The sequence below is a fragment of the Cucumis melo genome, chromosome 6, assembly GCF_025177605.1.
Source record: "Cucumis melo cultivar AY chromosome 6, USDA_Cmelo_AY_1.0, whole genome shotgun sequence".
NCBI lineage: Eukaryota > Viridiplantae > Streptophyta > Magnoliopsida > Cucurbitales > Cucurbitaceae > Cucumis > Cucumis melo.
In genome coordinates, this window is record NC_066862.1 from 14,497,228 (window position 1) to 14,641,406 (window position 144,179).

The 144,179-nt window shown below is 32.3% G+C and overlaps 10 protein-coding genes and 1 non-coding gene across 20 annotated transcripts; 6 read left to right on the forward strand and 5 right to left on the reverse strand.

Moving 5' to 3' along the window:
• Positions 1 to 14,528: 14,528 nt before the first annotated feature.
• On the reverse strand, positions 14,529 to 14,951 carry LOC127149697 (uncharacterized mitochondrial protein AtMg00810-like). The gene has a single exon (XM_051085558.1). It carries the CDS (start codon positions 14,949 to 14,951, stop codon positions 14,529 to 14,531), a length of 423 nt encoding a protein of 140 aa, XP_050941515.1.
• Positions 14,952 to 19,004: 4,053 nt separating this feature from the next.
• Positions 19,005 to 22,280, reverse strand: LOC103496858 (ATP-dependent Clp protease proteolytic subunit 3, chloroplastic). 2 transcript variants are annotated; one of them, XM_008458881.3, is made up of 5 exons: positions 21,787 to 22,280; positions 21,453 to 21,567; positions 20,090 to 20,265; positions 19,614 to 19,709; positions 19,005 to 19,533 (listed from the first exon to the last, which is right to left on the reverse strand). In XM_008458881.3, the coding sequence occupies exons 1-5, from the start codon at positions 22,123 to 22,125 to the stop codon at positions 19,240 to 19,242; spliced, it is 1,020 nt and encodes a 339-aa protein (XP_008457103.1). In that variant the 5' UTR covers positions 22,126 to 22,280; the 3' UTR covers positions 19,005 to 19,239. The 2 variants fall into 2 exon arrangements, with proteins under 2 accessions (XP_008457103.1, XP_050941461.1); XM_051085504.1 differs by having other exon boundaries at positions 21,795 to 22,184.
• A 26,224-nt stretch (positions 22,281 to 48,504) lies between these two features.
• Positions 48,505 to 49,219, reverse strand: LOC127149662 (B3 domain-containing protein Os04g0386900-like). Its single transcript, XM_051085505.1, has 2 exons — positions 49,075 to 49,219; positions 48,505 to 48,944 (listed from the first exon to the last, which is right to left on the reverse strand). The coding sequence occupies exons 1-2, from the start codon at positions 49,171 to 49,173 to the stop codon at positions 48,636 to 48,638; spliced, it is 408 nt and encodes a 135-aa protein (XP_050941462.1). The 5' UTR covers positions 49,174 to 49,219; the 3' UTR covers positions 48,505 to 48,635.
• A 205-nt stretch (positions 49,220 to 49,424) lies between these two features.
• Positions 49,425 to 52,104, forward strand: LOC103496857 (uncharacterized). Its single transcript, XM_051085506.1, has 3 exons — positions 49,425 to 49,577; positions 49,755 to 50,071; positions 51,807 to 52,104. Exons 2-3 carry the CDS (start codon positions 49,816 to 49,818, stop codon positions 51,962 to 51,964), a joined length of 414 nt encoding a protein of 137 aa, XP_050941463.1. The 5' UTR covers positions 49,425 to 49,577; positions 49,755 to 49,815; the 3' UTR covers positions 51,965 to 52,104.
• Positions 52,105 to 59,774: 7,670 nt separating this feature from the next.
• Positions 59,775 to 62,246, forward strand: LOC103496880 (uncharacterized). Its single transcript, XM_017046571.1, has 6 exons — positions 59,775 to 60,179; positions 60,300 to 60,410; positions 60,453 to 60,824; positions 60,908 to 60,924; positions 61,158 to 61,597; positions 61,828 to 62,246. The coding sequence occupies exons 1-6, from the start codon at positions 59,775 to 59,777 to the stop codon at positions 62,244 to 62,246; spliced, it is 1,764 nt and encodes a 587-aa protein (XP_016902060.1).
• Positions 62,247 to 78,971: 16,725 nt separating this feature from the next.
• On the reverse strand, positions 78,972 to 82,719 carry LOC103496856 (pentatricopeptide repeat-containing protein At1g08070, chloroplastic-like). Of its 6 annotated transcripts, XM_051085512.1 has the most exons (3): positions 82,056 to 82,717; positions 81,595 to 81,633; positions 78,972 to 81,419 (listed from the first exon to the last, which is right to left on the reverse strand). In XM_051085512.1, the coding sequence occupies exons 1-3, from the start codon at positions 82,090 to 82,092 to the stop codon at positions 79,654 to 79,656; spliced, it is 1,842 nt and encodes a 613-aa protein (XP_050941469.1). In that variant the 5' UTR covers positions 82,093 to 82,717; the 3' UTR covers positions 78,972 to 79,653. The 6 variants fall into 6 exon arrangements, with proteins under 6 accessions (XP_050941469.1, XP_050941464.1, XP_050941466.1 ...); XM_051085507.1 differs by having other exon boundaries at positions 78,972 to 81,891; positions 82,056 to 82,719; XM_051085509.1 differs by having other exon boundaries at positions 78,972 to 80,805; positions 81,160 to 82,719.
• Positions 82,720 to 86,358: 3,639 nt separating this feature from the next.
• Positions 86,359 to 86,430, forward strand: TRNAQ-CUG (transfer RNA glutamine (anticodon CUG)). Its single transcript has one exon. It is a non-coding gene; the product is annotated as a tRNA-Gln (tRNA).
• A 5,336-nt stretch (positions 86,431 to 91,766) lies between these two features.
• On the reverse strand, positions 91,767 to 93,573 carry LOC103496855 (E3 ubiquitin-protein ligase SINA-like 10). Its single transcript, XM_008458874.3, is given in 4 exon segments — positions 91,767 to 92,633; positions 92,636 to 92,642; positions 93,193 to 93,221; positions 93,224 to 93,573. Coding segments are annotated over 4 exon segments (657 nt in total). The 5' UTR covers positions 93,348 to 93,573; the 3' UTR covers positions 91,767 to 92,136.
• Positions 93,574 to 101,289: 7,716 nt separating this feature from the next.
• On the forward strand, positions 101,290 to 107,827 carry LOC103496854 (uncharacterized). 4 transcript variants are annotated; one of them, XM_008458869.3, is made up of 12 exons: positions 101,299 to 101,561; positions 101,640 to 101,702; positions 102,514 to 102,648; positions 102,755 to 102,841; positions 103,376 to 103,478; positions 103,661 to 103,731; positions 103,820 to 103,924; positions 104,275 to 104,308; positions 105,837 to 105,937; positions 106,174 to 106,233; positions 106,290 to 106,493; positions 107,544 to 107,827. In XM_008458869.3, exons 1-12 carry the CDS (start codon positions 101,454 to 101,456, stop codon positions 107,658 to 107,660), a joined length of 1,188 nt encoding a protein of 395 aa, XP_008457091.1. In that variant the 5' UTR covers positions 101,299 to 101,453; the 3' UTR covers positions 107,661 to 107,827. The 4 variants fall into 4 exon arrangements, with proteins under 4 accessions (XP_008457094.1, XP_008457091.1, XP_008457092.1 ...); XM_008458871.3 differs by having other exon boundaries at positions 101,476 to 101,561; positions 102,521 to 102,648; XM_008458872.3 differs by lacking the exon at positions 107,544 to 107,827 and having other exon boundaries at positions 101,290 to 101,561; positions 106,306 to 106,493.
• A 6,327-nt stretch (positions 107,828 to 114,154) lies between these two features.
• On the forward strand, positions 114,155 to 115,387 carry LOC103496853 (heavy metal-associated isoprenylated plant protein 21). The gene is made up of 3 exons (XM_008458867.2): positions 114,155 to 114,294; positions 114,408 to 114,483; positions 114,633 to 115,387. The coding sequence occupies exons 1-3, from the start codon at positions 114,223 to 114,225 to the stop codon at positions 114,917 to 114,919; spliced, it is 435 nt and encodes a 144-aa protein (XP_008457089.1). The 5' UTR covers positions 114,155 to 114,222; the 3' UTR covers positions 114,920 to 115,387.
• A 6,928-nt stretch (positions 115,388 to 122,315) lies between these two features.
• LOC127149698 (uncharacterized) lies at positions 122,316 to 123,778 on the forward strand (the record flags this gene model as incomplete). Its single annotated transcript, XM_051085559.1, has 4 exons — positions 122,316 to 122,480; positions 122,585 to 122,890; positions 123,561 to 123,647; positions 123,716 to 123,778. Coding segments are annotated over 4 exons (621 nt in total), but the record flags the coding sequence as incomplete, so codon positions are not given.
• Between the last annotated feature and the right edge of the window lie 20,401 nt (positions 123,779 to 144,179).

A 144,179-nucleotide genomic window follows, 5' to 3' on the forward strand; every position in this document is an offset into this window, starting at 1 on the left:
TGATTATAATATTATATGATAGTATTACCATGGCAAATCTTACAAAACTAAAAAATTACGACTCTTCACATTAATGATAACAATTATTTTTCATGGGTTTTTTATGTTGAAATGCATCTCGACACCATGAATCTCATAAATACAATTAAAGAAGAAAATGCAAGAAAAAGTGAAAATCATGATTTTCGTTCGTGATCATCACATTCATGAGCATTTGAAGTCATAATATTTAACAATAAAAGATCCTCATACGTTGTGGAATAAATTGAAAGAAATGTATGATCATTTAAAATTAGTTGATCTTCCCCAAGCTCGTTATGATTTGATACATTTGAGCCCACAAAATTTTAAATCAGTAAGTGATTACAATTCTTAATTATTCAAAATTAGTCTAAAATTGTTGTTGTGGAGAAAAATCATTTTATATCTTGAATATGCTCCTACAGCAGCAATATTGAGAGAAAGGTTTTACAAAATATTATGAACTCATCTCATGTCTTCTTGTTGTCGAACAAAATAACGAGTTGTTGATGAAAAATCACGAATTCCAACCAATTGGAATAACACCATTCCCTGAAGCGAATGTTGTGAATTTTACTCATGGACAAGGTCGTGGTCGTGGTCGTGGTCGAGGTAGATATCGTGGAAAAGGAAGAAACAATTATTATTTTTGTGGTAGTCGTTCTTATAATCTAAATTTCAAAAAAACCACACAAAATGATGATCATAAATGGAAAGCTCCACAAAATAAGAATTCAAAAAGTGAAGAAGAAATATGCTACTGATATGGTATGAAAGGACATTGGTCATGCATTTGTCGTACATCGAAAGACTTAGTTGATCTCTATCAAGCTTCCCTATAGAAGAAAAAAGGGAAAAATGCAAAAGTCAATTGTGTCTATCAAGATAATGATATATTCGATCCATCCAACATGACTAATTTGGATGTGGCAGATTTCTTTAAAACTCCTAAAGATAAAATTGATACAAATGGTGGAACAACAAGTGTTTCTTTTGACTTTAAAAATATCTAGAATATTGTTGTTATTTTGTTATCTTTCTTCATATTTTTCTTTTATTACTATTAAACCTTATACATTCCAAGTATGTTAATGAAGAAATATGAATCATTTTCATATGTTGGGTAATTCAGAAATGAACAAAGAATATCTATGTCTAGCAAACAGCACAATCACACACACAATACTTACACAAATAAAAAATATTTTTTCCAAACTGAAAATGTCCGAAGCAAAAGTCAATAGAGCATCAGGCTCTTTAAACCTAATTGAAGGGTTTGGAAAAACAAATATTATTTTGCCTAAAGGAACAAAATTCACAATTGATAATACATTGTTCTCTAGTAAATCAAAGAGAAATCTATTGAGTTTTGAAGATATATGTTACAATATTTATCATATTGAGACTGATAGAAAGAATGAAATAAAATATCTTTATATTATTATCTACTGTCTCAAATGGAAAACGTATATTAGAAAAGTTGTTTGCTTTATCTTCTCTGGACCATATTATACTCAAATACAAGTAATTGAAACATATGCAACAATGACCTGAAGTTCATGAATCCATACATATTTGCAATTTGACATTATCGATTGAGTCATTCAAGATCGATAACGATGAGAAGAATTATTGAAAATTCACATGGACATTCATTAAAGAACTATAAGATTCTTCAATCTAATGAATTATCATGTGATGCTTACTCTCAAAGTAAATTAATAATTAGACCATCACCAGGTAAAGTGGGAACCGAATCACCTACATTTTTAGAAATAATTCATGGTGATATTTATGGGCTCATTAACTCACCTAGTGGACCATATAAGTATTTTATTGTCTTAATAGACGCATCCAACAGATGGTCGCATGTGAACTTATTATTAAGTCAAAATCTTGCATTTGCAAAACTACTTGCTCAAATAATTAAGTTAAGAGCACAATCTTCTGGTTATACAATTAAGAACATTCGACTTGATAATGCTAGTGAATTTACATTCCGAACATTTTATAATTATTGTGTCTATTGGGATAAGTGTTGAACATATTATAGCTCATGTTCATACACAAAATGATTTAGCACAACCATTTATAAAATGTTTGCAATTATATGCTAGACCATTGCTTATGAGAGCAAAGCTTCCTACTTCTGTATGGGGACATGCTATTTTGCATGTTGCATCACTTGTGCATATTAGGCCATCAGCTTATCATGAGTACTTGCTATTATAACTAGCCATATGGTCATGAGTCAAATATTTCTCATTTGAGATTTTTTTTTATGCGCAGTATATGTTCCAATTGCTCCACCGCATTGTACTAAGATGGATCCTCAAAGGAGACTAAGAATATATGTTGAATTTGATTCTCCATCAATTATTAAATATCTTGAACCTCTGATGGGTAATGTATTGACTACACGATTTGTTGATTTTTATTTTAATGAGACAAATTTTTCAACATTAGGGGGTAAAATTAAGAAGTTGAAAAAAGAAATTACAGAAAATGTATCATTATTGTCTCATTTAGGTCCCCGTACAAATCAATGTGAACTTGAAATACAAAAAATAATTCATTTGCAAAATATAGCAAACCAACCAGATACATTTGTAGATGTAAAGAAAGTTACTAAATCACATATAGCAGTTGCAAATGTCTCATAAAAAAATGATATACCAACACAACAAGTTGTCATTAATGAATCTGAAACACGCCAGAAGTGTGGTAGACCAGTAAGTTTCAAAGATAAAAAATCTCAAAAAAGAAGTCAAGCCAATAACTCAATTAAGGATATGAATGTTCTAGAAGAAATCTAAAATTTGACTTCTAACAAAAAAGTATCAAAGAAGATAAAACAATTGAAGATAACAATATTCATTAATCAGAAAATCTCAAGAAATTACAAGATCTTCCTTGCGAAAACCAAATACAAAATTACTTTAACATCTTATAGACAAGAGCAAGTGGGGAGCTCTAATCTTTAATTACAACCCAAAATAAACTAAAATCTAACTAAGAATGTTAAAAAGATAGAGGAAGAAGAGAATATATAAAGAAGTACTCCTTGGCCTTCATGCTTTCCAACAAGGTTAAAAATATCTATGAATTGGGCGGAACGCAGTTGCGCTCTAGTCACGTTTTTGCAGTGTAGTTGCGTGTAGGGATGTTCACCTCCACATTTGGTCACGCTTGCACGACGTGGTCGTTCATCAATATCCATAACACAGCTAAGCTCTAAGGTAGCATCATTGTGCTCCCATCTTTGTTGCTATCAGCCTTTGAGTGTCGTTGCACTCGAACTAGGGGCATTTTGTGTCATTTGCTCCTCTTGAAGCTTTGATTCTCGATTTGACTTATGATAGCTAAAAATTAACTCTGTACGATACGTAATAGCTGAATCTGCCTTCTTAGTGCTCGATACCTATAAAAATTTTAAATAACCATATTTAAATACAATAACACCCTAAATTAAGTGGAATGAGATAACACATTTTTTGTGCTATCAACTGCACCATTGTGCATGTTTTCTCTTTTGCAAGCCACGATATAGTCACTCTTTAGACAAGTTCATTGTTAATGTCATGTAAAAGTCAAATGCTACTTTTCCTATCCAAAATTTAGCACCAATGAGTTTTATCGATAAAAATGTGAAAAGTATAGATAGAGAGAAAGATTGAGTTCATCGGTAAATGTGAAAAATATTAAAATAATGGATGGAATTACTTGTAAAGAGCCCTTCAAATAGTTTACTTTTAGAGTCATAAACAAATAGTTGGTGAATCAAACAATGCTATAAGTGAACATAGTTAAAAGGTAATTTGTTATACTATTTTCTTTGAAGTTTGAGGTTCAAACATCCATACATACTTGAAAACAAAGCAAAAGCAAACCAAACCAAATTAAGGTGTACTCTTTGAAAGATTTAGTATTTGATATGAGAGTTTGTACACCCTCCACACTTCAAACATTAAAAGTCTAAAATATGTTAGTAACATTGTCAAGTATAGTTTAACTGGTTAAGATATATGCTATCAAGCAAAAGTTGTAGGTTTGAATATTCAACTCCTACATGGTTATAAACTATGAATAAAAAAAAAAAAAAATAGTGGCATAACATTCTTAATAAAAGTATAAGACAATTAATTTGTGTGTTGCCATTAAGAATAATTTATAACTTATATCGTTCTTAATTTATATCTTTAAGAAAAGAAAGTTGGATGGTGTTGTTGCGGAAAAGGTGCTTGCTCAAGTGTTTGTCTTTAGCGAATGAGAGTAGTCTAGGTATATGTCGTATTCCTTCTTAGAATCTTGTAGTTTTCATGAAGTTATATAGCTTATACTAATTCATTGTGGATCCTCATGGTCGCTTATGTAGTTGGCAGAGTATCTATGTAATTTGTTTCTCTAGTTCTTCATCTTAGTGTGGGAAGGCCATCCTTCATTTTCAGGACAGCATGTGGCCCTTAGTATGAGCTTTTTTTTATTAGAGATGGATGACGTGGTGTTAGTTTGGTTTGAACCTTGGTTATATTGGATCCTATTCTTCTACAATTTATCATTATGGTTACTTAGATGCAGATAGTCCCTATAGGTTGTTAAAGAAGAGTAAGTCGAGCCCTTAACTATCATCCTCAAGCTCGTTGTGTTTTTCAATCGAGTCTCTATTTCCTAAAATATTCACATTCATTTTCGATTCAATTAAAGAAAATTCAAAATAAATTAATAAATTAGGAAATACAAACAAAAATTCAACAAAAAATTTAATGTTCATAATACAAAGAAGTTAAAAAATTGTAACGTTCATAATACAAATAAAAAATATTCCTCGTTAAAAAAAGCACAAAGAAAGTCATGTCTCCTAACGAGCCTCGTACGCCATTATACACCGCGGGTCCTACAATGATACAAAAGTGGCTAAGTTTAGTACATATATATTACAGGATAGCCAAAAACGAATCTTAACACGTATTACAGAATTTTTAACACAATAATATAGTCATTGCCCCCCTTCACCCCCTCAAATTTTCAACCCCAATCCCTCAAATTTTCAATTCAAACCCCCCACCTCCTTCAAATTTTCGATTCAACCCCCCTCAAAATTCCAATTCAACCCCTTCCCTTCAAAATTTCAATTCAACCCCTTCCCTTCAAAATTGCAATTCAACCCTCCCCCCTTCAAAATTTCAATTCAACCCCCTCCCCTTCAAAATTGCAATTCAACCCACTCCTTCAAAATTTCAATTCAACCTCTCTCCCCTCTAATTTTCAACCCACCCCATTCAAATATTCAATTAATCCCCACTCCCCCTCTTCAAATTTGGATGTGCGGTGGCAGACGACGCAGGCTCATAACGACGAGGGCTGGGCATTTCTCTTCTCTTTATTTCGCCGGCGAAGTCGATCTCTCTTCCTTTTTCTCTTTCGTTTCAGTTCTGTGTTTTACAGAATTGAAACATCTATTTTATAGAGGATCCCGTTACTTCCAACGTTGTTCCTGACGAATCACTAATGATGTCGGGATATTTCATTACTCTCGACGCCATTCTCGACGAACCAAAAATAGCGTCGGGAGGTCTCCTTACTCCCGACGACGTCCTTAAGGCCATATAGGATGCGTCAGCATATCTGACATAATTCATGTTTGAAAATTTTCAACTAATAGTTCCCGATGTGTGCATGTCGCGTCGAAATAAGTCATTATTCCCAACACCCTACACCCATGCATCGAAAATGTTGTCCTCTTTCCCGACAACTCTATCACGACGTCAGGAAAAGGTCATTCTCCGACATGTGAAAAGTGGCATTGGGATCATGCGTATTTCTCTACATTTGTTCTTTCGGCGTCTTTTTTTGCGTTGGGAGAACCTCGATTTCTTGTAGCGGAAAGAAGATAAACTTCTCTTTCTTTATTAACTTCACACTTTACACTAAAGTACAAATAGGACTTAGACTTTTCCGTACAACAAGACTTAAGCATAACTCTTATTCTCCCTCGCCTAGCACAATTTTTCTAACTTAACATTTGGCTTGCTCGCCTATCGTGTAGCAATGTGCTTTATTCTTTCCTCGTCGCCAAACCCTGCTTCTTGAGATTGGGTGCTTAAAGGTGTATCCAAATTCACGAATAGAAATTAGGACTTACTTTCCTAACTTAGTCCTTTGGCTCTCTTACTTTCTAGGATTGGCCTTATCAATCTCGGCGTTGCATTCGCCTTTCTTTGGAACTGTGCCATCTGCACTGAGGAGCGATGCACTTACCAACCCGTTCTTTAGATAGGAGATAAGATGACACAACTATCATGCTGCATAAGGCTACAAAATAACGCTACTTTCCCTCATTGACTAGGCTTTCCCACCTATGAACCATCTTTTACTTGGCTTCAATGCCTAAAAACCTAAGAAGAAGAAACTCAAAACGTAAGTCAAATACTTAGTGAGTGGGGGTTTAAGAATACCTTTTTGGGGAATACAATGGAGTCACATAAATCATTTTTAGCTTCATAAACACATGCTCTCACGCCTCTTTTCACAAGTTATAGAAATCACACATTGGCTCTCTTATTCCTTTTCCCCAGTTCATGAATCATTCCCTTGCCACAACTACTGGAATTCACTCTCACCAGTGTCCTGCGAGTAGGCTACTGTGAAGTTCATGTTAGGTTTTATGTCCTAAAACTCGTAGATAGGTTTTATGTCATAAAACTCTCGTAGACTATTGATACAAACACAATGATGATCTAACGCGTTCATGTAAGTGACATGTGAGTGAGGGTATCCTATGCAATGATTTTTCATAAGACCAGACCACGAAATAATAACCACTAGATGTAATTCCATTAACTAGTTAGGTTTCTATTACATTAGTATGACCTAGGTAATTTAGTCTTAATCCTGAGTGTATTATGAACTCTTGTTCGCAAGGGATTGTCCTTTGATTTGTACGGGGTGAGAGTGGCTAGATTGTCGACTCAATATGCTTATTATTTTAAGGACAAAACAGAGTGGGCAGTTGGAAACATAATCAAACAAGATGAAATTCACTCATTTCCGACTTAAGGTAAGTAGATAAGTGTTCCCTTCAATGGTGTCCCTAAGACTTGAACAAAGGGCCTCTCTATGGTACGTGAAGGGTATCTGTTTAATGGTTGGACTATAAACAAGTTGTTAATTAGAGGAGCACTGGTATTCAAGGACTAGAAGTAACCCAGGGGTAAAATGATAATTTGACCCAGTTAATGTTAGAAACACTTGTGAAAGACTAACTTACTGTATTGGTCTATATTCGTGGACACAGAAATATATCTACAGTAAGAAGAGTTTAGTTGTGAGTCTTTAGTGGAGTGTACACATAGTTAACGAATTTTGATTAATGTAGTTAATGAGTTTAGCTAATTAATCTCATATTGTTGTAGCTTTCTAATTCGTAGGTCTATTAGGTCCCCTTCCTTGCTCGTAAAGGATAATGAGATTTATCTATATTGGTTGTAATTTGAAATGTTCAAATTTACTTTAGGAATTAATATAATGTATGGTCATACATTATAATATAAAGTTTATATTTTAATTAAATTTTATTATATAAATTTAATTTTAGATATGATTCAAAATTAATTTATAAGAGAATAAAATATTTGAATGAGTTCAAATATTAATTTAATATGAATTAAATTCATATTAAAACTATAGATCAAAATTTAGTGTGTATATGATACACATTAAAAACATATAACTATATGTTATGAGAGAAGTTTATATTTGAATATGATTCAAATTTGGACAGAAGTTAATTAATTGAAGAATTAATTAATAGTTTAGTTTAATTTGATTTAATAAAATTAATAAAATTAATTAAATTAAAATTATAGGTTATGTTATAGATATTCATTTAAATAAAATATTAATTAAATATGATTTAATTAATAATTAATTTTATTAATTAATTTAATAATATTATTATTTTAAGGGAAATTTTCATAAATATAATAAACCGGTAAAATATTTACGACCCGTGTAACAAAACCTATAAGTTAGCAATTTTCTAAATATTCCAAGTTTGCCCTTCCGTCTTTCTTTCCCTCTCGTCTGTTCCATCATTTTTCTTCTTTTCTTTTTTTTCCTTTCTTTCCGTCTTGGTCAATTCCATCGTCTTTCACTGTTTTCTTTTTTGTTCAAGATCGTGTATCAAATATAAAAGATGTATATTTTTTTCAAACTTTTTTTTTTATTGTTCAAGATCGTGTACTAAATATAAAAGACTGGAAAAAAAACATCGTTTAGATTTGACTAAAAAATAGTCAAATCTAAATAGCCAAATCTAAACGATAGTGTACAAAAAATCCTAAAAAATTCATTTAGATTGGAGTAGCCCAATCTAAACGATCATGTACAAACAAAATAAACGATCATGTAAACAAATCTAAACGATTGTGTACCAAAAGAATCCTCAAAAAATCGTTTAGCATCATGTTCCAAATCTTGAAAAAGAATCGTTTAGATTTGGCTACCCATATCTAAATGATCAAATCTAAACGATCGTGTACCCAAATTAAACGATAAAATCTAAATGATAAAATCTAAACGATTGTGTAACTAAATCTTAACGATCGTGTATAGATAATTTAAAAAATAAATCGTTTAGATTTGACTATCTAAATCTAAACGACCAAATCTAAACGATCGTGTACTAAATATATTACGCGCGTCGTTGACGGGGCATTTTTTGTATTTTTCATTGTGGGTCTGTGGGCTTTTTTTGTTTTCGGAATTGTTTTATACGGTGTAAATATTTTGCTGCTTTGTTATTTTTTGAAAAGACCCTTTATTTTAATTTATTAAATTAATAGGGAACGTGAGTGATTTTCCCACGCTCCCAAATTCTTTCTGACTTCCCTTTTCTTCACGGAGTTATACGTACGACAAAAATAGAAATTTTTTTCGTGATTTGGGATTTTTGCGTACTTTGATATACTCTCAGAAGAAAACTCTCTAGAAAATTTTCCTTCCAATTTTGGTCCCACGAACCTAAATTTCATTCTTAGAAAATGAAAAGGTTTTCAAGTGGTGGTGTCCTAATTTGGAGTTTTAGTAGATTCAGAGTCGTCAACGACGTAAATGCCTCTAGGAAATTTGTTTATGTTATTTGCGGAATGTATTTGGTATTTTTAACTTCCGAATTAAATTGTGTTTATGGTCTCTATTAGTTTTTTCGTTGTGTAGGGGCTCTCATCCCTTCAGTTCACTCCATCCACAACTTTTGGGGATCTCCTTGGTTAATTTCTTGTTATACCAAACGTCCACTTGACGCCTCCGCACATTATGTGCACACCACATAATAGCAATTCACTTGATAGGAATAAGGCCAGAGGTTTAACCGTACACAAGCATCACAATTATCACAAAAAAATCAATGATTTTCTCTTTTTAAATAATACATCAACGACATCAATAATATCCAATACATACAGATATACATGACATGTTATGCATAACCACAGACTAAAAATGAACGCTTTCAAAACATAACTTTCATTTATGAAATCATTCATTTTATTCATAAAGGTTCTTCACAAAACCTTCTTTTAATGAAGACATCATTCACATAAAATATTCTTTAAGTATAAAATCACTCACATAAAACACTTAGCCTTAGCTCCTCTTTTTTCTACTTTTAGGGTTCCTCTTTGCACCTAACTGCTCTCACAACCAGCCTCTCAGCATTTAGAGCTTCTTTACGTTACTTTTTCATCGGAAAATCTAACACTTCCAATCCTCCCTCCTTTTTCCTTTTGGTCTTTGGCACTATTTATAGTGACCTTTCATATTCAAGGGTCAATTCTACGCTTTACACGTGTCACCTTACCAATTCGTCATGCCATGCAACCAACCCAAACTTGACACATAGGCTAAATGTCAGCAGCAATTAGACATTCCCTTGAGCCGCACAACTTATCTTCTTGGAAAGCCAAACTCTTTAATCGTCTGACTCTTTTTATCTTCTCGGGAAACAACATATTCTTACTTTTGGGTCATCTAGTCACACATCTACTTCTCACCACACCCCCTTAGGTGTAGACACTTCTTCTCGCATTACTACATTAAACACCTAACTTTTGACATCCAACGGATGCTTCTTCCTCGCTACTTACTTTTATTGCGTCGCTTACATTTACGTGGTATGACTTAGACAATCGTTTCTCTTTGCATTGCCTTTTTTCCCTTTTACATGCTTCCTCGCGGGATGTCCTATACACCTATTATCGAAATGGCTTCCCAGCAAGGATCCTTCACAATCGGGCTTCCTTTCTTCAGATTAGAGCCTCACACATACTTCTTCCACGGAACATATCCTATCGTCAGAAATCCTCTTCTCAACATCCTTTCTTCAAATTTTATTATTATTGTTTTTTAAGTATATACATCCAAGTTTAGTTAAGACAAAATGGTACTTGGAGTAGATGACAACTTTTAAAAGTTAAACTAAAAGTTAGCAAAAGGGAAAGAAATGTTTGATTTATAGCAACATGATGTGTGCAACATTCCTTATTTGCCGATTTTCCTTCTTAGTCAGATTGTGTCTGTTCAACTTATTTCATTAGTATATTTGAATGTATCCTATCTTTATTTCAGATGTTGGTCGCTGTTTAAAAGAGCTTTAAGTTTCTTTTAATAAATTATTTCTCTTTGTATAACTCTTTATATTTCGTGATTTTTTTAATGGCACTTTTTATTATTTTTATCTATCTTCCATCTCATTTAAATGTTAATATTATTACTATAATACACAAACATGTTGCACGTGTCAAGACCTTTGGAACCTTCCCGTTCCAAAGAAAATTATTATTTTTTATGTTGGAGAGCAATTCATGATATCATCCAACAAATCATAATATTCATATATAAGAAAGGAATTAATACTTTACCTTTTTGTCCTCTGTATGTCTTCCATTGAATTCAGCCTTATTCAAATGCAACAAAGCAAAATCCATACGAAACATGTTGGGATTGATGCCATAAATCTCGTAGTTTTATAGTTTGTAATTGAATTATATAAGTATTTTATATATATAATAAAATAAAGTATTCTTTTTTTATTTAATATTTAGTTGTATTAACCCACAAAACCAATAAACTAACATCTAAGGTTATCTTCTGTAACCTAGAGACATACAAGTGGATCACATGTTTAAGAGATAATCTCAATAGTCTGTAGTAAATGGATAACGTTGGATACCATTTAGATTATCACTTAAACATGATCCACTTGTATGTTTTCACATACATGTTTAGGTTACAAAAATAACATTGGATGTTAGTTGATTAATTTTGTGGGTTAATGCAACTAAATATTAAATAAAAAAAAGAATACTTTATTTTATTATATAAATAAAAGAGGTCTTTTAAAAAATATAACAAAGTGACAAAATATTTAAACTGTATAGAACAATTCTAAAAATGAAAAAAAAACCCACAGGCCCGCCATAAAAAGTACAAAAAATGTCCTGTCAACAATATCTTTGGTAAACACGTAATATATTTGGTACAAGATCGTTTAGATTTGGCTATTGTTTGGTACACGATCGTTTAGATTTGCTTTTTTAATTCTATCATTAATTTGGTTACATGATCGTTTAATTAATTAGGTTACACGGTCGTTTAGATTTGGTTTCACGATCGTTTAGATTGTCGCCACGTACCCGAGATGATGCGGAGCGACCAACGTCCTTAAAAAGGGTTTAATTTTAAAAACGAAAAAAAAGAGTCGCCACCAATCTTTTTTACGGTGTGATTGGACACCAAAAGAAAGTAAATCATTTTAAATAAAATAAAAACTGGTCTACGAAAAAATTAGAGTTGAGTTCGGGAGTCATTTGTATACAGGGAAGGCCGAGAAGAATTAAACCGAGCTTATAGACCAAGAATCTAGCCCAAGACGGTGAGTGACAAAACCAACTTTGAAACCCGTTTAGAAAACGGTGACCAAATTTAATGTTTTGAATAAATATTTTTCAAAAAATTATGTCTTATTTCATTGCTCACTACTCCAATATTTGAAGCAATGATCCCATAAAATAAGTGAGATACACCCATTAATTAGACTATATTGACAAAAAATTCCTCACCTTAAGAGAATGAAAAATTATTAAAATTTCTCAAACTCTATCATAAACTAGTCTTCGAATAAAGTTTTTTTTTTTAAACATTGATTAAATTTTTTTTGATCAAATCTTGGACTCCCAAAGATATATCCCTCACCTTAAGAATCTAGAAATAACAGGCTCCCAAAAATTTCTAGGATTCCATCGTAGGATTTTTTTAGGGAAATCAACATGGGTTATTACAAAAAAAAAGTTGATTATGAAACCTTATGAAATATTATTTAATTTTGAGTTTAAAAGAAATAATTTTAAAGCAAAAAAAAAAAAATTCTAAATGGTTTAAAGAGAAAAAATTTTAAAAAAATATTTCAAAATTACGTGCAATTATGGTTAAAAGTATTTTAAAGTTTTCAATAAATTTTTAATGAAGTTCAAATAGAAATAATACATCATAACCCAAATCAAATATACCACACAATAAATTAGACAAATAATTTAGGATATTAATGCATGCATATACTAAATATAACAATAGTAATGAAAAATAAGTTAAAAGAAAAGAAAAAGAAAGATACATAATAACGGAAAATAAAAAAAAAAGAAAAAAAGAAAAAAGAACTAAATGAAATAATAAGCAAATAAATATATAAAAAAGAAATTAAATAAACAAACAAATAAATATATAAAAAGGAATAAAAGATTTTATAATAAGAACAACGATGACAACAACAAAAAAATTTAAAAAATATAAATAAAAGAAAAATTAAATAAATAAATAGAAAACAAAAAAGAAGAAGTTAATACATAAATGATAATAATAGATTTATTCTTATTTCTCTTTTCTTTTCTCTCTATTTTTTTTATAGAATAATGATAAAAAATGGCAAAAATATAAGAAATTTTCCTTATACATTTTTTCTCTCTCTACGTTTAAAAAAAGAGAAGAACAAAAAATAAGAATTCAATCCGAAGAAAATTAGTTGTTGTATGAGGTGCGGATCATTAGGAGTAAACCCTACCTAATGCAATCTCCAACTAAATTTTTCCTTAGTTATGAGATTAGATTTATGATAAAAAAAGAGACAATATGAAGATAAAATAAAAATAATAAAGCGAAAAAGCTAAGAACCCACATTTTGCAGAGGAATATGATGTAATTTTATTAATTTCTTTTCTAAAATAGTAAAAATATGATATTGAAAGATTTTGTCCAAAATAAATTTAATTACTTTTTTTCTAAGTTATAAAGATAAATTAAAAGAATTTTGTATGAAATAAATTATTTTATTTTATTTTTCCTAAAATGATAAATCGATTATGATATTAAAAGATTTTGTATAAAATATTTTATTTTATTTTTCCTAAAATAACAAAAATAAGTCAAAAGTGATAAATTATTTATTTTTTTTTTGTTAAAGAAAGATAATTTCATTAATTTTTTTTTATTTTCTCTTTTAATAAAGATTTTAAAAATGATAATAGTAATAATAACTATTATCATAAGATTTTATATTATTACAAAAAAATTTACCTTTTTTCTTTTTTACAAAATGAATAAATAATTTTTTTTTACCATTATTACAATTAATATATTTTAAAAAAATGTAGGATAAAACTAGGTGACTACATAGATTTGGCCCTAAATCTAAACGATTGTTTTTCAAAATTTGGTACACGATTGTAGATTTGACTATACGATTTTTTTTCAAGATTCTTTATACATAATCTTTTAGATTTTGTTACCCTAATTTAAATGCTTAAACGATTTTTTTCAAGATTTTTTATACACCATCTTTTACATTTGGTTACCCTAATCTAAACAACGTAAAAAAAGCTAGTCAAGCAAAAGGGAGATAAGTACAATGTCCTATGTGATAAAAAAGACAACAAATAGTATAAGATAATATAAGATAATATCTTCTTAATTACAAAAGAATATATACATTAATACCCTCCCTCAAACTCAAGGTGGTAGAGTAACTGTCGGCTTGAGTTTGGTAAGTAATTGATTGAAGCGAGTAGATGGTAAAGCTTTGGTGAAGATATCTGCTGGTTGCTCAGTGGTGGAGACAGGTTGCAAAAGAAGTATGTTGCTCAAGAGATGATGACGAATGAAGTGACAGTCATTTTCGATATGTTTTGTACGCTCATGAAAAACATTATTGTGGGCAATTTGGATGACACTACGATTATCACAATGAAGAAGAGTGGGACCCTGCTGGGGAACACCCATATTAGCAAGAAGCCAACGAAGCCATAAAAGTTCGACGGTAGATCAGCGAGAGCACGATATTCTGATTCAATACTAGAACGAGAGACAACACTTTGTTTCTTACTAAGCCAAGAAATGAGATAATCGCCTAAGTAGAAACAATAACCTGTTGTAGAATGCCGATCAGTGGGATCCCTAGCCTAATCTGCATCAGAGTAGCCAGATAATACGAGAGAGAATTGAGAAGAAAACAGAAGTCCATGCCCCAAAGTTTCCTTGATATAGCGAAGAATACGTAATACCACAGTAAAATGAATGGTTCGAGGAGCAGTCATAAATTGACGAACGATATGAACAACATATGCAATATCTGGGCGGGTCACTGTTAGATAGATGAGACTGCCAACAAGTTGCCGATACAGACTAACATCTTCAAGAGGAACACCATCATAAGGGGTCAAATGAACATTGAGATCTAATGACGTTGAAGCTATGTTAGAGTTAGTGATTCTTGAACGAACTAAAAGATCAGAGGCATATTTAGCTTGAGACAATAAATACCCGTTCGAGCGTCGATAGACTTCAAGGCCAAGAAAGTAGTTAAAAGATCCAAGGTCTTTCATTTCAAAATGTTGATCAAGGTAATGTTGGAGGGATAGGCCTGTGGATCATGACCAGTGATAATCATGTCATCAACATAGAGAAGAAGAACAATATCATGGGGTGTGTGGCGAGTAAAGAGTGCAGTGTCATGAGGACTAGAAGTAAAGCCAAGTTGAGTGATGGTAGAGCTAAATGTGGCAAACCAAGCTCGTGGAGTCTGTTTGAGACCATATAGTGCGCGATGCAAGAGGCACACCTTGTGTGGAGAAGGAGAAGTACCATAAGGTGGCTTCATATAGACTTCTTCAGAAAGAGTCTCATTAAGGAAAGCATTTTTAACATCCATCTGAAGAAGAGGCCACTGCTTGGCAGCAACAACAACTAATAAACTGCGAACAGACGTCATCCAAGCCATAGGAGCAAATGTTTCTTCATAGTCAATACCATATTCTTGGGAATACCCTTTTGGTACAAGACGAGCCTTATAACGCTCAATAGTACCATCAGAGTGAGTCTTGATTTTGTAGATCCACTTGTAGCCAATAGGTCTTTTACCAGGAGGTAAGTCAACATAGTCCCAAGTGTGCGTCTTTTCAAGAGCCTGTAATTCATCATTCATTGATTTCTGCCATAAAGGATCAGTACTAGCCTCTGGATAAGAGGTAGGTTCAACAAGGGAAACAATAGTGGAAAAACAGTGATAATCTTGGAGATGAATGGGAGGTTCCCTTACCCGAGTAGAACGATGAGAAGGGGTATCTAGAGTAGGTTTAGGACTATCATAAGAGATGGACGACTGGTCCGAGGTTGCAGAAGTAGGTGCAGATTGAGCAAGCTCATTATCAGGAGTGAACTCAGAGAGAGGAAAAAGGTCAACAGATGTGTTAGTGAAGAAAGGTTGAGGACTAGAGAAGGAGGAGTGGAAGGAGGACAAGCAAGAGAACATAGTATGCTCCCAAAATGTGACATGACGAGATATACGAAATCTATCCGAAAGAGGATCCCAACAATGAAAGTCTTTATGTTCTGTGTCATAGCCAAGAAAATAACAGAGGCGGGCACGTAGTTCAAGTTTAGTGTGTTCATGAGGATGTAGGAGAACAAAACAAGCACAACCAAAGACTTTAAGGTTAGAATAGTTGGGTCGTACCATATAGTCTTTCAAATGGAGAGATGTTCTGAAGAACGGAGGAAGGAAGACGATTGATAGTATAGACAGATGTAAGAGCTGCTTCACCTTAAAATTTCTCAAGGCATGAGGCAGAAAGGAGGGCACGTACTAAGTCAAGAATGTGGCGATGTTTGCACTCATCACGTCCATTTTTTTGAGAAGTGTGGGGGCAAGAGCTTTGAACAAGAGTGCTCTGTTGGGAGAGAAAAGATAGAAGAGTGGAGTCTTTATACTCCAAGGCATTGTCAGTGCGAAGGATTTTGATAGGACAAGAGCATTGGGTGTGAATCATTTTAGCAAACTCAATATAAGTGCGAGATAATTCAGAGCGGTGTTTGAGAAAATAAATCCATGTAAATCGAGAGAAATCATCAATGAATAAAACATAATAGCGATAACCATGGACAGTGGAGGTAGGGGCAGAACCCCAAATGTCAGAATGGATTAAATCAAAAGGTTTATCACATATAGAAGTGGATGTAGAGAAAGACAAAGCAGGTTTAGCAAGTTTGCAATTTAAACAATTAAATGGGACAAACTTGGTAATATTATTTAAATTGTTAATAGAAATTAAATGACGCAGTTTTTCAGGAGAAGCATGGCCAAGACGAAGATGCCACTGATATGTAAAGAAAGAAAAGAAGAAAGACGATGCACGCAACAAACAAAAAAAAAAGGGAAAAAGAAGAAAGAAGAATAAAGACACGCAGCGAAAAAAAAAAGAGAAAAACAAGAAAGACGATAGAAAGAAATCAGACTTGGTTACCTAAATCTAAACGACGGAAGAGAAAAAGAAGAAAGATGGAAAGAAATCGCATAAAGAAGAAGAAAGATTGGAGGGCAAACCTGAAATATTTAAAAAATGACAAACTTTATGGGCTTTGTTACACGAGCCGTAAATATTTTAATAGTTTATTATATTTATGAAATTTTTCCTAAATAAAATAGATGATGCATTAAACTAGATTGAAATAACAAACAAGAGGACACTAGATTGAAACTTGTTGTAAAGTATGATTTTGTTAATGGTACCATTTAACTCTTTTATTGATGGCTAATTACTGTGTATAGGCCTAGAAATCTATATCAAGACAACCTCTTTGGAGCCTAGTCGTTCCAAACACGTGACTGTCAATTCAATTTCACGTGTTTCTATAGCCGCTCGACTCTATTCTTCCTCACACTCTGTCTCCCCTCACTTTCTCTAAATCTTCATCTCACACTAACACTGCCGTCGGAATGAATGTGATGGTAAAATAATACACATCTTTTCCCTCCTTTAAACCAATTTTTCCCCTAAAACAAGAGCACAATTTTTATTCAACGCTTTTCAAAAATAAAATAAAAGTCCAACTGTCCAAAAATATTTGCTACATATTTTCCCACTTTTTTTTCTTTCTTTTAACTACGCGTCTTATCTCAATATTCTTCACTTAAATTACCATTTTATTAGAATGGGTTATTAGAAATGTCAATTTTGAAGTTCAATTTAGGGTTTTTTTTTAAAAAATATAACACTAAATATTTATGCTTTATATAAAAATTCTGAAAATAGAAAAAACCTACATGTACACGATTGCATATATAAACGATGTGAACGAAATGTAAACGATTATTTAAAAAAGTAAACGATGTGTAAAAAAAATAAAAGATCATATATAAAAAATCTTGAAAAAAAATCATTTGGATTGGAGTAGCCAAATGTAAATGATCGTGTAAAAAAAAGTAAACGATCGTGTAAATAAATCTAAACGATCGCGTAAAGAAATCTAAACAATCGTGTACCAAAAGAATTAAAAAAATCGTATACCAATTTTTTTTAAAAAAAAATCATTTAGATTTGGAACGATTGAATTGAAAAGATAAATTGTAGCCATATCTAAACGATCGCATATATATTGAACCATATCTAAACGATCGAATTGTATCCATATCTAAACGATCGCGTATAAATTATAGTCATATTTAAACGATCGCGTATACATTGAATCGTATCTAAAAGATTGCATATGTATTGAACCATATCTAAGCGATCACATATAAATTGTAGCTATATCTAAACGATCACGTTGTAGCCATATCTAAACGATCGCATCGTAGTCATATCTAAACGATCGTATATAAATCATAGTCATATCTAAACGATCGCATTGTAGCAATATCTAAACGATCGTGTATAAATTATAGCCGTATCTAAACAATCGCCTTGTAGCCATATTTAAACGATCGCGTATATATTAAACCATATCTAAACGATCGCGTATGTATTGAACCATATTTAAACAATCGCGTATGTATTAAACCATATTTAAACAATCGCCTTGTACCCATATTTAAACGATCACATATGTATTGAACCATATCTAAACGATCGCGTATATATTGAACCACATCTAAACGATTGCAAATATATTACGACGCACGCGTTATTTACGATGTAGTTGACAAGACATTTTTGGTATTTTACACGGTGGGTCTGTGGACTTTTTCCGTTTTTAGAATTGTTTTATATTTTATTCTATTTTTAAAAAGACCCCAATAATAATGTATCCTGCATTGTGTATATATAAAAATTAAAAATTTGAATTTGATGAAACTGAAAAAATTGATTTTTTCCTCTCTTAAAAATTTAAAAATATATTGATGGTAATGACGTCTATTAGTGCAAATGCATCGAATAGCTATAATACTAACTTTAACGTTGGATGAAAGAAGGCAATTACCCAAGGCCCAAGTATCATGGGGTATATTTAGCGATGCATTGCATGACTGCCTTGAATTCAAACATTATCACCTGCCTTAAATCTTAATCCAAATGGAGAACACTACCCGTACAAACTTCCATTCAAGTTGCAGCAACTCAGAAACAGTCATCGGTGGTCCATCGAACATTGAGCCAAGGTTTCGAGACAAATTCAATATCAGACTCGAGCAATATTTTAGCATCTAGAAAAGGGGAGAGAAAGGGAATGTTATGACCCTTGAATTTTCCATAACCTAGGCGTGTTTAACAAATTGGTAATAATCGCCTTAAGATCTTACAGAGAAACAACTATTTTAGAATGGAAAGAACAAGCTAGGATACAACAATAGAGGCAGAGGAATGGAGGAAGAAGAGGAACAGGGTGAGTCCTGCGTCATACAGGACTTGGTTCTTCTGTTTCCTGCTGGCTACCACGCTCTTCGTCACTTCCTTCACCCCCTTGATATCCATTCTTCAAAATCTTGCTTTCTGAAGGCAAATTCTTCTTGGCTTTTCGACTCCCTTCAACCTTCCATAGATCCCAGACTCGAGTTTTCGGTGGAGGAGTTGCCTCTGCAATTGGAGCAATAAGTCCAGGCTTCCCGTCATCGATAACTTCATCGATCAAACCATACTCCTTAGCTTCCCAAGGATTCATAAAATTATCACGATCTGTATCCAATTCAATCTGCAAAGGACAAACAAATACTTTTAAGGGTTTCTTTACAAAATCGAGAACCAAGTAGTTAAAGTATTATATTGGCAAACCTGCTCTAATGGCTTTCCAGTGATTCTAGAAAAAATCTTGTTTAGCTTAATCTTGTGATACGCCATTTCTCGTATCCGTATGCTCATCTCTGTTGCCTGGCATAGATGGGAATTGCATAGTGATTAGGGGAGAACGGGTCTTTCTCCCATAATTGAAAGCTCAAATCAAATTATTATTTATTAAATAGATAAAAAGGCAATATCGATAATTTCAGGAGAACTCCTGAATTTCATTCTATGTTCTTCTATTTGTGGAGCCAAAGCTTTGCGTCCCACTCTTTACCGAAAAATTAAACGCAAATAAATCAAGTTCATAAAAGCTGTTATGAGGCTTATTGGTTATGAACTACCTACCATCCAATGGAAGCACTAAACACTATGAACAAAGAATTTTAGAAATACTGCACACATTCAACAGCGACTGGAAAACCCATTAATTAACTTAACAGCAAAGCACAGAACAATAATCTACTCACTTTTCCTCCAGCTGTTCCAAGTGGTTGATGGATCATCACTCTTCCATTGGGCATGCAGAATCGCTTTCCCTTTGAACCAGAGGCTAGAAGAAATGCTCCCATGGATGCAGCGAGTCCCAGACAAATGGTTGAAACATCAGCCTTGCATAACTTCATTGCATCATATATTCCCATTCCTACATGCAATAAAAAATTGAGAAACAAACATGGATTGAAATAACAACCTACAACAATAGAGGTAGACCAAAAAGATGTGGGATTACAAAGATCCATTTGCCTTGAAATAATTGAAGGGAGAGATCATACAAAAGATAAACGAACATAAGAAGGGCAGTTTTCAGTGAGGAAAAATAAAGAGGTTATTGCTTGGATGGGTAGGTGACTTCATCTGCTGAGGTTATATCTCCTGGATTGGGCAACCGGGAGGAAAACTAAGGGCCGTTGCAAAAAAGATTATGATATCATTCTTAAGAAGTTGAATGAAAGAAACAAACCCCACACCAAGGATCTGTTTGTGCAACCTCCTAATCAGAAAATACTTTATAGATTATCATTCGAAATGAACTTGAATCAGGCTATATGCCTGTCATCCGGACTCTTGCCCCATGATTGCCACACTACATACCATATACTATAACTTTCATCGAGTCGATCAAAAAAGTTACAACCATAGGGCTAAAACGTAATGACTCACAGGAGCTCTTTCTTTTCATGGGCTTCAATTTTAAAGACTTTTTGTAATTACTCATTAGGCAACATTTTACTAAGTTGGAGAACCTTTCTTTAGTGAGGTTTTTGTGTACTTGGCTTTCAGTCTGATTTTGTATTGTTTCCTTCTCTCCATCTCTCTCCGTCTCTCTGTGTCTAAATATACAGAATAACTTGGTTAAAATATTTTAACCATAAAATGAAATGTAATAAGATAGAATAACAGAAGCTCTTGTCTCACAACTTGATGGATTATGATCCTGACTTAGAATGACAGATCCCAAGCCACTTCCGAAGTGAGAATAATCAAGTCATTTCTCTAATATTTCCAATGATTCCAAAATATTGAAATGTGTTTATCTTGATGCACGTGATCAACACAGAAGGCACTTGAACTCATTTGCGTACCAAATATTGGATTATGTAACTTACTTTACAATCTCACGCACAAGCACTTTGGAGCAACAAGGAGTACTAAAACCATCATAAAAGAATGAAAGGCATGAATACTGTGGGAAGCAGATTTGAACCATAAAGATTATACGACAGCATCCTCTCAACCCAACAACTTCAAATTAAAACTAAAATTTATCCGTCTGAAAACAAAAAAACAAAAACAAAAAAAATGAAAGAAGGATTTGATGATGGAAGATACCAGCAGTGACAGAGCCACCAGGTGAGTTGATAAACAATTTAATATCTTTGGTTGGGTCTTCAGCATCAAGAAAGAGTAGTTGGCTTATGATGAAATCTGCCGTCACATCATCAACCTGCCAGTATCCAATACAATATTCAAGTCCCAATAAAAATCCTCTCTTCTTCTTCCAACTCAAACAACTCCGAAACCATCCAAACAAAAATCCCAATATAACAAAACCAAAATCTTCACAATTCAAACCTAATAAAAGCTAAACAGAATTCAACACACCACAGAAAGTAGAAACAAACCAAGTGATTAAGAAATATGAGGAAATAGTTGGAGACATTGCCTGAGAACCCAAGAAGATGATTCGCTGGCGGAGAAGCATATTGGTAGTGTCAAGCTCTTCGAATCGAGGCAAGGATGGAGCGGAAGATGCAGAATAGTTGCTAAGAACATCCCAATTACTGGATAAGGTGCGTCTAAGAGAAGAGGAACTAAGCGAGGGGTGGTTTAGCACCGGAACCGAACAATTTCTGATTCTAAAATTATTAGAAGTGAAATTGCGGCCATGGGAGTGGTTGGAAGGAGTAGAAATTGGAACATGAGAAGAGTGATGAAGTCCATGGTCGAAACGCTTAAGCCCATAAGGCGAAGGAGAAGGTGCGTGTGTGAAACTCAACTCCATTTTCGCTATTGAGAGCAGAAGGGGAAGCACCCACAAGAAATCCAAAGATTGGGCTGCTCTACCAATATAAGAGTATTTTCGGAGTATTTTCCCCCATATTTACTTCGTCAATTGTAAAGAAAGAAAGGGAAAATTCATTTTTAATATTAGGTTAAATTGGAATCCTAGTTTTCCAATCTTGTTTGTATTTTATTACTAGGGGTTAAAAAGAATCATAACAAATTATAAAGTAGTAAAATATCCCTAAATTTTCATAATAAAGTTATATCTAACAAATCCATAAACTTAGCCAGTTTTTGTCCATTTTTTTAAATATCCTATACCCTTTCGTAATTTTTTTCTCTTTTTTTTTTAATTTCTTTTCCTCTTTTATATTTTACTGGTAACAAAATCTAATTTCTTTCTATCGTATTTTTTTCTTTTTTTTTTTACTGCGATTTATTTCCATAGTTTTTCTTCTTTTGCTCTGATTTTTTTATGCCGTTTAGATTAACCAAATTTGATTTCTTTCTATTGTCTTTCTTCTTTTTGTCTTTTTTTTGCTACGATTGAATTAGTCAAATCTAAAAGATAATGTATACAAAATTTTGATAAAAAAAATAAACGATTGTGTACCAAAAAAATTAAAAAAAAATAATTTAGCTAAATCTAAACAAATGTGTACTAAAGAATCTTGAAAATTTTCGTTTAGCCAAATTAAAAAAAAATCATTTAGATTTGGGGTAATCAAATCTAAACGATTTTGTAACCAAATCTAAACGATCTTGTAATAAAATCTAAATCAAACAATAGTCAAAGATTACTAAATATATTACGTGCATTGTTGACGGCGTGCTTGACGAGACATTTTTGATATTTTTCATTGTGGATCTATGAGTTTTTTCCGTTTTTTGAAATTGTTCTATACGGTGTAAATATTTTGCCGCTTTATTTTATTTTCGAAAAGACCCCTAAAATATTTACATTTTATGTCAAAATCGAGTGTAGTGAATTATTTTTTATTTTATTTTTTTGTTAAAAATTGTTTTGACATGATTTTTTATGGAAAAAATTAAAGGGTTTTTTTTTTTAAAAAAAAATAGAACAAAACATTATATTTACCATGTATAGAACAGTTTTGAAAAATGAAAAAACCCACAATGTGAAATAACAAAAGTATCCTGCGATTAATCGACCACACAAGTGTGCAAAAAGCTTCTAATTTAAACTATCATATAATATAGTCTAAAAGATCATTTAGATATTGGTACACGATTGTTTAGATCTTGGTAAACAATCGTTTGAATTCATCACTTATCTATTTGGGATAGACAATGATAATGGTCTATCTCTGTCTATCTAGAATAGACGACTAAATGATCTTGGTACATAATCTTATACCAAATCTAAATGATCTTGGTACATGATCTTGTACCAAATCTAAATGATCTTGGTAATCGATTGTTTAGATATCTAACATTTATCTATCTGGGATAGATATTGATCTATCTCTATCTATCTGTAATGGATGACTGATCGTTTAGATTTTGGTACATTGTCGTATAGTGAAAAAAGAAGAAAAAAAAAGATGATGAGAGATGACGGAGAAGGAAGAAATTTTGAAAGAGGAAATGAAGAAATCGCAAACGAGAAGAAATGAGAATATGAAAAAGAAGTAATAATATGAAGAACATGTGCAGGAATTCGCTACTTGTTCCGAGAAATTCAAAACAAACAAAGACAAATCTGAAATTTATGAAAAATAATGGTGATTTCATAGAATTTTTTTATTAAACGGGTCGTAAATATTTTCTCATTTTGTTCTATATATGAAAGTTAACCAAAATTAAAATTGATTGAATATTTACTGGATTTAATTACTAAATGTTTGACACTATTGAAGTAATTAAACAAAATAGTGATTAAAACTATATCTTTGTTTTTTCATGTTAATTTTCAATGAATTTGGGAAGAACTTGTGGTAAAAAATATTTGAGTTATAATTTTTGAAGAGGAATAAATTTTTGGATGAATATCTTAATTTAAATTTTAAATAATTAACCTAAAATTTAAAAATAAATAAAGAAATACAAAAATAAAAGGATTAACCAAGTATATACATAAGAGCTATTTGAAATAAACTTTGTGAAATAAATTGATACAAAAGTAACATAATTAGAAGCATGCAATGAGTTTCAGTTTAATGAAGGAGTGTTAGTCCGACAAACCAAGCGAGCAAAGATAGAAGAAGCATGTAGCGAGTTAGTTCAAAGTGACCTTGTAGCTTATTTGGTATCAGAGCCTTGTTGTGTGCATTGAGTTGGACCTCGAAGACAACCCGACCGCTATCAAGTGACTTCGCATATGTGCCAAGAGTGTCAGAAGGGCAATTGTGTTAGTCCATATCAAAGGCAGGGAGAATGGTGAAAGCTTGACTCTTCGAATCTCAATAAGTGCCAAAAGTAGGTTACCTGATCTATAGGAGTCAAAAACTGTTAGTAATCAAGAACCAAGCTCGATTGCCTAAGAGTTGGGCGATTTCATAATCGTCCCAAAAACAAAAATCCAAAAGGCATAAACTCAATGCTCTTGAAAATTTTACCTGCATGAAAAGACAAATATGGGGCAAGTCATTAAAAAGAAGGTAACACGTCAGTGTTTTATAGAAGCAAAGAGATGAACAAAGATTGAGTGCTAGAAGAAAGAGAAAAGTGGCAAGACATGATTGAACGTCAAGTAAGGTAACATTAGAAAAGAAGGAGAATCTATCTACGGTTGCTCGCCTTAAGTTCACATAAGCTAGGAAGACCTCTTAAGGAGTGGCAAGAAAAGTTCAAAGGGAAGTCTCGAGAGTGACATTCACTTGCCTTGGTTCCCTCACAAGCCAAAGTTGTGCGTTTAAGTATGTTCGTTGTTATTCACGAAAGAAACAAAGATATGAGATATGGTTGGGATAAAGATCTATACCTTAATCCTCTTCAAGACAGTTTAAATTGTCACTTTTGAGGTAAAAAAAGGCCTAAGTGATGCTTGCAAAAGTTGAGAAGAAGTAGAGTGGAAGCTGTTGAGTTACTGTTAGTATTGTCAATGTTGACTTCTCCGAGAAACTGTATGCAAAGATGAGATGATCAAGTAAGAGCCCAAGTGTGACAAAGGTGGTGTCATGCCCATCTAAAGCAAAAGAGCAAGAGGTTGAGTCATGTCTAAGATGTACAAGAGAGTGCATAAAGAAAGAGTAAAAGAAAGGAAGCAAAAGGTGAACCAAGTAGGGTAGCTTCGAAAGAGCCATTTCCATCGGAGGAATAGTGTAAGTGGTTGCAAGAAGAGTCGAGAGTTAGAGAGACAACCTCAACATCATGGTTATGTATGCCAACAAGAAGGGTAACAACTTCAAATCATGACTTGTTGTCTCAAGACGATGCTATGAAAGGCGGGAGCACACATGTCCCTTAGGCTAGTCCATAAGAAACAAATGGTTGGCTTTGTAAGTTAAAGAGCAATCAACTGGGATAAGCTCAGTGAAGAAGTGTCAGTTCGACAAACAAGGCAAGCAAAGATAACAGAAGCATGTAGTAAGTTTCAGTTCGAAGAGACCTTGTAATTTATGTGCCACAACGGGTGGCCTTGTAACGAAGATTGACTTGAAGGAGAGAAGTCATCTTTGGAAGAAGAGTTAACTGTCTTAGCATAAAATTCAGGTTGTTAGTTGTTTAGAAGATAGAGTTAAAGCAAAGTGGGCTTGAATCGAGGGTGAGAGTGCCCAAGTGTAGTTTAGTGTCTTAATGCGATGTTTCGGGCCAAGTTCAAATATTAAGGTGTTAGTAGGTCCATGAAAGGAAGCAATCTCATAAGAATTGTGCCAAGTTGATGTTTATCTGAAGGGCTGGAAATTAAGAGCTGAGCTAGTTAGCCAGTTTAAAGAAGAAACAACATCATCGAGGACAATGACTAGAATAATTTGGGGAGTGTTGCAATCCCGAAGTATGTCATCAAGGACGATGACTAGATTGAGTAGGGGAGAGTGTCTCAATCCTACAATGAGAATCAGGATGGGACATTCGTCGATGCCAAGCTGGTGCAAGTAAGCATGTTGGTATGCCTGAGCAAGCGCATTGACATGCATAAGAAAGCACGTTGACATAAATTAAGCAGACACATTGACACGCATTTAGTAGGCACATCGACATGCATAGAGAAAGCACTTTGACACTCAAGCAAGCACCTCGACATGCATGAGAAAGAATGTTAACATGAAGATGAGTAAGCACATCGACATGTATAGAGAAAGTGCTTTGACACACAAGCAAGCACCTCGACATGCATGAGAAAGCATGTTAACATGAAAATGTGCAAGCACCTTGACATGCATAAGCAAGCACCTCGACATTAGTCAAGGAAAGGACCATGAGAATGGACCACGATGTGATCAAGGAGGATGATACATCGTTCAACACACCAAGATGAAGAGCACAAGAAAGCTAAGAGTGGGTATGAATTTTTCAAAATAAATTGTGGTGTTTGAAAGGCAACAACATGCATTTTTGATGTACGAGTTAGGCCTCGAGCCATTGCCCCAAAGTTAGGGTTCCATCATAAGTTTTGATGAGCAGCTATGAAGTTAAGTGTATTTTTAGTATGAGATGCAAGTTTGTCAACTTTTGTGAGAATAGAAGTTCAAAAGGACGCTCTACTATGATGTATGATCATTTGCAACTTTGGACGTGCAAGCTTGGAAGAATGGAATATGCCCATTGTATACTATATGGGGGGAGGCATGGTATTGGCTCTCCACCACCCCTTGGCCATGGTACCTAAGTGAGCCACCCCATAGCATATGAGTGTGTCATGATGTGGACAAGTGTCACGAGATGAATGTCTTGGATAACTTCTGTGAGAAGGAGTAACTTAAGGACAATGTTGGGTGGTATGGGTGTGTGGAACATTGCGCTTTCTCGAGATGGTCAGAGGTTGCAATATAGGCTCAGACTCTGGCACAATATCTATAAATGACTCGGTATGGTTGCAAGTATCATCATGCCTCGTTAATGTCTTAATATTTGAATGTTCGTAAAGTTCCAATAACCCGAGCTCATCTCTCGATAGGTGTACCCTTATTTCAAACAGAGTCCAATGACATCCTAGGCTTTGGGAAGGTATCTTAAGTTATCGATATATAGGTACTCGATAAGTAATAGAAAGCTAGTATTGGTCCGTAAGCACCAATAAGCATCCTAGCGTAAGATTGATTTATCTTTAAAAAAAACACAACTTATTACCTCATGAGAGTAATTCTTAAAAGATAATGATTTATGGTGATGCAATAATGGATGACATTACATTTAGCTTATAAAGAGGAGATAGTCTTTCAATCTATTGGATGAACGTAGATGAACAAAAAGTAATTTAAAGTTCAACATTTACTTTTGCATATTTATCATTCACTATTTTCAATTTAAAACTTTCTTTTTTAATATCATTTCCAACTTCTTTTAGAACTTATGCAAATAAGGAGGAAAGAGTTTTTAACATAGAACAATACAAAATAATAGTAAAAAAGTAAAATACATTTTTGGCCCTAAGGTTTGGACTTCGTGTCTATTTGGTACTAAGATTTCAAAATGGACACTTTAGACCCTGAAGTTTGGAAAATGGTTCTAAATAGTCTTTAAAGTTAGTTTGACCATTAATTGGCCGTTAAAATGTTAATGTGAATAGTAAATGTTAATGACAAGATGATTTTACAAGATTAATGTTGTTGAGTTTTATAGCATAAAACTCGTAAATAGTAAATGTAATCCGTTTACTGTTTTAATAAAATGTTATTATTATAATTTCAATAAGGTGTTGTTGATTATATTATTAGTTTTGTCTTAATAACCTAAATCCAATAAACCAACATCATAAGTTGTTTAATGAGTCATGAAAGTATATGTAGAGATATACAAAGATCAATGTTCGAGATAGTTTAAAGGGTATAGGGATAAGGTTAGGTACTTTATCCTTGTATGGTTCACTTTGTATTTTACAAGATATGTGAGTGAAGGTATCCAATGCATTGAGTTTGCATAAGACTAGACATTACGAGAAAAATGAAATACCATGATACCTTACTACAACCCAAATTGAAAGGAGAGAAGAAAAAGAATGTCATAAATGTCAAATTTTGCGTTTTTAGTGGGAAAAAAAGTTGTTTTTGGATTTCACTTTATTGTGGTAGTTCATAAAAGTGTAAAAACATTAAATAAACTAATATATTTTATTAAATAAAAATTTCCCCGAAATTTCACTTTACCCTTTCATTTTTTCACGCAAACCCTTTAATTTTCTCCAACATTGGATTTCCTTCTTCCCCTCTCCCACGAACTACCTTTGATCCTCCCCTTTTTCTAAATACTTTTCTATGGGAACACTCCAGCAACCACAGACATTAGGGAGTGATGACAGTAGCCCACATCCACGATGGTTTACGTTCACCCACGAATTTGACCTGCTTTGTGAGCCCGATGTCGAATAACTTTGCCTAGACTCTCGTGGTATCGTATTTTCTCCATTTGAGCATCCGGTGGAAACAACAAACTGTGCATCACGTTTTGATGACTGGACATGTTTTGTAGCAAAGTTTTTAGCTTGGAGGTAAGCTTTCAAAAGTTACCCATACTCCGATTGGCTTCAAATTCTATATATATCTTGTAAATTCATTACGAACACTATAAATGATTTCAAAAAAGCCTTTCGTACTCGAATTTCTCACTCGATAATATTACTTGGTGGGTTATTTCAAGATTCAAGTTCGAATTTGTGTGTCAAGTGTTTTATTGAACCAAATAAAGAAGAAAAAAGATGGGGCATGAGATTTGATATTATATAACTTATATTACATTCTGAATTAGGTCTATAAGAAGGAAAAAAGAAGGCCAAAATGGATGTTCAAGCCAAGAGAAAGGCATTGTTTCGTGCTAAATTGAATGCCCAAAAAAAGGATAAGCCTCCTTTCGTAAGATAAATATTGATGAATATGGGAGTGTCAAGGTTTGATACGAATTTTTCCTCTAATTCATTTTTTTCTGCCTTTATTTCCGATTTTGGTTTATGTAGTGTAGAAGATTGGTTGGATTTTCATAAAAGGAAGTTACCTATTGGAAATTATGCTTTGATGGAATACTTTTTTTAAAACAGAAACCAATATCTACTGCTTGTCTCGATGCATATATGATGTAAAATATGTTATTGCAAAAAGGGTTGGAAAGGAATTGTAAAAAAAATATGATATTCTTGAATATATCGAAAATCTCTAGTCAATTTCTTTTATGCCCCTTTTCTCATTCATTCTTTCTGTTCTTTTTTAGACTCAGTATATGTTAGATCAGCTCACTGATCTTCAACGTGAAGCATGGACAAAATAGGAACAAAGTTAATGTTACAAATTTCTTTTTTCTTAATGTTTGAACTTTTGAATTTACCTCTGACATCAAGAAAGGGAGCATGTGCTAATTATGTTGCTTAATTATCTATTTTACATCACAACTATATATATTACAGAAAATTTATTTTTTGGTGGATAATTAAATTAATTTAAAAGGGTTAGATTAATCTTTCTTTGAGATACTAAAAGTAGAGAGATTAGTAGGTGCATATCTTAATTAAGTTGACACATCCCTATTATCCTTATCACACAATGATACCAAAAGAGTGTATTTTATTTGGTCCATTAAAGGGATGATTGCTCTGGAAACATATTCTTTGGAAAAAAATTAGGTTTAATGCTTTCTTGTAGAAAATGCCCTCGAATGCCTTTTATGGTAGGCCATTTTTCTTATAGTGGGACTACGAAATAGTAACCACTAGATGTAACTCCATTCACTAGTTAGGTTTTTATTTAATTAGAATGACCTAGGTAACTTAGTTTTAATCCTGAGTGCATTATGAACTTTTGGTCGCAAGAGATTGTCCTTTGATTTGTACGGGTGCACTACTACAAAAACACTCTTTTGATGTTTTTTAACAGTCAAGAATGAATGCTCTTGACAATTTTAAAACTGTCATTGAAGCCAGCCAAGAAAGTTGAAGTTCATGATCATTAATAAATGTCAAGAAAAATAAACGTTGACATTTTGCAAACGTCAAGTATACTGATGTTCATGGCATGTAAAAAACGTTAAGAAAAATGTTACTTGACAAGTGAAAAACGTTAGATGTTTTATACTTGACACGAAAAAAATGTCAAGAATGTAACTGTTGATAGTTTAAGAACATGAAATTTATTTGTCGTTTCTAAAAAAATTATAATTTGGATATTTCCCTATAAATTGTTTTTGTATTGTTCTAGTATTGTCCTTGTATTGTGGTTCAACAGTCACATAATTATGCATGTATGTGATTGTCGACTCAATAAGCTTATCATTTTAGGGAGAAGACAGAGTGGGGAGTTGGAAATATAATCACACAAAATAGAATTTACTCATTCTCGACTTTAGAGTAAGTAGATGAGTGTTTTCTTAAATGATGTTGATCAAACTTGAACAAAGTGCCCTACCCTCCTTATGGCATGAGAAAGATTTCTATTTATTAGTTGGATTATAAACAGGTTGTTCATTGGAGGAGCATTGGTATTTAAGTAATAGAAGTAACCAAGTGTAAAATGGTAATTTGACCCAAGTGGTATTATGAACAGTTGTGAAGGACAAACTTGTTGTTATTGGTCTATTTCCATAGACATGGAAATATGTCTACAGTGGAAAGAATGAATTTATATTTTTGTGTCAACGAGTATAGACCAATAACTATATGTTAGTCCTTTACAAGTGTTCGTAATACCAACTAGGTCAAATTATCGTTTTACCCCTCAGTTACTTTTAGTCCTTAAATACTAATGTTCCTCTATTGAACAACCTGTTTATGGTCCAACTAATAAACAGAAATTCTTCTCGTGCCAAGGAGAGCATAGGACCCTTTGTTCAAGTCCCAAAGACACTATTTGAGGGAACACTCATATACTTACTCTAAAGTTAGGAATGAGTGAATTCTTTCTTGTGTGATTATGTTTCCAGCTCCCCACTCGGCCTTGTCCCCAAAATGATAAGCATATTGAGTAGACAATCTGGTCACTCTCACTTGTACAAATCAAAGAACAATCCATCGCAAATAGAAGTTTATAATACACTTAGGATTAAGACTAAGTTACCTAGGTCATCTTAATGAAATAGAAACCTAACTAGTTAACGGAGTTACATCTAGTGGTTGATATTTCGTGGTCCCAAACTCATTGCATAGGATACCTTCACTCGCATGTCACCTACACAAATGCGTTGGATCACTGCATTTGTATCTAATATAAAGTGAGTCGTAGCCATAATGTTATTAGGATAAGGTACCCAACCTTATCCCTATACTATAAACCCTTTAAGCTGATCTCAAACATTGATCCCTGTATGTTTCTACGTACTGTTCAAGACTCATCAAATAACTTAAGATGTTAATTTATTAGATTTAGGTTATTAAGACAAAAACTAATAATATAATCAATAACACTTATTGAAATTATAATAATAACACTTTATTAACAATGAGCAATGAATTATATTTACTATCTACGAGTTTTAGAACATAAAACCAACAAACATTACTTCCAAATTTTAAACGTCAAGCTGTAAGACCTAGAAAATAAAGAATTCCATTTGTAGGCGAATTTAATAGTTCATCAAGATGTTTCAATTGTAATCGTAAAGGTCACAATAGTAGGACTTGCAAGCAAAGTTTGAAAAATTAATAAAAAAATATTTGATTTGTTTTTCTTGCATTGTAATACATATATGTACAAATGTATAATATTAGAGTAGATGAATGGCTACAAGATCATTTAGATTTATAGTAGGATCCTTTCAATTTAGTTAGGAGATCGTTTACGTGTAATTACAAGATCATGTAGAGTTAACTACATGATTGTGTAAAGCACACTACAAGATCGTTTAGATTTGATAACACAATCGTTCATATTTAAGACCATGATTGTCTAGATTTTGTTAGAAGTTCGTTTAATTTTAATTACAAGATCGTTTTGACTTAACTACGTGATAGTGTATGATATATTACAAGATCACTTAGCTTTAGTAGCACGATCGCTTACGGTATTTTGCACGATCGTTTAGATTTTGGTTACACGATCGTTTAGATTTAGTTGTAGGATAATTTAGTTATGATTTTTATATGATCGTTTATATACTTTGGAGAACTAAAACTAATGTTAAGAGTATTTACACGACCATTTAAATTTGATACATGGTCGCTAAGATAGTATACGCAATCGCTTTTTTTATATTTACACGATTATTTTTTTAAAGTACTTAAACAAATACAAAAACCCTGTCAAAAACTAATTAAAATTAGAAAAAAATTAATTGTACAAGCATGTTATAAAGGAAACAAACACTTAATTTACCAAAAGATTTTATTAGCCTAAAGTTCTACTACATGTTGTCTAAACACTTAGGGGCTGTTTGGGGTTAGGGTTAGGGGTGTGGGCTTAGGTTAGCCCAACCCTAACCCCCGTTTGGGCCCAATGTTAAGGAAACTCTAGTTTTAGGGTTTCCTTAACACGTTTTCGTCTGCCCCTTCCAACGGCGATACGCGTGTTCCCCGTTTTCGTGAATCCGTTTTCGTCCTTCCCCGCAATCCGTGTTCCATTTCTTCCTTCAAACCGATTTTAATCTTCTCCTCAACCCTTCTTCATCGAAATTTTTACCAATTTTCTCTTCTTTCTGTCATCTCCCTCAACGAATCGATGTTTCGTTTCGTCTTCTCCCTTAACTTTTCTAGGGTTTGTGTTGGTTCTGTCGATTTGGTTTTTTTCGTCTTCATCCTTTAATCGATTCCTTCCTTTTCTATCTTTTTGTCCATTTGTTTCATCTCCTTCGACGAATCGAGAGATAGTTGTTTTCTTTCGTCTTCTCCCTCAACGAATCTAGGGTTTATGTTGGTTCTGTGTTGTCCGGTCGATTTGGTTTTTTTCGTCTTCATCTTTTAATCCATTCCTTCCTTTCGTATCGTTTTTTCCATTTGTTTCATCTCCCTCAACGAATCGAGAGATAGTTGTTTTCTTTCTTCTTCTCCCTCAACGAATGTAGGGTTTCGTCTTAATCCTTTAATCCATTCTGCCCTTGCGTTTTCGCGATGAAACCGGATTTCGTTATGCCGAATCTCTCTCTACATCTCTCTCATTCGTCTCTCTCACTCCCGAAAGGAGTTCTGTGTTCGTTGAAGCCGACGATTTCGTTGGCTCCGAACACGATTTCCTTTTTGGAATCGTGGGTTTTGGCTCCTTCAAACCTCCTTGCTGCCGTGGTTCGATTATGCTGTCCGGTCTTTCGCTTGGCAATAAGACAGATACTTCACTCTGCCATTGGAGCTTGGTAGGGAGGTATTGGAGTTTTCAATCCACTTTTTTTTTTTAAAGCCGATGATGAGTTCGAATTTGTGTAATACTGAATTCTTTTGTTTACCTATGTAGTTGTGTTCTGTATTCTTTACCTATGTGTTCTGTGTTCTGTATTCTTTACCTATGTGTTCTGTGTTCTGTATTCTTTACTTGTGTGTTCTTTTGTAATGAATGTATGTAGTTCCGGCCATGTCGTTGCTTTACCTATGTGTTCTGTATTCTTGCACCTATGTGTTCTGTGTTATTGGTTATATTTATCCGGCCATGTCTTCTGTATTCTTCCACCTATGTGTTCTGTGTTATTGGTTAAATATATCCGGCCATGTCTTCTGTATTCTTGCACCTATTTGTTCTCTGTTATTGGTTCAATTTCCTTGCACCTATTTGTTCTGTGTTATTGGTTCTTTTGTTACATATTATTTCCTTAAAAAATTTGTTACATTTTTTTACAATTATTGTATTCTTCTCTGTATTATTTTGTTACATATTATTTCATTAAAAAATTTGTTATATTTCTTCTATTCTTATCTCTCTGTATTGTATTCTTCTCTGTATTCTTTTGCCATGTCTTTATTGCTTTAACCTTCCAGTGTTGTCTCTTCCATGTCTTTTTAGTGTATGGTTTTGACTTCACATTTGCTTACAAAATTTATTACAATCCTTCTATTCTGTATTGTTACATTGTTCATTTACTTTCATTTACAAAATTTATTTCTCTGTATTGTTACATTGTTCATTTACTTTCAATTGGTCTTGGTTTCTGTCCAGTGTTGTCTCTTCTTCCTTTCTGTCCAGTGTTGTCTCTTCCATGTTTTTGTAGTGTATGGTTTTGGTATAGGTTTCAGTATATAGCCTTTGACTCTTTGGACTTTGCTATGCTTTATTTCAGTTGTAGCAGAGAGATAGGGCCTGTCTTTTATTGATAGATATGTTGCAGTTGGCTGTACTTTGGTCTTTATATTTTGGTTTACCTCCCTCCAAGTCCTCTCAACTTGCCCCATCTTTCCCCTATATATTACCACCTTTCCTCTTTTGATTCACTGCATTCTTCTCCCTCTTTTTGTATCCTCTCTGTGGTTCTAACTTATATTTTGTAAGTCCTCTTCTTCTTTACTGTTACCATGTATCTTCTGTACCCTCTCTGTGCTTGTAACTTATCTTTTGTATTCATTACCGTTACCATGTATGTTGTCTCTTCCATGTCTTTTTAGTGTATGGTTTTTGTGATATGTTTTGTATACCTTTCTGTCCTTTATTTTTTTTTCTATAACCATGATGGAATTCCATTCATTATTTTGAATGGAATCAAAACTCTAAGGCTACTAAATTAAAATTAATCTTATTCTTTCGGTTTCCCGATTCAATCTTCATTTGGAGTAACATTTTTCGTCATAAAAGGTATGTATATATTTTTTTTCATACGTTTTTTATTGTGTTTTAATTACAAATAATAATCATCTTCTTCTCTTATGTAGGACGTTGCGACGAACGAGTTTGAAAATATTTGAAGAGGTACTCTTGTAATAGCCGTTTGTAGGCTTTCGATAATGTATTTTATTTTTATTTATTTTCTTTCGGTTTTGTATAATTTTATAATTAACATTTTGTTTCGTTTATAATATGTATATAGAACATTCGGTTTAATTTTGTTACATATTCTATCCTATTAATTTTCTGTTTTTTAGCAATTTTTTTTCTATATAGTAATACTTTTTTTTTCTATTCGGTTTAATATTTTTCTATGTAGTAAGAACAATTTTTTTTTTCTATTAGGTTTAATTTTTTTCAACAGACAATCCAAATACAAATTATATTTTAACCACAAACTTATTAAGATGTTTTAGCCAACCATAGATAACAATAATTTTTTAAAAAAAAGTTTCTTAAAGAAAAATGTATATCGGAAGAGAAAGAGGATTGATATTAATTTTCTGTTTTGTAACAATTTTTTTCTATATACTAAGAACAATTTTTTTTTCTATTGGGTTTAGGGTTTAGTTCTATATAGTAATAACAATTTTTTTTTTCTATTAGGTTTAATTTTTTTCAACATACAATCCAAAAACAAATTATATTTTACCCAAAAATTTATTAAGATGTTTTAGCCAACCATAGATAACAATAATTTTTTTAAAAAAAGTGAATTAAAAAAATTAAATTGCGGAAGAGAAAGAGGATAGATAATTAATTAGTTGCATATATTTCTTTGAACACCGCTCAATTATATATTATTAAATGAAAATGATATCAATTTATAAAAAATATTGAAAAAAAATAAATTTATTTCCATTATAAATTTTCTTTGGTTTTTTTAAAAAAGAAACTTCTTCAAACGTCTTCTATAAATATTTGTTCAAACGTATTCAAAGTTCTTCATAAACTTCTTCATAAACTTTATTTTCCTTTTTTCTTATATTTTTCTTTTCTTTTAACCTTTTTTATGTTTTGTTTAAATTATTTTTTCTATTTTCAACCAATTTTATTTCTATTTTTAAAATACTTATTTTAGAACTAAAATACATTGTAAAATTTGTTGAAAATAAAATAAAATTATAAGTCATAATTCTAAATTACAAATTCCAAACTATAATTCCAAATTCCAAATTCCAAACTAAGTTTACATATCTTTTCACAATATATCGATATTGTACTAATTTAATTAGTACATGTTTTTTAGGGAACTTTACATACATTGTAATGGATGAACAAACACTTATTGGAGTCCTAACTGCATTCACGTTGGCCCAACGTCAGATTTTACTAACGTTGGAGCTATTAATGAACAACAATAAGCGTCTCCCAAACCATTTAATAACAGGATATTATTATCTGTGCGATACGGGATATCCTAACGCGGAGGGGTTTCTCGCCCCGTACAGAGGCCAGCGGTACCATTTGCAAGAGTGGCGTGGTGCTGCAAATGCGCCAACAAATGCAAAGGAGTACTTCAACATGAAGCACTCCTCCGCAAGGAATGTTATTGAGCGTTCGTTCGGTGTTCTAAAGGGTCGTTGGGCCATTCTTCGTGGAAAGTCGTACTATCCCCTGCAAGTCCAGTGTCGCACCATTCTAGCATGTGCCTTGCTTCACAATTTGATCAACAGGGAAATGACATATTGCGACGACGTTGAGGACGAGGACGAGGGGGACTCCACGTACGCGACGACCACCGCTTAAGAAAATAGTCACAATTTTCCAAAAGCGTTATAACGACTATTTATATAGGTTTAAAATTGGATGACTTCGCTATCGCCGATTAGAAATATTGAATAATTTTTTTATCTTTATAAAAAATTAATTGTAATAAATTTATCACAATATGTTCACAAATTTATTTTAATTTGGGCAACTGTATGTGTTAATTTAATAACATTACACATACAACAAATAAAATAGGAGAATAAGACGAATTCGAGGATTTCTTAAAAAAATATGCAATAATTTTTTTATGATATTTACAATTTAATTTAAAAATATTATACCACATAAAAAATTAATTAACCCAACCCATTTAACAATTTTCCCAAATAAAATTCACAAATCATTGACTCTTAATGAAATTAGTGGCCTTAATGAAATTGGCTGCCACATCGCCCACTAACAATTAGTATTTAAGAAATTAGTTAAAGGGGTATTTTGGTCATTTGACCAATCTTAAGTCAAAGTCAAACTTTGACTTTTCTTAGTCAAAAGTCAACTTTTTGACTTTTTACTAATTTTCCCGTTTTGACTAATTCTAATCTCCCGAGTATGAATCCGTATTCATTTTTCTAAAATTTAAATCATATTTGAATATAAATCCGGTCAAAGTTCAAAGTTGAAAGTCAACATGTTGACTTTTACAACTTTGACCGTTTCTAAACTTTTCAAGCTTTTAAATATGAAACTATATTCATATTTATTTAAATCATATTTAAACACAAAGCTTAAAGTTTATATCTACCGACTTATATCTAATATATTTGTCGGTTTCTCTCTCTTTTCTTAATTCGAACCATTCGAATTACTTCAACATACTTGTTCTTAGTTGAATCCATATGAGCTAGTAGGGCAACTTGATGGACTTATAGATCACGGGCTCCAACGATTCGAGATTAACTGGCTAAACCTTTTAGACCAAAGTTAATCAACATTCGTTAACTAAAGAGTCATTCCACTAAAGACTCTTAGTTGCACTCCCCTCACTATAGATATATTTCTGTCCACCTGATATAACCATGATGAGTAAGTTGATCCTTCACAGGTTGTTCGTAATCTCGGCTGGGTCAAAATACTGTTTTACCCCCGAGACTACATCTTGTTCCTTAAGATCCACTGATCCACTATTGAACAATTGGTTTAAGGTCCAACTTATAAACCAAAATCCTTCTCGGGCCAATGAGAAGGTGGGGCCCCTTGTTCAAGACTTGGATTCAGTCCTTAAGGGAACAACCTATCTACTATCCCAGAAGTGGGTAGCAGTGAATTCCATCTTGCACTCTATGTCCCTAGCTATCCACTCGGTCTTATCCCTGAAATGGGAGGCTTATTGGACCAACGATGTTGAGTTGCCCTCACCTATGCAGATTTAAGGATACTACCGAATGAACAGAAGTGCATAGTCAGCTCAGGATTAAGATCAAGTTACCTTGGTCATCATAAATGAAATAGTCAGTTTACAGTTTACGGTGTTATAACTAAAAGTGACTATTTCGTGGTTCCAGTCTTATGCAAACCATTTACATAGGACGCCCCCACTCCCATGTCTCTAAATGAATGATTCAGGATTACATCGTTTGTACTTACTACGGAGCGGGCTGCATCCATAGTGTTTTAACCAAAATAAGGCGTCCAATCTTATTCATACACTATAGACCATTTGGGCTATTAACTTAACTTGAACTTAATCCTTGTTTATGTTTTTACATAAAGTTCAAGTATATTTGACAAACTCATAAATATAGCCTCGTGATCTTAATTTATTGGTTTTAAGATTATAGCATTCAATAATAAATTATATTGAATCAAATAACAAAGTACGAGTTTTAGGACACAAATTCCAACAGCAACTTGATGTGAAAACCACATTCCTTCATGGTGATTTGGAATAGGAGATATATATGGAACAATTAGAATGATGCAAATAAAAGACAAAGAACACTTGGTGTACAAACTAAAGAAAAGTCTTTATAGGCTAAAGAAAGTATTGAGGCAATGGTATAAGAATTTTGATTTGTTCATGAGGAGCATGGTTACGAGAAAGCAATTTTTGATCATTTTGTTTTTGTTAAGAAGTTCATTGAAGGGATTTCATTATTCTTCTACTGTATGTAAATGATATGTTGGTGCTGATAGCAAAAAGATTCATGAACTAAAGATGGAATTGAATAAACCTTTAGCTATGAAGGATTTGAGGCCAGCAAAAAAAATTCTTGGCATGAGAATCACTTGTGATAGAAATGCTAAAAAGTTGTGGCTATCACAGAAAAAATATATTGAGAAGGTGCATGAGAGGTTTCATATGGACAAAGCAAAGTTTGTAAGTATCTGAATGACAATCACTTTAAACTCATTTCCAAACAGAGTCCTTCAAGTGACAAAGAGAAGGAAGACATGAAAGGAGTTCCTTACTCCTCACTATTAGTAGCTTGATGTATCTGATGGTCTGTATTAGATTATATATAGTTCACATCGTTGGTATTGTTAGTTGATTTCTCTCCAATCTTGGAATAGAACATTGGAATGCAGTGAAATGAATTTTCAAATATCACAAAGATACTTCCAGAGTATGTTTGTGCTTTGGGAATGGATATACAATGTTTAATAGGTAGACAAATGCAGATATGGCTGGTAATGTTGATTCTAAAAAATTCACTTCAGACTAATTGATTACTTTTGCAGGGGGAGTTGTATCATGGCAATCCAAATTATAGAAGTGTTTTGCTCTTTCAACTGCAAAAGTTGAGTTTGTAGCGACGATTGAAGCTTGTAAAGAATTAATTTGGATGAAGAAATTCTTGTAAGAGTTAGGTGTTGAACAAAAAAGATGTGTTGTATTGTGACAATCAGAGCGTTGTTCATCTTAGCAAGAATCTATCTTTCCACTTGAAAGCAAATATGATCGAGCTTTCCACATAGTCGGAAGGGGGAGTTTGTTGGGTCCCAATTTATTATTATTTATAAAGAAATATATTAATTAAAGGAAGGCTCAACTTATCTAGGCCCATTAAGGCCAAATTGCTTTATTAGTTTTTAGGGCTAACTAGAAGAATGACAAACCTACTTTTTTTTTTTTTTTTTTTTTTTGTAAAATTGACAAAGTGAATTAAAAATCTAATAAAGCCAAAATTGCACAAGTCCAATATACCCCAAAAAATTGTAAATGTGTACTACAATGTTTATTTTGAAAGATTTCTAGATACACTTTAATTAAAGCACCCAAATGAAAATCATACATTACAAGGGCAATGAAAAATGTGCTCTAAAAATTGAAATTGGAGAAATAACCTACCCGTTTATTTTCCTAGAATCCTAAGCCTTTAGCACATCAATCACTTCACATCTTTTCCATTACCCAAGAAATTTGAACACAAATCAAAGTTTCTCCCATTGCTTACGTTTTCATTATGTTGATTTTCCTTCAATCATTCTTCCATCTTTTTTCATATCATAATCATCCCTCGTGAATCTACCCATTCCACATTCAACCAATCATTCATCTTCAATCTATTTTATCTGCAAACCATAACCTTCCATCTCCAAACCAATCTTTCATCTTCAAGCTCTTCCATCTTCAAAAACTAACCTTCCATCTTTAAATCAATCCATCATTTGGGAAAAACTATGTGTAGAGTTCACAGTTTTAGACTTATCTTTCAAGTTTTTTCATAATTTCATGTTTGAAAAAAAATGAACTTGAGTTTTCTCACTAAAACTGTGTGAAAATATAACAAGTCTAGAAAGGTTGCCTCAATAACATGCGGTCGAAGCTCTCTTCCGCCCTAATAGCATTTGAAATACGCTATCTCTTTTCGCTTAATTCAAGTTCGTTATGTGATTTTACGTTCTTGATTAGCTATTTTGTAGGTGCTTACCAATCTGAAGGTAGAATGTGATGTTGATGTTGATTCGAGGTTGATTTGGGCAATTACAAGGTCATGAGACATCAATCGAGGCATTCGAAAAACCAAAAGAAGCCTTTTGGCTTTTGCCTTGGAGTGTCGAGGCACCCTACGATGCTAAGCGCGATACATAAGGCAGAGAAAACCTTACTCGAGAAAAAGACCTAGCATCACGACGCTTTGAAGTTTAGATGTGCGTAAGAGCCTTTCAATGCCATGGTGCTGCGACAATTTATAAAAGACTATTTTTGCAGCCATCTGTGACCTATACCCGATTCTAGTCGATTCTCTCCAATTGTCTCTCTGTTTTCTAAGTACTTTTAGTTGGTTTTAGTTTTCGAACATTTCCTCATCATTTGACATGTGGATGAGAGGCGAAGGTACTTATTCTAGTTTGGGTTTTTAGAAATCTCCATTTAATCCCTTTGAATTTATGAAAGTTTGAACTTGTTTGATGTAATCATCCATTTGTTATATGTTCGAACGCATGGGGAATATATGACTTCTACTTTACATTAAATCTTTAACTCATGACAATTTAATAAGATTTAGTTAAAAGCAATAGGTTAGGTTAGCTTGTGTTAATCTATTTTGATGAGCATTGTTCTAACCAATCTAAAATTGAACCTAATGAATGTCAATTAGACACATGAAAATTGGGCATTCCACCTAAGGATCTCTTAATCTTAATGCATTAGAAAATTCAATCATGCATGCTTAATCGTATTGGAGTAGAACAATAAGAGCCTTAGGACAAATTAATTATCTTATGTAATTAAATTGGTTAAGTGAAGGTTGCATATTGATAGTGGTGATAGCTCAACTAATAAATTCTTTGGATAGGGAGAGATTATTATAACCTAAGCTAGGTCTCTTTTTATTGAATCTTTACAACTGTTCTTTCATTTCATGCAATTTAACTTTCTAGAAATTGAAATCAACTTCAAACCCCACCTTCGTTTACTGTGGTTGGAAATTATTTTGTTTGAGGGATTACTATGCTCACTGAGTTCAACCTAGACTTACCATTAAGATTAGTGTTGACTTACTACTAAGTCTAATGCTTACTTACTACTAACACTAGTGCTATGTGTTGATAACTTGTAGAAATAAAAGTTACTGTGGCCGTTTAGCTAAAAAAATGGAGTCAAAACACGAGATAAAGGAAAAAACACGTAGCTTTTACTACAAATTTATAATATTAAGAGAATGCAATTTACATAAATCATCACCCATGATTAACTATACTTTTAAGTGTTTTTACACGCAGGATGGAGAAAAGAAGAAATGAAGAGAATCACAAAAGGAACTTGCTCAAGAACTCAATGATAGGAAGCTACTGGGCAATTTGTAAGGCGAGATGCCAACACATCATTATACTAGATGATTCGCTAAAAGACAAGAGTGGTAGTTGGAGTTGATGTGACAAAAAATGACTACTTTCTGCATAGAGGATAAGGACGATGTGTAGTAGAGTATTAATATCTTGTCTCTTAAATTACGCTCGTAAACACCTCCAACTTCACCTTATACAAGAGAGGAGGTCATCCCCTAAAGAGGTCGGTGGAAAGATGAGTTTGTCCATAGGCATCAACGTGAAACTTGGCAAATTCTAAAAATTGGGTCACTCCCTATCTATACTCAAGGAAGAACTTATTTCTAAGTTTCATCCAACCATTTTCCATCGTTTAAGTCCCTAAAACATAAATAGATTTGATTAGAAACATATGATCTATCTGGCTCCCTCTCTCATATCCATAACTTACTCCCTTAAATTTTCACTAAAACTAACTTCAAAATACTTCAAAAATCTTCACATCCTACCCACCCCTTCAAACTACAAAGGCTACCATAACTTTGTAGATATAAACAAAGGAAGAATTTGCCAAGTTTCACGTTGATGTCTATGGACGATTAAGGTATCCATGCAAGAGATGTTTGAATTTAAGTTGGAGCTCATTAGAGGGTGTGGAACGATATATACTGACTATTGGAATATCCCCCTCTTACACAGAATGAGTGTATCATGGAGAGTCATTAAGCTTTAGAGGTACAGAAAAATTTGAGGAAGGAACTAGTAGTAATCCTTTTGATGAAGGAACTAGTAGTAGGCAATTTAATAAAGAGGATGAAATGTTTGGTATGCTAAATGATTTACAAGCCCCTATTGAACATGAAGAGGAACAAAGTTATGTCGTTTGGAAGATGAAATGTCGATGAATGTTGGGGTAGATATAAATGAAGATAGAACAAACAATATATTTCAGAACTTATTGAATGAAACATGTAATGAGTTGTACCCCGGTTGTTATGAAGTTTCGTTGTTGAATTTTTCGGTTAAGTTGATGCATGTGAAGGTTCTAAATGGTTGGAGTAACAAGTCGTTCGATATGTTGTTAGAACTCTTAAGAGCAGTGTTTCCAATATGTAGTAGTATTATCTTTAGTTCATTTTATGAAGCAAAACGAAAACTTCGTGACTTAGGCTTCGTATACGAGACTATTCATGAGTATAAGTATGACTGTGTATTGTATTGGAAAGAGTTTGCTGATTTGTAACATTGTCCTACATGTGGCGAGACTTGGTACAAGGTTAATCATAATAGAGGGAAAAAAATTCTACATAAGGTATTGCGCCACTTTCCTTTGGTACCGAGATTACAATGCTTGTTTGTATCGCAGGAAGGGTCTGCTGACATGAGATAGCATAGGGATAAACATGTTGAAACAGATGATGTGTTGAGACATCCAGCTGATGTAGAGGGGTGGAAGCACTTTGATTCTGAATATCCTGATTTTACTTCTGATCTACGGAACGTGCATTTAGGCTTGGCTTCAAATGGGTTTAACCCATTTGGTCAAATGAGTATGTCGTACAGTATGTGACTTATTGTGTTACTTCCTTACAATTTGCCACCATGAAAATGCATGAAAGAGACAAATTTGGTTGGTACGTTGTTGAACATCGAAGGGAAAACTAAAGATACCACGAATGCCCGATTAGACCTACAAGATCAAAGATAAGAAAGGATTTACTTCTTGTAGAAGTGGGTAATCGATTGGTAAAGCCACATGTGAGCTACACGTTGACTAGCAGTGAACAAGTAGAATTTTGCAAGTTTCTGAAATCAGTTAAGTTTCTCGATGGATTTGTTTCCAATACATCGAGATGTGTGCATGAAAGAGAGGGAAAATATCAGGACTTAAAACGCATGATTATCATGTTTTATTACATCGACTGCTATCTATTGGTATTCGAGCATTTTTACCAAAAAACATGTACACTACTATTACTGAATTATGTAATTTTTTTCGTGACTTGTGCGCTAGAACAATAAGAGTAAGTGATTTGGAAAGATTACAAGCAGACATCATAATTATACTTTGTAAGTTGGAAAGAATATTTCCACCTGCCTTCTTTAGCATTATGGTACACCTTGTCGTTCAATTACCATATGAAACGAAGATTATTGGTCTGGTTTTTTACAGTTGGATGTATTCGATTGAAAGAAGTCTACGCACGTTAAAACAGTATGTTAGGAATAAAGCACGTCTTGAGGGGTCAATTGCAGAAGCGTATGTCATGAATGAATCAAGCACCTTTTGTTCGCGTTACCTAAGTGGTATAGAGACTCGATTCACAAGAGATGAGCGAAATGATGATTCCATTATAGAGGATGAGATAATTGGTGACTTTGAAATTTTCAAGCAGAAAGTACGATCTTTAGGTACATCAAGTGTTCGTGCTATATCATAGGAAGAGAAACGACTATTCCATTGATACATACTGAACAATGTAGACGAAATATCGGAGTATCGCAAGTAAGCATTCCTCATTTTCGTAATTCTTAAATATTTGTTATACATTGTTTTTACATAAATTAAACTCATCATCATCCCCATTAAGAAACATTTGAGGCTCCAACATCGACATGCTAAAACTGCTATGGATTTGTATAAAAGACATGAACGGGCATTCTATGAATGGTTTCGAGCACAGGTATATAACAAGTTTTAGTGTGACATGTAAGCAATAACGTATTTAAGCACGTGAGATGTCATAATCGTTGTCACATTTATTTTAGGTGTTAGAACTGCGTGAGTCTGTAAATCTATCTGACGATTTCTTCTCACATCGACGTTAATCTCACGATCGTTGAATGATTGATTGTGTGTCATGTCACTGACGACTTCATCAACGATGTGGATGAACACTTGTCACATGCAAGCGACGACGACGAATTATAGTAACAAACTACGTACCCACATATTTATGTAGTTTATATATTTTGATTCTATGTGTTTGTATTTACTTATTCAATTTTTGTTTTCTATGTCCACATGCATTATGTCGTCGTCATATCCACGTCATAATTTTTTGGAGACGGATACTATGTTCCTCGAGTTAGATAACTTTGCGGGAGGGTCGTCGTCAGTCGACGACAATGTGGGTGAGTATAATAGTTTCTTTCATTTTAACTTACGATTATTTCATTTTTTTCTCCAACACTATATGTTATTATCGATTTATTGAGCAGGATCGTCTTTTCAACAACCTAGGACTCCAACTCCTAGGAGACGTGCGCAGTCTCGACTCTTGGAGTTGGAGCGCCACGTTGCAGTACATGGACGCATTCCGATGACGATCGCCCCTGGTACGAAGAAACCTATTTCTCCACACGCCGTTCGCTTCAACCAAGCGATAGGCGTGCGCGAGTGAAAGACATTTTCCGTCTGCTGCCTTAAGTGGACGGACGCGGATGGACGTTGGCAGAGAATACATTGAAGGTTGTCAAGGGCAACCTCCAGGTAATTAAGTCCACTACACATTCATGATTTCATTTGAAACATATTTAAGTTAAGCAATCTAATGTGTTATTTTTGTAATGTGTAGCGATTTTTTGTGCTTGATTTCAATGATCAAGCAATGAATAGGTTTGTTGAGCATCAGATGCTCACCACCTCTAAAAAGTTTTGGGCCTACTGTCACAAACACTTTAAAAAGTACAGCGACCCCGAGGAGGCTCATGCCAACCTACCAAACATATTGGTTGGACGTTATGAGGATTGACACTTCCTCTGCAATTACTACATGAGCAGTGAATTCCAAGTATTTATCATGCTTAATTATGATTTCAATTTTTAATATGTATAAGAAATAAACAATAATTGATTTTCATGCAGGAGCAATCACGGATGAATAAGGCTGCTAAATAGAAGCAGCCTTACAATCACAGCAGCGGGTCAATGTCGTTTCTACAACGACAGCACGAGCTCGCTGAGAAGAAAGGGGAGTCGATCGACCGTGTGGAGTTGTTTCGAAAAATACACGTTCGAGCCGGGACGTTCGTGTCGCAGGACACAAAGGATACACATGTAAGTTATTGAACCAACATTATGCCCTTATTAATTATATCCTCTTTCGTTATATATTTTTGCGTTACTTAACTTAGTTTTTAAAATTGTTGCAGAATCAAATGCTGGAACTCCAGTCCCAGCCTACCTTAGAGGGTAGCCCTGGGGATGAGATATGCGATCAAGTGTTGGGTAGACGATCAAGCTACTCGAAAGGCCTTGGTTGGGGACTCAAGTCGAAGGCCCGCAAGACAACGAGTGCAAGCAATTCCATGACATCTTGTTTGTCGTCCACACAAAAAGAGATTGAATTACAATCTTAACATAATGAAGCTTTGGAACGTATTGAAGTGCAAAATAGAAATCACGCAACATTAGCTTCACAAGTGGAACGAATGCAATAGTTGATAGAAGACTTGACTCGGGCACAGCAAGGACCACCCCACGATCCCTAACTTTGTGGTACGTATATATATGTCCATTATTCTTAAGTTTTTGCAATGATAGTATACAGTGAACATATGGATATATGTACTACACTTACTTACTTTTGTATCATTATAGGATCCTGTAGAATGACGCGTACGAGCCTCGCGTTAGGAGACATACGACTTTGTTTGCCGATTTTTGTATTATGACAACTCCATTTTTTGTATTATGAACGCTATTAATTATGTTTTTTTTAACTTATTCGTATTATGAATATTAAATCTTTTTTTTAATTTGTCTTTGTATTTCTTAATTTCTTAATTTATATTGAATTTGTTTTAATTTAATCCAAAATGTCGAAAAAATAGCAATTCGAAAGTCGTTGTTTCACAAAAATAAAGAACTTGTTTGAGCAAAATATTTAAGGAAAAAAATAACAATTACATATTTTAAAAAAATACGTATAAAAAGGAATTCCCGACGTAACGAAACATCGGGAATAGGATGCACAAAAATGTCGGAAGAAATCATTCTTGACGCTACGATATGAGTCGGCAAAAACAACGTCAAGAGAGGATTTTCCGACATGGGTGGTATCGTCGCCAAAAACGACGTCGAAAGAGGTATGCCCGACGCCGTCGACGTCATCGAGAAACACGACGTCGAGAGAGGTATTCACGACGCCGTGTTGTTCACGCGTCAGGAATGCCTCTCCTGACTCACTTTTCCCGACGTACGGCCCGACGCCACAAAAACGTCGGCATATCCTTTCCCGATGTTCTTTTCACTTCCCTCGACGTTTTTGTGCGTCAGGAGTACCCCCGTCTCTTGTAGTGGAACAATTTTGAAAATGGAAAAAGTCACAGGCCTACAATGGAAAATACCAAAAATGCCCTATCAACAACATGCATAATATATTTTATACACGATTGTTTAAATTTCGCTATTGTTTGATACACGATTGTTCCAAATCTAAACGATTTATTTTTTTCAATTCTATCGTTTAATTTAGTTATACGATCTTTTAAATTTGGTTACACGATCGTTTAGATTTGATCATTTAGATTTGGCTACCAAATCTAAACGATTTTTTTTTTCAAAATTTGAAAACGAATTTTTTCAAAATTCTTTTGGTATACAATCGTTTAAATTTTGCTAAACGATTTTTTTTAATTCTTTTGGTACACGATCGTTTACTTTTTTTTTTACACGATTGTTTATATTTGGCTACTCCAATTTAAACGATTTTTTTCCAGATTTTTTATACACGATCTTTTAGATTTTGCTATTTTTTTTTGTATATGATAGTTTAGATTTGGTTACCCAAATTTAAATGACATAAGAGGAAAATAAGAAAGATGATGGGAATAAATCGAAAAAAAAAAAGAAAAGAAGAAAGACGATGGAAAGAAATCGCAGCGGAAGAAAAAGAAGACGAAAAGAAGAAAGACGAAAGAAAGAAATCGCAGCAAAGATGAGAAGAAAGACGAAAAGACAAACTTGAAATATTTAAAAAATGGCTATACGGAAAGAAAATATAATGGTTTGTTATATTTATGAAAATTAACATAATAATAATATTTATAAAATGCATTAAAAAAACTTTTATAATGATATGGATAAAAACAATATTGAAATAGTATGATTTAATTAGAATTGATAAAAAGGATTGATTCATGCTAAGCCAATCGAAACAACCAAAATTGTGTATTCCAGGAATTAATTATAAGTGTAATAATAAAATTGATGGATTAATACCGTTAATTAAAGGTGTTGTCACAAAGGAATTTTTGGATGAAACGAATATGCATACACCTGCATCCCATCCATTTTGCTATAATTCAAAAGAATTCCGTGTTCTGCTATTTTTCAAACGATAGTGTAATATAATAATTACTGTTATATATCTTAATATCCCTAGCTTGTAAATCTATATCTTGATTTTTAATTCTAATAATAAATATATAACATCTAAATTAATAGAAAAACAAAGTACATTAAATTCTCTCTCTCTTTTTTTTTTTTTTTTTCTTTTTAACTCAATTAAAACTCCAAAAGAAAAGGAAAATAATGTTGTTGAATTAGATGAAACACAAAAATCAAAGGTACGATATATAATTAACTAAGGAAAAGTAAGATAGCACACAAAAAGTAAGATTACATAAATTCATATTAGGAGAAGGAGGGGCATATAATGAATATATATTTACATATTAGCTAGTCAATGACTATGGGGGTGTCCTTAGTTTCACCGGTAAACTTGTGGTGGAGCTGGAAAGGGATGTGACCTCTAAGAATTTGAACTCTGAATTTGAGTAAACTGGCGGTGCATTCCAACAGCTCAAATACGCAACCATCTCCACACTTGAGACCATTATCATTAACAAACTTCTTCCATTGTTTTGACTCAAGTGCTTTACTTCTTCTGTTCCCATAATAATTCATCTTCCATACCTTTTCCCCACAGTATATAGCCGTAGGGATCATAATTCCAGGTAAAACTGAGTTCATTTTTACTGGCAAATACTACAATTAATTATTATAATCAATTAAACAACAATATATAAATATTTATTGTAATTAAGTAATCCATATAATTAATTAGATTAGATAGATCAGAGGAGGAACAACAACAAGAGCAGCAACAACAACTTACAATATTGTAATGTGGAGGGACATGGGATTTAGTCAGAATAAAATGATGGAAGAGTTTGCCTAAAAGTGGCAAAATTTCACCATTTTGTGGCCCCTCCATTGTTGGATGATTTTAACAAAAAAAAAAAAAAAAGCTCTTTTAAACTAATACCTAACTAACACAACAATTCTCATAAAAATTCAATATTAATCCTACTGCTTGTACTTTCCAATGTACTACATTCACGAAGTCCATGTACTTCTCATACACCTAAACTAATTTTTTTTAATTCTTTTTACAACTTTTTTTTTTTTTTGTTTTTTTAATACAAATTTTCATTGTTTTTCCAAATATAATAAAATGTTTTTCAAAAAACGTTTGTACTTGAAATCTTTTTAACTCATTTGTACTTGTGAGTTCTTCATTATTTATTTTATTTTCTTCCTCTCTCTCTCTCTAGTAATCATAATAGGAAAACAAAAACGTGGAGGAGAAAAAAAAAAAAAAGAAGAAATTTTAGAATGGTAATTTAAAGATTTATTAATTAATTGTTTTGTTTAGTTTAGTTGAATGGTAATTATCATTATTCTTTTTTCTCACAATGACAAACAAAAAATTATAGTCTTCATTCTTATTTATTTTGTCAAACTTTAGAATGCAGTTTGTAAAATAACCTAATCTTTTTTCTTTTTTATTTCCAGAATAGATGAAAGTATTCTATTCGATTCGACTACTTTTGTTACAGACTATCATTTCTTAGCTATGGCTCCCAATCTCCATTGTTACCATTCATCACCTCCCTTCATTTCTCTCCATTCATATCCTCTAGTTCTTCGCTCCCATGCTCCGTATCCAACTTCGAAACACTGTTCAAACTCCCTTAAATTCCTCTCAATTCGATGCTCCGCGAACTCGAACAACCAATTGACGCTTAGAACTTGTAGGAATTGCAAGTCGCAATTCGACCCCTCCCTCAATCACCCACGAGCTTGTCGTTTTCACACTGCACATTTTGGAGGTAATGCCCTTAGTAGTTATTTGTAAATTTTCCAAGTTGGAACCCATTTTATTATTTTCATGTGTTTGGAGCTTTGATTGCTGCTTTGATCTTGGTTTATCCATTATTCGTAATCCCTGTTTTGTTAGTTGTAAACCAGGTGCTGTTTGAACTCATGGAACTGGAAACCAATGGTTTATACGTTTGGCTTACTTCAATTACTTTCAAATATTCTATTCAGGATGTGGGCGAACTGAACATGTGTTATGTTAGGTCTCTTTTGTATGATATTCAAACATCTGATGATTAGAGTAAAATAGTTTTTGCTGTCAAGTAAGAAACAGTATGGTGTACATATGAAAGCTTAGGAAATAAAGAGGAATAAGTATAACCATTTCTGCCGCTTTTGTAACAATTTCATTTTGAGTTTTATGTTTTGAAGCTTATGCTGGTTTGCATTCAGTTTTTCAACTATGATCTTCTGCTTTGTTAAAAGAAACACTTGAGAGTCAATTCTAAAACCGAAAACTACCCTTTTTAGTTTTTATTTTTAAAACTTGATTTGCTTTTGAAAAACATCAGAAGAAATAGAATACCAAAACATAGAAGTTAATGGGTCGAAGAAGTGTTTATAAGCTTAATTTAAAAAAAAAAAAAAAAAACAAAAACAGGAACCAAATGGTTATAAAGTGGGGTTTATTTTGGAAAATTAAGCTTACAAGTATACTTCCACCATGGAGCCCTAGCATTGTGTTTGATTTTCTTTGGCATTCTTTAGTTTCTGCTGGGACTCTGGTTTGCTTTGTTTTGCTTGTTATATTTATCTGCTTTTTTTTCCTTCTTTTTGGAGTTTGTATGGTTGAGCACTAGTCTCTCTGCATTTCATTGATGAAAATGTTTTATTTCTAGTTTGATTAAAAAATATAATTTCCCATGAATTTCTTTGTTTTTCTTTCTAAAAGTGTTTCCATATCCACTCCAAACTTTAGAAACCCAAAAAACATGTTTTTCGAAGCCTGTTTATTATTTTAGAATTTGGTTGAGAATTCAAATATTTCTTTAAGAGTGAAGAAAACCACAGTAAAGAAGATGGGAGGAAACAAGCATTATTTTCAAGAAACAAATAACCAAAAATGAAAATGGTAACCATTTAGTTTTTGCCATTTTAGCTCTTTGGTTTTGAATATTAAGTCTATTTCTTCTCAATTTATTACAATGATTTACTTCTTTTGTAAGTTAAAGAGTTGGAACTCTTAGCCAAATTCTATAAACAAAGCTAATATCTTAAAGAACTATTTATTTTTTAGTTTTCAAACTCTGGGCTTGGTTTTTTAAAACATTGGTAAAAGGTAGACAGCAAAACAAGAAATTTAGAGGTGGAAGAGGTGTATAGGATTAATTTTCAAAAACCTATAAACTAAATCGTTACCAAACAGGACCAAAATCATTGTCAAACCTGACCTTAAAATTCAGGGATATTAATTTTGTATGTCTATTTACCACTGATGACTTTCTTGAACTCTCCCCAAACAATGATCATCTGTTTCTCCCTTTCGGTTGAGATTGACTGTGAAAACTCGGTAAATGTTTTGTTGCTCTTTTGTTCTTGGAAAATTTGAAGATTGAAAATGGACTGTAGTTCAGTTTACTACTTCAAATCATTATTGTCTTTTCTCTGAAGGCCAAGTTCCAACTTCTGGAGTCATATGTCATTATTTTGCTGCTCAAGATTGTTACGTATTCCTTCTTCTCACAGGTGAAACCAAGCGAAAGTTTGAAAGTGTACACTTGGGAGGAACAATGGACACTCCAGACTCTGGCAAAGTTTTTCAATACTGGCATTGCTGTGGGTCTGAGGATCCTTTCGATCCAGGATGTACTGCTTCTCCACACTCATCATATGACGATGACTAACAATGTAAATCAACAATCTTTTCTTCATTTCCCTTCATTCGTGCAAGACTCTTGATCTTTTTTACTCCTTCCTAAAGTCCTTTGTAAAATTGTACATATTCATACCCTATCTTAATTATTTAGTATGAAAATTCATCTTACTTTGTTGCTTCTTTTGTATATTTAATTATGTTGGAAATCTGGATCAATGCCAAATTTGTATGATGATAATCAACTAATGGTAGCAATTAGAAAGTGTTGTGCATCAGAGCCACACACTTCAAGGCTATCAAGTTTATGAATTGTTTAGATAGAAGGTAGTTGTATTTTAGTGTAACCCTTTTGCATCACCTTAATTTCACCTATGACTAATTACATACCAAAAGTTTTATGGGTGGAAGAAGAAGACTAGCTTTCCTGGACAATGTATATTGTGAAATGGTGGTGCTATAACAAATCCAGAGTACCTTAACATGTGGTTGCCGCATAAAGAAAGGTGGTCACTTTAATCAGTCATAATTCATTTATGGAGATTCAGGATCTGAAGCTGAAATTAAAGTCATGAAACAAGTAGCTAATCCCATTGCAATTGGGGGCTTCTTTTAAACTATCCTACCAAAGAATTCCACGTCGACTCTCCTCTACCAGATAATCCATTAATTCCAGGCACCTTCTGTAAGCAACGGGAATGGAAAGGAAAAGACATATAACTGTATGTTGATGTTAGAGTTTGCCATATGAATAACCTACTAAGTTAACAAGATATGTCATGATATGAATTACTTAAAGTATCTATATAAATTAATTGAATTTACCAAATGTAATATGCATCAATGAAAAAATATATATAAAAAAAAAAAAAAAAAACTAAAAACCCTAATTTTGAATTCAACTTATGTTTTTCTCAATTTTTTTGGGGGAGCTAATTTTTGTCATTTCATTTTGGTACCAAATGGACTAGAGGGCCTTACAAATAGAGGTGATTATCCATATGGGAAAAATAAGAAGAAGAAATAATGTGTGGGGAATTTACACGATATCATAAATAAATGTGAAACAAATTAAATTATATCTCAAATTTCTACTTCATAGTTGAGAACCAAATAAGCTATTGATCATAAAATTATAAATAAAATGTAAGAAAAATAATATCGAAAATTATATTGGTTGCTCCAAACTCGAGATTACATTCAGTCTTCTGCAACAACAGGCTCTATTATGATGAATATGAAAAGAAACCTACAAACTTTTGGCGCTATACCAAATGGTGTGAACCAAATAGTCTTTTTGTTTTTGTATCAATATTCTATTCTGAATGTGAGAGGATGTATTTTATTTATAGGAAAAATAAGTGGTTACATAGTTAAAAAGAGTTAAGATATAACAGAAAGTAATAAAGCAGTAGATTTATTTGATTTACATCATTCCACCCCCGAACATCAAACTTGCCCCGAGTTTGTTATGAAAGTTAAAATTCATCCGGTGCATTGTAGCTTCTAAGGTCTTCTATATTGAAGATTAGGCTGATGTTAAATCCGTGCGATAGTTCAATTTTGTAAGCATTGGGCTCATATTTAGCAATATTCTACATGGGCCAATCTGTTTGTCTTTCATCTTTCCATAGGTTCCAATGGGGAACCTCTTCTTCTTCAAATGTGTCATTACAAGATCGCTAACCTGGAAATGGACTTCTCTTCTCTTCTTATTCTTTTCTTCTTTGTAGGACTTAGTAGTCTTAGTGATATGGTTAATAACTTCTGTGTGAAGTTTCTGTATTCTTTCAACTAATTGTTCAGCTTCCTCTTGGATTTCTACTTTTTTAGGTAGGCTAGTTAAGTTGAATGTCAGCTTTGGTGCCTTGGTGTACACAATCTCAAAGGGGCATTTGCCCGTGGTTCTATTCATCATATTGTTAAAAGAAAATTTTGCTTGTGGGAGAATCATGTCCCATTGTCTAGGGTGGTTTCCACTAAGGCAGCGAATTAGATTTCCCAAGAACCGATTAGTTACCTCAGTTTGTCCATCCGTTTGTGGGTGAGCAGTGGTACTAAACGTCAAGGTGGTGTCAAACTTCTTCCACAATGTCTTCTAAAATGGCTAAGAAATTTAGTATCTCGGTCATAAACTATTTTTTTTGGGATGCCATGTAGTCTAACAATCTCTTTAAAGAAGAGAGTGGCAATGTGCACTGCATATGTGATTTTTTTACAAGGCAAGAAATGAGACATCTTGCTGAATCTGTCCACCACAACCATAACCGAGTCGAAGTCCCTTTGAGTCTTAGGTAGGCCCACGACGAAATCAATTGACAAATCCTCTCATGTGTTCTTAGGAATCGAAAGAGGAGTGTAGAGACCGACATTAGATGAAGATCCTTTTGCTCTTTAGCAAATATAACATCTTTTCACAAAGTTATTAATGTTTTGTCTGGCTTGAGGCCAATAAAATCTCTTGGTGACAATCTGAAAAGTCTTTTCTTGACCAAAGTGTCCAGCTAGGCCTCCCGAATGAGCTTCTTCTATGCGGGCTTCCCTTAAGGAAGTATGAGGAATGCATAGTTGGTTTCCTTTGAAGAGAAAACCTTCCACCAAATGATAATCTCTATCATGGATATGATCAGTACAATAACTCCAAATCTCACCAAAGTCTTCATCAGTCTCATATAGCGTTGGAAGATGATTAAAGGTTGTAATTTCAGCTGAAAGCACAGTTAGGAGAGCCTCTTTTCTGCTTAAGGCATCTGCAACTCTGTTTTCTTTGTCCACTTGATGCTTGATTAAGAAATCAAATCTTTGGATATAAGATACCCATCTAACATGCATCTTGTTAATGTTTTTTTGGGCTTAGAGATACTTTAAGGAGAAATAATCAGTGAGCAGCACAAACTCCTTAGATAATAAGTAGTGCTCCCACTGCTAACAAGTGCATAAAGTTCCTGCTCATATGTGCTCCAATTTTGCCTAGAAGGACTCAATTTTTCACTAAAGAATTCTATCGGATAACCTCCTTGGGAAAGGACAACACCAATTCCCACTCCACTGGCATCTACTGCCACTTCAAAAGTGCTGTCAAACTTCAGTAATTTGAGGACTGGTTGGCTGGCAAGCTTTCTTTTGATGGAGTGAAAACCGTGCTGCTGTTTTTCTCCCCAAAAAAAGACTCCCTTATTTAAACAATCAGTCATAGGAGTTGTTATAGAGCTCAAGTTCTTAATAAACTTCCTGTAAAAAGATGTCAATCCCACAAAAGCTTAAATCTCCTTTACTGTTTTAGGAATAGGCTATTTAGTTACAGCTTCCACCTTGCTTTCATCCATCTTTACTTGATTTTCAGATATAATAAAGCCTAGGAAAGATATTTTTTCTGTGCAGAAAATACATTTCTTCAAATTAATGAACAACTTACTCTTTTGAAGGGCTTCAAAAGCTAGCTTCAGGTGCTGCATATGGTCTTTTTCATTCTTGCTATAGATGAAGATATCATCGAAGTAGACTACCACGAATTTGTTTAAGAATAAATGTAACACTTAGTGCATCAATCGCATAAAGGTACTTGGGGCATTTGATAAGCCAAAAGACATCACTAACCATTCGAATAACCCCTCATTAGTCTTGAAGGTCGTCTTCCACTCATCTCTCAACCTTATTCTAATTTGATGATATCCACTTATTAGGTCTACCTTTGAAAAAACAAGAGCTCCTCCAAGATTGATCAATGAGATTATTAATTCTTGGAATAGGGAAGCGATACTTGACCGTAATTTTATTTTTTTAACTCTTATTCTTTCACTTCATTCACGTCATATTGACTACACATTAGTTTGATAGAAGTTCTATTATTTGTGAAGTTTTGCAACTATGTTCATTGTCTAATATCACTAAACTATGTCATCTAATTAGAAAGAATCGTTCTATAATGTATGATGAAACTTTTAGGTGATCAAGAAGGCATTATGTCACCTAAATTGTATTAATTATTACTATATAAAGTGTGTTCTTATACAAAGAAAAGTATTGCGTGTGAAATTATAAAATGAAAAGTTGAGAATATTGCCCTCATTTGCTAAAACCAAATTAGTTAATTAGTAGAACGAAAAATAAATAAATAACTTATATTTGATGATGATAAATAAATAAATTTTAAAAAATAAAGATGAACCCTGGAAATAAATTTCATTATTTAGATAAATTACCTTCATTTAATTTCTCAAAAGAAATTTATGGAACTTCCTATATAAGTAAATAAAATATTGTTGTTGCATGAAAAGAACAATAATAATATATAAATAAATAAAATAATGTTATTTTTTAATTTTTGGGTTCCGACTAATTAGGATAATTTTAGCAATTCAATTGGTGCTGCAAAATTGAACAACTTTTTAGGATTATCGTTAAATGGCTTTTCTTTTGTCCTATTAAATGGTGGATTTTTTAGGGACGACAATAATTTTGTTCCAACCAAGGGAGGTTTTTTACTGAATATAATCAGTGATTAGCTTCTAATTAACAATTGTTTAATTTATTAAGTCAATTAAAAAAGTAATTGATATTTATTTGGTTGCATGTAAGTTTAATACGAATAATTTATAATTAAGACTTTGATCGGAAGATTGTCATCATTTTAGAACTGTATTTGAAGAATTTTGTTGACTTGTTTTTTGTAAAAGACCATTTATTATTATTATTATTATTATTATTATTATTATTATTATTATTATTATTATTATTAATAATTTATTATAACACAACTGTAATACCACAAATTTGGTTTTCTTTGCAAATCTTTGGTCTGGTTTCAATGGGGAGGGGGAAGTTGATTATGAATTCCACCCCCAATCGAAAAACTCGAATTTTGACATTCAAGAAGCCGAATAATAGTTTAATTAAGAAAGCTTACGAACTCTCTACGCTTTGCAATGTACGGAGATGCCATCGGTCGATGAATTAGATTTGTCTGGCCTGTTAACGATTCCATCAACTGATGAATTGGTGGATTTTCTTAAGTTGTTCACTATTCCAAAGACCGATGAATTAGTGGACTTTCCTATCTTCTTCACGATTTCATCTGCTGATGATGAACTATTTTTACCCTATTTGTTCACGATTGGGGTTAGCCCTAACAAAGAAGAAGTTGTCATGGATGAGTTCGATAATATTAGGTATTTGTTTTTTTCCACAATGTCAATCAAGACCTCCAACTAAGTTCTACCAGATCTGTCCAAACTTGACCCACTTGATGGAACAAACTACAACCGATGGTCCCAAAAATTGTCAATCTTCTTTAAGCAGCTTGAAGTCAACTATGTCCTTATTGGAATTTATGTCCTAAAACTCGTAGTTTGTAGTTAAATTATATTCTATTCAATAAAGTGGTTATTAGAGACTTACTAGTAAAATTAGAATACTATAATCTTGAATCCAATAAACTAAGGTCCAGAGGCTATCTAGAGTAGACTTGAACTTTATGTAGAGACATAAACGTGAATCAAGTTCGAGTATATAGTCCAAACAGTCTATAGTGTATGAATAAGGTTAGGCGCCTTATTTTGAGAACGCTATGGATGCAGGCCGCTTTGTAGTTAGTACAAACAAAGTGATCTTGAATTGTTCATGTAGAAACATGGAAGTGGGGGCATCCTATGTAAAGAGTTTACATAAGACTGGAACCATGAAATAGTCATTTTTAATTTATAACACCATTGACTATATAAAATTGACTATTTCGGTCCAACCTAGTGGGCTGAAGCGGGATGGACAACATTCAATTGGGCCGCTCTTTGGTATTGAAGAAATCGGGAAATCTGGAGGTAGTAGTGAGCTGAATAGTGGACGTCCTGTTTCAACCGATCAAGGAATTTCTTTTGGCTCCATTTCAAAAAATCTGAGTGTAAATGTTGTTGAGAATGGACCTAAGACTACTGGTTCTAATTCAACATGGGCTTCGCTATTTGGAACCTCTCCTGATGGATCGCTTCCCTATACTCAGCCCAAAACTATTGGGGATAACATAATTGTCGTTCCTTCTGAAGAGGTTATTGCTCAAAATATTAGAGTGTGGGAGAATTCCTTGGTAGGTCAACTAATAAATGTCAAGTTACCCTATGCTGTTATCCATCAGCTGGTTGAGAAAATATGGGGGAAAATTGAAATGCCCGTGATTACCATCTTGGAAAACGACCTCATTTGCTTCTAATTTAGAAGGCCAAAATCAGTGGAGCGGATTCTATCACGCGGACCATGGCACCTAGGTGGCAAACCTATGCTACTCAGAAAATGAACTCCAGGTATTGTTCCTGAATCCTTTGTGTTTAATTCAGTTCCTGTTTGGATTAGATTGGGAAGAATACCTATGGAGTTATGGACAGAAGCAGGGTTGGCTGTTGTAGCAAGTGCTGTGGGTAAGCCTATAACTTTAGATTTGGCCACTAAAGAGCGTCGTAGGCTTTCCTATGCTCGTGTTTGTGTCAAATTAGATGGAGACTCTCATATGCCTGCTGAAATTACTGTTAGCCTCAGAGGAGTGGATTTTATTGTTTCGATAAATTATGAGTGGAAACCATGGAAGTGTAATTTGTGTTGTGTCTTTGGGCACTCTGGTGGCAAGTGTCATAGGAATGTGGAGAGTAAAGTCATACAGGAGGAGGTTGTGAGCAAGGTTAGTCCTAGCAAAGGGGATGGATTAGACAGTGAGCCATGTGGGGAAGTTGTTCTAGAATCGTTCAAACAGTTAGAGGAAGGTGAAATTAGGAGTTCTCGAAATAGACATAGTAGTCAAGTGGAGAAAGAGGTGGGTAAACGAGATGATTTTACCCTTGTTACTCGCAAGAAGAGGGAGTTAGTCTTTGTTAGAGATCGTGGTAAAAGTTTGGAGGTGACTATGCCAAACTTTTTTGGTAGTCTTTTGGAGGTGGGTGACTTTGACAAGTGGGCATTAACTATAATAGATGGCTCACTGTCGGCATTACAGGTGGATGAAGGTACTGGTGTTCTAAGTGGTGTTAGTTCAGAGAATGGTCCTAAAGGAATACATACACTCAATAATTCTCATGATTAGTTGGTGCACTTGGAATGTACGTGGTCTAAACCACCAGGTGAAGTGTAAGGTAGTTTTTGATTTTCTAGGGTCATCCTCTGTGGGGTTCTGTTGCCTCTTGGAGAGTAGATTTCGTGAAAGAAATTTTGAATCTGTTTCTAAAAGATTTGGTTATTCTTGGGATTACTCTTGTAGTTACAGTAACAGTGGTGTTGGTCGGATTTGGGTGATGTGGAAGAAGAATCGATTTTCTTTCTCTACTCGTATGGTGGATGAGCAGTTTGTTATAGGTACGTTAACAGATCTTTTGTCCGATGTTTGTGTGGAGGTGTTCTGTGTTTATGCCTCTTATAGTAATATTGAGAGACGTTTATTATGGCGTCGGTTAGTTGAGATTACTTCTGGTTGGTCGAGCCCAGGGGTTGTCATGGGAGACTTTAATGTTATTAGAGTTCATTCTGAAGCATTTGGGGGATCTCCTAATCAGGGTGAGATGGAGGATTTTGATCTGACTATACTCGATGCTGATTTAATAGAGCCTTCGGTGTAGGGTAACTGATTCACTTGGACTAGTAAGGTTCATGGGTCTAGGGTGTTGCGCCGCCTAGATCGTATTCTAGTGAATGATGAATGGCTATCTACATGGCCTACTTTGTTGGTAAATGTGCTACCTTGGGGTATTTCTGATCATTCTTCTATTTTATTCTATCCTAGTTTTCAGCAAAATAGAAGAATGGTGTCAATTCGGTTCTTCAATCATTGAGTGGAGGATCCTTCATTTATTAAGGTGGTTTCTAGGATGTGGGGTCGCCATGAGGGTGTCTCACCACTAGTGAGCCTCATGAGAAATCTCCAACATCTTAAACCTACCCTCCGTAGGCATTTTGGTAGGCATATCCACAACCTAAGTAAGGAGGTGCACAATGCAAAGGAGGCCATGGATAGGGCTCAGAGAGAGGTAGAACGTAATTCTATGTCGGATGTCTTGAGTCGCCAAACAGGCCTTGCTACTGAGACCTTCTGGACAGCAGTTAGATTGGAGGAAGCCTCTCTTCGTCAGAAATCCAGAATTCGATGGTTAGAACTTGGTGATCAGAATACGGCCTTCTTTCATCGATCTGTTCGTTCTCGTATGAGTCGTAATTCTCTGCTAGTTGATTCAGATGGCTCAAGGGTTTCTTCACATGATGGGGTGGTTCAGCTGGTAGTTAATTATTTTCGTAATAGTTTGGGTTTCTAACAGATTGGCTATAGAGAGTTGTCCCCCGTAATTGATGATATTGTGCAGTTTCGGTGGTCTGAGGAGTGTTGTTAGGCGTTACAGGTTCCTATTAGCCGAGAGGAAGTTAGGAGGGTCTTGTTCTCTATGGATAGTGGAAAGGCTCCTGGTCCTGATGGGTTCTCTGTTGGATTCTTCAAAGGTGCCTGGTCTATGGTTGGGGAAGATTTTTGTGATGCTGTTTGCATTTTTTTTTAGACTTGTTATCTTCAACTAGGAGTTAATGCTACTACTATTACCCTCATTCCTAAGCTTCGTGGGGCTGAGCGTATGGAGGAATTTCGGCCTATTTCTTGTTGTAATGTGATATACAAATGCATTTCTAAGATTCTGGCTGATAGGATATGTGTGTGGCTTCCTTCTTTTATTAGTAGTAACCAGTCTGCTTTTATGCCTGGGAGGAGTATTATTGATAACATTTTGCTTTGTCAGGAACTGGTTGGGGGTTATCACCTTAATTTTGGTAAACCTCGATATACTTTGAAAGTTGATCTCCAAAAAGCCTATGACTCTGTTAATTGGGATTTTCTGTTTGGATTGTTGATTGCTATTGGTACTCCTTTGAAGTTTGTGAGTTGGATTAGGGCCTGTATTACTTCCCCTATGTTCTCTATTATGATTAATGGCTCTTTGGAGGGGTTTTTCCATGGCAGGAAAGGTGTAAGGCAAGGTGATCCTTTATCTCCATTTCTTTTTGTTATGGTGATGGAAGTTCTTTCTCGTATGCTGAACAAGCTTCCCTAGAGTTTCCAATTTCATCAACGTTGTGAAAAGGTTAAGTTAACTCATCTAACCTTTGCGACGACCTTATGATATTTTGTGCTGCTGATGAACCATCTCTAAGTTTTATTCGAAAGTGTCTTTAGAAGTTTGGTGAGCTTCGGGTTTGTTTGCAAATCTTAGGAAAAGCTCTATTTTTGTTGCGGGGGTTAGTCATGAGGCTGCTTCTCATCTGGCTGCTAGTATGGGTTTTGGCCTTGGAAATCTCCCTGTTCGCTATCTTGGGCTTCCTTTACTTACTGGTAGGTTACGTTCTAATGATTGTGCTCCTCTTATTCAGCGTATCACTAGTTGGATTCGTTCTTGGACTGCTCGAGTTCTATCTTTTTTTGGTACATTGCAGCTTGTTCGTTCTGTGCTCCACAGCCTTCAAGTTTACTGGGCTAGTATGTTTGTTCTTCCTGCGTATGTGCATAATGAGGTGGATAAGATACTGAGGTCTTATCTTTGGAGGGGTAAGGAGGAAGGTAGAGGGGGTTTTAAGGTGGCATGGGTGGAAGTGTGTCTCCCCTTTGAGGAGGGTGAACTTGCAATTCAAGATGGGCCTTCTTGGAATATTGCGAGTACTTTGAAGATTCTGTGGTTGCTGTTGACGAGTTCGAGTTCTCTTTAGGTGGCTTGGGTGGAGGCATATATTCTTAAGGGGAGGTCGTTGTGGGCAGTGGATAGTAGGGTGGGTCGGTCTTGGTGTCTTCGGGCTATTTTACGTAAGTGAGATAGGCTGAAGCATCATGTGAGGATGGAGGTGGGAGATGGTAGAAGATGTAGAGTATGGCTTGATCCGTGGTTGCAGGGGGTCCCATTCTTGAGCAGGTTGGAGAAAGGGTGTTTTATGATGCGGCGAGTCGGAGGGAGGCTAGACTTTCTGATTTTATTGGCCTAGATGGGGAATGGCAATGGCCGCGAGTGTCTATGGAGTTAATTGATTTATGGGATAGGGTTCAGGCTGTTAGTCCGTGTCTTAGTGTTAGGGATAGATGGGTTTGGATTCCTGGTCGTCAGGGTGGTTTCTCTATTGCAAGTACATGGGAAACTATTCGTCCTAGGGGTGGTCGGGTTCGTTGGGCTAGTTTATTGTGGGGTGGGGAAAATATCCCAAAGCATTCCTTTTGTGCGTGGTTGGCCATTAAAGATATGTTGGGCACTAGAGATAGATTGCATAGGTGGGATAGTTCGGTATCGATGTGTGCATTCTTTGTCAGGGGGTGTTGAGTCTCACGATCATTTGTTTTTTTCATGTCTTTCGGGTGGGATGTTTGGTCTCGGGTTCTTCGGATCATGGCTTCCTCTCATAGGATTGGGCATTGGGGGGTTGAGTTCTCTTGGATTTGTCATCAGGGTATTGGGAAAGGTGTGAGGAGGAAGTTGTGGCGCGTTTTGTGGTGCGCAACTATTTACTTTATCTGGAACGAGCGGAATCACCGTCTCCATCGTGGTTAGGCTTGTGATCCTATTGTCCCTTTTCAAATTATTTGTACCTGTATTCGTGCTCGTGCTGGTTCTTGGCGGGAGGAAGCTCAATTTCTTATTTAACTTGTTCTTTTGTTTGGTTTTATCTGCTTGTACCCGGGTTGTGGGGTTTTACCTATTTTTTGGTTGTGTTGTTTTGTTTGGTTTTATCTGCTTGTCCCTGGGTTGTGGGGTTTTACCTATTTTTTGGTTGTGTTGTTTTTTCCTATTTGGTGGGACTGTTTTGAGTTTGTTGTCTTTTGTCTTTTTGTGACATTGATGTACTTTATGTCTGTGCTGTTGTTTTGCTTGGTGTCTATCTTTGTTTTGTGAGCGTTTTGTGCTCTGTTGCCTTGACCTCAGGCTGTGAGGTTCTCCTTATTGTTGTATAATAATATTACCTTTTCAAAAAAAAAAAAGTTAATTGTTCAATAGTGAATTAATTGGGACTTAAGGAGCAAGATGTAGTATCGGGGGTAAAACAGTATTTTGACCCAACGAGGTTACGAACAACCTATAAAAGATTAACTTGCTTATCATGGTTATATCAGACAGGAATGAAATATATCTATAGTGATCAGGGGAGTGCAACTACGGGACTTTAGTGGAATGGTCCGTTAGTTAACGAATGTTGATCAACTCGGCCTAAAAAGGTTTTAGTCAGTTAACCTCGGATCGTTGGAGCCCATGATCTATAGGTTCATTAGCTCATATGAAATTAACTTATAACAATATGATGGAATAATTCGAATTGTTCGATTTAGGTGAAGAAAGAGAAATCGAGGAATATATGTGATATAGCCATCGGTTATCAATTTTAGATATAGATTTATGTTTAAATGTGATTTAAATATTAAAAATATGAATACAGATTTACATTTGAAAGCTCAAAATTGATGAAAATTGTCAAAGTTGTAAAAAAATCAAAATTTTGACTTTTGACTTTGAAAAGTCAAACTTTGACCGGTTTTATATTCAAATATGATATGAATTTCAAAAAAATAAATGTGATTCATGCTCGAGAGGCCGGAATTAGTCAAGACAAACAAAATAATAAAGAGTCAAAATGTTGACTTTTGATTTGAGAAGTCAAAGTTTGACTTTGACTAAAATGGTCAAATAACCATTTTTCCCTTTGACTAAAGTTAGTAGAGAAATCCAACATTGTGGTTGATAATCCCACTGACTCTTAGTGGGCTATGTGGAAGCTCATGGTGATGACACCAAGTCAAATTGGAATGGTGATTAATTAAAAGGTTAGTGGAAAAATAGGTGTTAAGATTTTATGAAGAAATTATATGCATTTTTGCATGTAATTTGCTTATAAATAGCTTATTTTTCAAATTGTTGAAACTTTTGCTTTTTTGAAAATTTAGAAATTACAAAATTATTCTTTTCTCTCCATCTTAACTTTAAATCCCAACCTTCCAATTTCCATCTCTTTCTCAATTCTCTTCACACTTAACGAGTCCCACAACCCAATTCTAAATTCGGAGAATAACAGATCAACACTAGTGGTGGTCTCGATTCAACTTTGTGAAGATATCACGAGGAACGGGAGTCTGCAAAGGTATGTTGTTCTCTTAACCTTAATTAAATGTAATTAGGGTAATTTGCATGTTAATATCTACATCAGTTAGATGCAATTAGGGTAAAATTCGATCTTAATTCCATTGCACATGTCTCGTATTCCATCAGTTCTTACCACCGACCCACCATCTGATCTTCTAGCAACCACTCCAGTACCTTCTGATCTAGAATCATCCACGAGACACCTCTTGTCGTTATCGCTGACCAAGTGAAGAATGTATCCATAGTCGATCTTGAGAAGTACGCAAAAGACCACAAGAAAGTTTGTGGTATCTATTGAACCACATGTCAGATCCAATGTTCAAAATGTTTGTGGCTCAAAAATCTGCTAAAGACATATGGAGCGTTCTAAAATCTTGCTATGGTGGAGATGATGTTCGGCGAAAAAAGTATGTTGTTGGAAAGTGGCTGCAGTTCCAAATGACAGTCAATAAACCGATTGTGGAACAAATACATGAATACGAAAACCTGATTGTACATGTTCTATCTAAAGGAATGAAGATGTGTGAAATACTCCAAGCAAATGCTCTACTCGAGAAATTTCCTCCTTTATGGAATGACTACCAGAATCACCTGAAGCACAAAAAGAAGCATTTGAAACTTTAGGAGTTAATCAGCCACATGCGCAAAGAAGAAGCCAATAGACTAAAAGATAAGCTCGCTTATACAAATCTAAATTCTATTGATGTTAACTTAGTTGAGTCTTTTGCTATTGACAGAGACAGGTCCAAGCAGGTCAAAAAGCAGAATAAGAAAAAGGGACAGTTCAAGATTGCTGGGAAAAAATCAATAAGAAGAAGCTAATTTGTTATGTTTGTAGAAAGAAAATACATAAATCTTACCAATGCAATCAAAGGAAAGGGAGATCAAACAAAAAACGTTTACCTCAAACTAATCTTGCTAAACAAGATGACGATGTCATAGCAGCTGTTATGAAAGTCAACCTGATTGAAAATAAGACTGATTAGATTCTCGATACTGAAGCCTCAAGACACTTTTGCACCAATCAAGAACTTCTCCATGACTATGAGGACACTGCAGATGGAGAATGCGTGTATTCATGAAAAACTTAGCTACTGCAGGAGTAATCGAGAAAAAGAATGTTATTTTGAAATTAACTTCTAGAAAAAATTTATCTTTAAGTAATGTTTTTTATATTCATTTCCTTCTTAGGAACTTGCTGTTTGGGAGTCTGTTGAATAGGGTGGGTCTTAAGATTATACTGGAAGGTGACAAGGTTGTTCTCACAAAAAATGGAGAATTTATCAGTAAGAGGTATCTGTATAAAGTCTGTTTGTACTTAATACCGCTTCCATGAATCACTACTACAAAACTGTGTTTACTTGATGCTTTTTAACTGTCAAGTATTGGTTTATTTGACGCTTTTGAATGTGTCAACTAATCCAGTGTCAGAAATAAGGAAGGTTTACTTGATAGTTTCTAAGTGTCAAGTATAATTATACTTGACATTGAAAAAGCATCAAGTATATAATTATACTTGACATTGAAAAAACGTAAGTATATAATTATACTTGACATTGAAAAAGCGTCAAGTATATAATTATACTTGACAGTTTTTATGTGTTAACTAATCCAGTGTCAAGAATAAAGAGGTTTTATTTTTGACAAGTTTTACACGTCAAGTGAAATTATACTTGACAGTTTATAGGTATCAAGTATATAAGGTTTGTTCAAATAAAAAATTCTATATTTTAAAATATACATATATTTTATCATTCACCTGTTTTGATGTCCAACAATATTAAAATACACATCAATTAAAAAAATTGAAATCAACCCAAACTTTCAATCAACGAACTAAATATATTTTAACAAATTGCATATAACACAAAGTATATATAACAAGAAGAAACATCATTCATATTACGAAACGAGCTATGATCATCGTTCTTAATCATAAAACACAAAGTATATGTAATAATAAGAAACAGAGACATCACCCCTCCTCCAAGCACCACAACACTCTTAGATAACTCCAAGCTTAAGGTCTCACCGATCGTTATTCTTAACTCCTTGAAATCTACAAACAAAATGAGAATAGCATTAAAAACTAAGAACTTTTAAGTGTAAATCAAATAATGCCTCCAATAAGCTAAAACTAATTCATATTCTAAACTTGCAAGAAGAGAAGAATAACACAATATCATACTTTTTTAGCTTAAGTTAGTGTTCAAGATATATTAAACAAGAACAACAAAAAGAAAAGACACAAACGAAGGAAAAATACCACATTAAAGTGCATTTGTTAACATACAAACAAATTCAAAGCGGAAATCACATTTTAAACCTTTCTCAATCTCTACTTACATTTTGGACAGTGAAATTAGAGTTTCTAACTCATGCTTGAAATGAATGAGTGTGCACTTAACATTACAAAGTTGTGAGAGTTACCTATCCATTAGCTGTTCCTTGAGAGGCGATGGAAGAAGAATGCCATTGAACTTGCCTCTCCAATCAACTTGACCATCAGAATATCTGTTCAACCACCTTCTGAAGGCAACTACTTTAGCATCTGACTTGGTTGGCACAAAACAAGCTTTCTGCCAATTTGAAGGGTCGACATCCAATATCTTCCTCTCCTGTAAAAATGTACTTAAAATGTTTATCTGATGAATATCAGAATATGAACTTACAAAGCCGCATTTTTTTAGCAACTTAATGAAGACAACATTTAAGCTTAACAAGCAGTTTCCATTAAGTGCAGTACAAGAACAATTCAGTGGAAAAAAAGAGAGACAAAAACTTAAGATCTTTATAATTCAGTGTCCATTATGAGCTTCCATTTAAGCTACATAAAAACTTATGAGCTTTATAATTTCAAGCCTAAAAGTAATGTTTTCGGCCTTTATAGCAACTATGACTTTAGAGTAACACCAAGAATTACTTGGATCAACAATATTCAGTCTACTATTTGAGCCTTTGAGTGAATGGTATGAGAGGAACAAAAGGATCTATGGTAACAAGTTTTTCTTGGAATTAAACTTAAATAAATGAAAATTAACTTACCAAAATATCATTGAAAAGTTTATGCATCTTATGAAAAATAAACAGAGATATGTCTTTTTCCTCCAACGATACAAGATGGTCATTTCTTCTTCCTCCAACGATACAAGATGGTCAGTGACAACAAATGGAGTTTTTTCACACACCAAATGAAGTACAGAGGTCAAAAGCGCATGAATAAAAGAAGAGCCAAAAAGTGAGTTAGAACTTGAGATAAAAGGTGAAGGTACAAAAGGTTAGAAAACCTTATTTTTTAAACAAATGGGTCCAAATTATATTCATAAAAGTTTAACGACATCCATAAGAAAACCCCTATTATAAAAGATGGAAGCAATATTATATGGCAGACTGAAATCAAGTCCCATCGTACAATTTGTAAATTATATATAATTTATAAATGAAGAAAGTATTGAAAACTGAAATATGAATTTAGTTGGCTAACTGCCAGACTTCCGATTTGTGCATGGGTATGTTAACTTTTAAGCTTGAAGAGTGAACTATTACTAATATTGAGCATATTCTCTCATCCCAACAAATGGGAAAAAAGAAATAGCAAAGTTGGACGACTATATGATAGAACTGATTCTTGTTAGTTGTCATTGAGAATTGAAACTTATACATTTTTATTTTGCTTCCTATATTTTTCAATACATGCAGTGAAATTACCACAGGAACAATAATTTCAACGTAAACCTGATACCGTCCATTGTCCAAGCCATGCTATTTTGAATCTGAGGATCGATGAGCTAGAGCTCAGTTCAGCATCCAAAGTCGTATGGTACAAGTCCTTGCAACTCCAGGCCACTCAGCCTGTTGTTTATGTAGCTGCAGTGAAGAAAAGTACAGTTAACTGATCGATCAAGGTCAGTTGGGCTTGTATTATGAGATTCCAGATTGATTGATCATAATACAAGCCCTAGTGCACCTCACTCAGTTCAGCATTAAATCACAAAATACAAGCTCTAGCTCTAGCTCATTGATTGATCATAATACAAGCCCTAGTGCACCATTCAAGGTCAGTTGGGCTTGTATTATGAGATTCCAGTTGGGCTTGTATTATGAGATTCCAGATTGATTCATCTATATGCCCTAGTGCTCACTAGTTAAATATGGCGGTGAGCACTAGTGATTACTCTGATAAAACTCTTAAGGAATTTTGTGATTTAAATGGTATTATTCATGAACTTACTGCACCTTACTCACCACAACAAAATGACATAGCAGAACGAAAAAATAAAACTCTTAAGGAAATGATGAATGTCACATTGTTAAGTTCTGTTCTATTTGATAATATATTGAGGGGAGGGTGAGTCGTGTTGTTTGCGTGTTTTATTCTTAAAAAGGTTCCCCATAGAAAACTAGATAAAATTCCCTACGAACTCTAGAAAGGATACGCACCAAATCTCTTCTACTTGAAGGTCTGAGGATGTTTGGCTAAGGTACCATTTCCTGCTTTGAAGAGATCTACGGTAGGGTTTAAAATCTTTGACTGTATATTTATCGGTTATACTCAAAATGGTGTTGCATATAGGTCTATGTATTTAAATGATAAAACCATAAATGAATCTAGGGATGCGTAATTCTTTCAACATGTTTTTCCTTTAAAGAAACCTTTGTCTGTTCCTTGCCTGTCTAACATTATGCATGATCTTGAAAACCCCACAGTTATTAGTGAAACACCTGAATTTGAAATTCTAAGTCCATCTAATGTAAGATATGAATTAGAACCTAGAAGAAGTAAAAGATAGAGGAAATAAGAAAAGTTTTGGATTGGATTGGATTGGATTTCTTAAGCACCTTTATAGTGGAAAGGCACGATGAAATTGACTGTAATTTTACATGTTCTTATCTAATAGATGAAGATCCTAAAACTTACCAAGAAGTCTTAACCTCTGTAGCGTCAAATATGTGGAAGGAAGCCATTAAGAGTGAACTAGGTTCTCTAACCTTGAATCAAACATGTAAATTAGTAGACCTTCCCAAGGGAAGTAAGCAAATTAAATGTAAGTAGATCTTCCAAAGTAAAACTAGACTAAATGGGTCAATAGAAAGATACAAGGCTAGACTAGTGATAGTTAGAGTATACTAAAAAACAAGGTATTGACTAATTTGATACGTATTCTTCTGTAACTAAGATAACCATAATTAGGACCTTGATTGCACTAGTTGCCATACATAGTTTTCTTATTCACCAAATGGACGTGAAAATTACTTTTCTAAATGGTGATTTTGAAGCAGAAATTTATATGACACAACCAGAAAGGTTCAAAATTCCTGGCCAAGAAGATAATATACGTAAACTTAAAAAATCTCTTTATGGTCTTAAGCAAGCTCCAAAATAATGGTATGAAAAATTTAATGATACTTTGATAAACAATGGATTTAAAATAAATTCCTCAGATACATTGGTTTATTCAAAGTTGTTTGGAGTTAGTTGCATAATAATATGTTATATGTTGATGACATGTTGATCTTTGGAACACACATGAAATTGATAAATGCTACCAAGTTGTTCCCATGTTTATCCTTGTGTCAATCTCACTACGTTGAGAAAATACTAAAGAAATTTGTTTACGTTGATGTTTCTCCAGTAAGAACTCCCTATGATGCTAATAAACGTCTTAATAAGAATAAAGAAGATAGTGTGTCTCAACCTGAATATACAAAGATCATAGGTAGTGTTATGTATTTAATGAACTACACTAGACCTGATATTGCATATGTTGTCAGTAGATTAAGTAGATATAAACATAATCCTGATAGATACTACTGGAATGTTTTACATCATCTGTTGGGATATCTTAAAGGGACAGAAAATTATTGTTTGCACGCTTTAACAAATTTTCTGTCATATTAGAATGATATTGTAATGCAAATTAGATTACAAACAACGATGAGGTTAATTCTACTAGTAGATATGTATTTTTGCTCGGTGGTGGAGCAATATCTTGGAAGTCTACAAAACAGACTTGTATAGCTAGATCCACTATGGAATCTAAGTTTATAGCATTGGAGTTGGCAGGACAAGAGGTTGAGTGGATTAAAAGCCTACTATGAGATGTACCATTATTGTGGGGGGCATCTGTGCCTATGTCCATACACTGTGATTCACTGGCTGCCATAGGTATTGCCTAGAATAGTGTTTATAATGGCAAAAGAAAACATATACGTCTTAAACATTGAGCTTTCAAACAATTGATAAAGGAAGGAATTATTTCCTTAGAGTTTGTTCAGTGTGAGAATAACCTGGTTGATCCTTTAACCAAAGGACCAAAAAGGAAAGTGGTTCTGGATTCCTCAGTGAACATGGGCCTAAAGCCCTTCGGTGATCCGTAGCACTTGATATTAGGTGGTATATTGCGATAGACTTGATGGTCTATAGCCCATTGTGTGGACAGTCTTTAAAGGACTTGATGGATGATACAAAAACCTCTAAGTGGTCCATGATTTATATGGATAATGATGAAGTCTCCATAACTCTTTTTGAGTGGTTTGTTTTGGAAAACTAATGGAGCATATAACGTTATAGTGAAGGTGGGACCGTCTTTTATGAAAGAGTTTAAAGGTCTCTTTCTAGAGCTTTCACTATGACCGGAGGTTCATTTTATGTGCATGGCCATAAAGGCACAAATCTATATTGTAGAAACAAAATCGAAACCCAGGATAAAGTGTGTCGTAAGGGTCTCAACCAATGTTATTGGAAGTTCAAGGTATAATTCACTCTCTCTAACAAGGTTGTTGCCTTACTTCACTACGCATCAATTCAAATATTCGAATATTGATGTCTAAGCTTAATATCTCATCTTTGTTCAGAACAAATTTAGTGAAATCTCATTCTTCTTCTTCTACCTAGTAACTTTGCAGATATAGTCATTTGTGGGTGATTGTTAGAAATGACATGTAGACCTTGGCCCATAAGCAAAGTGGAATTGCATTGTCCCATATTGATAGTTTTGGAAGAGGTAAGTGAGTATAGATACCTAAGAAATGAAAGGGGAATACAAATTATGTTGGTGATGATAGTATAACTTTGTCTATGCCTAATTTCTATCAATTGTATTTATGAAAAAACATCGTTCAAGGCTTTCGATAAGTATATATGAATTTAACTAAAATTTGTTTCCCTTCTCTCCTTTTGTAAATTAACTCTTCTCCTTTTCCTTTATTACTCTTTAACAATTTTGACTAAGCAGTTAACGAATCTTCTTTGCATATATATTACTGGAAGTTGTCTGATCTTGTTTACCACTTAAATAAATAAGCACTTAAATAGATATTAATAATCTTGTTCGCTATTTATTGACCATTTTAAAGAAATATTCTATATGATTGTTGAACTATGAATGATAAGTTGGAGCATCTGAATCAGTCCAGAGGTCTTAGAAACTACTTTTTTTTGGGGGAAAATCGTTGCATTATGCTCGTACTCAATAATTTATCTTACTCACTCAAAAAAGAAATCCTGAGTTCTTTGTCAAATTCCGTAGACAAAAGCTGTTTTTTCTTATTTCAAAAACTTGACTTGGTATTTACAGCATTATTAAAACTTATAGCTGCAAGTTGTCTTTACAAGCTCAAATTAAAAATAAATAAATAAATAAATAAAATTGAATGGTACCTCCAAACATCTCTAAGTCCTTTTCATTGGAGTTAACAAAATTGAACTTAGAGCATTGATGTTACTCTTGGAGTGTTGGTGAAAATGTTCATCCTTTTAACTCCTGAAAAAGGCAACCTTAAAAGCATAACTGTATTGAACGTTTGATTTTTCATTTGTCCGAAAGTGTTATATTACATGATCTTACTTGTTTGTTTGTTAAACTAGGATCCTTCATTGATTAAAGGGACTTCTTTCTTCTTGGAATTAGTTTTCTAATCATTTTTAAGGTTTTAAAGAGGTGAAGTCGGTGTACCTACGCGACAAATCTGGGTTGACTGCCTACCGGGTGTACAGTCTCAGTAAGATTTTCCAACTTGGAACAAATTGACAATGGATTTTCTTCGTTTTGGTTCCTAATTTCTTCTGTGGTGGGATGAGGAAAAAGTCGACTAAATCCAAAATCTTGAATCTCAACCTTCAAGAAGAGTTTCACGAAAAAGGCTTGCAAGCTCGGGTCTCCAGGGTTTGTGATGTTTGAACTTGCGTTATCATCCATGGCCATCCAGAACATATATCCTTACCAATCGGACTTCCAATCTCACAGTTTGACCAACTCTTTCTGGAAACACAAGAGTTTTGATTTGACTAATGTTATTCAGTAGCTTTCCAAAGGTTCGTAATATTATCTCACCCTTCAACACAAAAGTTTTGATTTGACCAAGTCATTAGTTTTGATTCACCGTACCCTTCAACAAAATCTCTCTTCACTTCCATTCTTCACCAAAAATAATCAGCCACCCTATCATTCTTCCCACCAAAAAACATCCATCCATTTCATTTTTACACTACATTTACATCTTGAATACACGATTTTGTTGTTAAAATAATTTAATTTATGTTTTTTATTTGATTTTATTATTTTTTTTGTAAAATTATTTGAATTTAGATAATATTATTTTGATTTGGGTTTGTTATTTGATTTAGTTATATGATATATCATTTGATTTTAGATATGTTATTTTATCCTAGGAAAATTATTTTATTGTATAAAGCTAAGGTTTTGAAAATTCAGAGTACTAAGGTAAGTTGAAACTAATCTTATTGATATGTTTGGATTCGTAGATATTTAATCCTTAATTGTGTGGTAAAATTTCCACAAAACATACGTAAGTTGACAAACTATTGTTAATATTAATATAATAAAAAACTCTTCATTCGAATATTACCGCATATATAACAGTTGAAATTATATTTTTTTTTTCTTTTTTGAATCAAAGATCAAGATGGATAGCTTTAAGAGTAAAATAGAGTGTAAATGAAAAATGTCATTCTTCATCTAATTATATAATTTTATGCCTTCCGAATTTTGTTTCATAAATCAGACATGTAATATTTTTAATTCTTTAATTTCATGTGGTCGAATTTTTTTTCATGATATTACTGCAATATGTTATTAATTAAATACTTTTTAGATTATTTGCACAATGGAATCTGGTCCGATTGATCCTACCCAGCTATATCTGTTATTGTCTCATCGCTCACAATCTATATGGGATACCTCCTCCGCAGTTATTTTGTGTTGTTGGAGGAAAAAGGCAGCATCTCAGCGCACGATCCCCTTTGATCAGCATATTTAAAGACAGCTAGATTTCTAGGGTTTCCTAGATAGCATTCACGCAATTGGATTGACACTTGATTATTGCTTTGGTCGAGCGTTAGGGACCAGAGATCCACACATTTCATATGTCTTGTGGGGAATACACGACCACACTACAAGATGTTGTAGTCCAGTTGGGATTACCAGTGGATGGTGGACCTGTGGTTAGATCATTGAGATATAAATGAAAGGTACTTTGCGAAGATTACTTGGAAATTCTACTGCCTGACATAAAAGGCTTGAGTCTTCCATGGTTGGCTGAATAGTTCACAAAATCGCCACCAGATGCTGATGTTATGAGCGTTCAAAGATATGCTCGTGCGTACATGTTGCAGCTAATTGGAGGCTTTCTGTTTGCTGACAAATTAAACACCCTGGTCCATTATATGTTTCTTCCGCTTTTAATCGATTTCGACCAGGTTGGTACATATGCTTGGGGCACTGCATGCCTCACATGGTTGTATAGGGAATTATGTCAAGCGACCATTAATGTTGCTACAAGTATGGACATACAATAGATTCCCTATTGTGGCACCACAAAGGACACTACAGGCTCCAGTTGGTGGAACTTTGAGTTTCAAGTATTATTTCATGTATATATTATTTTTTAATAAATTTTTCACTATCTATAACTTATTAATAATTTCTTTCACACATTAGATGGAGCAGTGTTCTTCCTGTCACTATGGTTTCAAAATTTAGACCATAAAAATATGTGGAGAAATTTCTAATACACTTAAACATAGAAATTAAAGTTCGTTGTAAATGATCATAATCATCGTAATAATTTTGGTTGGATTAGGATAAAAATAAGGGATTGATTAATTAAGTTTTTAATAATTTAAACCTTTTCAAAAATATAACAAAGCGGCAAAATATTTACATTATATAGAAATTCTGAAAACAAAAAAAGCCCACAAGCCCACCGTGGAAAATACCAAAAATGTACTGTCAACCACGCCGTCAACAACGTGAGCGTAATATATTTGGTACACAATCGTTTAGATTTGGCTACAATTTATTTTTTCAATTCTATCATTTAATTTTGTTACACGATTGTTTTATTTGGTTACGTTTAAATTCGGTTATACGATCGTTTAGATTTGAACCGATTTTTTTTTTCAAAATTTGGTACACGTTTAGATTTGGCTAAACATTTTTTTAATTCTTTTGATACACGATCGTTTTAGATTTGTCTACACAATGATTTATTACTTTTACACGATCGTTTACATTTGGCTACTTCAATTTAAATGATTTTTTTCAATATTCTTTATACACGATCTTTTAGATTTGCTATTTTTTGTACACGGTCGTTTAGATTTGGTTACTGAAATTTAAACGACGTAAAAAAAGAAAAGGAAAAGAAGATTCTTTGTACACCATCTTTTAGATTTTGCTATTTTTGTACATGGATGTTTAGATTTCGTTATCAAAATTTAAACAACGTAAAAAAAAGAGGAGGAAAAGAAGAAAGACATGAAGAAAAAATAGCAGCGGAAAAAAAGAAGAAGGAGGAAGACATGGAAAGAAATCGCAACGAGTAGCAAAAGAAAGTCTGGAAGAGCAAATCTGAAATATTTAAAAAATTCCTAACTTCATGGGCATTGTTACATAGGCGTAAATAGTTTGGTGTTTTGTTACATTTATGAAAATTTCCCTAATTATAATAAGTGAATGATTGATTAGTTAAATAAATGTTGAATTTTTTAAAAATATGGTAGCTTTTTATTAAGAAACTAAAACATAATAATCATTATACGAGTTTGAATATTAAGTTTATTTTAATTATATATTTGATTACTTACGTTTTTTTACAAATTAAACCATAATTTGATGAATTAAGGGATTGATTGATTAATGTTTAATAAGTTAAACCATAATAATCATAATAAGAGCTTGATCAATTAATTAAATGTCTAGGTTTTTAAAAAAAGTGGTAGTTTTTTTCTAAGAAATTAAAATATAATAGTCATAGTAAAGATTTGAATATTAAGTTTTTCTTTAATTACATATTTTGATGAATTACGTTTTTTAAAAATTAATTATTTTTTTAAGGAACGTGTAGACTTCCATAATCTAGTCAATTCCATGTGGGTCAAACTGGTCTATTATGCTGACGTGTATTAATGGAAGTCGTCTACTAGGTACATGACTTCTTGACAATAGTTTGTCAAACCACCCTATTATTATCATTTTTTCTCAAACTACTCTATTAATTTTGTCATTATTTTCAAACAACACTTTTTTTTAAATACTCCCAATAGTTAATCATTAAAATAAAGAAAAAAAATTAGTTTTATTATTTGAAACGCCTTGTGATCTTCAACCAATTATGGACTTCAATATAACCGAGCTTTGTTTCCAATGATTGAACAACCAAGCCAATCTCATAATTAACTCATCATTGCATATTAATTATTTTGGCAGACAAGAAGAATAGCAAAATATGAGGTTTACTTAGGATAAATGACAAATTTTTATTTAAGTTGATAAAATAGCAAAAACTATTGGAAAAAACTTTATGGAACAATGTCTTAAATGACCCTACCCAAGTGAAAAATTAGAATCCTAAATACAATTATTATTTAATAAACCACAAATAGCCTATAATTAAATCAAATTCCCTTCACACGAATGCTAATTTCCCCCAAAACCCAAAAGTTAACACCTATCACCATCAAAGCTCAACATAATTTTTGCAATTGTTTCATATCTTCTCCACATCTTTCAAGCATTCAAACATTCGCATTCAAACATTATCAATCTCTTCACACCTTTCAAACCTTTCAAACACTTATGCATTCAAACGTCGAGGGAAAGAGGGTTATTGAACAACATTCTTGAAACCTTTCGTCCCCTTCAAACCTTCAAGGTCTTCATAGAAAAAATTCTTGAAACCTTTTGTCCTCTTCAAACCTTCAAGGTCTTCACACATTCAGCGCAAATCAAAGGATTTTCTTCTTGTTGACTATCTTCTTCATCAAAACTATTCTAGATTCAGGTGAGTTTCTTGGGAATTCTTTCTTCGCAGTTCTTCTTTATTTTGTTTAAGCTCTGATTCTTAGGAAAATTTATTCTCAACATCATTATACTTCTCAAATGTGGCATTGGACATTAACATTAAGTGGACATTGATCACTGTTATCAAATCACATTCAAGTGATCTTTGGAATTTTGCCAGAAAAATGTAAAGTGTATAATATTTTTTTAATTATAGGTTATATATAAAGATACATTTATGGATATAAATTATTTTTTTGTTTATTTAATTATTCTTTTAAATTACATCAACAACAGTATATCAACAGATATCTCCTTGATTTTAGGAAAAACGACTTAAATTTGTTTTATATATGTAAAATTATATATTATACTTTGTTGCAAAGTTAAAAATGAAAAAAGAGAAGGGCAAAGGAAGAACAAGAACAAGCAATAAATTACGAGCTGCTGGAATCATTGGTTCCAGAAAAACCAATAACAAATGGAGGTTGAATATATGTCAAGTTCTTCCAATGAGGTATTAACGTAATTTTTTTTAAATGCTCATAACTTCTTGTATGAATACTTACAATAGAAATCAGAAGATCCAACGGTCGAGGGATTGGGAAGCAAGCATGGAAGTCCAAACAGTTAAAAAAAAGAAAAGAAAAGAGGGAAACCTCTAAAGGAAGATATTTCTATTAAGAAAAAGTTTAGAAAACTGTTAAACAAAAATAGAATGAGGAGATTGACATTAATGTTTAGAAACTGTTGAACAAAAAAACAGAATATTTAATGTAAAAAATGCAAATAACATAAATATTGGTATTTGAAACTAATGTAAAAAAAATGCAAATCTTCTGACTATTTTTTCAAAAATTATCAAAGTAATATGTATACAGATTCAAATATGTATTTTCTATTAATTTTCCTAAAAATCTATATAACTACCACAAGAATATAATTCTTTACAATAAAAATCAACAAAAAAATATATAGATAATTGTAATTTGCTTTCAAATCAAGTCACCTAATCTAATATTTAAATTCAAATTACTGTTAAAAATATATATTATATATTATTTAATAAATTATTAAAAAAGAGCTTAAAATATAACAAAATCGAAAATCTTGTATATATAATTGTCATTATTTTAAGAGAATGATCTAAAATTCAAATTCTAATTGTTATTATGTATTATTTAATGAATCGTTCAAAATATAAGAAATCTAAAATTCTTATATATATATATATATGACATTATTTTAGGGGGAAGTTGATGCAATATTTTGTCCAACAACAAAATGCAGATCTATTTGAGAAATACACTGGCTTTGTGAAATCTATGATATTTTGCCCCATTTTTATTTGTATCTGTGATATTTTGCCTCATTTTTGTTTGGAGTTATTATGTAGTTATTCAAATATATTGTATTTAGAATATATGAATTATATTATACTAGGGATAGATTCAGGTTTAATATAATTAAAAAAAGTTGTAGACGACGATTTTACTATAATTCTTATTATTTTCGGTTTTTACGATCTTTCAAGTTGTTATTTAAAAATTTGTTATTTTTATTTATTTATTTATTTATTTCGTTTCATGAAAATTAACCTTTTTAATTTAACATAGGAACTTAAATTGAATAAGTAAGTAAAATTATAAGTGAACCATCTCCTAAAAAATTTATTTTACTTGGGAAATGTAAAAAAGAATGGTTATATTCATGATACTACATTTTTGTTATACACGCCAATATTTTTATTTTCATAAATTTGACATAAACATGGGTAGAGATTCAATATTTTTGTAAAAATATCCATATAACATAAATATAAGTAGTAAAATACCACTAATGTATATATAATTAATTGATGTACATGTTTAACTTGATTAAATATCACAAAATGTTTATTTACTCATTGAAATTTATTTTTTAATCTTTTTAAACAAAATTTCAAAAAATATCTTTTGAAATAGTTATTTTCATAAAAATTTTCTTAATATTAAAGACTCAATATTTTCATTCGGGACTGCAAATTTGAAAGGTTGAATTAACTTAAAATTGTTAATCAACGACTTGTGCTTGAATCGTGTAGAAAATATTGAAAAATTGGTGAAAAATAGGAGAATAGCTTTCGTCCTTTTCAATAAAACATTTGTAATCATACAAGTACAACTTTGGAAAGGCTACGAGAGTATTTTCCTAATTATCGAACTCGAATTAAATAGAGCAAAAAGAAGACGATAACTAAATATAAATCTCTTAAAATAGAAGTCATCTGCACCATTCTTATAAACAATTGCTCTTGCACAAAAAAGGTTGTAGTGCTCCATCATCTAAAGCATAAGTAGGATTTTAATTCTGATAAATGCATAGTTATCGCGACTATGTTCATGAGCATACGATGAATACATTGTTGAGATCCATACTCCTCAAAGCATACGTTTCTTTCCATTAACTGTATTTTGTTGATCAGTTGCATTTGACCTGATTCAGAAAATATATATTCCAACATACAACAAACAACGATTGAAAAGAACCAACCAAAGTTGCTCTTGTGGCCTTGAAGGCAGATTTGAATTCCAGAAAGAAGAGATTCATCATATTTAAATCTGAAATCCAATAATAATGCAAATTAAGATCAATCATTTAAATTTACTTAGCTGTGGTATTTATAAACTATTACAATAAATAATAATGTATTCTCACTATGCAACATTAGGATAAAAGGTCAACTTTTTATTACAATTCAGCACGTGTACATATAGATCCCATCCATCGCCACTCGACTTCGAAATGCAAGAACAAATTCTAGCAAGGATTTGGTTTGAACTAAGAACTTAGTATGAAAGCATTAAGAGAAAAAAAAAATTACACCCTAGGAAGATGTTCTTTAAAGACTAGATCTTCCCATTATGTCTCTAGATGCTTTCATATTTACTATAAATGTGGCCGTGCCATCATTACCTAGAGGCAATCAGTATCAACTGATTCTTGCCAATTATGTCAACAATTAAGCTGCAACTTCGATCCACGCCCATCCATGGTAGAGTTTAAGGCACTCCATAATCACCTTGACCTCTAAATAGAAACTCGCAAGTGTAGCAAACTCATCACCATCACTGGAAAAATGTTCACCAAGCCATTTTGCAGCAACTTCCCAAATGAAGAGAAACTAGCTTTGAAAGTAGCTGCTTGCTTGCGAGACCTCGAGACAACTTAGTTGCCAGTCCTAGTGAGGATCAAGCGAAATGGTGCCAAAATAATCTCTAAAAATCAAGTCGTCAAGTGTTATGAATCCTCATCCACTACCAGTAATCCTTGCATGAACAAAACCCCTGCTCAAAGTGATGAAACCGATGCCGATCTCTCACCACAATTTTCCGACAGAAAGCCTTGGAGATTAATTTTGCAGCAGTGTGACAGTCATTACATATCCTCAAGTTTTTCATTATCCTGATTGGTGTTGGTGGACTAATATTAATAAGACCAAATGCAATGGCTAGCTTCTCACTATGTCTAAACAGAGTACTTTCCTTCTCTTCTTCATCAACATCAAGCAAAACCTCATTTGTGTCTGGTGTATAACCTTCTAACTTCAATTTCATAGCCATTTCAACCAACATATCCTCAATTGCATCCATGTTGGGGTGAGTTTTATCACCAGCTAGGAATTCATGAATAACTCCATTTGCTTCAATCATGCTACAACCAGGAATCTTCAAAACCCTATGTTTTGTCATCATGCCCCTAATCTCAAGAACATCATCCCATTTTCCTTTTGAAGCATATATGTTCGATAACAACACATGGAAACCATCATGGTCAGGCTGAAGCTCAATCAGCTTCCTCCCAACCCTTTTTCCCATTTCACTATCACCGTGTTTCTTACAAGCCCCAAGTAAGGCACCCCAAGTAGCAACATCTGGTGTCATAGGCATACGGTTGAGAAGTTCCTCTGCTTCTTGAAGCTTACCTGCACGTCCTAGAAGATCAACCATGCACCCATAGTGTTTAACATTCGGCTGTATCTTATGATCGTGAATCATTGAATGAAAATGATGCTGCCCTTCATCTACTAAACCCATGTGACGACAAGCACCAAGTACTCCCACGAATGTTATCTCATTAGGTGTTACATGACACTTTTTCATATTAGAAAACATATCAAGCGAGCTTTCCACTAACCCATTCATTGCCAACCCAAGAATTAGAGCATTCCAAGTTGAAACCCCTTTCTCAATCATCCCATAGAAAACCTCCAAGGCAGTTTCAACACATCCACACTTCATATACATGTCTATGAGGGTTGTACCTAGAATGACATTAATGGTTAGACCGTTCTTTTTTATATATGCATGGACCCACTTCCCTTGCTCTAGGGCAGCCAAGCGAGCGCATGCAGATATCACACTTACTAATGTCGCTTCGTCTGGTTTGAAGCCACTCATTTGCATTTCCTGGAAAAGTGCAAGAGACTCATCAAAAAGGTCATGCTGTGCATAACCTGATATCATAGAACTCCAAGACACAACGTCCTTCTCGGGCATGGAATCAAAAATGGCTTTCGCATTATCAACTAAACTGCATTTCAAATACCCCGATATCATAGAATTCCAAGATATCAAGTCTAACAAATAGGCTTCATCAAACAGTTTACGTGCCACCACTATATCCCCACATTTCGAGTACATATAAATCAAAGCATTTTGAAGGTTTATGTAAGATTCAGTTCCAACTTTCAAAGATAAGCTGTGAATCAATTTCCCCATATTAACAATCAGTAAGTCTGCACAAGCAGAAAGAGCACTCACCGCTACAACTTCATCCACCATTACTCCAATTTTATGCATTCCTACAAATGTTCTTATAGCCTCCTCAAACATCTCGTTCTGCTGAAAGCAAGCAATTAATGCACTCCATGTAACCATATCTTTCTCTAGCATTGCATCAAACAACTTACAGGCTTCAACCACTAGTCCTTTGATGCCAAACAAAACAATCATAGAATTCGAAGCAATTATGCTCCTCTCTGGCATTTGATGATATATATGCTTAGCCTCCTCTACATTACCTATTTGAACATACCCAGCCAAAATTGAATTCCATGACACAGAATCCAAAATGGAATTTTCATCAAACACCCGGCGAGCATCAGTCATATTTGAGCAAACAGAAAAACAATTAATCAAAGTATTTCGAACATAAACATCTGAATCAAAACCCAACTTCAAAACATGATTATGCACCTGTTTTGCTTCCCATTCCGACCGACGGATGGAACAAGCCTGAATCAGAAGTGGGTAGGTGTAATTATCAGCACCCAAATAGTTGGAAAGCATGGATTTGTAAAGAGTGAAAGCAAAATGAGGGGAGTTTGTTTGAATATAAGCTCTAATCATCATATTCCACATGAAGCAATTGGTGTTCTCAATGAAGTTGAAAATTCGGCGGGTGTAATCGATGTGAATGAAGGGAAAATGTGTTGAGAATTTGATTAATCTGCTTGCAGCATAAGTTTCTCTTATGAAGCCCGTTAGAAGCATCTGAGAGAGAATTTGGTTGAATTGATTGATATGTTGACATTTGTTCAAATGAAACTCCAAAATTGAAAGATCAATGGTGGGTTTGAAGGTGGGTTTATGAATGAGAGATGATATACGTGCATAAGAAAGGTGGTTGGATTTCAAAAAATTCACATATCTCTTACCTTCACAAACCCACCGCTGGATTTGCCTCCAAACCATAGAAAGCGGCTGATTATTAATAAGAACATTCTTCAGCGAGGGAAGGGGGAGCGAAGAGGGAGATTAATCGGGGCATTTTGATGAACGAAGGGTTTAGGGTTGAGGGTGAGGGGTTTGGAGGAGGCTATGATTGCGTTCGCCATGGCTGCGCGGAGATGGAGGTTTTGGAGGCTTGAGTGGGATGACAATGGGGAATAAAGTATGCAAAGCTACACACCGAGATTCATAAAAACAAAATCCAAATAAAATATTCGGAGCTATGGAATGCACACAGAGAAAGTAAAGGGAGGAGTACCTTGAAACAAAGTAGGCTAAAGAGACGGAGACAGAGGAGAAGTACGGCAAGAGATAATCCTTATCCAATGGAATCTAAACGTCGACAACGAACGAGCAAGAAATTGACGAGTGGAACCAAACAACCTTAGAGACAGACAACGGAGACAGAGAGACGACCATAGACGAAGATGCGTTCAGGGATTGAGATACAAATCGGAGACAGGAAACTAACCGAAAGAAGAACAACTTTTATGACCCCCAACTCCTTTGAACTTATTCATCCGTGACCTTTTTCCACCTGAAACGTTCATAATATTGAATGGAAAGACATCTTTGTCTTTGATATACACCTATAGGAGAGGATATATGTTTTTACCAACTATTTTTCTTTTGAATATGACATTCATTGTCTAAATAAATAATTCGGGTTCACCACAATTAGTCTTGAAAATCATTTAATAAAAGTTGAGAGATTGTTTAATAAAAATTGAGAGGTCGTTACAATTTTTATCAAGAAGTGATCTTCCCATTTTTATGGTACGATGCTCTCCTCACTTTTATTAAGAAGTGATCTTCCAATTTTTTTTAAACCATTTCTCAACTTTTATTAACCTATTTTTCAATTTGTATTAATCATGACTGCAATTTTGAAAGAAAAATACTCTTCAAAACTTACTTTCTCTTTGTTTTTTATAATCTTGTTCTATACTAAAGACAAAAATGTAGTGAACATAGATGAAAGAATCGACTGGAACTAATTTAATGTTTGGTTACAGTGGAAAGAGTCATAGAAGAAGAGTGGGAGTTAGGTTAATAAGAGGTTTTAAAATGGAGGGAGGGAGTTAAATATGGTATTTCACATGGTAGAAAGTAAACGATAATAAAGTTATTCATATAAAACTTTTTTATTTTTAGGTTATTCATAAACTTTTCTAGAAAAGAATGAGGAGCTATACGGATTTGCAGTCAAAAATTCAGATTTGGAATTTAAGTTCAGATCTAAGATTTTTAAAATGTAACTCAAGAGGACTAAGTTGCATCATCGATTGATACTTTGAAAAAAAATTCTTTTATTCACCATCTCCCGACACTTTAAAATACGACGTTGGGAGATAACACTATCTCCTTATGGTTAGCATTGGGAGTTGGTTTAACACTATCTCCCGACGTCTATTGCGTACACATCTTCAAGAAATAGCATTTCTCTAACCACTGAACTCCCAACATATATTTTTAGTGTAGGAGAATCCCTTTTTTTATGTAGTGAAATAGTTAGATTGATATTTTGAGTTTAGTAAAGATTATATTGTGATTTTGCTTTATTTTTTAACTCATAAAATTATTTTTGTTTAAGTTAAGAATCTGGGTATGTGTTGAAAACTAAATTTGTGACTTAAGTTTGAAGTGTGTGTTTAAGCATGTTTTGATGGGATACAAAAATTTTTTTGGTGATCAATTCGTTAGCTTTTAATTTAGGGGTGTTAGAGAGTTTTGAAGTTATTAGGACGTACATTTGTGCGATTTAAACTTGATTTCATTGAGTTAAGATATAATATGTATATCTTAGTACATGATCGTTCAGATATTGGTACATGATCATTCAGATCTTGGTACATGATCTTGTATCAAACCTAAACAATCTTGGCACACGATCTTGTACCAAATCTAAATGAAACAATCGTACACCAATATCTAAACGATCTTGGTACACGATCTTGAAGTGAAAAAAGAAAAAGGACACAATATCTGATATTGAAAAAAGAATAAGAAGATGACGCCGAAGATGAGAGATGAAAAATAAGAGAAATTATGGAAGAGAAGATGGAGAAGTCACGAAGAAGAAGAAGTGGGAATATAAATAAGGAGAAGTAATAAAATGAAGAAGATGCGCATGCATTCAACGCAAAATTCAAAACCAACAAGGGCAAATCTGAAATTTATAAAAATACAATGAGACTTCATGGATTTTTATCTTTTGTTACACGGATCGTAAATATTTTTTAAGTTTTGTTCTACATATGTAAATTAATCTAAATATTTTATATTTTAATAAAAATAACAGAACAAAAGTCATTTTAAATTGCCTTTATTAGATACAAATTTTGAAATTTAGTACGAGGAAACAAGAAAAATGTTGTTTAAATATAGATGAAGTATAAATATGTCTAAACATTATTATTGGGAATGTTACGTTTTTGACAAAAATTTTGTTTAGTTTCTTTTACAATTTATTTCTAAAAAAAATTTCAAAGTTTCTAGAGATACTTGTTAATCTTTTTGGTTGCATTTCCACTCACATGAAGATTCTTTAGAGAATATATTTTCCTTGTTTCATCAAGTCTTTTCGAGAGCACTAACCAATCATTTTTAAGATTATTTTAACCAAAAAAATTTTAAAGATTACTTTTTCGATTCCAAGTTCTAATTTATTCTCTATCTATAAAAAAGAATTATAATTCTTCTTCAAGGCATTGAATCAAGACGTATTCAAGAAAAAACCCATAGAAGAATCTTTACGAAGGTAAAGACCTTCATAAATAGGTATTTTCATGAAGACTATTTGACTACTTCGATCATTCAAGATACATGATGATAAGAAATTTAAAGAAGACCTTGATAATTGAATGCGTACAATTATATAATTCAGGGGACCTAAATAATCTTCAATAGATTCAAACATAAAAAATTAGAGGGAGCTCAATTGTTTTAGTAGATATTAAATACCAAAACAGTACTAATATAAGGAGAGTGTCTTCTAGATTAATATAGCGTGTTTACAAAATAATATTTATTTGAATGTTAATAAAATCTTTTTATTTGAGCCTTAAAAGCTCTCCAGGGGTAGGTAATATTTACCAAAAACTGGACTATCAAAGCTATAGTGTTCTTTATACTTACTGTTCCTTAGTTATCATTTTAGCTTTTAACTAAAGTAAAAACTTAAAATAAAATAAACTATTATACTTTTTCAGGAAATATCATACTTTATCAATTAATATAATTTTTTAACAATGGAAAAAATATCCATTTACAAGGGTTGGGTTCAAATAGAGCCGAACCAATTAGAATAACACATAAATATTAAGAACAAAAATGAATCGCTCTAATATTTGTTCAATTGATTTAGTCTAGCGATTCACAGGTTAATAGAATCACAGTAGTATTTGACTTGTTGACTTAACGGGTTTGTGCTGAAAGGTGGGCCTACGCATGTCCTTAAGTTATTAGATGAAGGTAAGAAATGTGGGAAAAAATTGTGTAACACCAGTCACGTTTAGGTTAAACACGACCAACTAGATTATGACATTTGCAATTACGTTAAAATTGAATATGAAGACTTACAGTCATTTCCGGTTTATTCATCTTGATCCCTATAATTCCCAAAATCAAAAAAGTTCCATCGATCTTTCCTATAAAAAGACAAAGCCGCCAACATGAACCGATTGCAAATTGAATTGACATCAATTTCGGTCGGTTAGAGTTGTTTTTTTATTTTTACCTTGCACCCCTAATTTACACCTCTTTAAATTAATCATCCCATAGAATTAGATTATTTAGAAGCCTTGAATTTAATAATGAGAAAATCATCTTCTACACGAGATAATTTTAACTACTTATGCTCATTTACAAGATTTGGGATCTCTCACACCATTTTGAAGAAATTTCCTTCACTCAAATTTCAAAGAGTACGTAACTCTTTAGCTAATGATATATAGCAAAAAGATCTAAAACTTGATCCATAACAAAACATTGGATCGATGATTTCTGTGTGTGGATTTATAACTTCTATATATATATATTCTTTTTTTTTTTGGGTAAAAAGTTAAGTTTGAATAAAGTAATATTAAAATATATTATTTTGAACGAAAAAAACTTAGGTAAAATTAAATACTAAAATAAATAAATTAAGAAAAACAATAAAAAGACTTAATGAAATAGTTTTTTATAATTGATTATTTATTAAGAAAAACGTGACATTGATGACAAGAAGGTCCCATGGTCTAGTGGTTAGGACATTGGACTCTGAATCCAGTAACCCGAGTTCAAATCTCGGTGGGACCTTTTTTCTCTTTATTAATATCTTTTCTTCTACATTTTCCTAATTCATTTATATATAAAAATAAAATAAAAAAAAAAAAAAAGATTCAACGACAAAAATGTCAGAATATAGATAAATTTAAAATTTTTAAATATAGAGACTAAATTAAAATTTACTTAAATAACCAATATTATTTAAAAGGACCAATATAAAATAGGTCGTGTGAGAAAGAGGAACAACTGGAGTACAAAAAAAAAATGTTTAGAAAATAATTGTCGATATTTACCAAACATGAACTGGGTTACATGGCCATTAGGAACTCATGTTTACTTGACACATTATATAAGTGGTTGATGATAAATGATTTAGACATGTAGCTATGACCACTAAGCACACTAATGGACATCTATTATTAATAGTATTTATAATACTCTTCCTTAGATATTCATTCCATATATAAAATATGTCTCATTAAAATCTTACTACGAAAAAACCCAATTGGAAAAAATTATAGTGAAGGGAAAAGAGTACATATTTTATATATATGTATAAAAATAAAATTTATTCCTTTTATGGATAAATCATTTGAGATCTTTGAGTCGTCGCATTCCAATGTTGTGTACCAATTTTTTAAAAGTTACAATAGGTAATAATTTTGTAAATAAGTTTGTCAGGTTATCTTTTGAACAAATTTGTTGTGTTGTAATGTCACCATTTTCTTTGAGATGAGTATAGAAAAGCTTTGGTGAGATATGCTTTGTTCCATCATATATAACCTTCTTTTATTTGTGATGTACATGTTGTTGTCTTCATATAATGTCATTGGAAGGAGTTTATAGAAGATAAACCACATGATTCCCGAATGTGTTGAGACATCGACTTAACCATATACATTCTCAGCCAGCCTCATGAATTGTAAGAATTTGGACATGATTTAAGGAGGTAGCTGTTATGGTTTGTTTCACTGATCATTAGGATGTAGCAATTCTTCCACATGTGAATAGATAACTTGTTTGAGGTCTAGCTTTGTGTCGATCAAAAAATATCAAGAATTTGTAAAATCAACTAGATCAGAATTTGATTTATTTGAATAAAATAATCTGATATGAATTGTTCATTGAAAATAACAAAGTATATGTTTAATTCCATTCCAATGCCTTTTTGTTGGAGAGTAATTGTATCTAGCTAATAAATTTACTGAAAATGCAATATTTGGTCTTGATTAGCAAGATACATAAGTGCATCAATTGCATTAAGATATAGTACTTCTTGACCAAGAAGTTCTTCATTATCATCTCGAGGTCGAAATATATCTTTCTTCACATCTAGTGAAAGGACTTGCATTGGAATGTTCAATGGATGTGCTTTATCCATATAAAATTTATTCAAAACTTTTTCTATGTAAGTTGATTGATGAACAAATATCTCATTTGCTAGATGCTCAATTTGCAAACCAAAGAAAAATTTTGTTCTTTCGAGATTTTTTATCTCGAATTCTTTCTTAAGATATTCTATTGCCTTTGAAAGCTCTTTAGAAGTTCCAACTATATTTAAATCATCAACATATACAGTTATAATAGTAAATCCTGACTGTGATTTATTTATAAAAATGCATGGATATATTGGATTATTTTGATATCCTTCTTTCAATAAAAATCCTTCTTTCAATAAAAATCCACTCAGGCGATTGTACTATATTCATCTTGATTGTTTCGATCGATATATCTATGTAACTTTATTGAATATAGTTCCTAGAAACTTGATTTATATGTTTCAGGTATCTTAAATTCTTATGGGACTTTCATATAAATATTATCAAGAGATCCATATAAATATGTTGTGACTACATCTATAAGATGAATTTCCAGATTTTGATACACAATCAGGCCGATTAAAAATAGATGTGGTTGCATCCACCACAGGGAGCATATGTCTCTCATAAATCAATACTAGGTCTTTGCGAAAAACCTTGTATCTAACCTTGCTTTATATCTTATGATCTCATTATTTTCATTTCTTTTTCTCTCAAATACCCCTTTATATCCCACATGTTTGACAACTTCTAGTGTTTGGACTACCAGTTTAAAAACTTGACGTTTAGAAAGTGAATTTAATTCTGCCTCGCTTCTTTCCATAAAAACCAATCTTTTCTCTGTCGACATTCTTCAATAGATTTTGGATCAAAATTCTCATTTTCGGATATAATATCAATAGCAACACATTATATGCAAAAATGTTGTCAATAACTACATTAGTTCGATTCCATCTTTTTCTTGTCATGACATAGTTTATCGAGATCTCATTATTAAGTCAAGTTTTGGATTTCTTCTGGAACATCCACATCTTTAATCGAGTTATTGACTCAATTTCTTTTTCCAAGATTTTTATCTTTGGAACCTACTGGTGGCGTGTTCCAAATTCATTAATGACAACATGTCCTGGTCAAGGGTTCAAGATATTTTTTTTCAGAAAGGTATTGTAATAAACGCAGGGGTAGGGATATTTGAACCTGATACCTCGAGTACAAACAGGTGCTAATTGAGCTAAGCTCATTTTATCGGTTCAAGATATTTAATAATTGATGGAGAATCAAATCTAACATATATTTCTAGCCTCCTTTGAGGACCTGTTTTAGTACATTGCGATTGAGCAATTGGAACATATACTGCACATTTAAAAATTCTCAAATGAGAAATACTTAGTTTATGGTCATATGCTAATTGTAATGGGAGTACTTGTGATAAGTTGCTGACCTAATATATACAAGTGACGTAGCATGCAAAATAGCATGTCCCCATACATATGTAGGAAGTTTAGCTCTTATAAGCAAGGGTTTAACAATTAATTGCAAACGTTTTATAAATGATTATGCTAAACCATTTTGTGTATGAACATGGGCTACATGATATTTAACACTTATCCCAATAGACATACGATAATTATCAAATATTTGGGATATAAATTCACCAGAATTATCACGTCAAATATTCCTAATTGTATAATCAGAAATTGTACTCTTAACTTAATTATTTGATCAAGTAATTTTGCAAATACAAGATTTCAATTTGATAATAAACACACATGCGACCATCTATTGGATACGTCTATTAAAACCATAAAATACTTAAATGGTCCACTTGGTGGGTTAATCGATCCACAAATATCACCATGAATTCATTCAAAAAATGTAGGTGATTCATTCACACTTTAGTTGGTGATGGTCTAATTATTAATTTGACTTATGAGCAAGCACCACTCATTAGATTGAAGAATCTTCTGGTTCTTTAATGGATGTTCGTGTGAATTTTCAATACTTCTCTTCATTATGGATCTTGGATGACCCAATCAATTGTGCCAAATGTCAATGTCACACCCCTCGCGCACATGAGACACTGCGACTTGAGCATCCTTGACGCGTCTAAACACCAAAGACATTCATTCTTAAGGTCCTTAAGCTTTGCTTAATCGCCTAGAGATTTTCTTTTTTACAACCCTATTGGGATGGCTATTGTATGATATTTTTCAAGTGCAATGCATGCAAAATTTCAATTTTATTTGATCAAATATTGAATTTAAGTCTTTTTATATGATGTTAAAGAGTTCAGTAATGTTGCTAAACCATTAAAATTCTAAACTTTTTTATAATTTAGTGTAGAGTTTTTTTTTTTGTAATTTATCATGTATTTTTAAAAACTATCGGATAAAACTATTAAAAATTTACAAGTTCTAAATTATTAAATTATAAATGTGAAATCATAATTTCATTAATTATTTTATAGGTAAAAGAATAAAGGAAAGACTTTCATATTTAGAGTTTTACACATTTCATTACCTTTATGTATACTTAATAAATTCCAACAATATTTATGTGGTTTTAACAAAATAAAAGTATAAATCACTCCGTCATTTTATTAATAAAACAACTTTAATAATAAATAATTAAATAAAGAAAAAACATGAGGCAAAAATTCATTCTTTTACAATGTTCAAGACTCCCGTGGTTACATAAAAAGAATCTCATGATTGTATGATTTACACATTTCATGATTTAAACTTCATAGTTGTACATGTCAACTATGAAGTTAGTGGTTTCCCCTATTTCTATTATGTACGGAGGGTGTTGGGTTTTATCTCCTAAAACTCGTAGATAGTAAATGTAATCCATTGACCGTTATTAATAAACTGTTATTATTATAATTTGAATAAGTGCTATTGATTATATTATTAGTTTTGTCTTAATAACTTAAATAAAATAAACTAACATCTTAAACTGTTTGATGAGTCTTGAACAATATGTTGAGACATACAGAATTAATGTTTGAGATTAACTTAATTAAAAGGTCTATTGTATAGGGATAAGGTTGGGTACCTTATCCTAGTAACACTACGGATACGACTCACTCTATATTTGATACAAATGCAATGATCCAACGCATTCCTATAGGTGACGTACAAGTGAAGATATCGTATGCAATGAGTTTGCATAAGACTAAACCAGGAAATAGTAATCACTAGATGTAACTCTGTTAACCAATTAGGTTTCTGTTTCATTGGGATGACCTAGGTAACTTAGTCTTCATCATCCTGAATGTATTATGAACTTCTATTCGCGAGGGATTGTTCTTGATTTAGGGGTTAATAGATAGGTTGTTCCCTTAATTAAGGACTGAATCCAATTTTTGAACAAGGGGCCCCACCTCACATTGGTCTGAGAGGGATTCAGTTTATAAGTTGGACCTTAAACCAATTGTTCAATAGTGGATCAATGGTACTTAAGGAGAAAGATGTAGTCTTGGGAGTAAAACATGTTCCATCAATTTTTCAATCTCATTTTTTAAAACCGTATTTTGAAAAGTTACCAAACACCTCAAAAATTTTTAAAATGATCTTTCTTTAAATTTAAACACTTTTAAGAGATAATCTAAACACACCCTCTAAGTCTTTTTCATATTATCTTTTTAGTTTTCTCGTTATAGCTCACTCTCCAGCTTCCTCATTTTGTCGCTTTCTCGCTCTTGCCTCTGCACTTAATTTGTGTGGCATTGAAAAAAACTCCACACATAATTGGAGGAAGAAGAAACAACTCCACTTGTTGTCATCGTTGCTAGTATTGGAGGCGAATCTAGGTAATGGTTCGTTGCCACGACTAGAGGCGAAATACAGGGAAGGAATCTAGTTAGAGGAAAAAGAATAGTCAAAAGTATCTTAGAGAGAGAAATAGAACAAGAGTGGAGAGAGAGGGAAAGAAAATGAAATATTAGAAACAAAAGTTTGTAAAGGGTTATAAAACCGGGTGAAGTAACATTTTTTACTCAATTTTTTTAGGGTTTAGGATGAAAGATGATAATATGTACAACAGTAGAAAAAAGATGTCTACTTTTCATTTCTAGGTATCTATCTAAGACAAAGGATGATAATATATACAAAGTGGACACAAGTAATTTGAAAAGAAAAAAAAGCACAAAAGATGCAAAGTTCAAGGAACCAAGATCACAACCGGCCAACATAGTTTAATTCAGTTTATAAATAATCAGCTTTTCTTGCAAAATGTATGTGCACCTGTGTTGATTCTCAGTGTTTGTCTTTAGTGCGCAGGCCAAATGCGAATCTCCAAGATCGTCTGGGTGGAAGATCCAAAGTACTCATTCGGAATCAAAAGTAATCCATTGGAAGGAGGAACTTTTCTCGAACTTTGGATCTCCTTTGCTATTGATTGTAAAGAAAGAACACTACCCTGTGTTTTCGTTAATTTTGTAAGAGAACTTTTTCTCGGATGACAAAGGTCCAATCCAATTTACAGTTATCGCATTCCCGAAAATTTCAAACGTGTAAGAGAGGAAGAACAAAACTCCATCATCCTCTGCTTTAAGGATTCGATAAGTATCACCATTGTTCAAGCATATAGTGAACCTTGTATTGTATGAGAAGTGTTTGGCTGAATTTTTGTGTCTTCTGCTGAAGTGTAAGTACAACTGCTCAGCTAAACCAACAAACGTGCAATTGTCCAAAGGACATGAGCAGGGTTCATATCTGCATAAGGTCTCTTGGTCATTTATCAGGTTCAAATCCATCGCGGTTTTGCATCTGTATATTGCGTTTTTACATGGTAACTTGATTGATTCCAAAACCTTCTCGATTGCCCTGCAACGTATGTAGCCAATTGCCAAGATGCAGCTAGGGCATTTATTCTGAACTTTGGTGCAGCAGCTAGAGCAAGCAATATGCCATTCTCACACTAATACATCCAACAACCAAAGTATATGTTATGAGATCAAATAAAAACCATAAATATAAGAGGTTATAAACACAAGTATAAACTTGATTTTCTTCTATATCTATACCTTCAAGTTCATGTTTCTAAACACCAAAAAAAATCCAATAATCCATATAATTGAAAAGTTGAAGTTAAATCGAATAAACTGTCGTTTGATTCTAACATTTACTAAAGATAATATAAACAAGGTAAAGCAATTAAGAATACATAATAGCTAGAATTTTCTCCTAATTTCTAAGACTATTTACATTATTACTCCAAAATTTCCATAACAATCTATTACTTCCGATGGAAATGCACAATCTACACAATAAACTTCAAAAAGAGAAAATGAAAAACCTCAAAGAAAAGGGAATTTCAAAATCGTCAAAAGCAACAACCACACACAAGCGAAACTACAGTATCCAAAGTAACAAAAACCAAAAGAGCTATACGAGAAGAAACAAAGCATAAGTGATATCCAGATGAACAATAAACACAATTTTAAAGGAGAAAAGAGTTTTAATTAGACCTGGAAAATAGGAATTGACAAGGGTTCCAACAAATATAGCAATCGAGAATCTGAGGATCAGTAAATATGACGTTCATCGTCCCATTCGTACCTCTCCTACTAATGACGGAACTTCGTCTCTCACTTCCGCCATCTGATGATTGAGAATCTGCCATCTTCTTTTTTCCTTTTTCTTCAACTATAAAGAATAGTAAAATCAATTCTCTTTTCGACCGTGAAAAGAGGACTTATTTTTTGTTCTTCATCAAAGTCCTTTTCTAACGAAATGAAAGTGTTGATTCGTCCTTTGAATTTTTAAATTTATTTTTCTATTTCTTACGCTTCTTTTAAATCGACGAAATGAGAGACAAATTTTTGTTTCCAATTTTGCCCTTCTTATTAGTTGATTTGCTATCATCTCACGTTGCCGCAGACATTCAATCGTCTCTTCTTCTCAGTCTCCAACGTTCATCTCTGACCATTCTCCCTCTCAGAAGTTCCGATCGTTGCTCGCACTCGACTCTCCCTTACCATTGCTTTGTGTTGTTGTGTTGTCACCAGCTACGATACTTTGTTGTGTACAACTTATCCTCGAGGACAAACCAATCAGATTATTGAAATCTCAAGGTAAATAACTTCGTTTCTGCATTGCTTGAGTGAGTACATATTTTTGCTCCACTTAAAACTTTTGGATGACGTTTATGACCACACTTGAACAAGATCTATTCTATAGATTGTACAACTTATTCTTGAGTTCTTAGAATTGTTGGATGACATTTTATCTTTGCTTTGGTAGTTTTATTATTTATTATCTACTTGGTTTCGTTCCACTTTGTTAGGTGAAAATAAGAGCAGAGATGGGGGAAACCTTTAATCATATTGGCCTTATTCGTTTCTTTGAAACTTACATATAAGCACTACTATTTCACTTAAATAATACAACCCGACAACTCAACTCAACCCATATTTAAGGGTTGGGTGTTGAGTTGCGTGTTGGGTTGTGTATACAATTCGGGTTATTCGAGTTGCCAACCCAACTAACTTAAAAATTTGGGTTGGTCCCAAAATGTCCCCCAACACAACCCGTTAAATCCCATACTTTGAACCATAAATATATCAGTTCATAGCCACAAATGGCTCTTCGGTAACATTAGTCTATGGAATAAGTCCCTATCTTCGAAGTTTGCAAACTCGAGCAATATGCCATTTTTTCCAAAAAAAAAAAAAAAAACAGATTGGTGTGGAGTGATGTGTTTTTTGTTCTGGCTTGAATTTCTCTTATTAGAATTGTGAAATTTATTATTCTTTTTTATATGATTCTTCTTTGGCTTTAAATGACTATTATTAGGAATATGACCATTAGATAATTATCATTATTAGATATTAGATTTACCTTCGCAAAATTTTCATTGTCTACATAATTGAATCAACGCATCTTGTTCTCTTACTTCTTCTATCACATGAATTCGAGTAATCAATACTTCTAGAGAGAATTTCTTTTGCTTATGACGTATATTTTTTGAAATTCTCTCCACGATGGTAGAAGTTTGTCATTTGTGATGGCAACAATACAATTGTCTCCAATCTTAATTTCTTCATATACTACTTTGGTTACTATCGTTTGAAAGTCTTGTGCTGTCATTGGAAGGAATTTGGCTTTTAATGTCGGTTTAAAACCGACATCTTTGCTAGTATTATTAAAGGCCTTTAAAGTCGGTTTAAAATCGACATCTTTGCTAGTGTTATTAAAGACCTTTAGTATCGATTAGGCTTTAATGTTGGTTTAAAAACTGACATTAAGAGAGGCCAACAATGTTGGTTTATAACTGACATTATAGATCCCAATAATGTCAGTTTAAAACCGACACTAAAACCTTGTTTTGGTTCCATTTTTACAAATTCATTTTTATTTAATTGTTGCATTATTTTCCATTTTACTAAACCAACATTGGGTCACATAAATAATTTTCTCACTCCAACAAATCAATAAAATTACTATTATTTTAGAAACTATAAAATTTGCCTTTTACATTTATATACACAAAATGAAATCTTAATATTGTGTTTATATATACATTATACAACAGTACATGAAACAAGATCCTAATATAAGACTTAAATAAGAAATCTTAAATACCTTCTCAGTTTTCAACCTTCAACAATAACTTGGCTGTCTATATAATCGCTTAGCTTTCAACTCGATATGTCTTTAATTATTCTACAAGCAGATCAAAATAAACCATTTAATCATTAGAATTCTAACAAAATCAACAATAATAGTAACCTAATTGTGAGACCTAAATTTGGCATCCTTTTCCCCTTCCTCTTTCTTTTTGGCTGTTGAAACCATATCAACATGAAACACATGAAACAAATGGGATAAATAAAAATACAATTATAAAGTGATGAAGCACAAATAAAGGTATTAACAGAACCAAAATACAAGTCTCTTTTCATTCTCTTAAATACTACATATTGTTTTTTCATCTCAGCCATTGCCTTCTCTGCAAAGCATCCACCTTGTCATGGTATTTCTTATAGAAAATGGGCACAGTGAAAAACACAATAACTCTTGTTTTACACATTGATTAAAATAAATAAAATGCAAGACTTTAGAGAAGGAAAAGGATACAAATTTATTAAAATGTTTAACTTAACCTTATTCACCCCTCTAGAGTTGCCATACTGGTCCAACAATCGTAGCAAGAATCTCCACTATTAATAATAACGCGTACACAACAAATAATAATGTACAATCTTTTTTTTTTTTTTTTTTTTAATGTGTTTTTTACATTTTTAATGTATATATTCTTTTTTGTAATGTGGTTTTCCCATTTTGAATGCAAAAACGTGAAAAATAACAAATGACTCTCGAATGATGCTTTCGTTAATATAACTTATTCGACAAAATAACCTTTGTAAAGTTCAATGTATTGGCCAATTTGGACATCAAGGGTCTGTTTGATAACGTTCATGTTCCCTGTTTCTTGTTTGATAATAGTTTCTTGTTTCTTGATTTTCTTTGAGATTTATTTTTTATTTTATTCACATCTAATTCAATTAAACATTAAACAAAAATATATGTCATCCATTGAACATAAAAAATAAAATTATCAAAAGTTTATTCATTTAATACAAAAGTACCAGTGCACAAATAAAAATAATAACATAAACATAAAATTGTATCTATCCTTCAAATGTTGCCAAATTTGATTGACAATATCATCTCTCACTTGGGCCATTTCTCTTAGATGATGTCGACTTATTTCTTAATCCATCAATTTCAACAATATCATCAATATTTTATGACATCTAGAATGTAATATTAATTTTAAAATAAGTTATTATGTTCTCAATATTCAGAATTAAAGAAACAAAACAGAATCTAACCTTTAACTCTGCTACCTATAATGCTTGAAAGAAAAACCCACAACAAAAATCTAGATCCGCGAAAAGAGGAAGACGAAAATTATGAATCTGGCAAAGAGGAAGAGTCAGACAAAAACTATGGATCCGACGAAGAGTAACAGTCCAGATTGTAGAGGAAGACGATGAAAGACGAAGAGGAAGACAACGTGTAGAGAAAGACGATGAGAGAAAGAGGAAAAGGATAGTTAGTTGGGGAAGACGATGGAGATAAGATGAAAAGGAAACCAATAAAAAGAATTGAGAAACGGGAAAAGGAAACCAATAAAAAGAATTGAGAAAAAGGAAAAGGAAACCAATAAAAAGAATTGAGAAAAAGGAAAAGGAAACCAATAAAAATAATAGAGAAACAGGAAAAAAAACCAATAAAAATAATTGAGGAAAAGGAAAAGAAAACTAACAAAACAATTGAGAAAAAAGAAAAAGGAAACAAATAGAAATAAATTAAGAAAAAAGGAAAAGGAAACCAATAGAAATAATTGAGATACGAAACAGAAGAAACTACTTTTTTTTTTTCAATAATTCCTTATAAATTGAGAAACGTTTTTACTTTTTTTGAGAATGAGAAACAAGGAATATTACCAAATACCTCAGTCTCTTGAAATATTGAGAACAAAAACAGGAAACAGGGAACGAGAACGTTACCAAACGGGTTCCAAATGTCTATATGGCTTGCCCACTCTTCATGTTGACGTTCACGGTTCTTGTTCATGCTATACAATAAGTCTGTCTATTTTATTTTCTTCTCGGTTAGTCTATGGTTCCTATCAGGGGCGGATTTATTAAGGGCCTAGAGGGGCATGTGTCCCCCTCACATTATCGATTTTTGTATTTTAATATTAATTTTAAAGTGTCAAGTTACAATATAAATTAAATAATGCTTTATATTAATTAAGTTCTAGTTTTGGTGTAGTGACTATACCTGAATTTGCAATAATCAAGTCAAAGGGTTTAAATCTTGGGTATTATGATTATTTTTATAAAATAATTTTTATTTCAAATATCAATAGTTTTCTTTTCCCAAATATCAGATTTGTTTCTAAATTGCACAAAATATATTTTATTCCAAACATCATCAATTTTCTTTCCCCAAATATCTTCTAAATTTCAATAATTTTATTTCTCCAAATGTCAATTTTATTGACAAATTTCAATAATGTCATAAAACAAAGATAATTTATTAATAAGAGAAAAGAAAAACCTAACTAATGTAGTGAATGCTATTGGAGCATCAACCAAACATTGAGATATTCTACGAGAGAAACATAGCATAAAATTTTTTGAAGCTAAATAATGGTGAAATATCAAGTGGATGAGGATTAAATCAAGAGATAATGATTAAAAGACCAAGAGATACTCGATGGAGATCACATTACAACACTTTAACGAGTTTAGTTGCAATGTTCTCTTAAATAGTTGATGTGCTTGAAACAATTGTAGGTAGTGGATCAAATTCAGAACAAAAATATGAAGCACAGATTCTAATGAATTCAATTTTGTCATTTGTCTTTGTTTTCAATATGTATCTCATGAAAAATATATTGGGAATCACAAATGACTCTTACACAGAAAAGATCAGGATATTGTGAATGCAATGAATTTAGTCAACTTTTGTAAAGGTAGACTGCAAGCAATGAGAGAATCTGGTTGGGATTCATTATTAAAAATAGTTTCTAATTTCTGCAATAGTCATGACATTAAAGTTCTTAAAATGGATGCTATTTTTTAGTTCGAGGACGAAAAAGTCGAAAATCTCAACCAATTGCAAATTTGCATCATTGTCGTGTTGAAGTCTTCTATGTTGTCATTGATATGCAACTTCAAGAGTTGAATAATTATTTTACTGAATCAAATACTGAATTGCTTCTCTATATGACTTATTTAAATCCAAGTAATTCATTTGCTACTTTTGATAGACAAAAACTTAGTCGACTTGCTCAGTTTTATCTAAGGGATTTTTTAGCTATTGAACTCTCTATGCTTGAGGATCAACTTCAAAATTACATTATAAATATGCATTCAGAGTTTGTTGAACTAAAAAATATTGGTAATCTTGCAATGAAAATGGTTGTTACGAAAAGCGATAAGGTCTACCCATTAGTTTATCGGTTGCTGACATTGACATTGATTTTACCGGTTGCAACAGTTATTGTAGAGAGTACATTTTCTGCTATGAATATTGTGAAGACTCGACTGGGCAATCGAATAGGAGATGAATGGTTGAATGATTGTTTTATAGTTTATATTGAGAAAGATTTATTGGATAAGTTAGATAATAAACTTATTATGAATCGATTTCAAAAGATGAAGACTCGTAGAGGACAATTGTAATACGTATTAAATTAAGTAATCTTTGAAGCTATTAATATTTTATTTACATTTTTAGTGTGTTTATTATATAGTGCCCCCTATACATATTTTCTGGATTTGCTACTGGTTTCTAATATAGACTAGAAGGTTTTGTTCATCCAACAATTCTTATGCCAAAATAGCAGTTGAAATTTAAATTGAAGGATTTAAGCCATGATTTATAGTCCTTGTCAAAACAAACTGTTTTTCTAATTTAGAAGAGGAAACAAAAAGAAAATTCAACAACATGAGCCAAATTTGAGACTAATGAGACGTAAAATGGCTCAATCTTAAACTATAAAGGTTTGACAAATATTTACAAGTCTTTGAAAGCAATATACTCAAGGAAACATTGATGTTAAGGAAGTCTAAGCACCTGGTGTGAAGAAATATTAGAAATACGTTTCTACCCATAAGATTTTTCATCCATCATTTAAAACCGAAAGAAGTGACATACAACATACTTTTTCATGCCTGCTTCTTTAAGTATCATATTTATTCCATATTTTCTTGGCATATGTGAAAGTAGTATAAAAAAATATCACAAAAATGATCAACAAGACGATTTAAAAATTATTACCAACATTTGTACTCATTTTTCTCATATTTATCAATTTTTTTCTTGGTGTTCCATGAAGTACTCTTCCATGTTCATGCTTTCAGTATCAATCTTCTTTAGTTTCTTTTGTGTGAACATATACCACTTTAAAAGGCGATCAAGATATATAGAATAACACTTTCCCTTTCCACTTTTTAAAGTGTGGTTTGTTGAGATCTCGTACATATTTATTTGGTTTGTCACTAGTAGACTCCATATTTGAATCTCTTTAAAATTGATGAACAAATTACAAATAATAGAGATAAATGAAGTACATATTTCAAAAATAAGTACGTTAGCAATTTGGTTGAGACACTGATGTCTCGCTCTCTGTAAAGAGATTCAAGCCCTCTATAGTGTGTGTTGTATCTCTTTACATCAACCACTGGTGCATCAAATATTTCTTTGGCTTGTCCCCTTCATGATACAATAATCCAACTGAAAAGTTGTACAGCTCAAATCACCCTGCACTAAAAGTTAAACTAAAAACTCCACAACTATGAACACCATTCTTTTGGCCAATCGCTCTGAAGAGCTAACGAGAGAAAGTAAAAGGTAAAGATGTATCGAAAATCTTCATCGGTGTGAATGGAGAGAATGGTAGGTGAAGTATTTATATTGATCCTTGGATATTGAATTATTAGTTAATAAATGTATAATGGTTTAACACTTCTCGAAAGAAACACGTACTCAACATTTAACAACTAAGGGATATTAAATATTAAAAGTGTTAATATATATATATATATATATATATATATATATATATATATTACTAAGTTAGAGTTTTGAGATATGAAGTTAATATATTCGTAGAGTTAGGTAATAAGTGTTTGGAGCGAAGAATTGTTTAGTGTAGAGTTAAAAAATTTATGTTTGAAGTGCGAAGTTGAGATATTGAGTAAAGTTTAAAAAAGAATGATTTTTCTAGTGGTTGTTTTTGTTTGCTTTTAACCTTTTGTTTCACTCGTCAATTGCACAAATATTTTCACAATTTTTAACACATAGATGAGATGCCAACTTAAAATCTCATATGTTTTTTACAATTACATGTAACCTGGGTAACTAAGGTAGACTAAATATTCTTGTTGTGTTAAAAGAAAACAAAATTACAATATATTTTCATATTAGTTAACAATACAAATGTGTTTGGTTAGGGGTTTGTTAAAAATGTTTTTATTCACAAATTTGTTAGATTTAAGTGAGTGCTTAAAGTTTTTGTAGTGTTAAATAAGTGTATGAATGACTATTAAATACTATGAAGTAAGAATTTCAATTTTGTATTTAAAAATATTTTTATAGCTAAAGTTTTTTAAGTTGTTCTTCTAAGCATACAATCAATTGAATTGGTCGTTAGAGTTAGTCGTTGAAGATTATCAATGACTTTGGTGGCCATGGTCGGAGTTGGTCGCTAGAAGTGGTTATTGAAGTTGATTGTCAAAGGTAGTGACATGAAGATGACAATCGTCAATGTTGGTTGTAGTAGGTAGTTGTCAAGGGACGTTGCTAGAGCGAGATGGTAGAAGTCAGACGATGGTTGTTGGTCTGGGGAAGGGCGACATGTAGAGTGTCATTACAGTGGAGAGAGGAGAGTAAAATGAAAAATGAAGTTTATAAACCTTAACAATGAACACTATTGAAACTACGAACCCTTGTGAAAGATGACCACAAGCATCAATGCCCCAAAACACCATAATGGACTAGAAATGTAATTACTTCATAGTGCACTACCGCATTGACCATGTTCATACGGTAAAATGAACATAGATCATCTCAAATAAAAAAAAAAAAAAAAAAAAAGACTATTTTCCGTTTGAATTTGCTTCTCCCTGGACTACTAGGTCAGCAGTGGATAAAAACGAAGCTGAAGGAGCCCGAATCCACCATTGAAGCAAACAAAACAACGTCAATGACTTCCTCCCTCATGTTTCGTCGCTTTTCCTGTTTTCACTCTCCATCTTCTCCTTCTTCACTTTTCTCCAAGAAGAAGCCCCTCGTTTTCCTGGGTTCTCCTCAGGTTCTCCTTTTTTCTTTACACTTTTTGGTTGTTGGTTTTCTCATTCCTCTCCTTAATCGAAGAAATGCCTTTTCTTAGGTCTCAACCGCAGTTCTTGATGCTCTTCTTAATGCATCTTCTTCCGCCGATGCAGCTTTTGAGGTATCCATTAACACAATTCAGCTCTTATCTCTTCACTTCAGTCTTGTGTATGCCGCTCGCTCCCCAATTTCTTACTTTGTTCGTCTTTAGTATAATTGTTAATGTGAGTTTAGAGAAGAAAAATGTGGGTTGGTGGAAGTTGTTTAGGAAATTATTGTAACTTGTTTCATTTAGAACTATGTCAAAAGTCACCACAACCTATTTCATGTTTTGAACTATTTCTAACTTTAAAATCTCCGATCAGTATTTGGACACGGGACAAACCCAATTAAGAACTATAACTTAATATCTGGATTGGTGGGTGCCCTTTTCATTCTTTTAGAATCAATGCCGCGGGATTTCCATTAAGCTCCCATAGGCTATACGTGAATCTATTGCATTGGTTATGGGAAGGTTATCCGCTGTAATAATCAACATCAATTAAATTGCCATTCTGTTTTGACATTAATCACTGTTTTATTAACTGTTGAGAGCTTATCATTGAACTTGAAGATATGGGGTAGGTAGAATTTATGAGTATTACTGTCCTTTGAACGAAAATTTTAGAATTCCTAGCGTAAGCCACTTATAGGAAGGATAGCCTTCCACTGTGTTTCTAATTTTATATAAGGACCCTATCCTCTTCTACTCACCTAGAAGGTGAATTTTGTAATCTAATACCAAATCTTCAATCTTATCATTACCTTATTAACATTTCTAAGAAAACAATCATACCTTATTAACAATTGTTTCTTGTAACATGGAATAAATTGTGATACGATATTAGATTGCAGAAATGTGTTTATGCGATGACTAATGTTAAATTGTTTAGGTTGCAGCTATTGTTACTCAACCACCTTCTAGAAGGGATAGGGGGAGAAAGCTGATGCCTTCTCCAGTTGCACAATACGCCCTTGATAAAGGCTTCTCTTCTGACCTTATTCTTACGCCTGAAAGAGCTGGAGAGGTAGTGTTACCTTTTCTTTGAGGTGAAGGCTTGAGGATTTGATTCTGCTTGCTATGGTGATGGAAACAACTGAATTTTAAGAATGTGAAAATTTCTAATTTATAAGCATGCTGTGAGAGTGTATGAGGAGTACTTCTACAACGTTGGGCATCAAGTTTATTTCTTTCACCGAAGAACCTTGTATCTTTATTTTGTAAGTGCATGATAAATCTGTGGTATTTATCAAGTCTAAAAGTTGTGATGGATGGTAATTAATTTGGCACTGGTTATTGCTTGTTTCTATTCTTTCCATTTGTGGTAGAGAGATTTACTTTCTATTGAACTTGTCTTAATGATCACTTTGTGCAAGCGTACTACTCAGAAGTGAGCCTAGTTCTTATTTTTCACAAAGACATTTTTGATATATTCTTACTTTTTTTTAATGATCATTGGTGTTAAGTTTTTAAACTTAGTTAGAATAATACAATATGTGGGACTTTTCAAACTTCTGTAATACTCTCTTTGATGGAAATTTTTTTATGTTACAGTAGTTATTATATCTTTTTAACGGGAGACAACTTTTATTGATTAAATGAAAAGAGAGATTATTGCTCAATAGATACAGAGCTCCACAAAGGAGAAAAAGTAAATGCAATACAATTTCAATAATTGAAGCATAATCACATTTTCAATAATTCTTTATGTCATGTAGAAATTATAATGCTTGTTTCTTCTTATTTTCCTTCAGGACACGTTCTTGAGCACCTTGAAGGCTTTGCAACCTGAACTATGTATTACAGCAGCATATGGAAATATCTTACCGACCGAATTTCTCAACATTCCAGCATTGGGTAAGCCATTTATTTCTGTTGATATTCAAAGTAATAAACAATTGTCGGAAACATAACCAGAAGTAGAAGGAAGCAGAAAAATCTTTCATGAGGTGGACAGAAAACCTGGTCAAATTTGGGAGGGTTTCTTTTTCCCTCCTGGAGTTATTCAATTAATTTCTCTTGTAATTATGATCCCTCAGGGACGGTCAATATTCACCCAAGTCTATTGCCATTATATCGTGGTGCTGCCCCTGTTCAGAGGGCATTGCAGGTTGCTTATGCTTATAAGCTATTGATATTCGAGCGTTCAATTTTCCCATACCTTCAAATAGTAATAAGATTTTTGCCCCTGCTTTTAGGACGGTGTTAAGGAGACTGGCGTATCACTGGCATTCACAGTTCGTGCATTGGATGCTGGACCCGTCATTGCTTCTGAAAAATTTGAAGTCGATGAGCATATCAAGGTGCACCTGTAATTATTAATTTACAGTTTATGCAACATGACATGCATTTTTAATTATTGATTCCTGTAAAGCACTAGTGGTTGGCATCTGAAAAATCCATCACACGCTTCACTAATAAATTATAATCAGAATACAATTGAGATGAAGTCAACTATCAGAAGTGCAAATTGTTTTCCACTTTTTTCCCAATCCAGAGGTTTTTATGAATTCAACTATTTGTTTCGTTTCTTATTCTGCACAGTTATACATCACTTGAAAACTTGCATTTTGTTTATTTTACCTTTGAACTCTTGAAGGTGGAGGGTTCATTCATCATTTCTTCACTAACCTCCGATTCAATTTGCTAGCAGGCACCTGATTTACTTGCATTGCTATTTTTAGAAGGTGGGGCATTCTGTGTCTGTCATGAACTTCCATTGACCTTGATGCTTTCTTTATGTCTGTCTTTTCTCGTTATTTTTTTAGCATATCGGAACTTCTTAGTTTCATCTATCATGTGAACAGTGGCGTTGATTTCTAATTCTTCTTCCTTTTATAAGATAACTTAAGCCACAATACCATAAATTTGTAGCTTTTGAAGTCGTTAACTTAAATGTGTATGTGCTCTTCTGTTACAATCTAAAATGAGCTAGTTCTTTTTTTTTTTTTTAATAAATAAAGAAAAAGGTACAAGAGAAGGACCATGGATAAGGGGAATAAAGAGCACTGAAAATTTACTAAAAGGAGCTCTAAGTGATGGTAATTAAAAAACGGGTAAAAGGAAGCATTAAAACATCAATCCCCACTAACCAAACCTATCATTTTTAATTGTTTTTGAAAGAAAACAAAACTTTTCAAATGAAGTCTAGTGCTAAACATACAAGATACTGTAACAGAGAAGATATCGAAAAAAAAAATACAATAACTAAACTGCGTAGATAATTAACAAAAGCTTCGGAAAGAGAACACCATGATCAGGCAACAAGTCAAGCTGAACCTAAACGATCTAACTGAACTAATGATTTGTCATGGAATACCTTTTGATTACGTCAAAACCATAACTCTGATAGAAGAATCTTAAATGCGTTGGACTATAAAACTTAAGATTTGGATGATAGTGATGGACCAGCCAGTACTTGAATGTTCTCATAAAGGAGCTTCAAAGACCCATTGTAACGTAATAGGATTTATGTAATTTAGTAAATTCAAAATTAGTTAACCTATCCCCATTTAATTATCTATAAATAGAGATCCCCTCTCTTGTATCCACTAGATCCGATCATTTGAATAAAAGTCTATCGTTCAGTTCTACATTACATTGCAAACCAAAATATGAATATAAACTCCAACAGGAATGAGCGAATGAGCACTCGAAAAATAAATGCTGCAAGTGGGCGAATAGAAGGGGAGGGGGTTAGTGTGTGGAAGCTGGTGTGGCAAAATAACCTCCTTTTCCTAGAGGCCATGAGGCAATCAAGTATTTTAATAAAGAGCTATAGCTAACTGAAAACATCCAAGAAGACTGAAGAATCAGTTTGGATTGTTTTGAGAAAAAAATGTTTTTCAAAAAATTCATTTTTATTTAAACAGGTTGATAAAATTTAGTTAAAATACTCTTCAATTCTATTTTACGTGGTTTTCGAACGCTTCAATTGACTTATTTTCAAAATCGAACACTTGAAAAGTTAATCCAAACATACCTAGTGGTCATCTCTTATGAGAAGAATGAGAGTGCTTGTCTGCCAAAATAAATTGGAGTTGAAAAATTATTATAAAAAGAAAGTTATACTTTCAGACCTTTAATATTACATGGATAGTTTTAGTTGTAGTATCTTGACATGGCTTAAGTAGCGCTATACAGGACGAAAGTGTAAAACTGGAAACTGTGCGACAAATGAATCTTCTAATCTGCTTACTTTCCACTCTCTTGCAGGCTCTAAACTCTTGATTCGGGAACTTCCTTCTATACTTGATGGATCTGCTGAAAAGAAAGCGCAACCTCAAGATGAATCCAAAGCTACCAAAGCTCCAAAGGTACCCTTGGTTGAGGTCTTCTATGATAAATGTACATTCAAATAAAGGGAAAGTAATTTTGGTTGGTATGCTTTAGGCAGGAAGAACAACAAAATAATTAGTCATCTAATCATTCAATATTGACGTAAATAAAAATTTCTAACTCATTCTCTTATAATTCGTTAACATTATTTTGTTGTACAATAAAATGAAGCTCAAAGTAGAAATCCATGAACTGTGAGTATTGACTTCTGCAGATAGCTCCCGATGAGGCATGGCTATCATTTGATCAAGAGGCATATGTCCTACACAACAAGGTAATTTTACTCTTCTTTTTGTTCAATTTTGCAGTTAAAACATGCATCTGTTCTAGGTTCGTGCATTTGCAGGATGGCCTGGAACACGAGCTAAGATTGTTATTGTTGATGAGAAAAGTGGTCGTGACGATATTCTAGAATTTAAAATCATTACTACAAGGCTAAACATCAATTGTAGTAGTCAGGAGACTCAAGCAGATGAGATCCGCTTTGTCAAGGACGCTTTGGTGTTTCCATGTGGAGGGACCACGCCACTTGAGGTTGGTTCCATATTGTTGCCTATTTATATTATGCTGAAGTAGATGTTGCATATAACAGATGTATGCCATTATCTATCATCGGTTGACCTAATAGTCGTTAAGAGTTTGTGTAAATAATAAAGGATTTAGAGAGATTGGGTTCAAGGCTTTAAGCCAAGATATCCATTTTACTTAAAGATTTAATACCGTAGTATCTTTGGTAACAAAATGTAGTAGGGTTAAACTCTTGTTTTATGAGCATAGTCAAAGTTTTGTAAGTTGGTTGTCCACGTATATAAAAAACATTTTCTATTTGCTAAAAAATGTGTTTGAAAAAAAATATTTTTTCCCCCTAATTTTGGATACAATTTGGACATTTCTTTGGAAAGTTTTTAACCAAAAAAATTAAGAAAAATTTGGGTTTCTCTTATGGATTGCACCTTATATGTTGGTGTTTGTGCTTCAAATCTTATTTAGGTCTTGGATTTTGTTTTAGATCAGTTGCATTTTTCTTGTGTCAATAGGATTGAACTTTCAAAATTTTAGGAAGTTGCTATCAAATTCACAGAAACTCACATCAAGCCCTTACAAACCGCCTAAGATACAAGTTTCACAACCTGCCCACAGTTCCTTAATTACAAAAGAGCTTCTCAATTTGAAGAAATCACTGAAAATGAATAAAGTAGGATTTTTTAATCTAAAGACATCCACCCTAGACTAATCAAAATTTAAACACATTATCAAGAACACATCCGTCTATACTTTAGTAGCACCCTCAAAATCTTATTATTTGTTTAATTTCCAACCATAAATTGCTTAAGTTTGCCTTTATGGAATTTCTTTATAATTTCTTTGCTTTTCTTCAAAAATTGTTCCACCAAACGTGATACATATTCTTTCACCCGAAGATCACCTCCATTTTTCACTTTGTTAACAATATTACATCGTTTCACTTGTTCTTTAAAACATATACCATCACATATTTTACCTAGCATAAAGTTGAATTACTACTATTGTGCACAAACATGGTGAGGCTGCACTTTGGTTATGGTTCTTTGGTAATTTGACCAGGTATTGGAAGTTCAATTACCTGGAAAGAAGGTCGTTAATGCAAGCGCTTTCTGGAATGGCATGCAAGGTAAAAAGTTGAAGAAATTTGATGCAAGCAAACATTTCTTGCACGTGTAATCTGATATTTAGATGTTGGATCTAGGTGAAGAGATTTGTTCATTCGTGGTATTTAGATGTAATCTAGGCGATGCAAATTTCTGTCTCGTATATAGAGTTATTTTGTTTTCTTATTTGTTAACGTTATTGAAATGTTGATTGATTTTAAAGTGATCTTGTTTGAGTTATTTCTCTTTTTTACCGCTGAAAAACATGGAATTTTTCATATTCAAGGAATGATTACTATTCTATCTATAGTTATTGTAATGGAATGATTACTATTCTATCTATAATCATAGGTTTTCATGATTTCATGTTGGAATCTATTAATAAAATATAAACAAAATAAAATCTAAACACTTAGACAACTATTGCAATGTTTTTACTTGGGTTAATTATGGTTAAGTTTTATCTTAAAAAACAATGCATAAACTTTCACGAACTCACCAATTTTAATAAATTCACACAAATGCACAAATTAGTCCTGTTATAACTTTATAAAAATTCACGAATTTCAATAAAACTTTAGTTCTCATGTCGTTTCTCTCTAAAATCTTATTAACTTCGTACTGGTTATATGTTTTACAATCCATTAACACATGAGAATATATTTATTTTAAGTGAAAGGTTAACAAATGGTTTAAGTTGTAATAATTTGAAAGTTTAAAGTTCAAATATTACAAATACATTTGGCTATGTTCATAGAAAAGTTAATTTTAGCAAGTTTAAAAGTAAAAAAATTCTACTTTTCGTTTCATTTAATTTAAGGCAATAAGGGAAGAAAAGAAAAACTTATGAAACTTTTAGAGAATATAACAAAATAGCAAGATATTTACCTTCTCTAGAACAATTTCGAAAACAGAAAAAATTCATCGGCTTACAATAAAAAATACAAAAAATGTTTTCAGGAACAACGTCGTCAACATACGCGTAATATATTTATGTAATATATTTGGTATACGATCATTTAGATTTGACTATTGTTTAGTACACGATTGTTTAGACCCAAATCTAACTGATGTTTTTTCAAGATTGTTTGTACACGATCGTTTAAATTCTTTATACACGATCGCTTAAATCTAGCTAAACGATTGTTTTCAAAATTCTTTTGGTACGCAGTCGTTAAACGATTTTTTTTCAAAAGAACCAAAATCTAAACAACGTTCTTTTCAAGATATTCAACAACCAACTACTAGTTTGGAAAAAATATATTTTATATTTGATATACGATCTTGAATCAAATAACCGTTTTAAAAAAATTGGAAAAAAAAGAAGAAGAGAAGAAAGACGATGTAAAGGAAAAAAATCGCAGAACATGAAGAGAAGAAAAACAATGAAAAGGAAGAGTAAATCTAGAATATTTAAAAAATGGCCATCATCATGAGTTTTTTCAATTTGTTATAGATGTCGTAAATATTTTGACTGTTATATTTACGAGAATTTCCCATTAAATGTACATTTTTTAAAAAAAACAATATTTTAAATAAGAACTTATCGAAATGTTTAAGGTTACTAGCATAGTTCAAATAACCCAACAATGTGTACTACCCAACCCAAATTGTAAAGGTTGGGTTGGGTTAGTTTTTATTTTTGGGTTAGGTTGGATTGAATTTTTTATGTTTCCATGGATTGGGTTGTGTTCAGGTTACATTATTTAAAATTCGGGTTTATCTGACAAAAAAAATACTAAACATAAATAATAAATAAATAACTTGACAAAAACCTAACCCAACCCAACCCTTAAAATTCGGGTTGGGTTGGGTCGAAGATTTTATTTGAGTTACTTATGACCAGTTTAATAACGTTCTTGTTTCTTGTTTCATATTTCTGTTTCTCGTTTTTTTAAGAAACAAAAATGTTTGATAATCATTATCGTTTCTCATTCCCAAATTTTAAGGAATGTTTCTCAAAGTTGAAAAAAATTGAGTAATTATGAAAAGTACTTTCTCCAATTTTGTTTTCTATTTTATTTGATTCCATTTCCTTTTTCTTATAATTCTTAGTTGGCTCATTGGTAGTAAGGTGTGCTTAAAATTATTTTTGTCCTCCAAGTTGTCTTTATTAGAATTTATTTTCTAAAACTCGGAGTTTGTAAATTACATTCAATAATCTAATTATTGAATTATTTATTAGTGAAATAGAATACTATAATCTTGAATTTAATAAATTAAGGTCTCGAGACTATTTTGTAGACTTGAACTTTATGTAGAAACATAAATATGGATCAAGTTCGAGTTCATAGCATAAACAATCTATAATATATGAGTAAGGTTGGACACCTTATTTTGGTAACACTATGGATGTGACTTACAATGTAGTTAGTACAAACGATGTGATTTTGAATCGTTCAGGTAAAGACACGAAAGTGGGGGCATTCTATGTAAACAGTTTGCATAAGATCAGACTATTAAATAGTCACTTTTACGTTATAACACTGACTATTTCTTTAATTTGGTGACCTATGTAATTTAATCTTAATCGTAAGCTAATTATTACCTTAAACTTCTGTCCACATGGGTTTATCCTTAGATCTGCATAGGTGAAGGCAACTCATCAATATGCCTTCCATTTCAAAGATAAGACCGGGTGGATAGCCAGGGGACATAGGGTGTAATATGGAATTCACTCTTGACCTCTTTAGAGTCAGTAGATAGGTTATTCCCTGATGCATTAAATCCAGGTCTTGAACAAGGAGCCCCACCCTCTCATTGGCTCGAAAGGATTCATTTTTTAGGTTAGATCTTAAACCAGTTGTTCACTAGATGATTAGTGGTACTTAAGGAAAATAATTAATCTCGAGGGTAAAATAGTAAGTTGACCTAGTTGAAATTACACGACTTGTGAAAAATTAACTTATTAATCATAGTTATATCAAATGGACATAAATATATCTATAGTGAGAGGAGTGCAACTAAGGGACTTTAGTGGAATGATCTAAAGAGGTGAAAGAGGTGAGATTTTTTCCACCTCTTCCATCTCTTGATTCCCTTCAACAAAGTTAAAATTTCTTTTGTTATAAATACAGAAGAGGTTGATCAATTGCAAAAGTTCTTAGGCGGAGAAATTGATGAGAACTTTGAAGTTTTTGAAAAATTTTCACTTTCTCACTTTTTCTCAAAGACTCGTAAAATCGATCATCAATTCGATCCCACAATTGTATTTTAAAGTCAAAGAATAGTAGAGAAGACTCTTGTGGCCGTCTACGACTTGGAATCAACGAATACGATAAAAAACCGAAGGAGAATTTCGAATTCTAAGGTTAATGTTCTTGAACTTATATTTTGCTAATTTTCAATTTCATGTTAATTAGATAAATTTAGAGTGTATTGCCTCGATTCTCTTCTGCTGCCATACTTGTATTTCTATCGATCGTGGGTTCAACTTCCAACATCGATGATTTTGTATTCTATTCTTTTCCTTCTTTCGTTAATTTTTCATATGTTTAATATTTTTTTTCTTTTCTTTACTACTTTTCATATTTATATGTTTAATTTAGTTTTGAAATTTAAAACTTTTAATATTTAGATCTATGTATTATTTGATTTTAAAATTTCATATTTAGTTTTAAGTTTTCTTTAGTTATATGTTTAATTTAATTTTGAATTTTGAATTTTTTAATATTTATGTTTATGTATTATTTGATTTTAAAATGAGGGGTTTTAAAAAATATAACAGCAAAATATTTTCAGTGTATAAAACAATTTCGAAAACGAAAAAAGTTCACAAACCTACAATAAAAAATACAAAAAAAAAAAAAAGTCCTAGTTAACATGTTATTAATTGACCACTCACGTGTGTAATATATTTAGTATACGATCTTGTACCAAGATCGTTTAGATTTGGCTATATGATCATTTACTAAAACAATTACATTTGATTAACTAAAAATTGACATGTGTCCCAAATTAAATCTAAACACAAATTGACTAATTCTAATGATGTCATATGTCTTTATTATGACAATTGGATCAAATTAATTAACTTGATTCAATTAAATATATTTACTTTGGCTAAAATTTAATTGAGTCTAAAAATAAGCTTAATTTAACCCACAGTTAAATATGACATAAATTCATGTGATTGAGTCCATGGATCTGGTCCATGGACCAAACCAGACCCAAGTTCATAAAAGCTCACCAGCGAACTTTATAAATAGAGAAGTTCTTTTGATTTGTGGGATTGGAAATTTTTGACTCTAGAAAGTCTTCTAGCTCTTGAAGTTAAATCTCTTTTGAAAATACAACTTTCTTCCGACACTCAACTTTAAGAATTTCCTCAAATCAAGCATAAACATCTTGCTGAGAGAGAATCAAAAGATCAAATTTTAGAGATCGAACCATATCGCATCAAATCAACGTAAATACAACAGGCATCAACACAAGTTCAACTCCACGAATCAAATTTCTTCAAAAATTTTGTGTGAACAGTTATCAAACGTCTCGTTTCTTATTCTAAAAAATAGAAGAAATTACGAGGAATGAAAAATAAGAAACAATAAACAAGAAACTGAAAACATGAATTCACTTAAACCGGCTCTTAGCTTGCCAATTTGACCAACCAAAAAATTCGGGTTGTTCCAAAATAAAATTTCTAAGCCAACTCAACTCAACCTATTTATACTACGAATGTTGTTTGAGTTGCAATTTGATGACATTAAACTTTAATGTAAAAGTCGATTTTGGCATGTTTATAGGTAAAAACTAATTTTTTAATTTTCTCCCCCTCTATACATATATATTTCATTATTGGTTGTAGAATTAAATGGGTATAGGTATAAGCATCTGTAGTTTGACATGTTGGTTGTTAATTTGGTGAAGCTCCTCATATTTGAGAGAAGAATATGTTGAACCCAAAGCATCCATACCAGAAAATTAGATAAGAATATATCAGAATTTGTAGTATAAAAGGACCCATAACTTTAAACCTACCTTTCCAAAAAGTGGTCATTGAAAATTCAAAAAAAATTGTTACACCATGTACCCTTTTCAAGTAACCCACACTACCTAATTCAAAATATAAACATCGAATTGGGCTGCAAGTCGGCTAAAATTCTATTTTTTGATTGACTCATCCCAACCCCAATCATATATATATTATCTAGGAGAGGAGTAACACATCTTTCTTTTAATATTCAAAGTTTGAATTCTTTTGAGATTTCATCTCAAAACCATTTAGTAATAAGAGAAATAGTTCATTTATCTTAGCGTGAGTTTCTTTTGTTTTTTCATATATGATTCTCAACATCTCATCATGTCTCGTTAAAATAGTATTTCTTTGATAGTCCATCTATATCTTATAAAAGAGTCCGAGTCTTTTGATTTTTCCAATGATTCAACATCTCAATCGTTTAAATCTAAATTATAAAAATTAATCCCTCAAACTTTCTTAATTGAAAAATGAATGTATTTTACACATTTGCCACTACGTTTCCTCGACCCCTTTTCTCTCCTCATCCCTTCCTTTCCAATTTCTTTTTCTATTTCCTATGGTTTTATTGGAACTTCAATATGAATGGTCATTTACTTTTACAACCTATTCAACTCTACGTTCAATTTGATAATATTAAAGGTCAAGATTAAAATTTCCAATTTTCTTAGTTTATAAATGATGTAAAGATGTGTTTGGATTGATGGAAGAGAAAAGGTATTTTTTTCTTTTTCAACAAATCATTTTTACTTAAACTTTCTTTTATAAAAACCGTTTAAAATACACTTTATGAAAATATTTCAAAGTGTTGTTTTGAATGATTCTCAAATATTTTTTTTTGGAAAAAAATTAAATATTTGGAAAGTTAAACCAAACCCACTAAAGTAAAATTGATTGAAAATTCACTTATCGATAATAAAAAAAAAGTAAAAGTAAAAAAACTAGCTAGTTTTCAAATCTATGTTTTGTTTTGTTTTTTTTTATATTATATTTAGAATGGACACAACATGTATATATATTTTAGGTCTTAACTGATTGTGAGTTATGTTCATATATTTGTTTTTTTTTTTTTTTTCACAGAAAGCTATTTCATTTAAATAGCATTAATAATTAATATCATGACCTAAAAAATAAAATGCAACGAAACAAAAGAGCTCTCCTTTTCAATTTTAGTAAAAAGGAGATGGGGGCATTACATTAGTACTGTAGGTCTTCACAATTATTACAAACAACTGTAAAGAAAAAACAAAGTTTCCAATTAAACTTTTATTATATAGATATCTTTTATAATCTAAGAAATAGGCAAAAAGATTAGATAAAAAAAAAAAAAAAAAAGTGTAAGACCCATAAGCAATATATTAATATTGCCTCTTTCATCATTTCAAAGACAACTTTCTCTCAATCTATAGCTCTATATTTTAAATTTCTACATACAAATGATAATGCTTTTGTACTTATCTTTAATCTTAAACCCTAATATTAAAATGGCATGGCCCACCTCTTTAATTAAATTAATTAAACTATATTTTTTATTTTTCAAAAAATATAATGGCACCTCTCTTATATATGAGCCAAAAGTTTGTAACGAATGTTTCATCTCTCTTTTATTTATTTCTTTGGTTTTTGCTTTGTGGGAATAAGAAAGAAAGGAGAAGAAATGGGAGCTCTTGATTATCTTTCCAATTTTTGCATTGTCACACCAACAAGAACCAAACACAAACCAATGCAGGTACCTAAAAATAATTTAATCCTTATTTTCATATTTTGTGAAAAAGTTTTCCCCAATGTTTTTTCTTTCTTTATATGTTTTTGTAATTTAGGTTATGTGTTTGTTTCTTTTAGACAGTTGAGATCAAAGTGAAGATGGATTGTGATGGATGTGAAAGAAGAGTTAGAAATGCTGTCACTTCCATGAAAGGTCTATCTTTTCTCTTTTAATTATCTCTTTTAATGGATGCGAACTCATTCGAGGTTTAATTAAAAAGTTAATTAGGAGATGAAATTGAAAAAAATGGCTAAAACATTAATTAACTGATGTGAATGAAAAAAATAAATAAATTGTTGCAGGAGTACAGTCGGTGGAAGTGATGAGAAAGCAACATAGGGTGAGGGTTATTGGTTACGTTGATGCAAACAAAGTGCTAAAAAGAGTAAAAAGCACTGGAAAAAGAGCTGAATTTTGGCCTTACATTCCTCAACATCTTGTTCATCATCCTTATGCTTTTGGTGCTTATGATAAGAAAGCTCCTTCTGGGTTTGTTAGAAATGTTGTTCAAGCTTTCCCAACTCCCCATGAAGAAAACTATGTCTCTTTTTTTAGTGATGACAATGTTCATGCTTGTTCCATCATGTAGCTAAGTTTAATTTATGATCACCTTTTCTTGTCTCTCTCTCTCTCTCTCCATCTCCATCGATCTCATGCAATCCTTTTTGTCCAACGTGTACCCTTGGAAGAGGAGATCAAAGATTTGAAGTACTTTAGTGAGAAGTGAGAGATCAACTTCGAAGAAATCAACTCATAGGGATTTTGTTAATTGAGTTGATGGTACATCATTGTTGTACGTTTTGTTGAAGACGATGAAATTAAATCCTTTCTTTTTTCTCTCTCTCGTTTTGTAAAATTATCTTTCCACTGATTATGTGTATGAAAGGAAAGAATGTGATTAATTAATGTGAAAGATGATGGTGGTTCATTACTGTTGAGTAAATTAAATGTGAAGGAATGTGATGGATATGCATTTCAAATTTTAATTTTTCTTCAGCTGGTGATGAGCCTTTGTTTAGAGTCTATAGAAGGGACATCAAAGTACATTGTTACAATATTCCAACTCTTTTTTAAAAATCAAAATCGGTACACTTAAGTATATATATCATGATCAATAGTAAAAGTACATAAATAAGATATTTAAAATAAATTATCAGCATTATAGATGATAGATCAATTAAAAAGGTTTGGTTTCTTCACTTCACATATGGTTAATTTAAAGAAAAAAATAAAATAAAATTAAAATTTGGACGTACACACAAATACAAATATGATATGATGTTAAAGAGTTGTGAGAATTATTAAAAATAATTTAAAGAGGATACCTACAAAATTATTCCAAACTCAATTTTAAAAATGTGTTATAAAATGAGTTTGCAGAAAAGATAATGCATTATTCTCCAATATATGAGTTTTAATTGGGAAGAAACAATAGCTTCGTTTTTATTTATTATTATTATTATTATCACTATAATTATTTAGGAGACATTGGAAGTCATAAATATTATTTAAACGCATATTTTTATGTTTTGGAATTTAAAGCCAAGAAAGATTTCTATATATATATATATATATATATATATTGTCTCTAAAGAAAGAGTATAGAATTAATACTATACTTTTGAAGGAACTCTCATAATAAACAAGTAAGTTTTTTTCTTTCTTTTTCTTTCGAAATTTACTCTATCAATATTGCAATTTATCCATTTGATTTCTTAACTATCAAAATTATAGATTTAAACTGTGAATTTATCTGTTAGCCCAACAAATGATTTTTCAATGCACTAAAATGCACACAATGCACTAAAAAGGACATTAGCATTGTCAAGGTGACGACTATAGTTGAAAGGGTTGTGAGGGAAAGGGCAGAAATTAGGTAATTGAGTGGAGGGGATTCCTCCCTCCTCCATCCTCCCTCCTCCCTCCTCCCTCCCAAACTCCAAATTCTTTCTTTTTAAATCAATAATATAATACTACAAATTAAAATCTTTAAATATTAATACAGGTCTAAATTTAATTATTTTTATGTCTGTAAATAACTTTTTATTATTCCAACACACATCCTTTTATATTTAAATTTGGTTATTGTCTTCCTCCTAACAAATATAAAAAATTGTATGGATATTTTTAAATAATTAGAGATTTTTACCTTTTAAATCAAACTATATTGAAATTTCAATTTTATACCTTATGTTTTTTATCTTCCATTCATTTGTCACTAATTTTATGAAAATCTATAATTGTATGAAAATTTATAATTGTATATTTTTAATAATTAAAAAATACTATCGTCGAACCATTTTTAATAATGATCCGTAATTGAAATATTTGGAAGAAAAATAATTCTAGATAATAAATATTTTCTATGGGTATACTGCAAGTAAAAGAAAAATAATAATAACTATTATTTTTTTAGAAAGTGGTAAAAGAAATAATAATGAATAATTTTTTTTATATTTTTAATAATTCATACCAAAATTTCTCATTATATATATATATATATATATATATATATATTTGTGTAGTTCAGTCGAGTTGGATTAATATCAAAAAAGAAAGAATCATAATCAATTTGAGAAAAAAGTATAATCATTATTCAATTTGTAAGCTTCTTTTCATCTAATATTGATATATGATGTTATGATAGAAAAATTATTAATTAGAAGCACATTATTAGTAAATCAATGGTTTCATTTTGATATTAAAATTATGTTATATCCATATTACTACATTATTTAGGGTTTTACATGTTAGTACTAGATCTATAATTTTATTGTTATGATATTAAGTTATAAGAGTTATACTACTAAATCTATCATATTTTGGGCATGTATATTAAAAAACATATAAATGTTAGAAAGAGACCATAATATTAAGTCAAGTTTAAAAATTAGATCTATATAACTATAAAAAATTTCTAAAGATCAAACCTTTAAAATTGAAGATAAATTAAATCTTTATGCAAAAGCATTGAAGCAAGATGTTCGTAAAATTGTTGGTTTGTTGATATTTCTTTAAATATAGGCTTGGAAACAATTTCCCATAATAGCTCCACAATACTGATGAAGAGACCAATTTTGTGTAACAAGATAAGCTACTTATGTAATTAGTTAGTATAGGTACATGTTCGACCTTTTTCAGCGAGATCGGAAACATTAATACTGATATTTCAATTTCTTTATACATTAGTATACATACATTTATTTATTTTTAATGTAATGTGTGATGTTTTTAACCAAATTTTTGTAAGAACAGTCAAAATATATGGCGGACCATCAATCCTCTCATATATTTTCATATTGGTGAGTGGTATCATCCTGATAGGGTGCTTAGATAGTTCAATCTTAAACAAAATATCCCATCAGAATGCAATACTGAGTCACTTTTGCATAACATTGACTTGAAAGTTACAGATTGGTCAGACAAGGTTGCACATTTGGTAGTGCGATGACGATATTGTAGAAAATTTATGGCGATAAGAGTTTTTTCGATTCAACAATTTAATATGGATGTGACTCAAGAATACGTCCACTGGCACAATAATATTACGAGGCTCTACATCACTTGACCAAGAGTGTAGGTCATCTGGTACATATTTAAATATTGTATAATAATGAGAGACACATGGAGGAGATACATAATATGTACATCTACCTATTGTACCTCCCATTAGTTCATAAGGGACGAGCCCGAGTGGAAGAAGCTTAACTCGATGAAATTTACCATAATGTGGAAGAAGTGCCGACACAAACATAGAGCCAAATTGGTTATAGTAGTCCGATAATGATGATACCAACATCTGAGCAGGATATTGTGATATAGGAAGCGGATAATAACAAAATTTAAAATTTCATAAAAATATTAATAAAAAGAAGAAGATAAAGAAAGCCCAACCAATAAAGGAGTAGAGAGAAGACAATGTAGCAATGTCTAGGGTGAGAGAGAAAACAAAATCTACCCTATTTTTATAAATATTTTTGAAATTACAATATTTTAATAATTGTAATTTAATAAAAGTTGGATTATTTATCCAAATTTGTATTATGTTTTACACCTTGTGGATTTCGAAAATTATCTTCAGACTTTTTAACTTAAATTAGTGTAATGATTTTATATTTCCAACAGACAGATAGTTTGTTTCAATAGAGAGAATCAATAGTAAAATAATAAATTAAACATAAAAAAGAAAAAAAGAAAAAAAAAATGTGGACGCAATCTAATATGATTAAGAAAATTTTGGATGATAAGTCTTACGCAGTCTCTGTTGCATCCAACTAAAATGCTACATTTGGTAATTAATGTATGAAAGACGGGAGAATTAATAAAATTTAAAGACATCTACTAACGCTATATACTTTATTCAAACAAATAATCAAAATATTCATGTTAATATAGATATCAAAATTTTAATTTTCTTCATATACTGGTGATTGTACCCATCAAAATATTAGTATCAATAATATATTTCTATAAGTTAAAAGATTAATAATTAAATTACTTTTATTATATAGATAGACATGAAACAAACCGAAAGTTATTGAGTACTCAGACATAAATCGGATTTAATTGTGTAAATTAAATTCATTTGTTACAAACTTCAAATTGAATTGAAAACCATCAAATTAAGATGATGTTTTATGACTAACAAGAGCTTAGCTCAACTAGCATTCATATGTACCTATGGACTCTTTCTTTCTTTCATTTGTTGTTGAGTTGAGTTTGAGAGCAAGTATGCAAGAGTTCTATCAAATTAGAGTAGTTCGAGGTTGTAGTTCTATTGGAGTTAATCGTTGTATTCTGCTGAAACGATTGTTGCAGTCTTTTTGCAAGTCCGTGCAAAGCGAATAATTGTCTTTAGAACATAAGTGTGTCTCGACTACGATTTGAATTTACAAAGTTTTTAAATATATTCATTCCAATTGAGATAATTTGTTTGCTAGTAGGGGTAAACAAGTTTGGTTGGTTAGCTCGGTCTAAAAGGGTTTAGCTAGTTAATCTCGGATCGTTGGAGCCCACGATTTATAGGTCCATTAGGTTTCCCTGCTAGCTCATACGGAATTAACTTAGAACAATATGTTGGAATAATTTGAATTGTTCGAATTAGGTAGAGAGATAGAAATCGACGAATATATGTGATATAGCCGTCGGTTATAGGGCTTTATGTTTAAAGTGATTTAAATATGAATATGATTTCATATTCGGAAACTCAAAATCGATGGAAATGGTCGAAGTTGTGAAAAGTCAAAATGTTGATTTTGACTTTGAAAAGTCAAACTTTGACCGACATTGTATTTAAATGTGATATGAATTTCAAAAAAAATGAATGCAGATTCATGCTCGGTAGGTCAAAATTAGTCAAGATGGATAAAATGGTAAAAAGTCAAAATGTTGACTTTTAACTTGAAAAGTCAAAGTTTGACTTTGACTAGAATGGTCAAATGACCATTTTGCCCCTTAATCAAAGTTAGTGGAAAAATTCAATATTTTTGTTGGATAATTCCACGAACTCTTAGTGGGCTAAGTGAAAGCTCATGGTGATGACACTAAGCCCACTAAGAGAAAATGGAATGGTGAATCAATCCACTAATGGGTAATGGATTGTGAGGTATTGGGCTTTGGTGATTCAATTGCATGCAAATTTTGTATGTAATTAGTCTATTTAAGGGGCAATTTTCATTTTGAATAAATTTTTTTTGCTATTTTTGTAATCTTAAATTACAAAATAAACCTATTTCTCTCCCAAATCTCACAATAAAATCCACCTAAAACTTCAATCTCTTTCTCAAATTCCTTCACTAAATGGATCCCACAACTCGGTTCTAAGTTAGGAACTTAGCAAGTCAACTCTAGTGGTGGTCCGATTCGAGTTTGGGAGAAGATTTGGAGCTTCGGGAAGCTACAAAGGTAAGTATTTCTTTTAACCCTAATTTTATTGAATTAGGGTTGTGTTTAATGCATGTTAATCACTAAATTAAGTTTAGTTGCAATTAGGGTAAAAATCCAACCATGTTTCCACTGCGATTGTATGCTTTCCATCAATTCTTATACCCCTATTTGCTAGTACATTAAGTTTATGTTACATTCAAGGTTTCCTTTGACAAATAATTCTATCGATCCTTTTAGGAGCTTGTATTAAGATTATATTTGACATGATTTTTAGTTTCTAACTCTCTCCCATCACTTCATATATTCACTAAATTTAACTTTGTAGGAAATAAAAAAATAGACATCATAATGGGCCCAATGCAACGAAGATTGCTTAAAACGGAGCTACAACAAGCAAGAATGGACCAAAATGAGCTCCAGGAGCATTTTGGTAATCTTTTAGAAGATGTGTGTTGCCCCCAACACCATGGAGCACCATGGAATGGCATTTGAAGGCCGAGATGTGCAAAAGCTTGAGCATTGTAGCACTCAAGTCATGGGTCACGACACCAGTGAAAATTTTGGGTAGGCGACACTGTGCTATGAGGTTTTTTACGCGAAATTAGACAAGTGTCTCTATGCGTCTTTGCCCAAATAATTGACGTTATGGCTTATTTAACCACATTTCACTTCACTAATTGTACAATTCAATCATTTTTTTAGTTTGTAAGCAAAAATTCTCCCAAATTATTGTAAAAACTCAATCAATTACTCAATAAATTTTTCTCCAATTTGCTTTATGAATGTCTACCTTTCTCCATTAATTCTCTCTTGGATCTTCAATAATCTCCATGATGAGCTAAGGTAATTCCTAGAGAAATTTGTTGAGTTTACTTATAATTGATCTTGGGCCTTTTTGTTTTCTTGCTTTTTAATAAAAGATTCTTTAAAAGTAGACTTGATGATCCTATGATTTTAGAATTTAAACTTAAGTTTTAGAAGTGCTAAACTCATTGTTAAAGCATGAATGTTGATGATCTTGGAGTGAATTCTTTTGCGTAACTTAGCATCCTATTGAATTTGCCCCAGATTGTTAATTTGAGAATGTCTCGATGAATATTCTTAAAGATAGTGGCTATCCTGCTTTAAAAAGTCTCAATTTGAATATATTGATCTTAATGCAATTCAATATAATTTTATTGAAACCGCTAAGATGGATACCTATGAGACTCTTTTCACATTCTTAGGCTACGTGTTAAGACCCTACGTGACAGAGAATGTACGGGTTGAGAGTGTACGCGGTGGGAGCTGGCGATTGGAAGTGTTGCGAAACAATTATAAGGTGTTTTCAGTTATACGAAAAAATGAGCTACACGATGAGATGGGAGGCGATATGAGCTTCCTTCAGTGTGAAGAAGTTGACGTCATTCTGGTGTAAGAAGGTCGATGAGTTGATTTGACCTTGTCGTCCAACTAAGTTCAGAATAAAAGGACGGGGCATTTTGATATTGGCTGAGTTTCACCACCGACATTACAACAAATAACTCTTTTTATAGCCATTCGTTATATCCTTTTAATAAATGGGCTATAAAAAAGAGAAACAAAAAGAGAGGGAAATGAAAAAAAAAAAAATAGCGAAAAGGTAAAATTTTAATCTTAAAAGCACGCATTCAAATTTCTTTAAACCTATTTTTGTCTCAACACTTCATCTTCCCTTTTCTCTCCTATATGTCCTTTGGCAAATACTCTGCTTGCATCCTCAGAACCTGAAATGTTGTTTCACAAGACTTTTAGAATCAAGAAGACACAAGAATTTTAGAATCAAGAAGAAGCTTGTGAAGAAGATGAGGCAGAATAGGTCGATCGCGCACTGGATCCGCCTACGAAACGACAACACGATTAGATACGATGCAAAACGCAGGCATTGACGTCGCACCAAACTAAGGTTCTGAAGTGCTTTCGATTCCTAACTCAATGTTCATTTACCTTGTTTTTGTTAAGTTTCAAGGTAGGGTTCTGAGGTGATTTTGCACCAAGCTAGGGTTGTGAGGTGTCGCACCAATTTACTTTTATTGATTCATCCTTACACTCAAGATTGAATCACACCAATTTACTTTTCATTCACAACCCGTCTGCTTGTGCCTACCTCACGAATTGGTTGCTTAATTGGTAAAGGTGGAGCTATCATTATCGAGTTGAGAAGGCTCACCAAAACTAATATTCGAATACTGTCAAAGAAAAATCTCCCCCAGGCTAGTATTGCCTTGGAAAATGAAATGGTGTGGGTGATTGTTAATTAATTTATTTTCATTTTCATGTAATGATGAACTTTCTTAAATTTCATATTGTTTATGTTGTGTGGGGTTAATTTGGTGGTTTTTCTGGTTAGGTATCTGGGGATCTTGTTGTTGTCAAGGAGGCTCTAGTACATATAGTAACCAGGCTTATAGCCAACCTTTTTTATAGAGAAGTCGCTCTCTCAGCTGTTCTGCTGTATCTTCCTCTAACAACTGATGGTTCAGATAGTCTAAGCTATGATGGTAAAGAAGGTAAAAGACATGGGCGTGGACATTCATATTCAAGTGGTTTTGGGGATTTCAATGATTTGGCTGGTGGTGATGGTTATGAAAGCTACAGTGGCTCACAGATACATATATTAACCTTGACATGTTTGATTATAGCAATGGGGACTGTGGTTCTATTTCCTTTTAGAAGTTAAAATGCCAAATAAGATTTTCAAACAATTCCCCTTTGTACTTTTAATTGAAGACAATTTTATTTTTTGCCTTATTAATTAGTTTGTTCTTTGTAACTGGACTGTTGTTTAAACATTTCGTATTGAATCAATGCAAAAATTTAATTCCTTGGTAAACTTAGATGATTAGTAAGTACAAGAATGATGTATGTAATGCAGTGGATTTGCTATAATGAAATATTTGCATTTTACCTTTATTTCATCGTTTGTCTTCATTACACATTGTTTCATAGGTTATTACTTAGTTACTATGGTAGCTGTTAAATGTTAATTGCTAGTAGTTTAATTATTAATTTTTATTTGGCTATTATTTTTCTAATTCATTGAATGCAACTTGCTTGCTTGTTTAACGTTGTCATCTCTCTTTAGTTCTTAACGTAACATTCTTCCCACCAAAGAAGCCTTGGCATCATGTACATCGTGTCATGATCTTTTTTTTTGCTCATCAGTTTTAAATGAAGATTTGATTTGTTTGCTATACTATTATATTTAGTTGATAAATTTGAGTTGTTCGAAAGATATTGATTGTTGTACAGCCGACAAGATGTAGAATTTGGGCTTCTTTAAATGATGACCTTCCAACATATCTAAAGGTTTAAATGATGAACAGGAGAAGAAGCCTTACGAGGATAAAGCTGTTAAGCTAAAAGCAGAGTATGAAAAGGCATTCGAAAGTCAAAATGGTAAGAATGAAGATGTAAGATCTAAGCTCTAAAAATATTTTTGTTCAATTTTGGAAATGCTTATGTGGGTTATTTTGTTCAGGATGACAAAGAGGTGGAAGAGATCGGAGAGAAAGAGGTTGAAGAAATAATAGAAGAAGAGTAAGATGAATCCGTTGTTAGAGGTTTTTTTGTAATAGCAAATAGCTAGAAAACAACTTCTTTCACTGTTGTAAATGCATAATTTAATTTAGTGAAAAAAAACTACTTTTTGGATTCAAATTGGTTTCATTTGAAGCAATATATAATACAAAATGCTTGAAAAAAGATTTTTCTGTTGTTTTACTGATTGCAAAATATAAATTTGAAACCCATTTTAGTGTTGATGTAGATTTTTTTTTTAATTATGTTTACTAAGAATGATCAAACTGTTACGACAGCGATGCTAATGATATAACATTCAATATCTGTAATAGCCAGCATGGAATTGATTTGTTCATTTTTCACATGTTAGTATGAGAGTATGAAATAGAGGTAATTGAATGGGGCATTCAATTTATTATGTTTTGTGACACTTGTAAAAGTTGGTTTTATATAAGAGTACGTTTGGTTTATTGTGTGCAAGAAGTCTTCTTCTTTGTCTAAGTCTTATGTATCATTTATGAGAAATCCTATATGCCCATCAAATGTTTGTTTATTTATCTTGGTTTGATGTAATGTATCAATCAATTTATTCTCTGCTTTAGGTTTATATGATTTCTTTTAGTCGTGTTGGTTCGTTTGCAACACTTAATGGTAGGTTATTGCCATTGTAATCACAAATTTTATTTTTAAAAAACATTTATCTTTATTGTGATATTTTTCTTGGAGAGTTTGTGTACTTTTTTTTAAGGACGATTTTGATTGAGTTTGTGTAATATTTTTCTTGAGGGGAGGGGTTGGGGGTGAAAAATTGATTACTAGTATGCTATTTTTTAAGCTTATCTATATTTATTTGCTTAATTGACAATTATTAGTATTTCATAATCAAATATTGATATATATTTTATATATTCAGGTAGGTGTGGATGAAATGATACCTTACCAATGCAAAAGAGAATCAGCAATGACAACTCAACTATATTGATAATATAACAATCAAGTGCATTTTGAGAGCTAGTGAACTTCATCTTAGCTTGTTTAGTTTGAATAACAATTTTATTCCAGAAAAATATTCAATACTTTATTTTGTAACGTTGATGTTATCGATGAAAGTTATGGTGTTTGGTTTACTATGAAATATTTCATGTGTTTCAATTTCAATTAAAAATGAGTACTTCAATTAAAATTTATGAAAATCTAATTAATTTAAAAATTATTGTTAAAAATAAATTAGATATTTTATAGCCACGAGCAAAAGTTATAGAAATTTTTGTATAACAAAAAAGAAAAGCTATAAAAATTAACATACAATAATAATAATAATAATAATAATAATAATAATAATAATAATAATATAATAATAATAATAATAATAATAATATAATAATAATAATAATAATAATAATAATAATAATAATAATAATAATAATAATAATAATAATAATAATAATAATAATAATAATAATAATAATAATAGATTAAATAGCATTTTTATAACATATAATTATAGCTATAAATAATATATTATAACCTTGAAAAAATGTCATCATATGTTAAAGATAGCATCTTATTTTAGCTATGTAAATATAATATATATAAGTGGTTTCTCCTAAAAATGATTTCAAAATAAATGAATTTCCATTATGTTGAAATCTTCATAAATTTCTCTTGTGAATTTTTTAGTTCACCGATTTCTATTAAGTTTCTCAACATCTTAAAAGTGGATTTAACTTACAAATAAATTGGATTTGAAAGCAAAATTTGATGGTTGTTGCGAAATGATTTTGGTACCCTTTACGATAAGATTCCTCACACCTGCTTTGCGTTCTGATGTGGAATGTCTTATTTTTGTTGTGTCTTATGGAATAGGATGTCTCATACTTGCTTTGTGCTCTGGTAAGAGATGCCTTATACTTTCTATGTGTTTTGGTATAAGATGCCCTTTGCTTGCTATATGTTCTGGTATTGGAATATATGTTACGCGTAATGGAATTGATGGAAATAATTGATGTTTCGTTGAAACTACTTCGTATGATCACAACTTGGCAAAAAATGTGTGGTAAACGCTTGAGTTGAGGATGATACAAAAAATGAAAATTTAATATGAAATAATTTGGTGTTATACATTATGCAAAATGCTTTTCTATGTGATATGAATTGTAATGGATGATTTGCGAGGAAATAGTTTCTAGATGGGTTATACATGTGGGTCAAAGAAATTTTGTATGTATAAGTTGCCTAAGGCATTGAAACATGTTTTTGTTTTACTTGAACTCTTATTTCTATCAAATTGTATGTTTACTTAAATCGTATAAGTACTATGAAAAGAACTTATAAGGCTTGTTTATCAAGTGTGTTGATCATGAAAACCCCTTTCACTAGAATCTTTTGGCATAATCTTCCAAATGTTTTGTTTTATTTCTCTCCCCCTCATGTAGTGAAGAACATCCAATGTTTAACTTGCCGTCTTGATCGCCTAGCGTGTCATACATAAGTCACATTATAACATGTAGAGTTAGGTGTTGCTGAAAAATTTGCTATTTTAAAATAAGTTATTATCTTACATTAAGATTGATGCTTGAGTTTATTTCGCTTACTAGGCGTTCAATCGTGATATCTTGCGAGGAGAATCATGTTGAGTGTCTAAGCGGTCACGTCTCTATAAGGTTGCATAAAGTGACTTCTAAGATGGGGCATGACAATACAGAATTGCATGAATTAGTATGATTCTTGTTCTTTTGCATTGTTCATTAAATTAGGACAATTGATCCCAAAAAATCCAATTGATTGAGGATTAATTTAGTTGCAAATACCTTTCGTTTCAATGATTGAAATCGAAATGAATCACTCAATAATTCCCTATTCTTTTTAATTGAGAGTAACACTTAAATTCCTTTCTTGAATTTATTGCTTCATACATGCAATTGAATTGAATTCAACAAAGATCGAAATCCTTTCCAATTCTTTTCATGCTCTTTTTTCTTTGTGACAATCAAACTCCCTTTTTATTACTATTTTCTTTTAGATTCTTGAAATTACTAACTTTATTTGATTTCTTGATCAAAGTGCTTAATAAACAAGATTTTCCTTAAAACACAACCCCAACTTTTGGTATACTATTCATAATTCTATAAAGATAGTGGGTGTCATGCCCCGCCTTACAACATGTTCTTTCTCACAATGCGGCATGCGACGCAACTTGAGTAACACTCTGATGCCTCTAAAGCGAAATGCTAGAACACTCGATCTTAACCTTGAATCTTGGATTTATTGCCTAGTTCAATTTTAAGTTCTTTAACTACTAAACAATAAAGAACATAAAACACAAGATAACTTCACTTTATTACTTAACAATATGCGTCTTAAATACATTTTACATGTTTCTTTTCAACAAAACTTAAAACGAGACTTTAACACCTAACATAACTTCTCAAACTTCACTTAGAACGTCTACTTGCTCGCCTTAACACGTAGCAGCTCGCCTTATCCTTCTATTGAACTTAACGTCTTGTAACTTGTGGAAGGAAAACTTAAAACTTAAGTCAAATACTTAGTGAGTATTGTTTTTAGAAAACCTTTTGGCCATACAATATGTAAAATCGTTTTTATAAAACAGGCTTCAAGGCCTCATCTCAGTAAATCATAAAACACGCTAGTCCTTCATATTCCTTTCACCAAGAACATGAACGATCATTCTCATGCATATAGACTATGTGATGACCTTTTCATCAACAACATTATCCCTTGGAGAATTTCTTGTTTCATTCACTGTTGCTCAGGTCGTTTAAACCAATACACTCCTTTTTACACGTTGACTAGCTTTATTCCGCCATGCAATTTTTTTCTACATGGTTGTCTTTACTCATTATATGCACATAATTTGCCAACTCATTGATAGGAATAAGACTAATGGTTTACTCATAACATAACATGCAATCGTCAGGCATAAAACTTTACTTGAAGCAATACATAAAAGCTTTCTGTAGAAATCATTCTTCTCATAAATATTAACGTGTAAAACAACATTACAAATAAACATGAACATAGAAGGAAAGTTTTTTAAAACAATTCAACTTTAGATAATCACTCACTGATTAATTCCCTTCTTCAGAATGCTTAGCCCTTCTCGTCTAATAACTCTTTAGCTGCACCATACTAAGCTTTTTCTTAACAAAATATCAAAGTGACCTCTTTGTTCTTCTATCTTCTTCTCCTATTTATAATAATTCTAAGTTAGATTAGTCATCCTTAAGTTCTCATAAGCTTACTAGCTCCTGCTTAAAGTGCTATACGTGTAAGCTTAACATTTCTCTTAACTATGCTTAAGCTTAACCTTACACATAAACAACTGTCAAATCAAGCTGATTTGACATTTCTTCACTTGCCATCTTTTTGTGTGCATCAAAACACCTTCTTCCTTATGTTATCAAACTAGAACGCATTCTCTTTCGTGTTGTCAAGCTTCAATGCAAACATCAAAACACTTACTTCTCAAAATGCCTAAAATCTCAAAACACTTTCTTCAAAATCCTCCAATCAAATTTTTATTCCAAAGTGATCATTCTATTCCAGACACGAATTTCCCAGAAATTTTGTACCCAATTCTTTTGTATAATTATTTTTCCCTATTGCATAGATCTTTGTTATATATAATTGAATAGATTCTTGATGTACAATAGCTACTGGATCTTGTATAATTCCTACTCTTTAAAGGATATAATTACTAAAAGCATCTTTTAGGACCGTTTGGATCGAGGGAATTGAGATACGAATAAAATTGCTAGGAATTAAGGATATTTGTGTTTGGTTGTTCATGGAAATGTATACGAGAGTAAATTGTATTTTATTTGTAAAATTAATCGTGAAAACTCTATAAATTTTTAATATATTTATTGATAAACAATAAAGGTAATCCAATTTTTATTGAGAAAAATTAATCATTTAATAATCAAATCATTATATCAATTAATTTATTACTTACTAATATTTGTAAAATGAATAATTTGATAGAATAAATTTGATGAATGTATATAATAATGATGTATTAATCATTAAAATAAATAATAAATTCTAATTAATCAATGGTAAACTAATTATAAAGTTATTAAGAAATAAATTAATATTATATCAAGGAAAATGGTCAAAAATAGAAAAATTGGCAAAAATTGGCAGAGGGTAAATAGTTTTTTTTTTTTTTCTATTTTTGAAAAAACCCCTTTATATTAATCATAATGATCATTAACTAACTACAAATATAATTAATTAATTAATATTTTTATTGCATCGATTCTTTACTTCTTATTTTAAAGATAAGTACCATTTAATTAAAAATAAGTATTAGTATATATATGTGTATGTATGAACTAATTTATTAAATTAAGATGAAAAAAAGTATATATTAATTTATTATCTTATGCTACAAAACCTTGTATCGAACAAACAACAACATATTTATCTCATATTCAATTTTATCCATATTTTCATTCTAATGTTCTCAACCCAAACCATCGATCGGTTTATGAATATATTGAAAACAATATATTAAAGGACATGTTAATATCAAAATGCCATCAAATATTCTAATCAGTGGATTCAATATCTTAATCATGGATTGGAACTAAATCCACTCTTAAAAGTCTTCATGATAAAATAAAGTTGTTGGGATTCTAACTCAGAAATTGATTTTTCTTTTTCTTTTTTTTTTTCATAGTGATAATACACAGAAAAAAGTAGGATTTTTAAAGGGTTTGTTTTTAATTATTTGGATACAGTGTGGGTTTCTTTAATCATTGAACTGAGGGTAGGCTTGTCTTTGTCGTGTTATGGATTTTATTACTCTGAAAAATAAATGAAAATTTAGAGTTATGTACTTAGAAAAACACACATTAATTATATATTGCATATGAAATATAAGATGAATATCGAAATTAATTATATTAATAATGCTTTCCAAGAATTCTATTTAGAAAAATAGGTAGGGTGATTTGGAAACTATTTATTTAATTTTAGATAGTGTTGTTTTGGTTTCTCTCATCTTAGTCGATTCTTCAACGCTCCTCCTTTGGAAGGCTCGACTATTCCTTTTTCTTCTTTTTCTTCTTTTTTTTTTTAAACTTTCTCCCCATGACCATGTGTCAATTATACAATCTTAATAAAAAAAAAATAAATAATTGGTAGAATGTGTTTTTAAATTTGAATTAAAATAGATTTTATGTTTAAGATTTAAAAATGAAAATCAATTTGATTTTTTAGATGGTTGAGTGTTAAACATTTCACCAAACACCAATTTATTTTTACCTTTCCCAAATCAAACATGTTCTTTAACAAATTAAAGAAAAATAATAAAAATAAAAATAAAAAAATTTAGAAATCATAACTAAAACCAACATGATTCATCTTTAAATAATGTATATTATCTAAGTCGAGCAGATGTCTTGAACTACATACTACATAGAGCAGAGTATTACTAAATATATATATATTTGTTTCACCAAGCTAATTTTCTAACATAAAGGTAAATTAAAATTGTTTATATCAATATAATGTGAAAACATATGAGAAGACTCTTCGTCTACATATGTTCTAATCGTTCTTACAGTTTGTCATATGTTTTATCTTGGACAAATTACTATCTATGATAGTTTTGTATGACTTTCAAATAATCTAAAACATAATATATTACATTAAAACAAATAGTCCCCTTATACAATGTTGTATTGCTAATTTATATGGTGCATGATTCTTAATGATAGAACACTTGATCATATGTTGTATCATTTTACTATTCGTGGTAGAAAAGTAAAATAACCAAACCAATCTTTTTAATTTAAAAAATTAATACCGATCAAATCAAATATTAGAAAAATTGAAAAAAAAAAACCTAAAATTGTACATAATCCTCTTGAGTATAAAAAAACTATATAATAACAAAAAAAAAAAGCTTATCTTTTATTTTCTTTTAGTTTCACGTGGGTTTCAATATATATATATATATCTATAAAAGTTAAAACTTTAAAGTGTATTATGAATTTATCTAATGTTAATTTTTTTAGTATTGGAATATTACTATAAATCATATTTTTATTTATGGTTTTTTTTTGTTTGTTTTTTATTTAAATATTATGCATCTAATGATTATTTTCTTTATTAATTTCTAACAAAATATTTGTCATAAAATAAAATAAAATTGAAAAAAAATAAAAGTGAAAGATAATAACAAAGAAAATGAAAAAAGAATAGAGAGTGAAATTTTTGAAGAGAATGGACACAGGGGAAGAGTTGATTATTTTCTCTGATAGGACTGAGTGTTCAACCCCCATCCTTTTCCATTTTCATCCTCTCTTTGGACTTTGAACTGCAACAAATCTCTAATAAGTTTCAAAACAACCTTATTTATTTTATTAAGAAGTTTTTGAAACTACAATATTTCAATAAGTCATTCTGACTAACCACTGTTTTTTCATTAAAGATATTTGATTTACAACTCCATTTAAGTAATCATAGTAACAATAATAATAATAATGACTATTTTCATTTTGGTGAATATAGTGTATTAACCCTTAAATTTAAGAATTTTCTATAATTATTTTTACCCAACAAGAGAAGAGAGAAAAGAGATATTAATTTAAAATCCAAAAGTATGGAATGGAGGTGTCCAATTAATGTGGAAAATTATCTCCTCAGCCGAAAGTTAGAGGAAACCAAATCTTGTGGCCTTACATTAGAATCTAATTTATATATATAAAAAATATTATGGTAAAGTTACCATTTCCTTCAATTTTTTTTATTAATGTTATATTTAAAAAAATAATGGAAACAAATAGGGTAGGCAGAAAAGTAAATAGTTGCCTGTTTTCTCCCTTCTTCCGTCGTTTCCTTCTCTTCCTTGGATGTTGTAGTCGTGGTCTCCTCTTTGTAATTGTCATGGTCCCACCATCAATCATTTATTGCTTAGGAGTTATCAGGTATAATTATTTTTCATTTGTAACATATATATATATTTTGTTTATTTACAGAGAATCACTACAAGCAATTTTGTCTTGCCAATATCTCTAAATGTCATTGGTAGAAGTGGTATTTTTCAACGGGTTGTTTAATCGTAGACGATAAATGACATTTTCGATGGTACAAATTAGAGCATTAGTATAGATAGATCTTTGCCGACGACTTATTTTTGTACCGTCAGTATAGGTAGACATCTGTTGATGGCTTATTATTATCGTCCAGTTAAGTGGACCACGCCGATGGACTATTATAGATGATCAACGGTTCTTTAAAAAAAAAAAAACCCTAATTTCTATTTTTTCCCCTCATTTTCCCAATCCCCTTTCTCCTACACAACCGTCCCCCGACCCACACATAATTCTGCTCCCTGCTCCCCTACACTCCACTTCTTGCGTAGCAGTCACCCCTACCCGTACGTGCCAGACACTTCATCTTCTCGCCACGGTCGTCTAATGCTCATCGCAATATACCAACCACCTTCTTGCCATGGCACCCCTACCCGTACTCGAGGCTCCTTTCACACCGCCTCCGTCCCTCCAATGTTTTCCACTTTTCGTCGTTCCTTCCTCCTCCCTCCCTCTCTTTGAAGCTCGTCAGACCCATTGGAAGCTTGTTGGACCCCTCGTTGCACCACTCGCCGCCCCATTTGCTGCTACCCTTCTCTAAATAAGTTTAACTTTATTTATTGTTTTTTCTTCAATGAAAATATGGTAGATCTAGTTCTTATATGTTTTGAGATCGAAAATATAATAGATTGTTTTAGGGTTTGTTTACATAAATGCAAAAATTTTAAAAATTGAAGCTTTTAGAAAAAGAAAACACCAACAAATTCTGATTCTCAAATCAATTGAGTTTTTATATTACTCTCTTTTTAAGGAAAAAAAAAATCATGATGCATTGTATTATTCAATTTGTACTATATTATCTCATTTGTCTATCAATATGTGTGGATTAATCTTTTCATTTTTATGAAGTTTTGGTTTATGAGATAAACATTACTTTTTTTTTCAAAGTCACACTACACAGCAGGTCCTAAGATTATAGGGAAGGTTACCCCACTTTCTCTACTCTGTAGAATGTAGTTTATATTATACAGTTCACCTCAGTTCCTTATATCTTTCTTAGCATGATTGAAAATAGTTTTGGGATGTAAATTATAGAAGACATAAGCCAAATAATGGAGTTCTTTTGACTCAAAACACAAACATATAAAGAAAGAGGAATGATTAAGGGCGGGGCATGACATTATTTTTTGGAATGAATTGTTTGAATGAATTGTTATTAGTTTAATTTTTTTTAATTTTACATTCTAGTATGATCGTTAGTTTTTTAGTTTTGGAATGAATTGTTCCTAATTTATATAATTACAAAAAGACTCATGCTCTTGTCGAGATGTTGGAGATGTGGTTAAAGTTTATTGTTCTCATTATTTTTCATTAATACTCACCAAGAGAATGGAAAAGAAAAAGAATGTACATTTGATGTTTAAGAACTTGAAAACCCAAAATAGTTACTTCTAACACTAGCCTAGCTTGGTTAACTTTAAAAAGTTAGTTAAAGCTAACTTTGATCTTTTGTGTTGTTTCCATAGGTTTAAGGCTCTAAAACTCTAGGACTCAAGTTTATTAATTAGTTGGAAAGAATATAATTGAAAATGAATAGAGGTTGGATTCATCTTTTAGGATAAGTTTTGAATGATTTATATGGAATGAGCAATTCAAGTACTTAGGAAAAACAAGATGTCCGTGTAAAAATTGTACAGATACAGGTGAGAAAATCATTACATCGCGCTGAGCGACATTTGCTCCCATATGGAATGTCTCCATCGTATAGTCAATGGGTCTATCATGGTGAAACAAGTAATTAATCAAGAGAAATTAAATTGAACAACTCATTTAGTACGTGGTGAAGGATTAAGTCATGAAGAGTTTAATGATGTTCCAGCTGAAGACAACGAGATGTTAAATATTCTAAACGATTTACAAGTTCGAAGTATCGAAAAAGAGTTACATGAAGAAGATATCGAGATCGAGGTACCCATTAATGTCCATGAGAGTGATAATTCAAACCTATTCAAGGATTTACTAGGTGAAGCATATAATCAATTGTACCCTAGTTGTACAAAGTACTCTTTTTTAAACTTTTTAGTAAGATTGATGCATATTAAATTCCTAAAAGCTTATGTAATATTGTGAGTGAAGACTTTTCAGACGTTATGCAACCTGGTCTAATATGCCTTTAGATGTTATTGAGATTGCTAAAAGTCGAGTTCAAGTAAGTGTATAATTTTCTTTTGATACATAGATATGAACTTCAAAATATAATATTTTTTGTATGTAGAATTATTTTCAAGTTGACATGTCTTTACCAAATGTGTCAAAATTTGCCGAAGAACAAATTCAAAAATCCTTGAGAGAGTACAAATCAGATTTGCATAAGCATTACAAGCGTTATACGACTAAAGAAAAGGCATGTGCGAACCCACCTAAACGACTTAGATTTATCATTGAAGATTGACATTTTTTTATGTGACAAGTTTGAGAGCCTTGAATTCATGGTACGTTTTTTCTCGACTTGGCATTCATTAGTCTTTTCATTTTATTGATTTTTGAATTATGTACCTATTTTATTAAAAAACGTCAAAGACTAACAAAAGGAATCGAGAAAAGCTGACATACAATCATCAAGTTGGACCTAAGACATTCATCAACATACAACAAGAACTTGTGAGACTTGCATGATAAGAATAATTATCTATATTTCAGTTATTTAATTACTTATGTGCTTACTTTGGTGGGATTTTGATTATAGAGTATGAAGGATCATCACCGGTGTAGACTAATTGACTTATTCAAGAAAACACATGAAAAAGATGATAATTCGGTGAATGAGGCCTTATATGTTGTGCATTTAAACCATTGTCCTATTTCTTATAATATGTGTTCATTTATGACATGTTATACATGTTCATTTACGATATGTTATATACATTTATTTCTTTATATATATTGTTAAAATTATAGATTCGAATGGTAGATTTAGAAGGATTGCTAACTTTAGAAGGGAGTCATCCACCATCAAAAGAAGAAATATGTGAGATGGTGTTAGGAAGACAATTACAGGGTCTAAAATCAAAGCCATGGAAACATAGATACTAATCAGAATCGATCTCATCCATGCATCAAAAAGAATATGAACAAGCAATTGAGATAAAAATTTTGAATTAATAACTTGACATGCAGAAGGTGGAGATTCAAGAAGAGAGAGAAGCAAGGAATGCAACAAAAGAAGAGCTTATGGCAAATGAAGACAGAGGTAGTCGGTTTGAAAGAATTAATCATGCAGTTATGATAGCAATTGTAATACATTAACATTTTAGAGACTGCTTACATATATCATGGTTTGAATTTGTTGCTATCATGCATTTATGGTAGCAATTGAGATGTTTTTTTTGGAGAGATGTTCTCATTTATTATGCAAGCTTAGATGTATGTTCTATATGTGTCTAAAATGTAGGATGAAATGTAAATATAGATTTGTTTTCTTGGATGTAGGATGAAATATAGGTTGAGACTTACGTTCTATATTCATATTTGTAGGTTTATTAGTTGACTTATTTAGTTATGTTTTGTAAGTTGTCATTGTTTTGGTTGTAGAGAAAACTTCATGATTGTAAATTTAGATTTTAAGTTTCGATGTATGTTCTATATTTATCTAAAATGTAGTATGAAATGTGAGTTTAGATGTTGTTTTATTGGATGTGGGATAAATTGTACATTACGACTTATGTTATGTATACATATTTGTAGGTTTATTAGTTGGATTATTTAATTTTATTTTGTAAGTTGTTATTGTTTTGATTGTAGAGAAAAATTCGTAATTCTAAGTTTAGATTTTCAAGAAATTAAAATATGTAAAGTTTATATATATATATATATATATATATAAATGTATATATATATATAAATGTAAAGTGCAAAATATACTAGTTTATTGAATATGTTTCTATTGTTTTCTTTTTATTTGTTTTCCAGGTCCAACTTTCAATGGAGATCACTTCATGGCAAACAAATTAGAAGTTGGTCTAAAGTTTCTATAATGTTTGTTAGTTTGGATAAATTTACTCTTTTGGTTATATTAATTTTGCAAGGCATACTTTTTTATATTTTAAGAACTTCATTTAGGTGACTTATATGTGAAACAATTGTAACTTGTTTTGGAACATCAAATGAATTCTAGTATTTGCTACATTTTGAATTGCGTTTAGGTACACACCAAAAGGATGTTAGTGAAAAAAATACTACAAATATAGAATATATTTTTCTAAAAAAACCAGGCCTATGCACATGCCACTATTTTAAGGCGTCGACATTTAATGGATATACCAACGAGAACTATAACTATTGGCGTAGTAGATCTACACCATTGGTGTTACACTCCACTCCAAAGCACTCTATCCTATAAAGTGAAGATGCAACCGCCTAGACATTCTATGCGAGGTTCACTGCGAACAATGTGTTGAACGCCTAGTAAGCAGAATTAAGGACAATACAAGAAATTGAACATGAAAAGTGGGCGAATGAAAAACGAAAACTTCATTGATAATTCGATGACAGAGTACATTCAATACATTACATGATTTTCACTACGAAACCACTTGACATAACACTTGGAATTTTCCCAAAGTTACTATATGTTATACGAGTTGACATTGGCCACTACCAAATGACGCGTTCAAAAGGGGCACGGTAGGCGATCAAAGCTGCAAGTTCAACACTAGGTGTTCTTCGCTATCTAGGAAAGGGGGATAAAACAAAAAATTTGAAGGTTTAGACAAAAAACGTCTAGTGAGTGAGATCTTTCATCAACACTTTTAATGTATATATCAAATTCTGCCTTAATGCATCATAAATTATTTTGCCAGATCATGCGATACAAATATATGAGTTTTGATAGTAAATCGATAAGTCTAAAACCAATCATTTCGATGCATTAGGTGACTCAACACAATTCAAATCTCATCGGCAACATTTATAAATCGCATGGAAATCAGTCATGAATCATACATGAAGTTCAATCATGTAGAATATCTTTTATCAATTCATCGTATCGTCATTCTGCAGAATCATTCAATATAGTTAATTACATCTTTCTACCCTTCCTCAACTCAAGTATTTACAACACTCTTTTGCTGAGTTGCAGCTATGCGGAGTAGTCTCAACGCATTCAGCAAGTCCTATCAATTCCAACACGCATCATGCATCTTCCATTGCCAATCACGCAGCAAGTAAAGGGTTTTCTATATCATATCACACAACAAGTATGAGGCATGTCATTCAAGATCACACAATATGAAGAAAACATTCTATCCAAGATCACACAACATGAATAGAGCATTCTATTCAAGATCACACAACATGAATAGAGCATCTTATCCCAAGTTACACAACAAGGATAAAGGGTAATGTTGCATAGAGTACAAGGATCATCTTATTTCTACTGTAGCAATTTCACGCATTCTTCATAAATCATTATTTCTAATGGTAACTCTAATAATCACATTCCCAACATGCAACACAAAACTCAAAAAATGATTTTAAAACTTTACTTCTACTAAAAATACTTGTCTCATTTCCACTATAGATACAATCATTTTAAGAGCTGGAAGTCATAAAAAAATTATATGGTTTGTGGCTTCAAAAGAATATGTATATATAAATGATTTAAATGCATTTTAGAAGCCCTTTTTATATTTTGGAAACATTTGGTAAGAGGAACCACTCACAACTACGATTAGTTAGCTCCTCTGTCTAGTTCTTTATCGAGGAGTTTCCTTGTATTTTCTTGCAATCTTAACCGGATGCCATTGTATTTGGATTCGTGAGCACTTCGAAAATCTTCTAATATTTCTCTTACGGAAGCTTAGGTTGAAAACAACCCCAAAATGATGGAAAATTTCTCTATTTATAGGCCTTTATGGTGAAGTTTTCCATGTTGGAATGATTACTTCTACCGGTAGCGAGGAGTGGCTTATTACTAAAATGCTACATGTCTCTGCCATATCCTTGTCCCAGTTCTTAAATATGGGGCAGTGAGTTCAAATCAATCACTAACTCCCTGACATGAGCAATGGCGTCATTTCTTCTAGGTGAAGTAGATCGACATTACAATAAGGACCCCTCATACAGTCCCTTTTCTTATCACATTATACTCCTTATCGCATAGGCCTTCGATGCGTAGAATCTCATTGTGTAAAAACAGTTTGTGATCAGGGTCTCATAGTCAGCAATACGCAAATATGCCAACGACATTCTTACACTGTCAGCATAATAAATGACAACGAAACATTTTTTGTCATCGGTGAATATATCTTTAACCAAATTTTTATTGTTCACTTACATTGGTAGTTCTAATATACGTCAACGTTCTCTTTTTCATCGTCGACAGATACTCTTCTAATGGACCTACGTTGATGATTTCGACCGACGGTTACATTTCGTCGACATAAGAGATGTTGACACATTTTTCAAGACATGTTGACGAATTTTGTCATGTGAAAAAGGTCAAATTTTTGTCGTGAATTTTTTTTAATAATGTTATTTTGTAAAATATTGTAAAAACATAAGATATTGAAATTGAGTACCCCATCCATGACTAGCTTAAGTGTTGGTTTTGTTTATATAGTGTAAATGTAATTATTTGATTTTGTAGCTTTATGTATATTTTAGGGTTTGAAGTATAGTTTAGGGCTTAAAATCATAGTATTATATTGCAGTGTATTGATATGTAAATTTTAGAGCTTAAAATCGTAGTATTGTATAGTGTATTGATATGTAAGACTTTAATTCATATTATTGTATTGTATAATTATTTGATTTTATGGTTTTGCATTTTTTTTTTCACAAATAGGAAATTGTACTGTTTTATAGAAGTGTGGGCTTGATGTATTTATATGTAAATTTTTAAAGTTATAAGTTTGCATATTTTGGAATGAAACTTGATTGTTTAAATTTAGGCTTTTGACTGGTTAGGCAAGTAGACTTTGTTTGATTATAGTATTGTTGAAATAAATGGTGGTCCTAATATTTTTCGAACATTAACAACTAATTAAATTTGTCGATACGACCTAAAGATCTAGTTATTCTTGAACATGGTAATGATGGGAATAGTGATGATATAAATGTTAAGGTTGATGAATTATTTGAAAATGAAAAAAAATATAAAGCATGAAAATGAAATGATACCATCTGAGATATTTACACAAATATATTGGGTCATTAATGATTTTGTTTGTGAAACAAAGATCAACATTGGGAGATAGGAATGTATCTATAGACAAGTCTTATTTAATCCAAAAGGGAATGTTATTTGACTGTACAGAAGATCTTTAGTTGGCCGTTAAAAAGTATTGTGTGGCAGAACAATATGAGATTGTTGTAATAGAATCGAACCAAAATATTTGGTATGTTAGATCAAACAGTGAAAAGATGGTGCAATTGGAGGTTACATGGAATTAGGCATAAGAGTCCCATAATGTTTGAAATTATTAGGCTCGAAGAGGAACACTCATGTTTGTATTCATAATTAACCCAAGATCACTCATAGCTTGATTCTAATTTCATGAGTATTGAAATTCAAAATGTGGTTAGAGTTGATCCTAGTGTTACTATGTCATTGCTCCAAGAAATAATGAAAAAACAGTATGGTTACAATGTCAAGTACAAACAAGTATATGACAAGCAAGAGAAAGAACTGATTTCAGTTTTTCGTGATTGGGAGAAATCGTATAATGAGCTTCCATATTGGTTGAGTGCGATTGTACATTACAATCTTGAAATCTGAGTTAATTGATATTTTCTTCCATCTGGTATACCTTGTAATAAAAGGTTCAAATATTGTTGGTCACTTATTCAGATTGATAAACTCATTTATATGGAAAGTATAAGGGCAAAATCTTGACTGTCTAATCTATTGATGCAAATGGTCATATAAACATCTTGCTTTTGCTATTGTAGAAGGGGAAATCCCTCCACTTGGTCGTGTTTTCTTCGGACACTGCATGAATATGTTACTGATCGAGATGGTTTTTGCTTGATCTCTAATAGGTATAGAGACATTTTTTCTACCATTAACAATGAAGAGGTAGGTTGGAGTGAACCTCAAGCGTACCATCAATATTGTCTTCATAATGTTTCTAGCAACATCAATACAAAATACAAATCCAAGCAACTGAAAGATTTGGTGTTTAAGGTAGGTAATCAATACCAAAGGCGCAAGTTTGTATAGTGCATGAAAGAATAGAAACAATTGAATCCATAGTGTCTTAAGTATTTTGAAGATGTTGACTTGGAAAAATGGACTCTGTCTCATAATGATGGGTATCGATATAGGTGGATGACAAGCAATAATATAGTTGAATGCATGAATGGTGTTTTTAAAGATATTACTCATAACTTCTTTGATTAGATTAACATTTCACCGCATAATTCTGTATTTTGAATGTTGGAAAGATTAGATATGTGAAGCACTTGACCAAGAAGATATGTATATAGTATGATAAGAAAGCTTAAGAGGTGGGAGAAACGAGCTTCCGCACATGCAATTACATCCATTTATAGAGAAACCTAAACTTTTGAGGTACATAGGGAATAAGTATGATTTCTCTATAGAAAGGCCAATACACACAAGTAGTAAGTTTGACGGAAGGGACATGTTCTTGAAACAAATGCCAGTCATTTAAGATTATTTAATGCTCACATGTAATTGTAGTTTGTAACGACGTGCATTTGATGTATATACCTTATATTGAAGGATGCTACTTATTGTCCAACTTCAAGTGTTGTTATGATGGTCAATTCCATCCAATACAATATCTAGATTATTGACTAGAGTTATTATTGAAAGTAGAGACAAAGAACACACAAATTTACGTGGAAACTCGGGTATCGAGAGAAAAAATCATTATATTTTTCTTTTTATTATTTTCTAATAAATAATACAATACGTACATATGAGAATAAATAGAAAAGTACAAAGAGATAAAAAAAATGAAAGAATATTTAGGGAAAATCTCCCAATGGGCTAAGCCCACTAATTTTAATAGTTATCATTCACTGAAGTTTGCTCAAATGCGAACTTACTTAGAGAGCCCGGTCAACAAAAAACTACCAAAATCTGTGATGAAATGGATTGAAAAGAGTCTAGTCATCAGTCAGGTGCATGACCAGTAAAGAAAAAGGACATAACAGCGTACTTGTCCCCTACGTACAACGGGTGCTTCATCCTCAAGACATTGATGTGTAATATTTTTAATCGATCACTTTTATGTTAGATCTTCCTTTTATATGTTAGTAATGAAATCAATTCTTTTATGTTCTAACTATTCTCTATTTTAATTTTATTTAGGGAAGTTGCACAATGAAACTTGACCCTGTTAATCCTATTCAACTATATCAACAACCATCTCATCGATCACAATCTATATAGGATACTTCCTTTAATGTGGTTTTAAGTTGTCGAAAGAGAGAGGCAGCATCCCAACGCATTATCTCTTTTGATTAGTGTATTGCACCCTACATAAAGGCTGTTAGATTTCTTGGGGTTTCTCAAATTAGATGCATGCAATTGGATTGGCACCTTATTACTGCTTTAGTAGAGCATTTGAGACTAGAGACCCATACATTTCATATGCCTTGATGGGAATGCACCACCATATTGCAGGACGTTAGGGTTACCAGTGGGCAGGAAGCCTGTTGTGTTGTTACTGTATAATTTGAAACAACTATGTGAAGATTTCTTGGGAGTTCTACAACCTAACATGAAAGGTTGAGCCTTCCATGGTTGACCAAACAGTTCATATAATTGCCACCAGATGCTGACATTATGAGCGTCCAAAGATATGCTCGTGCACATTATGTAACTCATTGGAGATTTTTTTGTTTGTCGACAAGTCAAATACACTAGTATACTGTATGTTTCTTCCGCTTTTAAGCGATTTCAATGAGTTTGATGAAGGGATAAGAGCCCTACGCAGTGGAATAATTGAATAAAACCTTAAACTCAATTTAATTGAGAAATTAAAAATATCATTAAATTGGAAAAGAAGTGCATAAATTAAATTACTATGTTAAGCATGCTTTAAAAAAAATACAGAGAAAAGAAAAGGGACGCTTACGCTCGTTAAAGCCTTTGTATCTACTAAAACACCAAGATTAGGGCACCACCACTTGCAAACCTTCCTATTATTCAAGCTTGAGATTTTAGTTTTTGGGAGCCAAAGTTGGAGTGGGATTTTTGTTTAAAAAGAAAAAAAAATCACGCAGAGTTACAGAAGCATCCCACCTGTCATACTCTTACCTCCCTTTGGGAAAACTACCAACGTTCCTATTAATTTAATAAATTAAATTAATATTAATATCAAAGTAATCAATTAAATTAATAATTAAAGGGGTCTTTTCAAAAATATAACAAAGCGACAAAATATCTACACTGTATAGAACAATTTAGAAAATGAAAAAGCCCCAAAGGCTTACACAAAAATGTCCCATGATTAATTGGCACCCAGCGTACGTAATATATTTGATAAATGATCGTCTAGATTTGGCTATTATTTTCTACATAGTCGTTTAAATTTGATCGTTTATATTCCAAATCTAAACTATTTTTCTCCAAGATTCTTTGTACACGATCGTTTAGATTTAGCTATTCTTCGGTACATTACATTTACATTACATTTAATTTAATTAATTTAATTAACTCACTCGCATGTCACCTACACGAACGCGTTGAATCATTGTGTTTGTATCAAATAAAGTGAGTCGTATCTATAGTGTTACCAAGATATGGTATCCAACTTTATCCCTATACTATAGACTCTTTAAGCTATATCTCAAACATTGATCCTTGTATGTCTCAACATACTATTCAAGTATTGGATTTAGTTTATTGGATTTAGGTTATTAAGACTGGGGTGTTCAAAAAATCCCATAATCCGACTAACCAGAACTACCCAATCCAAACCGTAAGGGTTGGTTTGGGTTAAATTATGTTTTAGGTTGGATTAGGTTAGAGAACTGAAAAAAATGGATCTGGTTGCCGGGTTGGGGAATTAAGGGCCCGATTGACCCAACCAACCCGGTTTAGGGGTATGTATATATATATATATATATGTATATAAACCCTAAGTTAATATTTTGCATTTTCACTTTGCCCTAAACCTCACGCACGCAACTCAACCCCTTCAGCCTTTAGCATTTGCAATCCCCCCTTCAGCCTTTAGCATTCGCAATCCCTTCGGCATTCAGACCTTTTGATGATGTCTAGAACCTCTCGCACGTTCCAACCTTCACATTCCAATGAACGTTTTGGCCTTCACACGTTCAGACTGCAAGTTCGTAAATGGCACGTTTGTTCCCTTCAATCGCAGTTTGCACTCTCCTTCACACTTCCTCCCTTCACATTCAACCTTCGCTTTGCATCGCAACCCGCACTCTCCTTCTCACCTTCCTCCCTTCACATTCAACCTTATCTTTGCAAGCAGCTCTATTTTACTTCCTTTTTCCTTTATGCAGTCCGGTAAGCCTACTTTACTATCGTTATTTTATTCTTGTCTTTTAGCAAAAATTAAATCTTAACACTTTGTAGTTTCTCACATTCTAAGTTTCATATTTCCATTCTCTGGTAGTGATTTTTAAAATCACTGAAATTTCAATAGATGATATGCAGAGGTGTTCAAAGCAAAAGAAAATGAGATAAGAGAATATATATTTGACTATTTAGGTTTGAAAGTAATGGACCTGTAATTCTCCAAAACCAAATTCCTAAATATTCCTTAATATATTTTTTTCATCTGCCAAGTTGATTATATTTGTAAATTTAAATTTAATTTCTCTCTTCACCAATTATTTTCTAAATTCTTTGTTGTTTTGCAACATTTTAGAGAATCAAAGTAAATTAAAAGGACAAAAAGGTTGAGAGAAGAAATTGTTAGCGATAATTGATATTATCAACAATTATAAATTGAGAGATAAATGATGATTAATAATATTTAAATGTCGAAAATTCAAGTAAGGATTTGAATCAGATCAATAAAATTGATTGGGATTGTGCATTTTTAATAAATTAAATTGTTCAATTAATTTTAGATTTAAAAATAATTATTTAAATCAATTTTAAAGTATCGCATCAAGGCAAAAAGGGAATTTTTTATCCTTAGTCAAAAGGCAAATGTCAAACCATTGACTTTTGTATGTCATTTGGCCATATATTACACATTTTGATTGTGTTAATAAATTGATGAAGCTTAATGAATTTTGTTGAACATTCATAAGTGTTATAACTTCATCTCTGTCAAAGACTCGACAAATTGATTATGAAATTGGTCTCACGACCAACTTCTAAGTCTAGAAAATAGTAAAGAAGAT

Bases quoted from the DNA above. Each gene is read 5' to 3' on its own strand.
- LOC127149697 (XM_051085558.1), bottom strand. From the start codon at position 14,951: ATGAAAGACCTTGGATCTTTTAACTACTTTCTTGGCCTTGAAGTCTAT.
- LOC103496858 (XM_008458881.3), bottom strand. From the start codon at position 22,125: ATGGAGTTGAGTTTCACACACGCACCTTCTCCTTCGCCTTATGGGCTT. The intron at 21,568-21,786 runs GCAATGTCTCCA...GGATACTGGCAG, and splicing joins TCATCTTCTTGGGTTCTCAG to GTTGATGATGTGACGGCAGA. The intron at 19,710-20,089 runs GTGAGTAGATTA...CATCTATGCCAG, and splicing joins TTGGAACAGCTGGAGGAAAA to GCAACAGAGATGAGCATACG.
- LOC127149662 (XM_051085505.1), bottom strand. From the start codon at position 49,173: ATGGAGGGGCCACAAAATGGTGAAATTTTGCCACTTTTAGGCAAACTC. The intron at 48,945-49,074 runs GTAAGTTGTTGT...AATTAATTGTAG, and splicing joins TCCCTCCACATTACAATATT to TATTTGCCAGTAAAAATGAA.
- LOC103496857 (XM_051085506.1), top strand. From the start codon at position 49,816: ATGGCTCCCAATCTCCATTGTTACCATTCATCACCTCCCTTCATTTCT. The intron at 50,072-51,806 runs GTAATGCCCTTA...TTCTTCTCACAG, and splicing joins TCACACTGCACATTTTGGAG to GTGAAACCAAGCGAAAGTTT.
- LOC103496880 (XM_017046571.1), top strand. From the start codon at position 59,775: ATGTGGGGTCGCCATGAGGGTGTCTCACCACTAGTGAGCCTCATGAGA. The intron at 60,180-60,299 runs GTAGTTAATTAT...TAGGCGTTACAG, and splicing joins ATGATGGGGTGGTTCAGCTG to GTTCCTATTAGCCGAGAGGA. The intron at 61,598-61,827 runs GTACTTTGAAGA...CCGTGGTTGCAG, and splicing joins GCCTTCTTGGAATATTGCGA to GGGGTCCCATTCTTGAGCAG.
- LOC103496856 (XM_051085507.1), bottom strand. From the start codon at position 82,121: ATGTTCTTATTAATAATCAGCCGCTTTCTATGGTTTGGAGGCAAATCC. The intron at 81,892-82,055 runs GTAAGAGATATG...ATTCTCTCTCAG, and splicing joins CCAGCGGTGGGTTTGTGAAG to ATGCTTCTAACGGGCTTCAT.
- LOC103496854 (XM_008458869.3), top strand. From the start codon at position 101,454: ATGACTTCCTCCCTCATGTTTCGTCGCTTTTCCTGTTTTCACTCTCCA. The intron at 102,842-103,375 runs GTAAGTGCATGA...ATTTTCCTTCAG, and splicing joins GAACCTTGTATCTTTATTTT to GACACGTTCTTGAGCACCTT. The intron at 106,494-107,543 runs GTTGGTTCCATA...TAATTTGACCAG, and splicing joins GAGGGACCACGCCACTTGAG to GTATTGGAAGTTCAATTACC.
- LOC103496853 (XM_008458867.2), top strand. From the start codon at position 114,223: ATGGGAGCTCTTGATTATCTTTCCAATTTTTGCATTGTCACACCAACA. The intron at 114,295-114,407 runs GTACCTAAAAAT...TGTTTCTTTTAG, and splicing joins CCAAACACAAACCAATGCAG to ACAGTTGAGATCAAAGTGAA. The intron at 114,484-114,632 runs GTCTATCTTTTC...AAATTGTTGCAG, and splicing joins TGCTGTCACTTCCATGAAAG to GAGTACAGTCGGTGGAAGTG.